The sequence below is a fragment of the Mauremys reevesii genome, linkage group 6 (genome assembly GCF_016161935.1).
Source record: "Mauremys reevesii isolate NIE-2019 linkage group 6, ASM1616193v1, whole genome shotgun sequence".
Lineage (NCBI taxonomy): Eukaryota > Metazoa > Chordata > Testudines > Geoemydidae > Mauremys > Mauremys reevesii.
The window spans coordinates 85,067,595-85,189,490 of NC_052628.1; the positions used below are offsets into that span (position 1 = coordinate 85,067,595).

The window sequence follows — 121,896 nt, forward strand, 5'->3', positions numbered from 1 at the left end:
ATGAGCTGAATAAAATAGTACAAGAACTTTAACAGCAGAAAGATGGAAACATGTTAAGAGGTAGAGTGGTTGTCTCTGACATAGCACTTGCTGGAAAAGACTAATAGGAAGTGATGAAGTGGTGCGGGGACGAGGGGGTGGAGATTTAGTTTTGGGGGTTTTGTTTGTTTTGGGAGTGTAGTACAAGTAAGGGGTGAACCAACTCTTGTTAAATTTATGGCCAATTAATGTTTGCCATACTTCTGAATCAAACGTTTAGCAAGCATTTTTCTATATTAAGGGCAGTTCTTTGAACAATAGGGCCCTTTTTCTGCAATTCACAGCTGTCAGAGATCATTTCACTCCCTATATAATTCAAAAAAGTGATGCTTTTAATTGACAGCATAAACACTCTTGAGCTAGTGTGCACTGAGCTTGGATTTAAATGTTGAGTAGTGTGGCATAATTTGCATCTATCTGAATTTTTAAGGAAACATGGAATAAATAATGTGAGACCTACATTTGAAGATGAAAAAAAGTAGTATTCTGAAATGTTATGAACCCGTGAGAGCCAGGAAACCAAGAGTTAAAGGTAAAACTCTTTCCTGAAGCCCCTTTCAAAATAGCCACTTCCCATGTGAAGTGCAGCATCCACCCAGAAATGGGCTGAGTTAAAGATGGACTGGCAGCCCTAACTCTGCATTTCCTGGCTTTTGTGGGTTTAATAGGACCCTTAATATTTTAACACAGTTTATATTTAATGCCTAATTGGTGGTTGTTTGTTTGTTTGTTTTTACAGCTTCTCATAAAACTATCACACAAGAACCACAGGCCTCTGTGTTACTCTTCCCACACTTACTAATTTTACTGTTCAGAGTCACACCGAAACCAATGGTGTGTAAATGTCCTATTAATTCCACTAAGGCTCTGTAATGTACACATACAAAATACAACTAGTAAAGAACATGAAACTGCCACCTAAACAGCTTAGCAACACTGTGCCTGCAAGTGTTCTTCATCCCAGGTGATGTTCATGTGAACTCAAAAGTAAAATCCAGGGTTTATGAAACCTTGCAAATTGAAAAAAAATACTCCCAGAGGGGGAGACACACTCCATTTTGAACAGCTTTAATAGTAGTTACAAAGCAACTGATGACTCAAAAATAAAGCTCTATTCAAGGTGTATGATTGAGAGCTCACTTAAATACTTTAAAGTTTGGGTTTGGGGTGGAGTTTGTTTCTTTGTGTCTTTGTTTTTAGTTTTGGGGGTTTTGTTTGTTTGGGAGTGTAGTACAAGTAAAGTCATGGAGCCAAATCCTCATCTGGAATCTATCAGCATCACTCTAATGAAGTCCATGGAACAATGCCCATTTACATCAGTTGAAGAGTTGATCCATTCATCCAACATCACTTTTTACTTACCTCCCTCCAGCATTTTTGAGCCCCACATTGTAATCTTGCAAATTCAAACAACCCATCCTCAGTGTCAAGGTTCACCTTCTCTCTTGTTTGGAAATTTCTGAACTGAATTGTTTTGGAAAATGTCATTGCAGAAAAAAAATTGATATCTTGACTTTTCCTCTCGATTCAGGTTTTAAACATATGGTGGAATATCAGAATTTCCCCAGGGATGGAATCACTGTTTTCCAACAAGCTCCAGTGTAGAGTTAGCATGTGGGAGGCAGGAGGGAGTATGGCCAGAGTAGCTTGTGCCCCAGTGCTCCTGGGACAGCAGAACAGTTCCTGGGGACTGTTCATGTCAACATATGTTAGAATATTCCTGAGTCTGCTCTAACTTGCACTGGATACCGGATTGGCTCCTGTTCAGGGGAACAAGATCTTTCTGGGGATCAGGAGAGCACAAAGATGGCTTTAAACCATGTTATCTCCCCCACTCCCTTCTCGAAGCTTAGCTTAGCTGGATCTGAGGCGCTCCTGGCCCTGTGCCTTTTCTCACGCTGTTCCCTGTACCTGAAATAACATCCCTGATCCTGTATAACACACAACTAGGTGGGAATTCCCCACAATTCTTTGAAGCAAGTAAAGGCATCTTACTTGGCTTCCAATTTAATCACATCACTCTCCTCTTTGAATCCTTCACCCTCCCTATATACTTACACATCACATCTAAACTGCGGTCACCTCTTTTAATGTTCTATATTAATCTGCCCCTCGCTCTCTTCCCTTTTCTAGCTTTGCATTGTCCTCTACCCCCTCTCCTCTGCCCATGTTCCTTCCTTTATCAGTCTCTTGAATAATCACCTCCATGCCTTCTTCTACATTGTCCTCTATGCATGGTTTAACCTTCCTGGATTCATCCAGAAGAGCTCAACCCATGGTCCCTCTTAAAAACCCAGTTCTGCTGTTGTGCCTACAATGGATCCTGTTGATTTGTATAGAATATCCCTTTTGTTGTTCCTCTTCCCTGATTTTTGTCTACCTGTCTATTTATACTTGAACTCTGAGCTCCTCGGGGCAGAGACCATGCCATCTTGTATGTCTCAAAAATGGTGATCACGTTGTTTGTGCTATAACCACCGTCATCTTCATGCTGCTCTCCTACACATCCCTCCTTAAGACTCACTTCTTTCAGGTAACTTTACAGTGCTGTCTTAAATTAATCTTTTGTTTTCTTACAGTCTCAAAATTATTTAATCCAGAAACGCCACTTCAGCCTCTGTGGTCTACTTTTATGTTTATACAGCACCTAGCACAATAGGGTTCTGGTGCGGTTGGGGCATGGGAGCAACCATAATATAAATCTTAGACCCCATTACTGAAATGTGAATTAGCATATTTTAATACGAATGTAAAAATGGGCCTGTTTCCTCTTTTGCATACACCATTTTCACATTGCTCTGTAACTCCATTGATTCCAACAGAGTCGCTTTGATTTATACTGACACATGAGGATAATCTGTATGTGGTTAAGCAAGCTTGAAAATATCCATTGTGTACACCTTTGATTTTTTTTTAAGGGAGGCTATAAGACAAGCTCAGTAATTGTCAGGCATTTTTCACTTACAGGCACATTCCTGACATTTGGCCATCAGGACTTTTTGCAGGGAAATGTCAGGAATGTGCCTGTGAGTAATAAACGCCTCACAATTACTAAGCTTATCTCTCAGCCTTTTTATTTGAAGGTGTACACCTGATACTCTGATATTTATATACACACATTAACTTCCTATTACTGTTGCATTTGTCAAATATGACACATTCACACATAAAAAAATAATTTTAAACATACAGGACAGGGAAGTGAGGTGCATTTACAGTTTCATACACATCTCCGACCACTCTCTGATGAGTCCAGATTAGGGCCCTTTAAATCAATTACAATTTATAAAGATCTGATCATTTAAAAGAAGTACAAGGGCCACTGGAAGCTTTGTCGACCTGAGAGTACTTTAGTGTACTATTATCTTTACGAATAGCCTACTAACCAGGGTTCATATTCGGTCCAAGGTGCTAAGCACCTCCTGAGAGATGCTCAGCACTCTCAGCTCCTTTCTCAGGAGACATTTAGCATCTCACAGAATCAAGCCATAAGGATCAAAGCTTAATCCCAACAGAGTCAAGTGGAGTGTTGCCACTAACTTTAATAGGGTCAGGATTTGGTCTTAAGCAAAAGAATTAGTGGTACTGATTATTTTAAGGAAAAAATGGACCAAATTCAGACCTAGCATAATAGGTACCATTCCATCAAAACCATCTCAGTTGCACCTGCTTACTCCAGGCACTAGAGGAGAGGATTGCTTTTGCAAGCTTATCAGACATAGGAAGGAAACTTCAATAAACCAAGCTGTCTATTGCATATCTCTTCCAGTGCCATGATTTCTATTCTTGTCCCAGGAGGCAATATTTTCTTCCGTTCATTACCCCTGGATTTCTATTTTATGTTATTGTAGATTTTATAGATTCTGCTCTCAATTAAACTGGTGTAAATCCAGAGTACAACCTCTAATGAAGTCAATAGCTTTAGTCCAGATTTAGAAGGTTGTGACTCGGAGAAGAACTAGAGCCTAGGAGGCAATTGGCATTTGTATGGTTCTATTGTTTTGGACTTTCTAGTGTCAGTGATGACAAAGGCAGCTTACTTGAATGGCTGCACAGCTGGGGTAAACCAGCCATTAGTTGGCTATGGGCATGTCTTAAAAGTGATTAGCTGTTCAAAGGAGTGGTTTCAAAATAAATAACTGTCAAGTGTGTGCAAAAGAGGAATGTGACAGAAAAATGTGGTGTTAGTATGTATTTCAGTATAGTGTGTGTAGAAGAGTTTCTGTAGAAAGAGTTAGAAAATGCCTCACAACACAGCTCCATTAGAGACCAGGTTCTTAATTTTTGCAACCCCCACGCCTTCATCCTTAATATTTCTCTTCAATAATACCTGCACATAACATTTCTCCATCTACATATCTCAATCTTTTTATTAGAAATATCAGTGGACTCTCCAGCCAAAAAGCGCCTTTGCTGGAGCACTGGCAGAAAAATGTTTACATTCACTTAACGCTGAAATCCTAGCTGAGGATAAATCTCACAATGACAACACAATGGAAAGGATCTGTTGACAATATTAAACTCCCTAACTCTCCACAATCTTTCATTCGACAGCTCTCATTCTTACACCCACAATATCAAACAGGTGAGATCATGCTGCAGAGGAATTTTTCTTTGATGAGGCTAAATAAACCTCTGTTACAACAATGAAGGCTTCCTAAACATAGGATTAAGAACAAGTGGAAAGGAAATGAAGTCTTGTGCTGCCACTCATCATTCATGCCAGTGCAAAACAAGAGAGTTGGTTTATTTAAACTAAAGACTTGTTGCATGTAATTTTCTTAAATCTGTCTGAGATAATTTTGGCTTTTCCAAGTACAGCAGTTTGTTTACCTATGAGTTTTCTTCTCTATTTCCTCTTTCTACCCACAGTATAATGTGATGTCCTTTACTTGCCAGAAGAACAGAGGCAAAGATAGTGCTTTCTGTCCCTGAATAAGAAGTGGCAAGACCAGTAACAATATTTCATTGCTTTTGCATGGCAGTGTCACTTTCAGAATAGGGCTGAGAACTTGCAGACTGTTTGCTCCAAAGATGAGTGTAGACGGGCTGCTGTGGTCAGAGTTGCTGAACCAGGACAGGCTGCAGTTACACACAGATACTCAGGGTTACAAGGTTAAGAGGTAACACAACCCCATACTGGTCAGGATTGCATTCAATTCACTGAAGTTGTATTCTTTATTTCATATTGACTCTTTTAATGTTTGATGCTACTTCCCAAAAATTCAGAGGTCAGTAAGGACAAATATAAGTAACATCAGTTTCAGGGTGAGTCAGATGTTCCCTCTGTTAGAACACTCTAATGATAACAGTATGTTTCTTTCTCATCACAAGGCAGAAAATTCCAGTTCTACAAAGCTCCTCATTGGCAGCTTGACCTCTTACAGTGGATTCAGATAAACTTCTCTATTAAGACCCAAGCATCAGACTTTTGAGGGCATGAGAATGCTTCACAAAACTGAAGAGACTACTTGAGATAAAGTCTCTTCCTCTGATTCAGATAAGAAAACCAGAGCACCATGACTCTGATGTTGTCAGATTTGGCTCTGTCTCTTTTACCGCTTCTGAAGATAATCCAACTTCCTCTGGACTGCATCGGACAGAGGTTTGGAAATAAGGTTTGGAAACCAAACTTGTATTTTATTTGGACACTACACTTTATGCAGCACTATGGGGAAGAAGAAGCCAAGATAACTTTACCATAGAAATGTAAACAAAGGGGATCCAGAGTGAATGGTCTGAGTGGGTTCCAGTCCTCATGAACCAGATTCAAACCTCATTAAACCTTTTTTCATTAAATCTCATCCACATACTGTGCACGTTTTTTGTGTTACTCCTGCTGCATACTAATATAATCAGTTAAAAATTACTTTGTGTGCTATTCTTTCTTTCTAGAACTAAATATTGTAACAAAACCCCCAAATCAGACACAATTCTCCAGGTTTTGTTGGAAATTCAAACTTTGTCCCTGGTTTCTTGGAAGATTTCCTAAGATTTGCACACCCTTTGCTGTCTGCTTGTAAGTAAACTTGGACTGATTTATGGTTATGTGTCATAATCAGCTGAAATGTAGCATTTTCATCAGTACTGTGAATCCATGAAAAGCAAAAGCATAAACAAGATTCAAACAAATCCCCATGTTTTGCAGATCTTTATATATTTCCTCATGAAGAATTTCAAAGTAATCAATTTGTTAAGGTAATATACTTTTGATGGAGGGCGTTACAGTTTGTGTATTTATGGGGCTTGGCTCTCAGTTGATGTAAATTGGTGTAGCTACATTGACTTTAGTGGCATTGTGCTGATTTACACAAGCTGAGGAACTAACCAACCATTTATAGTATTTGATTCCATATCAGTAAGTGATGGTCCCAAGCCACAAAGTTTTGATCTGTTTCAGTATCAGAATTTTCTCAAAGTTTAAGAGTGCTCAAACTTGGGGTTTTGTCTCATCCCATTATAGAAATATGGCCAGCAACATTCAAATACAAATCCAGACTCAAATATCCCCAAAGTGCAGGGACATTCAGATCTAGAGTTTAAGTTTGGGTCCATCTCTTGAGACTAGTGGTTCTTTCTGCCTCTATTACAAATTATGCACAGAAATGCCATGTAAAAACAATCATGTTACCGTGAAAATTCAGAGGCAGTCTGGGGCTGGTTTTCTCTCCCTTATGCTGGTTTTACACTGATGTAGCTCTGCTAACTTAAATGGAGTTAATTCTGAATTACATCAGTATAAGTGAGCAGAGAATCATATTGACTAATTGTCATGTCACCAGAAAGGCTCATTCACTTTGGGGTGTATTTTTCCAAGTGACATTTTAAAGTTTGGTGGGAGGAGGTGGGAGTACTTTTCTTTTTTTAAATCCTTCCCAAAAGCTTAAAACATCTGAAAAGGATGAAGAGCGAAAGTTTGTGTGACTGCCTGACTGGTGATCCTTCTTTAGATAACTTATCTCCAAGACAGTGGGAGTTTTTGATGTCTTACACCCTGTCAGTAGGAATTGGCTCCCAGATACAAGAGATTAGTAGAGCTTTTAATGACAAAGAAACATAAACCAAAAAGAATTTAAAGAAAACAAGAGTCTTTATCCAGCTCACATTGATGTTAATTTTCTCAGTTCTTTATTTTTTATTGTAAACAAACATTTTAAAAGCATAAATTAAGTACATTGTTAAACTGATGTAATCTGTTATAGAGTTAATCACTTTCTCAATATTTGATAGCTTACAATTATCTTCTCAAAGTGATTAAATAACACTTGGCTTCTTGACAACAAAAAGATGTCAGGGAGACAAACTTATTCTCTCTGTCACTCTCCCTTCTGCAAGATAAATCATGAGAAATAAAGTAATAGAGTAGATTTGTAATCAGCCCTTCATAGTCACAAAAGTTGTTCATAAAAATCATTCTGGGCTACAATTTTAAGTCATTGCATCAGGTAATGAGGCCATTGTTCCTACACTAGGAGACCACACACTGGGCTAGATTCACAAAGAAACATAAGCATGGGCATGTTCCTAGTCACCCACCTAACTTTTAGGCAACCAGAACATCACTGGGATTTACAAAGCCTGAGTTCAGTGCCTAGGCTGCTATATAATACATGGGGAGAGATAAACACCTTAGAATGGGATTCAGAAAACTAAGCAAATTAGGCGGTGCCTCTCCTAAATTAGCCAATGGAAGGTGCCAAGACCTGGGATGTGTGTTAAACCACACCCCTCTCTCAAAGGTAGATATATAAATTCAGGCTGCTTTTCTCTGCTTGGGATTCTCAGCTGCAAACCTTTTCTGGGTGCCAGGCACCAATGTCATTTAGCGAGTGGAACAGCCAGGCAGCTAAGGCACCCACCTGAGAGGTAGCAGATCCCTATTCAAGTCCCCTCTCCCTCTCAGGTGGAAGGAGGACTTTAACTGAGGGTCTCCCATATACCCAGGGAATACCCTAACCACTGGACTAAGAGTTATAAGGGAGAATCATAGAATATCAGGGTTGGAAGGGACCTCAGGAGGTCATCTAGTCTAACCCCCTGCTCAAAGCTGCCATTTGGTGTAAAGTACTGCTGCCATTTTGTGTAAACTCAGCTATACGGGCCCAGTCCGGTAGGTAAGGTCTGAGCACACTTACTAGAGTGGGCCCCACAGGTGAGATAGGTGGATGAATGCCTATTGTTCCCCAGTTCATGAATCTGGCTTAGGGACCCAGATACATGGCATGGGGCTGCAGTGCACAAGCTCAGATATAGAAACATAGGCACCTAGGAATTTCTACTGCAAAAAATTAGGTATTGAGTGAGTTTAAATGCCTACCAGGGTTCAGGGAGAGCTGAGTGAGAGTTTTCAGAATCCCTTTGGGGCCTGATTCTGGAGTTCAAGTGCAGGTAGGCACCTAACTCCTTTTTGTGAACCTAGCTCAGTGGTTTGAGGATTGGCCTGCTAAACCCAGGGTTATGAGTTCAATCCTTAAGGAGGCCATTTAGGGAACTGGGGTAAAATTCTGTCTGGGGATTGGTTCTGCTTTGAGCAGGGGGTTGTTCCCTTCCAATTCTATGATTTCTGCCCAGAACACACTTTTACAGAAAGGTATAAATTCCGTGCAGATGGTTAATGGAGCATAATATTTTACACCCAAAAGTGCATCTGAAAGTGAAGCAGCTCAGACCAGCTGCATTACATTGCCTCATTAAACCAGCCATTTGACAGAGAGCAGCTAGCCTGATGCAAGCTTTCAGAGTGGCAGGTTGTGGCTGCTCTGCATAGCAGTAGAGCTGAATGAATAGCTTGATTTTTTTTTCTCCAGAAACAGTAACTCAAATTAAAAAGCTGAATTCACTTCGGCTGTGCTTGAACTCCTTTTTTGTTTGCTTTTCTCAAACATTCTGGTGAACGATTCTAGCAAGAATGTTCATGGGAACAGCAAATTTTATGTGAATATTAGGGAATATTCATAGACACCACATTTTTAACTCACAAACACAAGCATTTGTATTGGAAACTTGATTTTAAGTGTTATGTTCATCCAATTAGGAAACAAGAACTTGCCATGGGATCAGTGTCCAATAAAAACTAATTGTCACAGCTCAAATTTTGATTATTGAATACTCACAACCAGCATCTACAGGCCAAGAATTATTCATACAAATTATTGGGCAAATAATTTTCAATAACAAATAAATTCTGCAAAGAATCACAATCTGCATACAACCTGTGAACATAAAAAGGTTTTATTCATTCAATATATTATCTGCTAAGTGTTCACTCAGTTCTGCATGACGGAAATGTGCTTCAGGCTCATACTTTTGTCAACCTTGAGCTCAATGAAAAGCACCACAGACCTTTAAGCTACTATATCCGTACAACAGGATTTACAACCTAGGCTACGTATTAACTTCTTTGATTTGCCAAAGGAGGAAGTCTTTCCAAGACACAGATCTGACACCCAGGCTATATGGAACCTGTACAAAGAGTTACGAGAAAATCTGACAGCTCAAACACACAGGAGACACAATAGACACCATAGGCTTCAGAACTAGAGAGACCATTTGGGCCTTGACCCAACCACTTTTTGAACCAACACAACCCAGTTTGGGGCAGGCAATCCGGAAGTGCCAGGGCCAGGAATCGGGGGGTGCAGAGAGTGCTGCTAAGACTCCTAACAGGACAGGAGACACTCTAGAGCAGGGCTCAGCAACCTGCAGTACGCGTGCCAAAGATGGCATGTGAGCCGATTTTTAATGGCACGCTGCTACTTGCCGCCTGCTGGGGTCCCAGTCCCACTCAGCCCCCCTACCCCCACCCACTGCTCTCTCCTGCAGGGGCAGGAGGCAGAAGCTTGGTCCTGCCAGCAGCCAAGCTCCCCCCTCCCCTGTTTCTTCCCCCAACGTGCTGCCTTCCTGCTCCTCCTCCTTTCCTTCCCTGCACCGATCAGCTGATCGCCCTTGCGAGGGGGAGGGGGAGCGGAGCTGCAGTGCTCACTGATCCAGTGAAGAGGCAGAGAAGAGGTGGGGACAGACGGGGCCCTGGGGAAAGGAGTGGAATTGGGTATATCCCCCCCAGCCCTCTGCCCTGACCCCTGCACCTCCTCACACATACCCAGTCCTCTGCCCTGACCCCTGCACCCTCCACAACCCAAGCCCTGACTTCTGCACCCCCTCACACACCTCCAGCCCCCGTTCTGACTCCTGCACCCCCCCACACATACCCAGCCCCCCCCCACTCCCCATGCCCTGACTCTTGCACCCCCACACACATCCCCACCCCGAACACCAAACGGAAGCTCCTGCACCCCCCCCACACACACATTCCCACCTGCACCCCCAGTCTGGGGTCCTGGACACTGGCCCCGCTCAGCCCACTTCCGGTCTGGGGTCCCGATTGCCAGAACCCCAAGCCGGCAGTGGGCTGAGCGGGCCGGCAGCGTAAGATCGGCATTTTAATTTAATTTTAAATTAAGCTTCTTAAACATTTTGAAAACCTTGTTTACTTTACGTACAACAATAGTTTAGTTATATAATATAGACTTATAGTGAGAGACCTTCTAAAAAAAAGTTAAAATATATTACCGGCACACAAAACCTTAAGTTAAAGTGAATAGGTGAAGATTCGGCACACCACTTCTGAAAGGTTGCCGTCCCCTGCTCTAGGGTGAATGCAGGGTAGACTTGCTCTTCAAACCACCACCACCCCGGGCCTCATACCACCCCCAGGGGCAAGACCCTGATGACATTATTTAATTGTATACCATTAGGCATATATATTATGTTTTCCTGACTACTTATTCACTTGTGTACCTTCCAGTAATTATCCCCTTGAAACACAAGAAAAGATTACAAAAAATAAAGACATCGCTCATGATTCCTGTTTCAAATCCAGAATCACTGAGAAGAAAGTTATAATGCTAGCCACCAATCCACCAGCTTCATCACTGAAAGAATTTTTGACTTCTTGGAAAAGAGATCCGGGTACCTAGGGGACATAGTTTTGGGATGTTACATTTTATACAATGTAGCCACGATGTGTGAATGCACTCCGTGTGACTCATTAAAAACTCATATGTAGGCCCAGAATCCAACTGAGTATGAACCCGAAAGACACTTGTGAGTGAACCCAAACACTTCAGCCCACATGCCAGAAAACACCAGACAAAAACAGATTCAACAGTTTCTGAGGTGAGTATTATCAAGATGCGTCCTTGCCAGTCTATCCCGAATTCATGCTCAAGGGGGATGATGTGATGTAGTGGGCAAAAAGAAAGAAATGAAAGAGACATTTAAGTCAAGAAATCACTATATTTGTAAGTAAATTAATGAATGCCTGGCATAGGGTAAAATACCACAAGCTGCTAAGTATAATTAAGTTTGTCTCACTTTTAAAGTCAAAGACCACAGGCAACCACAGTGTAAATACCACAAGCTCACATTGGTAGCAATGCAAACACAATTTAAAATGTTAAACTAATCCAATTGGCCATATTCACAAAGGACAACAAGGATTTTTTTTTTTATTTCCAGACCCTCTTAGCATTATTATTTTAAGAATTTAAGAATTAAAGAATTATAAATTAAACAGATAAGCGCATATTTTTAAAAATCATTCTTTATGTGATATTTACTTTTTTTTGCCCTTGTTTCCTTCCCAGCATGCAAACACGGGCAATGAGATCCCTTCAGTTGCGGCTCTCTGCAGCCAGCCACTGTGATGTGTAGCAGAGTAACCTGTGGTGGCTCTAGAGAATCAGGCCTGGTCTACACTAGGCATTTAAACCGGTTTTAGGAGCGTAAAACCGATTTAACGCCACACCCGTCCACAGTACGAGGCACCTTATATCGATTTTAATGGCTCTTTAAATCGGTTTCTGTACTCCTCCCCGACGAGAGGAGTAGCGCTAATATCGGGATTAACATATCGGAATAGGGTTAGTGTGGCCGCAAATCGACGGTATTGGCCTCCGGGTGGTATCCCACAGTGCACCACTGTGACCGCTCTGGACAGCATTCTGAACTCTGATGCACTGGCCAGGTAGACAGGAAAAGCCCCGTGAACTTTTGAAATTCATTTCCTGCTTCCCCAGCGTGGAGAGCTCATCATCACAGGTGACCACGCACAGCTCATCTGCACAGGTAACAATGCAGTCTCCTGAGAATCAAAAAAGAGCCCCAGCATGGACTGCACGGGAGGTACTGGATCTGATCGCTATATGGGGAGAGGATTCAGTGCTAACAGAACTGCATTCCAAAAGACGGAATGAAAAAGTATTTGAAAGAATTTCTAAGGCTATGACGGATAAAGGCCACAGCAGGGACTCAGTGCAGTGCAGAGTGAAAGTTAAGGAGCTCAGACAAGCCTACCAGAAAACCAAAGAAGCAAACGGAAGGTCTGGGGCAGGTCGAAAAACATGCCGCTTCTATGCTGAGCTGCATGCAATTTTAGGGGGCTGCACCACAAGTACCCCACCCCTGACCGTGGATTCCAAGGTGGGGGTTGTAATCTCTGCCATGTCTGAGGATTATGCAGACGGGGAAGATGAAGATGAAGAAGAGGAGGACGACCTAGCAGAGAGCACACAGCACTCCGTGAGCCCCAGCAGCCAGGAGCTTTTTCTCACCCTGACGGAATTATCCTCCTCCCAGCCCTCCCAAGCAACTATCCCAGACAATGACGCCATGGAAGGGACCTCTGGTGAGTGTACCTTTGCAAATAGCAAACATTGTTTTTTAAGCAAGCGTTTTTTAATGATTGATTTGCCCTGAGGACTTGGGATGCATTCGCAGACAGTATAGTTACTTAGAAAAGTTTGTTAACATGTCCAGAGATTGAGAGGAAATCCTCCAGGGACATCTCGATGAAGCGCTCCTGTAGGTACTCCAGAAGCCTTTGCAGAAGGTTTCTGGGCAAGGCAGCCTTGTTCCGCCCACCATGGTAGGACACTTTACCACGCCATGCATGTAGCAAGTAATCAGGTATCATTGCATGGCAAAGCATAGCAGCGTATGGTCCCAGTGATTGCTGGCATTCAAGAAGCATCCGTTCTTTATCTCGCTGTGTTATCCTCAGCAAAGTGATATCGTTCAGGATAACCTGGTTAAAAATCAGGAATTTAAGTAAGGGGGATGGCCATTTTCCCACTGGGTTCGTGGAGTGCAGCAGCTTAAAAAAAATCCTTTCCTGCACATAGCCAAGCGGGGGGAGGGGAGGAGTGAAATGCCGATGATCTTTTTTGTGTTTGGTCAGTGGGGATCTTCCCCAAGCTACCAGCCACGCAGTGGGTGGGGGGGATGGGAAGGGTGTTGATTAGCAGGGCGCTAGCGTGGTATTAGCCATGCGTTGGGGGGAGGGGTAAATCACTACAGAAGCCGAAAGACAGTGGCTTACCATGGCCGCATGCAAGCTGAATTCTGATGCCCGGACCTGTGTCTGTGAGATCTGTAACTCCAGAGCTGCAGGCACTCAGTATTAAGATGAAAAATGCGACCTTGTAGGGAAATCACATGTGCTATGTAAGGTGAATAGTGTTGTTCACTGTGAAAGAATATAACCATTGTTCTGTAAAATGTATCTTTTAAAATATTTCTCTCCCTCATGCAGCTGCAAATTTTTCAAGCATCCCTCCTCCATCCCAAAGGCTAGCACAGATAAGGTGGAGGAAAAAGAAGACGCGAGATGAAATGTTCTCGGATATTATGGAAGTTACACGCAATGAAAGAGCTCATCTGAATGAGTGGAAGGATGTGGTATCAAATTACAGGAAAGATGCCAGTGAACGTGAGGACAGGAGGGACACCCGAGATGAGAGGTGGCGGCAGGAAGATCGGCAGGAAAATCAGCGGTGGCGGCAGGAAGATCAGCGGTGGCGGGATGCAACTCTGGGGCTGCTGCGTGATCAAACTGACATGCTCCGGCGTCTGGTGGAGCTTCAGGAACGGCAGCAGGATCACAGAGTGCCGCTGCAGCCCCTGTATAACCACCCTCAACCCTCACCATGTTCCACATCCTCCTCACCCAGACGTGTAAGAACGCGTGGGGGGAGGCTCCGTGCACCCGCCCACTCCACCCCCGTGGACAGCCCAACCAGAAGGCTGTCGTTACTGTGAAATTTTTTTAATGGCCTTCTCCATCCCTCCTATCCTCCTCCCAAACCACACCCTTACTTCTCTCCCTCTTTTTATAATGAATTAATAAAGAATTCATGATTTTTAAATGAGAGTGACTTTATTTGCATAAGTAAGCTGAACTCGAAGGGGGAGGGGGACTTGCTTACAGGGAATGACTCAATCAAGGGGGGTGGGTGTTCATCAACAAACACAGCAGTCACACTGTACCCTGGCCATTGATGAAGCTCGTTTTCAAAGCTTCTCTGATGCGCACCGCTTCCTGGTGTGCTCTTCTAATCTCCCTGGTGTCTGGCTGCGCGTAATCAGCGGCCAGGTGATTTGCCTCAGCCTCCCACCCCGCCATAAAGGTCTCCCCCTTACTCTCACAGAGATTGTGGAGAATACAGCAAGCAGCAATAACATAGGGGACATTGGTTTGGCTGAGTCTGAGCGAGTCAGTAATGTGCGCCAGCGCGCCTTTAAATGGCCAAATGCACATTCCACCACCATTCTGCACTTGCTCAGCCTGTAATTGAACAGATCCTGACCACTGTCCAGGCTGCCTGTGTATGGCTTCATGAGCCATGGCATCAAGGGGGAGGCTGGGTCCCCCAGGATAACGACAGGCATTTCAACATCCCCAACTGTTATTTTCTGGTCTGGGAAGTAATTCCCTTGCTGCAGCCATTTAAACAGAGTAGTGCTTCTGAATACGCGAGCGTCATGAACCCTCCCTGGCCATCCCACGTGGATGTTTGTGAAACGTCCCTTGTGATCCACCAGTGCTTGCAGCACCATTGAAAAGTACCGTACTGGGTGCCCTGGCGCTCCGGTGCCAAGATAGGGATATGGGTTCCATCTATCGCCCCCCCACAGTTAGGGAATCCCAGTGCAGCAAAGCCATCCACTATGGCCTGCACATTTCCCAGAGTCACAACCTTTCGTAGCAGCAGCTTAGTGATTGCTTTGGCTACTTGCATCACAGCAGCCCCCACAGTAGATTTTCCAACTCCAAATTGATTCCCGACTGACCGGTAGCTGTCTGGCGTTGCAAGTTTCCACAGGGCTATCACCATTCGCTTCTCTACTGTGAGGGCTGCTCTCATCTTGGTATTATGGCGTTTCAGGGCAGGGGCAAGCAAGTCACAAAGTTCCATGAAAGTGCCCTTACGCATGCGAAAGTTTCGCAGCCACTGGGAATCGTCCCACACCTGCAACACAATGCGGTCCCACCAGTCAGTGCTTGTTTCCCGGGCCCAAAATCGGCGTTCAATGGATAGAATCTGCCCCATTACCATCAGGATCTCCAAAGCACAGGGGCCCGCGGTTTGAGAGAATTCTGTGTCTACGTCCTCATCACTGTCATCGCCGCGCTGCCGTATCCGCCTCCTCCTCGCCTCGGTTTGAAGGTCCTGGTTCACCATATACTGCATGAGAGTGTGCGAGGTGTTTAAAACATCCACGATTGCGGTATTGAGCTGAATAGGGTCCATGCTTGCTGTGCTATGGCGTCTGCACAGTTCACCAAGCAAAAAAGGCGCGAAATGGTTGTCTGCTGCTTTCAGGGAGGGAGGGGTGAGGCTGTACCCAGAACCACCCGCGACAATGATTTTTGCCCCATCAGGCACTGGGATCTCAACCCGGAAATTCCAACGGGCGGGGGAGGCTGCGGGAACTATGGGATAGCTACGGGATAGCTACCCACAGTGCAACGCTCCAGAAATCGACGCTAGCCTCGGACCGTGGACGCACACCACTGATTTAATGTGTTTAGTGTGGCCGCACGCAATCGATTTTATACAATCTGTTTTGCTAAACCGGTTTATGTAAATTTGGAATAATCCCGTAGTGTAGACATACCCTCAGCCTCCATCCTGTGGTAAACAGATAGTAGGGATTTACCAGTCTGTGCTGAAGTTCTGGTCACCTCGACTTTGGGAGATGTTTCTGTGACAGATATGACAATTTTCTGCAATATCCTGGACAAACCTTGCTGAATGAAGTTAAACCTTATTTAATTAAGTTTAAGTATCTTAGGAGTTCATTGTATAAAAAATGCAAAGATTTATGTATTACTGTGGGATTGTCTGTCTCTAGGGAGGAGACCTGACTGTTATAAGCTTCAAAGGACTATTTGAAGTAATGTGAACATTTAAAAGTTAAGTGGGTTTCCAGGAAATATCTAGGGGGAAGTGTATGCAAATATAATTCCTCCAGTTATGCAAAAACTCAGGCTTTTGAAGCTTTATCCTGAGGAGGGGACATTTTGTCTGCTGATCACCTGTTACTTGAGATTAGATCAAAGTCCCAAACTGTATAAAGAAGTGACTCTCAGATTCATGGATATGCTTGTTCCAAGCAAAGGTGGTTATAAACTTGTAACCACAGAAAAACCCATGGGTGGGAGTGGGATTTGAAGGACAGTTCACCTTCTAGGCTCTTGTTGGAGCTGGGATGATCTCTGGTAAACTTATTGTCATGTATGTAGGTTCTTTTACTGTTTCAATATGTTTCCTCTGTAATGATTTCATTTTAAGAACAAAAGTGCATGCTGAGAAAGAGCTGTGTGGTAACTTAACTGTGAACAATTGCACTGTTTATAGCTTCTGAGAAAGGTAGGCAAAGCAGGTCATCTTAGGCAGTCTGTCTTATTGGGGAATTCAGAGTGTAGGCATGGAACTGCAGCCTGGAAATACCTCAGTCAGGAGGAAGAGCGTTACGTGTCTCCATCCAAGAGAGCTATGGAATCAGAAACCTAAGAATGGGTGCCCTTGCTGGACCACAGCAGAGGAATACAGACCCAGTTGAACTGTGACAGGGTCTTGGAGAGACAAATGCCTGAGAGGAGGCACCATGGAAATCCTAGAAGCAACAGATGCAGACAATGAAACCATCCTCCCCAGCCCCAAAGCAGCTCCAGAACCAGACTCATAGCATTCTTCTAACTTGCAGATTGATGATGGTGTTGCTCCTGGATCCACGGGCTTCTGTTTCCCTACATTAGAGGGCTTTGAAGCTGTCTCTGTAAGGGAATGGAGCCATGACCTGAGGACAAATCCAAAGGCTTGGCTCATAGGGCCTCCATCATGAAGAAGACTACCATCTGAGTGTCCTGTCCGTCCTGAGTTGTAAAGGCCCAACATGCTGAACTGTGATCTGGGGAATGGCCATCCCCAAGACACATTAGGCAGAAAGTATGTGCATCCAGTTCTGAAAAGGTGGAGGGGGACACAAAACATACTGCTTGAATCTACTCTTCTGTCTCCTGGCATAAAGGCTCAGAACCAAATAACGTAAAATTATCTAGCTAGCTAGCTAGCTAGCTAAAACACCTAAACTACGAGTTAACATGAGATTTGGGTTAAAACCAAGACATACGCTCCTGGAATGGAGTGAAGTATATACACACAGCCAACCATAAAAAGGAAGGAACTGAGACAGCTGTGGATTGCATGGCCTCCTATAACTTCAGCTCCAAATATTCACTGCCAGCAAGTGGTACTTGCAGCCCTAATCGGTACTGCTAGGTTTTCAGAGTTCAGCCATGCCAGGAGGCCCATCCCACAAGTGGGAATATATAGAGGCTGCCTCAAACCAGAAATACACATTTTGCCAGAGGTGTTCTTTTAGTTATAGACATCCATGACCATTTTTTATTAACAATGAGACTCACAATCATCATGGCAGTGTGGAGGTTAATTATGGAAGCAAGAAATATTGGTGGTATACAACAACTGGATGCCGAGTTTCCTGAAAGAAAGTAAAGATAATACCAAGGACAATACCACAGTTCATTCCAGGAACATCTTAGCAACTGACTGGTAGAAAGTAAACAGATTTAAGTGTCAGCATGCCATCCCACAGCATGCCATTCCAACATGAGCATTGTTCCTAAACATACTTCCTGTGAGTAAAGAAGTAAAATAATCTAATTTCAAAAAATTAAGAACAGATATGTACAAGTATATATTTTTAAAAAGCCATTGTTTATTATAGATATCCTGAATGAATAGAATCAACATATAATTTGCTACAGCTTAGATTTTTAGTAACTCCTTTGTCATCTGGGTATACCAAATACACCCATTTGCTCTCCTTCAGTTTCTCACAACACACCATATGAACACAGAAATATAACAAATCCTTACAATTGGTGAGGTTTCTGGGACTCATCAAAATGACTATATGCTTTCATGGTTCTAGTTACTGACAATGGAATGAAGTGCTTTGCCATATTATGAAAAACAGTTCAGGATACATATAACTTCTTACTGTATAACAAGCACTCCCCACCCCCAAAAAAAACCTTTATTTAATATTTGCTGTTAACAGTGCAATAAGGTTCTCTGTTCTGTTCAGTGATAAGAAACCATCTACAGAGTTTCAGGTCAACTGGAACCAATACTCTTGATTGACAGCTAATTTTTAAAGGCATAGTATTTTAATGAGACAAAGTGGGTGAGGTAATATCTTAATATTTTAATGGTTACCTAAAACCCATTACACATGATCCTCTGTCATATCAGCTACTAGGCCTGTGGCTGAATCTAAATCTGATGGTATTATTTCTGCTCCCTGATTGGACAACAAAGACATTGTTAAACAGGAAGAGGCTTTGGTTAAGTGTGACTGAGCAAACTTCTTTTTGCACCAGTGTTTACAAGGATTTCAATTTCAGCAATTAGTCTTATGACTAAAAACTCACTCAAAGATATTCACAGACACCTAATTAAAAGAGTTACAAATGCCACTTTGCAGTTTTTACTTGAGTTATTTTTTTCCCTGTATTTTCCCATTGGGGATGATGGCACAAGAGGCACTGAAAATGAAGCACTGTGTCTTTTACCTATTTGACTATCAGGCAGCCACAGAGTCTGCATGAGGCCTTGTGACTCCAAAAGGGAACTCCCAGCTGACAGCTCAGAAGTGCTGCTACCTTGCATGGAGGGAAAAGTACATCAGGGGAAAGATGGGGGAGGAAAAACAGGAACAGAAAATTCTCACCTTCCCCAAGAAGTTGTACGTACTATAATTTCGTCTTTTTCTGTCCCATTCCTAAGAGCCATGCAAAGCTTACTGCTACCCATGACCTCGTTCCCACAAGAGAGCTCCACACCGTCCAACCATATGGCAGGTGCATTTCCCTGCTGCCCTGCCCATACATGGAGTGGGTTAAGTGTCTCCAAAAGCTGAGCTAGTACCTCAGCTGGTGTAAATTGGTGTAGCTCCATTGACATCAGTGGGGCTAATTTAGTTTACACCAGCTGAAGATCTGATCCATTATGAAACAAATTTTCATAGCTGCACACACACTTAATTTGTGCTTGCAGTTCCCACGATTGTGTGCAGAATCATGATAACTGCATTCTTGTAATATTCAACAAGCATAGGGAGCAGGCTGTTTGAATGGAATGTTGGAATTCCTTTTGCGATACTCCCATCACTAGTAATAGCTAATAGATAATAAATGTTTCAGGTGGTATATTTGTCTCAGACATGTTCTGGACATCTCCATACGAAGATACTGCAGTTATGTCAGTAATATAAACGTTATATTGGGGAAAGAAGAGAAAAATGACTTGTCACTTTACTATGATGCCATCTCAGGACTACAGTAGCTAGGAATGGGGGAAAAACTATTAGATCACTGAGTCTCTGCCCCTTGAAAATGAGAAGGTAGTTCCTTAACAAAGACATGTCAAATTTTAAGTTGTTGTTATCCTTAATCTTAGCCTAAGGGCCAAGATTCTATCTGGCAGCTGTCACTCTGGGAATTTGTAAAGACTGGCAGTTCTGTGACACATCAGTCCTGGAAAATTCTCAAAGAGATACAGAGCATATGATAAGGAGTAGATTTCCCTGTTATAACCCGCAGTGCTGGGATGGATAATGCAAACCTGTTGTTGACTAATGCTTTTCAGGGATTGGCTCATGTCCGGTATGAAATGGATCAATGACATTACAGATTTTAATGCAGCAGCTAAGCTTTTCATCAGCATTTGCATGTACAGTACTGGAACTTTAATATTTTCTTTTGATGTGTATATTATAGATCCCTGACCTTCACTGTATTTTCAGTTACAGACGGCAGGATGAAATTCCTCAACATTAGACAGGCAGCACACTAACTCTTTAATGATTGCTCTATCCTGTACAAGCTTTTCACTCTACTATACAAGAGGTACTTATGCTGAGCCAGAAACCCATTTCCCTCTTCTCCCCCTTTCCTCCCTCCCACTAGATTGAACAATTCAAGGAAAGAAAGGAAAGAAGAAAGCTGGAAGCCCTATGAACAAATAAAACGTGCATTCAAGGCTGCAATCATTGATGGTGGAAAGCACTAGACCCCAATATCTTGCGTTACCTGTCAGGCAAATAAGTTGAAAGTGGAGTGTAGAAACAACTATACTTCCTGAAAAGGAAGATAATGTGAAGTGCTTGTTATACTAACAAGAGCAACAAAGGGTTAAGCAATTTGCATTACTGTACTTATGTGCATGCCTAGTGTGACTGCAGGCCGCCCCTGAGCTGTGCTTGGGTGGTCTACTACAAATTCTTATGTGGCAATCTATTAGTGGTATCTAGCAGTGATTTATGCAGCTGTCAAGCTGCCTTCATCAGTACAAGTGAATTGTGGGCACCATCAGCTAACGCAGACTCCTTCATAGCATTTAAAGTAAACGAGGGCCAAAGTAAAAGAAAAACAGCCCAAGGTACCACCCACTCATCTTCTCAGTTCTTTAATGACAAGTTCCCTCTATAGAAAAAACATACAGCTGCTCATATGAGACCACACTTACAGAGACCCTACTGTCTAATCACAGACAGCCTGTGAAAGTTAACTTTCAGGGCCTCAGTTGGAGCAAGTAGAACAGGAAGGATTGGCAGAGTTCCACCAAAAACGAAAGTAGTATTGATGGCAAATAAAAATTGACACAGGACCAAATCAGTTGGCTTTCATAATAAATACTGATGCATTATTTTGTCACAGAATATTATGAACCATCTGATGAAAATTTAATATACTCCTGCACAGTGTGGCTGTTTCTTTTCTTTTCAATATACAACCTTACTGTACTGGTACATATTGTATGTCTTGGTCTAAGCCACAAAGTCAGTGACAGCAACCTATTGTTTGCCATTTTGTTCACACAAACATACCAGCATGTTGAAAAATATGGGAACAGCACAAGACTCCTGGGACAGTGTATAATTAAAATGTTGATCCTCGTAATAATTCTTACATAGAGGGGGACTGAGAGATACTCTTTGCCCTGAATTATTTTGATGCACAGGTGGATCATAAAAACTATCCAGCCATGTGCAGGTATTGTTTATGCACATACATTTTTTTCAGAGTAGATTTGCTTGATTAAATTTGCTTCTGAGTTTGGAAAAAAACCTCTCTTCAAAATTGCCATCATGAGCACTCTCAGGACAAACTTCATCTGAGGCCATTTTAAACCAAGGGGAAATAATATTTATGTAACAAAAATGCACTGTTTGCTTCATAATTATATATGAACCCTTTCTCTTAACAGATCCCTTTTCCCAAACTAACAAGTAAAGCAACTTGCAAGTGGTATGTGCTCTGTGTATGGCTTAGCGTTTCCAGGTACTTTTTTAATGTAGGTAGGCAGAGTGGAGGAATCAGTCATAGTTTTTGAAGAATCAGAGAGTTGTCTATTAACAAAACATTCATAATAGTCTCATTCTGCACCATGATCTAAGTCAGACTCAATAGTCTCATTTTCTACTTTTTCCTAAAGACCTGATCCAAGTCTTAATGAAGTCAATGTGAAGATTCCCATTGACTCACTTTGACTTGGATCAGAGCATATGTCATTATTCTAATCTCTACCATCTTCCAAAAAGCGAGAACTGCTTTATCTAGCATCAGATGAGCACCCGATGCTAACCTTGATCTTGGCTGTGTAATAGTCCTTGTCCTTGATCTTTTAACAATCCACTCAAAAGTGGAGGAAAGGGGCAATGTGGCTCGGTGTTGTTCGTTAGCATCCCTGGTGATTCAGTTAAGATAGGGTAGGTACCACCAGTATTGTATAGTGGAAGGAGCATAACAAAATGGTGCTTATGGAGTCTATACTCTTTGAGCCAAAGTCAATGAGTGGCCACTGGAAACAATTGGAACTACATCAACTTACAGCAACAGTGCATTTGTCCTTCAGTCTTCTGTTGCAAAATACAGGAAATTGACTTGATCTCGACTTTCACATCACTGTTTTAATTATTTAACAGATCCCATTGAGCTATTTCAGGGCATTTGCTGCCAAGTGCAAGCAGCCTTACAGGTTTAGTGCTAAGACCATGTTCTTTAGGACGTTTTCTTTATCTCTGGCACTTATCCTTAGTGTGAACAGCTGCAGTGGCAGTAAAAGTCATAACGGGGATTGTGGCCAACTTTCCCTTTTGTGATTTCCCCCTTTTTTCATTATTGATGAGTCTTGAATTACCAAGCTTTATTCCAGACTCAAAATCACAAGTATTTCTCCTCTCCTCTCCTTCTGGCAGGTCTCAGATGTAATCGCACAAAGGAAATCTCTGAGCCTTACTGATTTTAGAAGGAGCTCTTTTGTTGGACAGTTCCCTAGTGACCCTACGCAGAAAGCAACTAATTATAAAAGGCAGTTTCTGCATTTTGAAGACAAAAATGCACTTACTGATTGTTTTTGGTGTGTGGCTAATGTACTAATATGGGAGAGAGGGAGACAAATTGCCGCACAAATGCCAATTGCAAAAGTCTCTTACAGTGCAGACCACAATCAACCTATCTTTGTTACTGCATGGTGAGGACAAAGCTGAGCAACTGTAAGTATTTCACTCATGAATTGAAACCGCAAACAATTTCCTCTATTGAGAGGAATTAATAGTTGTGTCTTTTGATTTTTTTTCATGTTCAGATGTATTTAAATTGACTTACAAATCGAGTATTGCACTTGTGATCCTGCCATGTTGATAATGCTACTCTCAGGTTTGCAAAGTCTGAGTGACTCCTGCACTAAAACAAAACAAAAATAGCGTGGAGCTTGATCCTGCAAGGTTTTGAGCACTTTGGTCCTGATCCAACAATGCACTTAAACACATGTAATCCTTCTGCCGGGTGGTGTTGGCTGTAGCTATGGCCAGCTTCAAGTAACTAGGAGTCTCTCTTAGTTGGCCAAACCGGACAGTCTCTACGCAAAAGAATAAATGGACACAAATCAGACATCAAGAATTATAACATTCAAAAACCAGTCGGAGAACACTTCAACCTTCCTGGTCACTCAATTACAGACCTCAAAGTCACATTACTCCAACAAAAAAACTTGAAAAACAGACTCCAACAAGAAACTGCAGAATTGGAATTAATTTGCAAACTGGACACCATTAAATTAGGCTTGATTAAAGAGTGGATGGGTCCTTACACAAAGTAAAACCTATTTCCCCATGCTCATTTTTCCCCTACTGTTACTCACACCTTTTTGTCAACTGTTGGAAATGGGCCATCCTGATTATCACTACAAAAGGTTTTTTTCTCCTGCTGATAATAGCCCACATTAACTGATTACTCTTGTTATAGTTAGTATGGCAACACCCATTTTTTCATGTCCTCTGTGTATATATATATTCCTACTGTATTTTCTACTCCATGCATCTGATGAAGTGTGTTTTAGCCCATGAAAGCTTATGCTCAAATAAATTTGTTAGTCTCTAAGGTGCCACAAGTACTCCTTGTTCTCTTAAGACTGACAACCAACACCCATAAACCTCAGAAAACTAAATACCTTCCCAGGGTGCCCTTAGTAGGCAATACTTTCCTACTCACAAGCAGTGAGTCTTTCCATGAAACAAGAAAAAGTTTATTAGGAGGAAAGGGAATGGTAAAAGGGTGGCTTGTGCCATGGATTGGAGACCCTGAGACTAAACTAGCCCTGATTACACTTGGATTGGATAAGTGCTGCCAGGATATAAATGTGACACTGCACCCCATATTCTTCACAGTGATATTATTATGATATGATTATGGCATAATTCTGATGTTTTTTATGCAAGATAGGTCATGTGACATATCATTGGAAAGGTGATGATTTACTGAATATGATTATACTATTTGTATGCATGTATCAATTTTGTATCTGAAGTTAGGAATATTGACTATATATCTGTATTACAAATGTGTTTACACCTGGGGAACGCCCATTAGGCAAAAGACTTTCAGTCTAGATGGCTGTCTGGGAAAAGTCCATTCAGGTTAATAAGCGATTGGGAAAACAATAGGCCTTAGAAGAAGCCTGTTTCCCACGTGGAGGCCTTCCTGAGGACGCTATGAACAGCCTCCGAATCATGGCTGCTGCAACACTACAGCAAGATATGATCAGGTCACCTGGTGCTGATCTCCGTCTTGGGATACCAGTGTTTTTCCACTGACTGGGATGGGAACCAAGCTTTGAAACAAAAGGTTTCCACCAAAAGCTATTTAAGGCAGGAGAGTGACATCACTGAGGTTCTTCACTGACTCCCCACCCAAAGAAACTCCTGAAAATATCTAAAGAACACAGAGTCTGAATGGGGGGAAGAGCTGGACTCAGGCTAAAGGGATTTTTAGCCTGTGAATGGAACACCTGGGGTTTCTAAGCCAGTGCAGTTTTCCCCTTAAGAATCTGCAGCCTGCTGGTATCATCACTTAGGGTGAGGATCTGCTATTCATATCCAGTCTCTTTAATATGTTAAGCTTAGTTTGTGTGTTTTGTTTATTTGCTAGGTAATCTGCTTTGCTATCCATTATAATCACTTAAAATCTATCTTCTGTAGTTAATAAACTTGTTTTTGCTTTGTCTAAAACCAGTGTGTATGTGGACATCATAACTCCGGGCTGTTGTCTATTTCCTCGCCACATTTTGGGGGGATGGTGAATTTCATGAGCTTCCACTGTACAGTTCCCTGTGCGGCGCAAGATGGTATAATTTTGGGTTTACACTCCAGAGGGGGGTACGTGCCTGACTAGCTGGGAATTTCCTTGCTGGAGCCTCCACATGCAGAGCTGATCACAGTGTCTGCATGTAACTGCAGCTGGGTGTGTCCCTACATGTACGTGTGCTGGTAAAAGTGCAGGCTGGAGCCTGGGAGAGGGCTTGGCAGGCTGGACATAGTAGTACAGTGTAAAGGGAGGCCAGGCTGCTGAGTCACAGGGGTTCAGTGGTACCCCAGTTCCCGGTGGCACCCCGGCGGGAAGCCCATCACAATAAAGTCCTGGAAGTTACAGTGAAAGGGGAAGTGCAGACAGTTGAAGTTATGTCTTCAGAGAGCAAGAAGGCTCCTGAGTCAGCTGGGAAACAGCTGAAAATGCAAGAGAGAATGTGACAAATTTCTCCAGACAGGAAGACCTGGGAGAGACTGTGAAGGGAAGCAGGGATGAAGACTGTGTAAGTTTATTTTTTGTGTTATTTTGGATTAATCTAGAGAGAGACCCTGAACTGGGCTTGAGGACTAGATGGCCAGTTTGTACTACAGAACTGAATAAATACGTCCTCTTGTGGAGATTGTTTGAACCCCGAATGAACAGGGCGTTCTTAAAGGGCCCAGAAAGGGGAAGAGGGGGAAGGGTTCCATAGAGTGACCCCTGGCCACAAGGGATGCTTGGGAGGCAGCTTCATGATGCTACAGGAGCATAGCATTAATTAAGAAAACACTGCAACATCATAGCTATGTACATGCCAAATAAAACATTTCCCCATGGTAACTTTGGCAGTAGTCTGTTAACTTGCTGGTGTGAATGTCCAATGGACACATTTCCCTTTCCCACATCACTTCCCCCTTTCCCATCTGCTAAAGCCCACTTGCGGTCTGGTATCAATGGTTAGTGCAGTCCTAGAGCCCTGAAATGCACTCAGTCAGGCCTGTCTCTAATCCCATGGGAAGTGTTGCCTGGTCTTGGCCTGAGGTTCCACCACCTAACTCACCTACAGTGATTTCTGCTTTATTTAGTGGTTGAGTGCAAAGGGCCCCATTGAAGTTCATTCAACTCTGCTGCTGTCCTCTGCAGCTTCAGTGAAGAGCCCTCTCTGCATTGTACCCCAGCGAAGAGGCCTCTCAGTAGCACAGGATCCCTAGTGGAGGGAAACCAGTAGCATATTGTGCAGAATTCTTGCAAGCAGGGACTTCCTCTTTGCCATAAGATAGGAGCCCTATTCTCCTCTCATTTCAGTTTCACTGCCTAACTAATTCTGAGTTTGCATTCAGTTAGGGTGACTCCCAAAGTGTCACTGGAAGAATTCAGTGAAGAAAGCTTATGCCAATGAAATTCACTCTGTACTTCTCCCCTCTTCTGCTCCCCCAATCACCAGTGGATGGAGACAGAGAGCTCCTTCCCCTCTAGAGCTTCAGGTCACAGGTCTTACCCATGTTTAACTTTAAGCAGGTGAGTAGTAGGGTGACAAGATGTCCCGATTTTATAGGTACAGTCCCAATTTTGGGGCTTTTTCTTATATAGGCACCTATTATCCCCCACGAGTCCCGATTTTTTACACTTGCTATCTGGTCACCCTAGTGAGTAGTCCTATTGCTTAAATTTAAATGTGCGTTTAAGAACTTTATTGGATTGGGGCCAGAGTGCTCAGCGTCTTGCAGGAGCAAGTTTATGGAGTGCAAGACCATGGTTAAGTGAGCTCATGGAGTCATTCAGAGTCACACATATACAGTAAAGCAAACTCTTTCATGTTTGCTACTTAAACAAAAAATTAAAGTAACAATAACTTTAAAAATAAAATTAAAAAATAAAAAAATAAAAATAAATTATTTCACCCTCACTGAGTACTCAGCCAGTAGTGAACTTCATCATTTTGCTTCTCTTTTAACAGTGGTATTATTTTGTTATGCAACTCACTTTCACTCAGCATGGGTATATTCACTGTATTGTTTTATGTCTTTATAAAAAGAGAATTGTTCATACGTGCCAGCTCTGAAATACAGCATGCGGCTTTGGGAGGCAGTCAGAATTGCTCAGTCTACTGAAGACAATGTTTCTTTTAAATTTAAGTTTACAGTTACTGGGGTTATAGTATATATATCTATATTCCCCACTGAGAAAAGACCAACACCGTACGGCTTTCTCCTTCACCAGGGATGCAATGGCTTGAACCCAGGCAGGCTCTGATTCTGCATATGCCTAGATTTAAGTACATGCTTAAGTACCCTACTGGAACTACTCGTATGCTTAGATTAGGCCTGCATTTCAGTACCTAACTGAAGCAGGTCCTTAAGTAACATGGATTCTAATTTACATGATGGAACCAAGTTTGTGCTGTGTGCAACATTTAAAGCTATCCTTGTACGGCTGGGTGAAGTGTGGTAGGGTGAGAGTTTGAATTATAGTTCTGAATAAGTTAACTGTGCCCCAGTTAACTTATCTGACAAACATATAGTATTAGAATAAGAACAGGAAGAAAGAAAACAACTAGTAGCAGTAGCAAAGAGACTATGAGTCGGGCCTCTTGAGGACTGAAGTTGAGCACTAAATGGTGCCCATGGTACAGAGGTAACACTGGTGAATTGTAGTGGTAGGTGTGGAAGGAGAAGGTGGCCCTGAAGAGATAGAGATCCTAGAAGAGAGCCTTAAACAGAGTGAAATGAGATCTCTCAGACAAGGTACACACAGACTACCAATGTCTGAAGCAAAGAGCAAGAGGGCTTGTCATAGAAATAGGGCAAGGAGAGAAAAGGAATGGAGGGTGGAGCCCAGAGAGAAGAGTCTTGGTCTTGCAGCAGAGACCCGTGTGACAGGCAGAGCTGATAGCTGAAAGAGTGCCTAACAAGATAGATAGATAATCCTCTTCTAAAAGAAAGACCAAGCACCTTGGAATCAAAGAGAGTGAAACAGCACAAGAAATACAGAGGAAGAACGGAACATGAACAGAGTGCTCACAGGGAAAGAGATTAAAGGCCTGGAGAGAGAAACAAGGCTAGAAAGGATTGTCAAAGTTTCCAACCCCAAGTAATTTGTTCAGCCAACAGAACTGTAAATCAGATGATTTTATTTTTGGCCGAAGATATAAATGAACCCTTTTTAGTCAGGAAAGTGTTTTTCATTGTGTTCTGTGTAATTTCTCATAAGCAGAAGCATCTTTAAATTTAAAAATAAAAACTTGTCTAGAATGTTTTGCAAAACATCCTGACTTTCTTCACATTCTTCTACAAGTCTGCTGGCAGCTCATCTTCCCTGGATTCTTTTATCCCCATTTGTTTCCCACAAGATCATGCTCAAATGACAGAAGAGCTGTTTGGCTGAACTCCAATGAATTGAGCCTACAAAAAGCATATTTTTATAATTTATTTTCTTTTAAATGGTCTTTGCTGTCCCATTAAAGGCAGAGATGACTCAATGTGTTGCAAAGGGATAGAAAAATCAGCCTGGGTTTCCTGGTTGTTTTGCTGTGTTTTTTTGTTTGTTTGTTTTTTTTAATTTGCATCAGAGTGTAAGACAGTTTCTTCTAAGGACTAATTGTATTCTAAAAGACACATAAAATAAAATGAGGCCTCTGTGAAAAAGCTTTATGAGTTCATTCAAAAGCAGCAACAGCATCAGAACACCAAAAATATTCAAGGCTTCAAATACTGTTTGAAGCACTTTAAATCTTCAATGTGTTTACTATTTGAGCTGCACCACTCTCACATGAAATAATAAATTAATCCTTAATTTAAAACACATTATTCTTATTGGAGTATGTTTTGCCTGGTGCTTAACAGTAGTTTATTTCTCTGTTTAAATACGTATACCCTCTCTCAAAGGCCTGGTCTACACTACAAGGTTAGGCCTAATTTAGCCGCATTAGGGCGATTTTATAATGAATGCGTCTACATAACCAACCCCATTCCACTGACCTAAAGAACTCTTAAAATTGACTGCTGTACTCCTCCCTGATGAGGGGAGTAGTGTTAAAATCCACCTTCCTGGGTCTAATTTGGGGTAGTGTAGACGCAGCGCTGTGTAATTATATGGTATTGGCTTCCAGGAGCTATCCCAAAGTGCTCCAATGTGACCGCTCTGGACAGCACTTTCAACTCTGATGCACTAGCCAGGTACACAGGAAAAGCACCAGGAACTTTTACATTTCATTTCCTGTTTGGTCAGTGTGGTGAGCTCAGCAGCACAGGTGGCCATGCAGTGCCAAAATCGCAAATGAGCTCCAGCATGGGCAAACAGGAGACACTGGATCTGACTGCAGCATGGGGAGAAGAATCTGTGCAGGCAGAACTCCGATCCAGCAGAAGAAATGCTAATATATATGCCAAAATCGCACAGGGCATGATGGACAGAGGCTACAACAGGGACGCACAGCAGTGCCGTGTGAAAGTTAAGGATCAGACAAGCCTACCAAAAGACAAAGGAGACAAATGGTCACTCCAGGTTAGAGCCCCAGACACGCCGCTTCTACAATCAGCTTCATGCCATTATGGGGGGGGGGACCCTACCAGTACCCCAACACGCTCTGTGGACACCTGCAATGTGGCAGCCTCACACAACATGGATGAGGATTTTGTGGATGAGGAAGAGAAGGAGGAGGAGGAGAATGAGCAGCAGGCAAGCGAAGAATCCATTCTCCCCGGCAGCCAGGACCTTTTTCTCACCCTGGAGCCAATACCCTCCCAGGGCCTGTTGTTCCCGGACCCTGAAGGCAGAGAAGGCACCTCTGGTGAGTTCACATTTGTAAGACACTACAGGGGTTAAAAGCAATTGTGTTTAATGTTTGATTTGCCCTAAGCAATTGGGATGCATTCGTGGCCAGAACAGCTAATGGAAAAGTCTGTTAACGTGTCTCGGGATGGAGCGGGAATCCTCCAGGGACATCTTCATGAAGCTCTCCTGAAGGTACTCTGAAAGCCTTCGCAGAAAGTTTCTGGGGAGGCCTGCCTTATTTCATCCTCCACAGTAGGACACTTTATCACACCAAGCCGTAGCAAGTAGTTTGGAATCATTGCAGCACAAAGCATGGCAGAGAATGGTCCTGGGTTTTGGTCGCATTCATGCAACATTCGGTCTTTATCTTTCTGTGTCAGCCTCAGGAGAGTGATATCATTCATGGTCACCTGGTTGAAATAGGGGAAGTTTTGTAAGGGCACAGTAATCCCCTCTGCTTGTTGATCCCCAACACATTAGACCCCAGGCATGCTTGGCTGTTTGCACTTGGCTAAAAGGGATCATCCCGGAGAATAGCCATGCTTTGGGGGGGGGGGTGCTGCACATCCACCCCAAAACCTCAGCCCCTCCTTTTAAACAGCAAGCACAACTGGCATTGGTTGCTATGGGAAAGGAGGGCGCTGCAGTTTGAAACCATTCCCACATGTTATGAACGTGGAAGAAGCCAACCTCACGTACCCTTTGTCTTACCATGGCTGCCTGCAAACTGAATTCTGTTGCCCAGCGTGTGTGATGTGTCACCATACCGGCAGGCGCTCAATATAAAAGGCAAAATGCCACCTTGTACCTAAAACATATGTGCTGTCTGCTGTGAATTGCTTCATTCACTGTGAAAGAGTCTCCCTTTTGTTCTCAGAAATGTATCTTCTTAAAATCTACTTTCCCCTTTTTCCCCCCTGCAGCTGCAAATGTTTCTATGCTCCCCGCATCAACTCCGTCCCTGAGGTTATCACAAATTAGAAGGTGAAAAAAACACACTTGCGATTACACGTTTTCAGAGCTCATGCAGTCCTCCTGCACTGATAGTGCACAGCTGAATGCATGGAGGCATTCAGTGGCAGAGGCTAGGAAATCATACTGTGAGCATGATCAGAACACGAAGGAGGACATGCTGAGGCTAATGGGGGAGCAAACGGGCATGATGAGGCATCTGGTGGAACTTCAGGAAAGGCAACTAGAGTACAGACCCCCACTGCAGCCATTGTGTAACCGCCTGCTCTCCTTGCCAAGTTCTATATTCTCCTGACCCAGACGCCCAAGAACATGGTGGGGGAGAGGCTTCGGGCACCCAGCCACTCAACTCCAGGAGATGGCCCAAGCAACAGAAGGCTGTCATTCAAACAGCTTTCATGTGTAGTGTGGCTACAATAAGCAATGTGGCCTTGTCCTTCCCTCCTCCCGCACCCCGCCCCGTTATCAATCCCTTTGTACACCCCGGCTTCCTTTTACTAGTCAGCATTGTCAGTAATCTCAAATATTTTTTTAATAAATAAAGAATGAATGGATTCAGAACAATAGGCACTTTATTTCCTGTGCCAGCTGTGGTCAAAAGCAGGAGGGAGATTGGCTTACAGGGAAGTACATTCACCAAAGAGGGCGGCTTTGCATCAAGGATGAACACACACAACTGTCACACCGTAGCCTGGTCAGTCATTAAACTGTTTTTCAAAGCCTCTCTGATGTGCAGCGCGCCTCGGTGTGCTCTTCTAATTGCCCTGGTGTCTTGCTGTTCAAAATTGGCCACCAGGCAATCTGCCTCAACCTCCCACCCCACCATAAACATCTCCCCCTTACTCTCACAGATATTATGGAGCACACAGCAAGCAGCAATAACAATGAGAATATTGTTTCGCTTAGGTCTAACCTACTCAGCAAACTGTACCAGCGCCCTTTTAAACGTCCAAAGGCACATTCTACCAACATTCTGCACTTGCTCAGCCTATAGCTGAACTGATCCTTACTGCTGTCCAGTCTGCCTGTGTTCGGCTTCATGAGCCATAGGAGCAAGGGGTAGGCTGGGTACCCAAGGATAACTATTGGCATTTCAACATCCCCAATGGTAATTTTCTGGTCAGGGAAGAAAGTCCCTTCTTGCAGCTTTCCAAACAGCCCAGAGTTCCGAAAGATGCAAGCATCATGCACCTTTCCCAACCATCCCACGTTGATGTCGGTGAAACAGGCCTTGTGATCCACCAGTGCTTGCAACATCATTGAGAAGTACCCCTTGTGGTTTATGTACTGTTTGGCAAGGTGGTCTGGTGCCAAGATAGGGATATGTATTCCGTCTATCACTCCACCACAGTTAGGGAACCCCATTGCAGCAAAGCCATCCAATATGACCTGCACATTTCCCAAAGTCACTACCCTTCTTAGCAGAAGGGTACTGATTGCCCTGGCTACTTGGATCATGGCAGCACCCACGGTAGACTTGCCCACTCTGAATTGATTCCCAACTGACCGTCAGCAGTCAGGAATTACAAGCTTCCACAGGGCTATCGCCACTCGTTTCTCAACTATCAGAGCAGGTCGCGTCTTGGTATTCCTGCACTGCAGGGTGGAGGAAAGCAATTCACAAAGTTCCGTGGAAGTGCCTTCCGCATGCGAAAGTTTCGCAGCCACTGGGAATCATCCCATACCTGCAACATTATGTGGTCCCACCAGTCTGTGCTTGTTTGCCAAGCCCAGAATCAGCATTCCACTGTATCAACATGCTCCAATGCCGCCATGATATCTCAATTGCCACATCCCAGGCTTTCAGGAACGTCTGTGTCCATGTCCTCCTCACAATCTTCCTTGTGCTGGTGGCTTCTAGCTAGGCTCTGCACATACTGCAGGATAATGCGCAAGGTGTTTACAATGCTCACAAAAGCAGTGTGCAACTGAGCGGGCTCCATGCTTGCTGTGATATGGCGTCTGCATGGATAACCCAGGAAAAAAGGCACGAAAAGATTGTTTGCCGTTGCTTTCAAAGAGGGATGGAGGAAGGGGAGACTGATGTACCCAAAACCGCCCATGACAATGTTTTTGCCCCATCAGGCATTGGGCGCTTAACCCAGAATTCCAATGGGCAGTGGGGACTCTGGGATAGCTACTCACAGTGCACCACTCCGTGAGTCGATGCTAGCCACGGTATTGAGGACGCACTCTCAAACATTTTCATAAACAAGGGTATTTTTAGTATCAGTGCTTGATAACTAATAACATTGAACCTACTGCTGTGGGTTCTGCTGCTCTGGTTTTATATTTAAAAAAACAGATTTTAAGATAAACAGAAGTCTTTTTTTGGTTGTTTTTTGCGGGATAATATGCTGTTGAATGCCGTATGTATTTATATACCTTCCTACAAGGCATCTCAGAACAGAGTCATGGAGAAATAAAAAAGCAAAGCTCTCCGTTGAAGCCCAGATCCTCAAAGGTATTTTGGGCCTAACTCCCATTGGAAAATATGGACCTTAGTGCTTTGAGTCCCAAGTTGTCAGAAGCAGGGTCTGGTCCTGAGAGACTGAGCATCAGCTACAGCCATTGAATGACTTTAGTCAGAGCAGCAGGTGATCAGCACTTTTGAAGAGCAAGTCCATAATCACCAGAATCTCCATAGAAAGCAACAGTACAGAAGAGCTTGCATCATTAAATGAACTAATAGCTGTTGTCCAGCCTCTTTTCTCACAATTCTGCCATCCTGTAATAGGACTTTTGTTTTATAAAGAGGTAATGTCTATAGTTAAACAAGGCTTAGTTTTATAGCACACTAGTATAAAGAAGAAGTTTACTTGCTATTAAACAAGGTGACTGAGGTCATCATTTATTGCTGTGATATTTTAGCAGCAGGCTTTAGGGTGTACCAGCACTCTAGATTGTACATCCCTAATCAGCTTGGTCTGAAAAAAAAAGGAAGGGGGAGGAGTTTTGATAAATCCACACACAACTGTAGCAAGGCAATAGTGCTTTATTTTAATTTTGGAATAGAAACCCCAAAGTTTTGTATATAGCCACTCCAAACAAACACAATAAAGGGTTGCAAGAATGAGCTCTGAGTTATATTAGTGACAAAAATCTTACTGAAGAGAGATTTTCTGCTGAGCTGAGGATACACCATAATTTTTAATATCCAGTTTAGAAATTTTCTTTTTCTGTTAAACATTGACATGTAAAGAGTCTGGGATTTATTTGTTGTTGTTTTGAAGTTGTTTCCCCCCACCCTCTCTTTTTTGGATACTGTTAGGTATTTTTCCATTAATAAATGTGTTTCTTTTCCAGATTACAGAAGAATGGTTTGTTTTCATTTTCAAGGGAAGAGCTGGTATGTCTTCAATTTTAACATAACTATAAAGGCCTGGTATTGAACTTTCTTTTCTGTACTAACATTGATGGCATTTGCAAGCTGAGCCCTTTCCATAAACAAGAAGAAATAGCTCACTAGGAGCATATATCCATGGGAGATGGCGGGTGGGCAGGGGAGAGTCACCTAGGTCATGTCCTGTCCACTTTTCTTCCTAGGGTGGCAGATTTCTTGGAGGAGTGCCACAGATTGGCCTAGGGCTGTGCGCAAGGATAGCACTCTAATGTGTAGCACCCTAAGGGCTTGTCTCCACTTACCAGGGGATTGACACACAGCGATTGATCCACCGGGATTCGATTTAGTGTGTCTAGTGAAGACCCACTAAATCAACTGCCAATCGCTCTCCTGTTGACTCCAGTACTCCGCCAGGACGAGAATCATAAGGTAAGTCAACAAGAGAGTTACACCCAGCACAATGTAGACACTGCAAAAGGTCGACCTAAGCTACATCGACTCCAGCTATGTTATTCGCGTAGCTAGAGTTGCGTAACTTCGGTCAACTGAGCCCCGTAGTGTAGACCTGCCCTAACTATCCTGTGTAGACATTGCTGGTGCAAGCTAAAAGTTACCTACTGCATGCTGATGTCGTCCAATTTGAAACTGGACTACATCAATGTACACTAGGTACCTCTTTTGTTCATGCCAGTAGGGTTTACGTAAGGTAGTTAGTGCCACACCTTAGCGTGCTCCCCATGCTCACCCCCAAGGTGAATCTGCAGTAGTGCACAGAAAAGCCCTGTGGAGTAAGAACAGAAAGCCCAGCCCCTTGCCTGTGTCTTTAGCCATGGATGGAAGGGGCAGAAGTCCTGTTTTCCCCAGTGGGAGCGGAGGGGAATGGTCATGGCTGGTCCTGTTTTTTTTGCAGTGGGAAGTGGGAGAAGAAGTCCCCACTACCACCACCACTTTAAATGATGCTCTGCAGCCCTTGATATAACCAAGTTATGTGCAACCAATGCTTTTCCTGAATACAAAATAAAATCAATAGCTAGACTATCTATGAAGAGATTTACCACTGGAGTACTTCCTCACTGTTCAAACCAAAGGAGGAAAGCAGGAGGGTGTTTCACAGCTCCTGGTGGCGTACATTGCCCATCTCTGAATATAGCTAAGTCATGCTTCCAGGGGTGATCAATGTTATCCAAAGCCCTTAAATAAACTTTTTGAAGAGCAAATGTTTTTTGCCTTGGGGCTGTAACACTTTGCACAAAATGGAATGTGTTTAAATTCTCCAGGGGAGAAAACCCTGGACCCCACTGCAGATGCTTTCCCTTCTTCCCCCACTTCCTCTCCTACAAGTTACTCCATTTCAATATAATTCAGTAGCTGTAAATATAGAAGCTTGAGTTGTCCCTATTATATGGGCTTTTTATGCATTCTTGATCACTACCATTTAGACCAACTTTCTCTCCCTTTTCTTCCTTCATAGGTGATCATTTTAGTGCTTTGAGGAGGTTGTGTGGTGTCTGTCCCTGAAGTCCATAGCAAAATTCCCATAAACTTCAATAACAGCAAGAGCAGGCCTTGGATATGTGGTGGTGTGTGCCAGGGCACCTCTGTTTAGTGTCTGATGCTCTTTGCATCATGCATAATATGAAGGCACCACATGACCGTGCTGGGATCCCAAAAAATGTGTTTACTAAATACACACACAACCTGCAAGGCCTAGCTACATATGTACGCTGTTGCAGTTGGCTTCTGGCAGCATCTTAAACATAAAACACAGAGTGCTATTAAAGGGCTCACACCCTATTTAGGGATGCCACCCTATTCCTAAACACCTCACTGATGATTTGTACTGCTTTCCTAAAAGAGAGATTGAATAAACAAGCATATTCCTCAGGAGAGAGAAAATCTGATGCTGCTTGTTCTCTTACTGTAATTAGGATAAGTGAATGTTCTGTTTCTTATCAGAGCTCTGGTATCTGTTACTCCTTTCAGAGAGCTCATCCAGCTGGCCTATGGATTTCATAGTTCAGCCAACAGAGTGGTTGGGAGAAGGGGAGAGAGATTATCCCAATAGTTGGAATAAATTCTTCACATTTATCAGTCCCCTTGAGTTCTACACTCAGGGCAGACCCAACAACAATGATATAATAGCATGCCATACTACATCTGTGTGTAGGGAGCCTGGGATGTAATTTATATCTCTACATGTCTTGTTTTGCAATCTTTTTCCAATGGGAAAATTCAGTCAAACTGGGTGTGTGTAACTTGGATATACCAGTGAACACAGAATTCAATATTCGTCAGACATGAGTAAAGTATGTGCTACTGGCAAGCTATCAACAGCCTAAACAATATCACTGTCCCCTCCTCCCCTGCTGCACCCCCCTCTCCCCCAAACACACACAATACATAGGTTCTAATTATTCTTTCACTCGCTTACATGACTTAGCTTTCTGAAACAAATTAACTGGAATTCATTACCAAAATTAGTGGGTCTTCAAACTCCTTGCAATGATCTTCCTGTGATAGGGTATATAAACCTTGTACCTTCCAGAAAGCAGTTAAGAAGTTGTGGGCTCAAATAGCACCCCTACACACACACACCTGCAAGGCATATCAGGACTGGAGGAAGAGTTCAAAACGGGAGAAGCCCAGCTCATAAGAGTTAGCTCTGAGAGGAGGCTGGATCTCTAGTCTACCTAGCTCCTACATTTTTATGGCTGACCTGGAACAATGCTTCCTCAGCTCTCATCCACTCAAACCCCTTCTCTACCTATGCTACACTGATGACATCTTTATCATCTGTACCCATGGGAAGGAAACCCTGGAAAAATTCCACCATGATTTCAACAGCTTCCACGCCACCATCAACCTCAGCCTGGACCAATCTACACGGGAGGTCCACTACCTACACACCACGGTGCAAATAAGTGATGGTCATATTAACACCACCCTATACCGAAAACCCACCAACCGCTATGCCTACCTTCATGCCTCCAGCTTCCATCCCAGACACACCACATGATCCATTGTCTATAGCCAAGCACTGAGGTACAACCGCATCTGCTCCAACCCCTCAGACAGAGATCAACACCTACAAAATCTTCACCAAGCATTCTCAAAACTACGATACCTTCACAAGGAAATAAGGAAACAGATCAACAGAGCCAGACGTGTACCCAGAAGCCTCCCGCTGCAAGACAAGCCCAAGAAAAAAACCAACAGAACTCCACTGGCCATCACATATAGTCCCCAGCTAAAACCTCTCCAATGCATCATTAGTGATCTACAACCCATCCTGGACAATGATCCCTCACTTTCACAGGCCTTGGGAGGTAGGCCAGTCTTCGCCCACAGACAACCCGCCAACCTGAAGCATATTCTCACCAGCAACCACACACCACACCATAGCAACTCTAACTCAGGAACCAATCCATGCAACAAACCTCGATGCCAACTCTGCCCACATATCTACACCAGCAACACCATCACAGGAACTAACCAGATCAGCCACACCATCACCGGTTCATTCACCTGCACGTCCACCAATGTAATATATGCCATCATGTGCCAGCAATGCCCCTCTGCTATGTACATCGGCCAAACTGGACAGTCCCTACGGAAAAGGATAAATGGACACAAATCAGATATTAGGAATGGCAATATACAAAAGCCTGTAGGAGAACACTTCAGTCTCCCTGGACACACAATAGCAGATTTAAAGGTAGCCATCCTGCAGCAAAAAACTTCAGGACCAGACTTCAAAGAGAAACTGCTGAGCTTCAGTTCATCTGTAAATTTGACACCATCAGCTCAGGATTAAACAAAGACTGTGAATGGCTAGCCAACTACAAAAGCAGTTTCTCCTCCCTTGGTGTTCACACCTCATGTGCTAGAAGAAGGCCTCATCCTCCCTGACTGAACTAACCTCGTTATCTCTAGCCTGATTCTTGCTTGCATATTTATACCTGCCTCTGGAAATTTCCACTACCACGAAAGCTCATGCTCCAATACGTTTGTTAGTCTATAAGGTACCACAGGACTCTGCCGCTTTTACAGATCCAGACTAACATGGCTACTCCTCTGATATTTAGCTCCTAGGGTAAGGCCTGACAGGCAGCAGAGCTTGTTCCAAAGCCTACAGACAGTTCAAGCACCCTGAGAGAAAGGTGAGCTGGACTATAAACAATTACCAAGATACTTTGGGGTGGTTGACCAGAGGACATTGAGCCAGATTGCAACTTACCCAAGGCCTGGCTGAAGGAGAGAGGATGTTTTGGGATTGGTTGTTTGTTTCTTTTCCTCTCCTTCACCTTTCTTTTTGTTCCCTCTGAACCCTGGAATTGAAAGCTTTCTGTGCTCTGACGGGTGATGCTAACTGTCCCAACTCAGATGACAAAAGCCTGATTGAGGAAATGACCCCATCAGACTCCATGGGGGTGCTACGGAAGGACTCGGCCTTGATACTTTCTTAAACGTTTTTCTTCCAGCTATGCTATTAATTTTAGGCCAAATCTTGTACAAGGTTGAACCTGTGCAAACATGCACAAGCCCATTGAATCTGTGCCTTGTCTATGGATTGACGACAAGGTTTGGCTCAGGGAAATATGAATTTGTTCAGTTTCATGCTTCAGGGCCTGCACATCCACATAAACTGATTCTGATGCAAAGTTGACAAACCTGTTCCAGAGTGAATTTGGGCTCACACAACTCAAGCATCTAACGCCATTTTGTCTACACCTTAATACATGAGATTTTCATTGTGTCTCCTGAACTCTGAAAACATGACTCAGTTATAATCAGCATAGCCATCCTTTACTAAATCTATTTGAGGTTTTCCACAAATAATTTGTTTTTCTCTAGTTTGCCTCATCCCTGCTTTATTTCTTTCAAGATGAGATTGCTCTATTAAGGTACCCTGTAACCAAGGAGGAAAATGAATGAGAGAGAGCAGGCCACTTAAAATGGCCAATCAAAACTTTAAAGCAGGAAACCATGGGCTAGGTTTAAATTCTGGTGTTTTCTCTTTGGAATGATATTTTCTATCCCTGTTAGAGAAATTGCTACCACCAAAGGTCTCTAATGCCTAGTGAAATGTCACTGAGCAAAATGAAAAGGTCAAGCCTGCCTGGAAGACTGCTGAGGGAGCAGTTGCAACATATGAGAAAACAGTTACGCTGTATATCACAACCTTCAGTTACTGGGTCAGAAAAGAAAGCAGCCCTCTCCAGAGATTTAGACTTCATGTGAGTAGTTTAGTGCTATGCTGAAATAAATAACCTAACCCAAATGAGGGCGACTGAAGAGAACCAGCCATTGCTCAGAAATTCTGACTGAAGTACTTGGAATGGAGAATAGGGGAAAGACCCTTCACCATTTCACTTTCAAAAAAGCAGCTGCATTTGGAGGAGGGGATGATAAGAGTTCTGTTTGGAAATCTCCTTTCAGAGTTGTGAGGGATAATCTTTGAAGAATTATAGCTTCCTTGAGAGGTTTTACTCAGATTATTTGCATTGCATCCAGGACTCATGCAATGCTAATTGGAACACTGGGATTTATCCTACTGAAAACAGAATTGCTGGCACCTTTAGCCATAGTCAATCCTGGAGGTGTAAAATAAGCAAGGAAAGTATGGAACTCAGGATGGAAACAAGTAAGGCTAGCCAGTATGGCATTTCCCACATTTCCTGGGGATTAAAAATGGTAAAATTTGAATAAAATCTGAATATTGCACAGATTTCTTCCTTCTACCCATGCCGTGAACACCTATCTTACAGAATCCAACTGAATGGTTCCCATCCAAACTTCATGAAATCCACCTCCAGGTAGCTAAGAGGGTGAAATGTGGCTCACATAATAGATCTTAAGCTTTCTAGCAGTACGGAAGTGAATAAGGAAAGGGTAGGAAAAAAGCCAAGAAGACATCAAGGAATTCAATCATCATAGTTTCTTATGGGCTGGAAACGGACCTATCTTCCTGCAGAGATATGGGATTGATTTAGTTAATCCCAAACCAACCTTCATACATGGGTATCTAGTCCACCTAGTCTGAAGACTAGACTTCCATGAAGGCTCAACTGAACACCTATCTTTTAGAGATTGGTTAGGCATAAATTAAATTAGTCCTATCCTGAACAAAGTGCTCTTAATGAAATGGCATTTCCCAGAGAGGAGCAGTTCAATAGCAGCAAATTTAGTTACCAACCCACTTAGGAGGCTGACATTTAACTCTGTCACCTTCATAACATCCTGAATTCTATTTTTAGGGTATGCAAATATTAAAGTATTTAAATATTAAAATATTATGAATGCAATATTATAATGATGCCCCTTCTTCCAATATCAATGTCCCATTCAGACACCATTTTTGCACTTCTGACAAGTGGTAGCACATGTCCGCTATCTTGCAGATTGGATTACTGTAGCTTGTTTTATTATACGTATTCCCCAGTCCTGGAACAGAGATGGGCAGACAGCATCTAGGCATTGATACTTTCAGGAGTATCAATCCCACGCCAATGCCCAGTGAGCAACTCTGCTTCAAGAATTGAGTCCAATTAGATATCAAGTCAGCTCACACAGACCTCTCTCTCTAGAAGTTGCCTCTACACAGAAATTCAGGTAGCCCAAATTTGGTAGCATGTCTTCTCAAGACAGAGTATTTGCTTGCATGTTAAGAAAAAGGTGAAATAGTATGTGCAATAGTACCACTTGCTGATGCCTGCCATAACAACAAAAACCAACAATTAATTGCTTTAGATGCTCTGTAAACATGTAGTAAACTCAAAATTTAAGACAAGTTGCAACAAGTGGGTGTAACAAAAAATGGGGGAGGGCAGACAAGGGTCACAGTGATCGCAACCTATGGCTACCTAAGACTAGCAATTTGTACAATTAGCTGGTTTTGAGTCATTTTTGGTTTTGTTTTTTTGTTAGTGATAAGATATAAATAATCACTGCAGGCCACCTGCCTAGCCTCTACAGACAAAACAAAATTGTAAGAAGATGCAGAGATCTATGGGCAGCTTGTGTATTGGCCATAAAATTATGGCCCTGAATTCACAAGGAAATAACATTATCATTTCAATTTATATGAGTAACTTTGTGGGATAACTTCTCATCCATTCTTTGAAAACATTCTCTGTATATATATTTTGCAGATGCAGTTAGCTTTTCAGAATTATTCATGAGTTACATTAAGATGTCTCGAATTTAAATACATGAGAGCTGTTTGGTGGACTCCTGTTTGTTCAGGATGTTAAAGTTCATAGATCATGCATGAAGCACCTGAAGCCCAATACAAGCTGAGGGAAACAGCAGGACAGCAGGCTTGTCACATACATGCTGAGTAGTTAGAAGCATGATCACATGCGGTTAGGGTAGTCATCATAAATGATGTTAAAGTCATATCTTGCTGATGATGAGTTTCAGCTGGTCTTGGTCTGAAAATATTCAGCAGCTGACTTTTTAAGTTCCATAACATGTTGCCTGTACAACATATACTGAATTCTGGAATAATTTTACCTAGAAAGTCTGATAAGCCTCACACGCCACAGATCCAGTTAGTTACCTTCCTGCCACATTCATTAAGCTGTCAAAGTAGGCCAGAAGCACAAAAATTCATAGATTTTTAAGGCCAAAGGGACCATTATGATCATCTAGTCTGATCTTCTGTATAACATAGGCCATAGGACCTCACCCAAACATTTCTGCAAGAAGCTTATAACTTCTTCCTGAGCTAGAGTGAATCGTTTAGAAAGAATATGCAGTCTTGAATTAAAGACTTTGAATGATGGAGTTCTGGTCACCCCAACTCAAAAAAGATATATTACAATTGGAAAAGGTACAGAGAAGGGCAACAAAAATGATTAAGGATATGAAATAGCTTCCATCTGAGGAGAGATTAAAAAGACTTGGACTTTTCAGTTTGGAAAAGAGACGACTAAGAGGGGATATAATAGAGGTCTATAAAGTTGTGGAGAAAGTGAATAAGAAAGAGTTATTTACTCCTTCACATAACACAAGAACTAAGGGTCACCCAATGAAATTAATAGGCAGCAGGTTTAAAACAAACAAAAGGAAGGATTTCTTCACACAACACACAGTCAATCTGTGGAATTCATTGCCAGGGCATGTTGTGAAGGCCAAAACTATAATGGGGTTCAAAAAAGAACTAAATAAGTTCATGGAGGATAGGTCCATCAATGGCTATTAGCCTGGTTGGTCAGGGATGCAACCCTATGCCCTGGGTATCTCTAGCCTCTGATTGCCAGAAGTTGGGAGTGGACGACAGGCACTTGATAATTGCCTGTTTTGTTCATTCCCTCTGACGCATCTGACATTGGCCACTGTTGGAAAACAGGATATGTGGTATTAATCTGACCCACTATGGCGGTTCTTACGTTCTCATGGAGAATCCACCACATCCCTTGGTAAGTTTTTGCAAAGATTAATTACTTTCCTTGTTAAAAATGCCTTATTTATAGTCTGAATTTGTCTAGCTTCATCCTTTAGCCATTTGATCTCATTATGACTTTTTTGCTGCTAGATTAAAGAGCCCTCTACTATCAGAAATCTCTTTCACCATGCAAATACTTATAGACTATGATCAAATTATCTCTAAACCTTCTCTTGGATAAACTAAATAGATTGAACTTCTTAAAAATCAATCCTATAGATTAAGCTTCTTATAGATGGAAACTTCTATTCTTAAATCTCTCCATATAAGGCATGTTTTCAAGACCATGAATCGTTCTTTTTTTTTTTTTTCCTGAACCCTTTCCAATTTTTCAACATCCTTTTTGAAGTGTGGACACCAGAACTATTCTAGTATTGGTCTTACTAATGTGGTATACAGAGGTAATACCACATTCCTATTCCTACTTGATATTCACTTACTTATGCACTCAATTATCACATTCACTAACTTAACAAATGCAGTCCCTGGGGAACTCATGTTCCACTGGTTATCTGCCATGACCCTCAAGTACTTTTCAGAGTCACTGCTTCCAAGGATAAAGTCTGCAAATTCTTTGTTCTTAGATGTGTGATCTTACATTTGGCTAAGTTAACATGCACATTGTTCAAATAAACCCACCTTACCAAGCAATCCACACTGATCCCATATAACTGACCTGTCCTCATCATTTACTATTTTGCCAATTTTGTATCATCTGCAAATTTTTACCAACAATGATTTTACATTTTTCTCCAGTTCATTGATAAAGATATTGAATAGCATTCGGCAGAGAGCAGATCCCTGCAAGTATCCATTATAAGCACCCCCCATAAGGTGTTAATTTTCCATTTAAAATTACGTTTGAATTTTAGCTGTTAAACAGCTTTAATCCATTCTTAATAGCGGCTTCATTGATTTTTGTGTAGTGCTAATTTTTTATCTAAAAACCATATGGGAGTAAGTCAAGTGCCTCACTATACTGTCTTTGCTCTCTACCCCATATTAAGAATATGAGTAAACCACATGGACACAGTTGAGTTCCCAGTTACTGTGTTTTCTAGCTATGTACTCATATACAAGGATTAGCTCCATATATATGTTTGCTATGTTAGGCTTTACAGGTTTCTGCAACAGAATACAGGGAGGTCCACTAGAGAGCTTCCAAACTATTTAAAGGGATATTACCCAGTTCCTAGACACTACACTTACAGAAGTCTAAGGGCATATCTACAGTTATCAGGGACTTATGCTGTGGCAATTGATGCCACGGGGGTCAATTTAGCGGGTCTAGTGAAGACTCACTAAATCTACCGCAGATCACTCTCCCGTCGACTCCTCTACTCCACTGGAATGAGAAGCGTAAGGTAAGTCGACGGGAGTGTGTCTCCCATCAACCCAGCACGGTAGAGACACCGCAGTAAGTCAACCTAAGCTACGTCAAATCCAGCTACATTATTCATGTAGCTGGAGTTGCACAACTTAGGTCGACTTACCCCTTAGTGTAGACAAGGCCTGAGTAGCACAATGGGGTTCTGGCTCATGACTAAGTGCTACGGTAATACAAATTAATAACAACAATTAATAATACATAAAGAAACACTGTTATTTTTATCAAAGTAATCACAGAAAAAATTATATCAAATTTGACAAGACCAATTTTCCATAAAACCACATTGATTGGCATGCTACTATCCTTAAATTCTTTACTGACTGCATCCCATAGCAGCCTCTCCATGATTTTGCTTGGTATCAATATCAGTCTAACCAGCCTATAGTTACCTGGGTCATCTTGGTTTACCCTTTTTAAATATTGGCAAAACATTAACTTTTTGCCAGTCCTCTGGAACTTCACCAGTGTTCCAAGATTTGTTAAAAATCAACATTAATGGTTAAAGGAGCTCCTTAGCCTATTCTTTTGATACTCTTGGGTGCTGTCTTTAAAATATATAACTTTAGTAGTTGCTCTTTAACGTCCTCCCAAAATATTGGTGGAACAGAAAGTATTTCCTTACCACTGTATGATATGATTTAATCATCCTGATTCTTTCCAAACACAAAACAGAAATAGTTATTGAATACACTCTACCCTGATATAATGTGACCCGATATAACACGAATAACGTGGTAAAGCAGAGCTACGGGGGAGGGAGGGCAGGGCTGCGCACTCCAGTGGATCAAAGCAAGTTCAATGTAACACAGTTTCACCTATAACGCGGTAAGATTTTTTGGCTCCCGAGGACAGCATTATATCAGGGTAGAGGTGTACTTCTACCTTTTCTGCACCATGACTGATAATTTTATGTAGTTTAGGTTATGAACACTGTGGTAATTAGGAGTGATGATTCATAAATATTCTTTTTGAGGATAAAAGGTGGATTTATTTACACACAAGAAATTGTGGGTAGAGTTTGTTCCTGCTATTTTATTTTATTCTATGTAGAGTTGGCCAAAATCATCTGGCTGTGATTTAACTAGTTTTCTTCATTGCAGACAGAATGACATTTGCCTGCATGTTTTCATTCTCATATCTTTTTCAACTCTAGTGAAAGTTCCTCGAGGTCAATGAAAATGTCTTACCTCAGTTAAGGCCCCAGACCATACAACACAGTAATATAGTACATAAACTGAGAGCTTACTGTATTATTGTAACTCCATAAGCTAGCCTTGATCCTAAGAATTATTGATGGAAGGATAACATGCAATAAACCATAAGTTTAATTTACTGGATCAAAGAAGAACTTCCTCTAAGAATTCAGGAGGAATAGAAAAATAAAGTCTGTTGTCATCTTACTAACTGTGGCAGGCTGGTTCTTCCAGGAACATACTTTCAGGAAGTAAGTCTCCTCATACAAATAGTGACCAGGTACAAGGATTTTGTTAACATTGAGTAGAGTTGGTTACACTTTTATTTTTTAACATATAAAATGTTGACTTTTAGTCAAAAACCCAAAAGCCCTTGGCTGAAAACCAAAAGATTCTGTGAGAAAATTTAAATGAAATATTTTGGTTTGTTGTACCAAATATACTTCATTTTGGAGTAGTTCAATAATAAACTGTCCACCTGTGATGACTCATGTGAGTTGTAGTTCAATTGCCTCATGTCCCCATTCTTCCTTATTAGTCATACTACGTCTCCCATGAAGCATATAGTCTCACCTCTTGCTGACTCATCATGGGAATAATGTGGCTGTGGTGCATTATGGGAAATGTGGTCAGGGAGCCCAGCCATGGGGAGACAGAGGGACCCAAGGCACGTGAACTACAACTCACATGAGGCACCACAGCAGCTCAGGAGGATATGATTTCATGTTGAACAAAGTCAAAATGAAACATTTTGATATGGGAATTTTGAAACATTTCTTTATGATTGAAAATGCCAGAATGAAATGTTTTGACATTTCTGAATAGAAAATCTTTTTGGGTTTTGGGTGTTCATTTTTTTGATGAAAAGTCAAAATTTTCTGCAGAAAGTAAACACTTTTCATCAACAATTTTGTTTAATCAAAATAATTTCCATGTAAAAAAAGTTGTAATGGAAATTTTTTGTCTAGTTCTAACAATGAGTTACAGTTTCTGAGACCCCATCTACATTTCTGTTAAAATTGTTTTTGCTTAAAAGATTTTAAACACTGTTGAAAAACACTTCATCTTAAAGTGGTTCAATGTGATTTAGCCAGTCAGGGTGGAATAATGGTTTGACCCCATCAATAGTGGCCAGCTCAACCACATTAAAACTATTTTAGCCTGAAGTGGTTTTAAAATTACAGTCTGTTTAGTCTGTTTCTGGAAACAGAGTTCATAGCCCAATACGGATAAAGGTGCAACTCCATGGTGCAGTTATAAACCCAGAGCTTTGCCCCAATACATCCCAGTCAAAAGTTGGTGTTTAAAATGCATTATCCATCTCAGTAACATGAGTATGTCAAAAGCTGTTCACAAATAACATCACTGCCATGCAGATGTGATGACTAACAACCTCAGATATGATTCAAAGTTCACTTTCATCTGAATTTTGGATGAACATCTTTACTGAACAATATTCTGAACAAGTTTTCAAGTATCCCTAATTCCCAGCCCCCAAAAATGCATTCCGTAATTTGTCTAAGGCCTTATTTACACAGGGATTTTTGCACTGGTGCCGTTACACTGATGTAGCTGTGTCAGCACAACCTCCTAGAGTAGAAACATTGCTCCAACAAAAGCAGGGTAAGTTGCATTGGCAGAAGTCACAGTTTGTACTGATGTAGTGAATCTACATTAGGGCTAGGGGGTTGCACAGTATACCTACACTGGTGAAAATGAAGTCAGTGTAGAAAAGACCTGAGAAGTTCACCCTTTTTATAGAAATGCCATGCATATTTCTGCAAATCCTTTTGTGGTGAGAAGGAATCTTTCCCATGACCAGTATATAGTATTTTAATTCATTTTTGGTCTTGCCTGAACTTCACCCAGGGGCTCTACTGTGACAATTTTGTTCCCCAAACTAATTCATCAACACCACTTATAGTAAATATATTTTTAAAAACATTTGTGTTAAAAACATCCACATTAATAGAGTATATAATTATCAGATGGCATATATTATATCTGTTATCAAGTTCAAATCTCAGGTGACAGGGGATGGATGATTACCTGTTCTGTTCACTCCCTCTGGGGCACCTGGCATTGGTCACTGTTGGAGGATAGGATACTGAGCTAGATGGACCTTTGGTCTGATTCACTATGTCTGTTCTTATGATTATTAGACATGGTTATAGAAAGAATTGGGCTGGGACTGAAGAACTGATCCATAACCAGTTAACCAATCACATGTGGTATTCCTACCTCCAAAGCATAAGTTGATCTGTTTGGTATGCACAAGAAATTACCTGAAACACACACACAAAATAAGCATGACAAGATAAACATACTTCTTTGGAACTGCACTATTTGCTAACTGTACATTGGACTTTCACTCCAAAAGTCTTCCCCATCTGCCCTAACTCAAGCCACAAGCATATCTGCTATGTTTGATATGTAGAGGGGTCAGCTCCCCACCAGAAAGAACCTGACTACATAAAAGAAAATAACCCAGATAAAAACTACAAATAGTTTAAACTCTCCATTTAATTTTGATCAAGGACAGGAAGCTCTGCTTGTGATATACTGACATGAAATCTGAGTTTGCTGACCTGACCAACTCTTGAAGAGGAGACCTCATATTAGAATGATTCTTCTGGCTCCCAGTGACACCTGACAATGAAAATGGGAAGCAAACCCTATTTCTCAAGAAAACAACACAGAGAGTAACAGGGAGATGGAGCTGTTCAGGAGAAGGGAGCCTGGTAGTAATTGCAAAGAGCTTGGGGGAATCTTGGGACAATAAAGATAGTTACCCAAACCTTTGGATACCTATCCATACTGAACATCTAAACTTTTGGAGGTTCACCCATTGTAAGTGCAAATTGTACCAATGTGGCTTGAAAGTACAGCAGGGCAAAGATGCTGCAGACACAAAAGAGACTTATACTTGGAGTCGCAAATACTAAACTGTTTGAAAAGTAAAAATTGAATGCATTTTCAGACAAAACCATACTTTGAGAAGATATTTTTAATGTTTTTCAGAGTTTGTTAGTTGGTATGATTCTGTCCCATGTTCGGTGGAAAAGGAGTTAAAACACTCTCCCCACTACACAGATTTATGGGTGTCGGCCCTTGGTGCAAAGATTTCAGAGGACCTTTGCCATGGTGGGAATGGAACTGAGGTCACTTCTTACTGATTTATCTCATTAAGATGGCGGAAACAACATCAGAATCAAGAGCATTTGGGAAGAAGCGTTGGGGGAATACAACAAAAAAGGATTTGTGGATATTTTTGCAAACTGAGCCTGTCAGTTTCTTCTGCTGGGAATTACAATCTCTTTCATTCATGTACTTTCAAGTGAGTGAATTTTTATTCACAAGACTGCATAGAGAAAAATCAACAGTGTTGCAAATATCCCAGGGGAAAAAAAACATTTTAAGAGTTTTTTGCACAGGAGTGTTTTCACAGCCATTTGGAATTTTATTCTGTATTAGAATAGCCATTTTGATAAGCTTATTTTTTAAGGAGCTTAGCTCATGTAATCAGGGAACAGAAACAATACTTTGTGACTTAGATGACCAATCACAGGCCTGCATAGTGAATACTGAATAGCAAATGCTCCTTATAACTACTCCATAAATAAATAATAGATTAAAATATTTTAATAGACACTGAAAGGGCTACTGTTGTCACTCTAGCAGGGGGCTGGGCTGCTACAGTTTTGGGACTTGTCAAGGACTGATGAACAATTTTGCAGGACTGGACTGTGAGGCAGAAGGGGATATTCGAGGAACTGGCTCGAGGAAGGAAAGACCTGGGTATAAGGAGACTTTTACCTGAGAGAGCACACCATCCCTCTAAGCTTCAAGGGGAGGAAAAAGGAGGCTATGGGGTTCCAGCCTGGGAAAGGTGAGGCCTGAGTGAGGACCTAAACAGTGTGTGCAGTAGCTGCCATTGTGGTGTAAGGATCTGGGTATGGAGAGACCAAAGTTTGCGGAGACCAAAAGCCATCCTCCATCTTGGTAAGCAGGAATCACAGCTGCAGGCAACACCAGGATTTAGTTGCTATTGTGTTAGAGTTACATAAAACGAATGCAGGTGTTAAATACAAGTTCTCTGTGGCTTAGTAAGGAAAGCAATGCAGGAAGAAATGGCCCAGGAAAAGTAATCTGAAAAAGAAGCATGCCAAGGACATCACTGGGAAACCAGTTAACAACCAGAGGTAGCTCTGGGGCTGAGTTAGGGCTCAGCAAGGCATAGTGGCCCAAGAAGGAGAACCTCAGCCACGGGACAGTAACGGGCACCACCTCAGCATTCCAGCCTGCAGAGGACAGAGCTCTGTAGATCATTATAATTGTTAATTGTGTTATGCCTCTCTAGTGTTGTTCAGTGTAACCACTTTTATTGAAATACCCTGCTCCCTAACCTGGGTCTAAGTTTGTCCCAGCCAACCTGGAAGTTAAGTTCCTTCTTTGTTTTGTGACCCCTGCATGCGAATTTCATTCCTGCATGATGTCATTGTTAGATGTCCACCTGACTTTAATAGTTGGAGTGCCTACATTGCTTGCCTCCAGGGTTTATGGTGTGGTGGTCACAGCTATCCAGTCTAACTAATTTCAGTGCACTACTCTCACATAGGATAGGCCTATTGGAGACAAGAAGGGCTCAGTTAAAATAGGTTTGCATAAATTGTTCAACAAACAGTTACAAATAACAAAGACATTTGTATACCAACCCGATCATAGATGATTCATAAAGAGAAAGCCTAAATTCTTCCATTTAATTATTCTAGTTTAATAATTTGACTTAATTTAATAATTTCAAATAGGGAGTCAGCTGCCTTAGGAGGCAAAGTTGAGTAGACTTTCTGAGACGTGAAAACAGCAAAAGACTGGCTACAATTTCAAGACAAGCAGCTTTATTCTTTAGTGTGTGTTTAAACTCTGGGTATAGGAAGTCATTTATTTTGTGTTTGATCATGGTGAGCATAGTCCTGTCAATTGCTGCCAAGGAGCAATAGTGGGCTGGCTATGTCTGTATAGCTGGTTTTCCACCTGCTGAGACAGACCTGATGTTGTTTATCTCATGGTCAGAAGTGAGCTGTAGTTAGTCTAATTAAAGTCTAATTAAAGACTAAATTTGTTAGTCTTTAAGGTGCCACAAGTACTCCTGTTTTTTGTGTTTTTTTTTGCGGATACTGACTAACACGGCTGCTACTCTGAAACTTAACCAAAATAATTATTCATAGTGCCAGGAAGCCACAGACAGATCAGGGGGTTGCTGAGGCAAGAGGAGCCTTCCATAACTTCTTAAAGGCTGCTTTGGACAACTAAGCAGTATAATGCAAACTTTCTGTCTTTTCAGTTGCATATAGATAGTGTGTGAGCAGTAAATTGCCAGCTATACCAATACTGAGTATTAAGCATGTCAGTATTCAGACACACCTGAATTGGTTTGACCTATCTATAACTTATAACACCATTCTAAATAAGCTTTGTTTTGTTTTAGGGCTTATTTTGAGCTCTCTTTAGAGTTAATAGACTCCCATTGACCCTATTAAGAGTTGGGTCAGAACCTAACTGGATACTTGAAAAATTAGGGAGATGCAATATGTTGTTCAGCAAGCAGTTTTTGAGTTTTAAAGGATTTTTTTTCTAGTTAAGCAGAACTGATGCATGTCAAAAATAGTTATCACACAGTGCATTAATCACCTATCTAGGGAGTATAATTACCATATAGGTAATTCTTCTTGTCTGGATATAGTCAAACATTACTACTGTCTATCCTCTAAATCCTTAGGCTCTGTTGGATTTAGAGAAGCAAGCAGTCAGCCCATCACCATAACATTCTGCAAAGTGCAGTACTATTAACTTATTGTTAATATAATTTATCCAATTCAGCTTTGCATCTATTGTACATGGCAATTCTTAGTTTAGATTATGTTCTTCAAATGAATAATTTGGAAAACTTGTGGTTTGTTTCACTGCTTGGTTTTAGTTTTTTTTAAGAGTTTTAAAACAATCAGAGCTACTTATGCAAAAGTTAGAGAATTAATGTTCTTTAGATTAAATAATTGTGGATGAGACACTGGAAACTCAATATCTTTCCCCCAAGCCACACTGTTCTACAGCAGATGACAGAAGAAAGAATGTCCAAATAGACTAACCTCTGCTTTATATATTCTAGTAGAGTGTTCAAAGATTAGTAGAGTATTTTAGTATTTAATATTTGTGTAACTGTAGCAAGGTAGACCCCACCCCTGCTTCTGCCCTGAAGGGTTAAAAACAGCTCTGGGAGGGGGCTGTGGCTGGAAAAAGCAGCCTTTAGGCTGCGCTGATTGGGGGAAGTGGCTGCAGCTGGGGCTACACCCCAAACTGAGCAACAGGGCCTTATAAGGCAGCCAGGGAAACCAGGAGCAAGAAGTCTCTCTCTACCTACAGGGAGTTAAGAGACAAAGTACCAGGCTAGGCTGAGCTGGAGCTGAGGGTGCTCCAGCATGGAAAGCCCCAGGCTACAGCCTAGCATTAGGCTAACAGGTACTGGGGATTGCAGAGGGAAGCCCAGGGGTAGGCTAAGGCAGCAGGTCCAAACCCAACCTTGCCAGTGATGAGTAGGCTGATACTGCAGTCTGGCACAGGGGCTAGACAATGACTGGCAGTAGCCATATACTGAGGTGAGGTGGGGATAGAGGGTGGGGGTTTCCCAGGGAAGGGAGACCCTGAGAGAAAGGGGTTACTGCCAGGGGGCAGCACCCCATGTAAAAGGGCACTAGGGTCCAGGGAGGGACACAGGGGGCCAGAGGAGAGGCAGATCACTGGCCTGCAGAGGGTGTTCCAGAGCTGGAATGAGCTAATTCCTAGGAGTCACCAGCAGGAGGCACTGTAGGGGTGAGTCTGCCCATCTACAGTAACACTATAGTAGCCAATCAGTAGTAGAGTCCCATTGCAGTAGGTGCTGTATAAATGCATATGAAGACATGGTTCCTGCTGGGAGGTGCTTACAACTTAAGATGACAAGCAACATACAAAGGGCAGAAAGAGATGTATATTAAAGTTTTATAATTTGATTGCATATATTAGCAACAGTAATAAAAATAGTTTTAATTAGATAAAGGAAGTGCCAACTAACCCATCTGTTCCTGAAGATACCATTAATTGATTGACAGATCCAGACTAACATGGCTACCCCTCTGATACTTGATTGGTGTGTTTTTTTTGTTTGTTTATTTTTTTTTTTGGATTGCTGTGGCAGAGGCTGGTCTTGAGAAAAGAGCTGAATTAAAGGTAGTAGCCTAATGAAACTGTTCCAAGGGCATTCCATGCATAAGGGTCAGGATGGAGGCAGGTACAGAGAAGTCTATGTAAGACGCTGACAGACAAGTGAACAAGGCAGATGCTAGTGAAGCAAATTAGGCCAGGAAATGACACTGTAAGAGGGAAAAAAATGAACAAGTAGTTGGGCAGAGTTATGTAGGACCTTGAAAGTGAAGGCACAAAGCATTTGAGACAGCAACATAGTGGGACACAGTGAAGAGATTCAAAACATGGAGTGATCTGACAGAAAGACAGCAAGGAATTGAATCTCAGCAGCTACATCTTGCATAAACCTAAGGGAGGCATTATAGGTGGGAGGTAAAGAGATTACAGTAAACAACACAGGAGTTGGTATGGGCTGAACAACAGCCCTGGCTTTGTGGAGAGAGAGAGAAGATGATGAATCTAAAAATACTATGGAGTGCCAAGTGAACATAGCCTGGATGGACGGGATAAAGCAGAAGGAGGAGTCAAAGATAACCTACACATCGTGGACCTGAGTGGTAAAGAAAATGGTGGTAATGTCAATAGTGACAGAGAATGAGAGGAACAGAGAAGGGTGGAAGTCAGTGTGAGAGCCACACTCAGATGGCAGAGGACCATTGTTCTTTCATGCCTAGCAAACTGGATTATGCAGTATCTCCTAATATCCAAAGGCCAGAGAAGATAGTTTAACTGCTAGCAGTAAACTGGGAAGGAGTTTTCAAAAGCTCTGCCAACAATAGCGGCACACTAGGTATTCCTCTGCAGTCACAAGTTAGGGGATCTCTTCTAAATCATTGGATTCACTGCCATGAGCTTCTTAGGTCCCAAAGACCATAGGCAGCGAGTTATATGTGCCTGTGCTCCACCAATATTCAGGAATGTGGGCCTGGCTACACCAGGGGGATGCGAGGTCCAGGGCAGCCTGAGGGAGTTAGCAGGGGGGCTGGCACCGGTAGCAGGGAGCAACCTGCCCTGCCCCCCACTCCACACCTTCCCCCAAACCTCTGCCCAGCCTCTTCCCATCCCTGCTCCACCCTCTCCCTGTCCCCCTGCCCTTACTCTTTCCAGCTTCCACCCCTTCCCCTGAGGGGTGCCAGAGCTGGCAGAGTGGGGTGGGCTGGGGACAGGTCGCTCACTGCTACCTGTGCCAGGCCCCCTGCTAACTCCCCAGGCCGCCCTGGACCCCGCATGGACGGGATGGCTCTGCCTGGACCCGTTCTGGGCATCACTAAAAATTATATAGACCTGGCATGCATGCCAAAGACTAGCCATGGTCAGCTGTTTGATGGGGTAGAGGGGAGAGACAAGCTGATAAACAAGTATTTCAGATTTTTTTTAAACCACTAAGAAACTTTAACTCCTAAAAATAAATTTGCATTCTCAACTCTTTTTCTGGAACAAAAAGGACAAGAGATTTTATTTGAAAGTAGAGTTGAGATTAGTCATGATATTTATAGCATCCTTAGGGCTGGTCTACACTACAGGGGAAAATCGATCTAAGATACGCAACTTCAGCTACATGAATAACGTAGCTGAAGTCGAAGTATCTTATATCGAATTACCTACTGTCCTCACGGCGCGGGATCGATGTCTGCGGCTCCCCATGTCGACTCCGCTACCGCCGTTCAGGTTGGTGGAGTTCCGGAGTCGACAGGAGCGCGTTCGGGGATCGATATATCACGTCTACATGAGACGTGATATATCGATACCCGAGAAATCGATTGCTACCCGCCAATACGGCAGGTAGTGAAGACATACCCTTAAAGTAAGGAAGGGAAATTACATATATAGTCTTTGCAGAGCTTAAAGGCCCTCTGTGGACATAAGTAATGACTAGTATAAATAGCCATCATATATTAAGCCAGCCTGTGACTTGTACATAGACTCATTAATATCTGATTATGAATGTATAAAATGAAGGTTTTTCACTTTGAAGCATATGAAACATTGAAAAGTTACATTTCCTCAGAATTCACACTTCCAAGTTTTCAACCTGCAGGAGTGAGTGAGTGAATCTACTGGGCACACCCTGGTCTAGTAAATTGAGGGAGTACTGGTCTGGGAGTCACAAATTGCTCTGTTCTATTCTTATGTCATGTCTCTGAGACTATGGTTCCATTAGCGGTCTCTCTCAAAATTTTGACAGAAAATTTTGCAAGTTCCATCAAAAACACATTCAAGTGAATATTTTCACAACTATAACTCACATGTACATGTCACATTTTGATTTTTACATCTAAAAATTCATGACACATGATTTACTCATGAAAGAGTTAACACAAAACTTGTCTCTTAATTCCATTTCAAGAAAACGTTAATCCTTTAATTATACAGTATGTTCAACTGACAAAATGACTTTCTTGTTGTTGAACAGTACCTTGTTATATGAAGGCTCTTGACAAATGACTACCCACCAAGCAATGCTAACTTCCTGCCTGATTTAGTTGAATTGTAAAGACTAATGCTATGCAACCTTTGCTGCCACAGCTTCCAAGGAGAATTTTCAAAGTAATGTGTAGAGAATTTAGCTTCATGTCTCTCATGCATTGTTTGGAAAATGAATCTCCTAGTGCCAGGATACTAAAGTTATAGCTCTGATTCAGGAAAGCAGGCCTATTAAGGACAGCACTTAAGCATGTGTTTAAGTGCAGGGCTGAACTGGGGTCTATGAGAGCTATTAAATTCTGCTCTTACTTAGTTCTTACAGAGGACTGTACTATTAAGTAGTCATTGTTTAAAGAAATTTTGAAAGAGGTTACATTTAAAACAAATTATACAGGTGAGAGGAGATGCACCTTGGAGTCATCAGTGTCCTGGCTGACAGGACAGATAGAGCTCCACAGGACAATTTCATTTTGTAGGCTGTGTACTTTCTGACTAAAAACAGTCAATAGACCACAAAGTTTTGTTTGTTTTTTTTAAATTATGACTGGAAAAAATATTTCAGATTCTGTGCATCTTTTTGCTTTCAAGAAATAATGATTTTCTTAATAACCTACTACTTCAGTTTCTAGGAGGAAAGATACTGTATGACTGGAAAATCTTACAGAAATCTTATGAGTTAAAAAATGAAGGTCCAGTAGGACAGATGGAGAAAATTAGACCATTTACAAGAATGATTGACAGTGAATCACTTGGCAAAACTTCATGTTGGCAATACAGGGTCTGAACCGAAGCCAGTTGAAGCTAATTGGTGTCTTTCCATTGATTTCAGTGGGCTATCGATCAGATCCATTGGAGGAATTATTGTCTTCTTCTGAAGCCCACTCACTAATTCTCAGTCCTGTATGTTGAGTAATCAGATCAGACCTTTCCCATCACAAAATCTCACTAAATCTTATTCAAGAATGTCCTTCAACTGTTCAAGCTTTATTATCCATTTAGTCTTAAGATCCCAGATCTGTGGGGAGCAGCACAGAAATGTAAACCACATCATATTTTTCTTGAGACTAATCACTTTTGTGGAAAATAATGATGACTTCCATAACGTGCATGAACAAATACTAAGTTATGAGTCTACCACCCCTCATTATATGTTCTAGTTAGTGGAAAATTGATTAGAAATTTGCACTGAGTGCACCTTCTTATTGCCTAATCTTATTACATAAGGATGATTGTGTTTCACACTAATTAGCTAAGAGGTTAGGACATTAATCCCCTGTAAGTGAAATGCTCCTATGTGATGTGATAGAAAAGGCAGTCTGAAACTTGCTTGATTACATTTGGATTGACCCCAACTGTGTTATGTACCACGTTGACTAATGCAAATTGAAATGTATTTGTGCTTTTACATTGTTGTTAATCCCTGCTAACTTTTCCTGCAAGGTTTAGGGGCATATCATTCAGAATACAAGCAATGTCAGTGGAGGGGAATACAAACTATACCTCACTGAAATATTTCATGTAGCGTTATGACAGAAACACCCTTCTTGACTAATTTTTAGTAGTGGTTAGGTTAGAGTATGGAGCAACCTGTAAGTATTGCTGGCATTTGGTTTCACAGTGGGAATGTGGATACCCACTTCTTAGGTGGATATCAGACTTCACACTGAATTAGATCTGAATTTGTTACATGCAGAGGAGCCCATGCACTGGTACTATGTTGTCTGAGCCTTAAAGGTAAAATCTGTTGATTCATGTAAATTGTCTCGATCTTGTCAATCACCTGGATACCCAAGTTATAAATAAAGGTTTATGTGGTGCTCATTGTGGTGCACCCTGCCTGTTACAGTATGACAGGTTACTGCTTTGAAAACTTCTAAACCTCTTCTTAGCTACTAGATAAACAAGTCATGGTCTATATTATCCATGGCAGAAGGGAACAGGATGGCTTAGTGGCTAATCTTAGCATGAAACTTCATGCTTGTGGTGTATAGCAAACAAAGTATGTGGTCTCAGACTGTCAATCAGATTTTTGGTGTACAGCAGCCCCATAAGATATAAATCTGTCTTGGAATCATTAATGGCCAAACAGTTGTTGAAGGCCTATGAATAAGGAAGGCTCCAAGGAACAGGATGTTACTGAACAGCACCAACATTAAGCCAGGCTTCAAATATCTTCAATACCAAAATGCTAAGGAATGTATTTTCTGCCACCTAGTGGAATCAAACAAGGATTTCCCTTTACTATAGGATATTCTCAGCTCCCCAATATTATTTTTTCTCTTTTAAAGGCACGTTAGTCCTCTGTGTGCAGAGATCTCCTCTACCACCACTGGCAACAAGAATATTGCCAGATTCCTCTCACAAAAACCTTTCTAAATCAAACAGCTCAACTATGTCTATAAAGTACAGAGCTGCAACTTTCCAGTCACCAGAGAATTCCTAACCTCACCAACAGTGCCAGGAATCAAAACATAAATCCAAGATAATTAAGTTTACAAGAAATAGCCTGCCTGTGGAAAAAAAAAATTAAACCCTGCTTACAAGGCTTGTATAGAGATTCTCTCATGCTTTATGATGGATTAGAATCCAATCAAAGAGGCCTGCAAAATAAACGTACTTTACTGAATAACTAATGCATGTTAACTTTAGGCCAAGTACACCTGCTCATCTCCTGTCCAAAGCCAGTCTAAGTTGGCTTTGTAAAAGGTACACAAATGGCAGATACCACAAAGCATCTAGACAGACTTCTGGTGAGTGCCGGGGAGGAGCCTGTGGTTGTGGTACATGTTGGTATCAGTGATGTAGGAAGACATAGGAGAGAGGTCCTGGAATATATATTTACTTTGCTAAGTAGAAAGCTTAGGTCCAGGGCTTCCATGCTAGCTTTCTCTGAAATGTTTCTGGTTCCAGGAGAAGGTCTAGGGTTGCCAACTTTGTATTTGCAGAAAACTGAACACCCTTGTCCCACACCCTGCCTCAGCCCTTCTCTGAGGCCTCCATCCCCCCTCCCTCCATCTCTCGCTCATTTTCACTGGGCTGAGGCAGGACTTGGGGTGCAACGGGGGTGAGGGCTCTGGCTGGGGGGTGTGGGTTGTGGGATGGGTCAGAGATGAGGGGTTTGGGATGCAGGAAGGGGATCCAGGCTGGGGCAGGGGATTGGGGTGTGGTGGGAATGAGGGCTCCAGCTGGGGGGAGGTGGGCTCCAGTGTGGGGACAGAAATGAGGGGTACAGGGGGCAGGAGTGGCATCTGGGCAGGGGCAGGGGGTTGGGTTGCAGGGGAGTGGTGAGGGCTCCAGCTGGAGGGGGCAGGCTCTGGGGTGGAGCGGGGGTTTGGGGTGCAGGAAGGGGATCAGGGCTGGGGTGGGGGGTTGGAGTCTGAGAGGGGTTTTGGGGTGCAGGCTCCAGGAGGCACTTACCTCAGGCGGCTCCTGGGAAGCTGCCAGCAACTCCCTCCAGCTCCTAAGCGGAGGCATGACCACGTGGCTCTGTGCGCTTCCCATACCTACAGGCACCACCCCCTCAGCTCCCATTGGCCATGGTTCCTGGCCAATGGGAGCAGCTGAGCTGGCACTAGGGATGGGGGTAGTGCACAGAGCCCCCGTGGCCATCCCTCCACCTAGGAGCCAGAGGGAAATGCTAGTAGCTTCCTGGGAGTTGCACAGAGACTGGTAGGGAGACCAGTCTCCAACCAGACCTTTAACGGCTCTGCCCTGTCATCAGTGCTGACTGGAGCCACCAGGGTCCCTTTTTGACCGGGCATTCCAGTCAAAAACCAAACACCTGGCAACCCTAGGCAGGTTCAGTTAGGCAGTGGAAACTTACAAGTGTGTTTGAGAAGATGGTACAAAGAAGAGAAGTTTAAGTCTGTTAAGCCCACACTTTGGGGAAAAGGGGATCCTATACAAAATGGAACCAGATTGCTGTCATGTTAAGTAAATAAAGTTCTGAAGGAATATTTAAACTAAGAGTAAGGGGAATGCTGGCTGAAGCTATTGAAGGAGTGCACACATCAGAGAGACACATCTGTTAAAGACAATAATAAAACAGTATTTGTATACACAGTAAAGGGTTGGAAGCAAAGTACAACTGAACTCAAGCAGGGACAGGATAAGAAGAACACAAATTAAATTCTGTAAAATCAGCAACATGTCAGATTAAGGAATTAAATAAAAACAGGCACCTAGTAAAACAAATATACATGTCAATGTCCAAGAAGCTTATAAGCAAAAATAGGTTCACTAGATTGCCTTGTGATGGAGGAGGGCCTTAATATAGTTGCCATTGTAGAAATGTGGTGGAATGAGATAAAAATGGTGGTCTTGAATCCTTGGGAAAGACAGACTAAGCTGAAAAGTGGCGGAGTTGTGCTTATTTAAAGGATGCTATAGAATCTAGCAAGATGAAAATGTTGATTGGAAAGGCCCTAAATTATCAGAATTTAAATATTAGTAGGGCTATTCTGCTGGACTCTGGATCAAGGAATGGAAATTGAGCGCATAATGTTGAGAGAAATCAAAGAGGCAACAAAATCTAACAAACGAATAACTACCCAAATATAAACTAGTCAAATAGCACAATGAGACAAAATTAAAGAAATAATTTCTTGACATTTTAAGTGATTACTTTTTGGAACAGCTTGTTCTAAAGCAGTGGTCTCCAAAGTGGGGTGCGCACTCCCCAGGGGGTGCACAAGAGGATCCTTTGGGGTGTGTGGCAGGAGGAGCACTGCCAGAGCAGCGCTGCTTTTTTTTTTTCTTTTTCCCCCCTCTCTTGGCAGTTCAGTCGGGAGTCTGAGCGGCTTTTTTTTTTTTTTTTTTTTTTGCTTTGACAGTTCAGCCAGGAGCAGGGGGTATGTGCTCAAAATTTTTTTTACTGATGGGGTGCACGATCAAAAAAGTTTGGAGATCACAGTTCTAGAGCACAGAAAGGAGAGGCTATTCTTGACTTAATATTAAGTAATAAACAGGAGCTCATTCAAGAGTGACATTAGCTGAACCATTGAGTAATAATGACCACAATATAATTAGTTTCAACATCAAAGGGGCAGCTAAGGTGTCAAAAAAGACACAGTAAGATGAAATGTTACAAAGGGAGACTTTGTGAATGAGGCTTCTAGAGAAGCTGAGGATTTGTCTACATGAACATTTAGTGTGCAGCAATCTATCTCATGCTAACTTCCCATGGACTGTCTATGTGGACCCTGCTGATGCGCATTAACAGTTCATTAGCTTCCTGGGTTTGTAATGCTTGGGGATAATTGGGATAATTACAATGCCCCTATCAAGTTTTTCACCATTAAGTTACTAATACATACACTCAGTCCATTTTAATGCAGTTTTATTGTCTGGGAAAATGTTAACAGTCAGTAGTAAAATTTGTATGTATCTGGAATGCAGTATTTAGAGAACAGAACATTAGAGTTAAATTGAAATGCAAAAAGTGAGAGAAAACAGGTTAACAGAGAAATGTCAGAGGTAATAAAATGCTTTTGCTATCTAAGAATTGGATGCCTCAGAGGGACAGCCCTAGTGATAACTAATGTCTGTTGGCTTATGGCGTAAAGTTAGTGTGTGTGAATCCAAATGTCCTTAGTGTGAGTGCAAGTAGAAGTAGTTTGCCTAGAGGGTTCAGTGCTTAATGATATGTGACTATTTCAAGGTGATGTGCTTTACATTTATTTCATAACACAGAATACCATTTGTTACGCTGGGTTTCTTTGTTTCTAGGGCCATGTCTACACGTACAGAAGATCCACACTGCTGCAATTGATGCAGCGGGGGTCAATTTAGTGGGTCTAGTGAAGACCCACTAAATCTACCGCAGAACGCTCTCCAATCAACTCCAATACTCCACCGAAACAAGAAGATCAAGGTAAGTCGACGGGAGAGCGTCTCCCATTGACACAGCACAGTGAAGACACTATAGTAAGTCAGCCTAAGCTATGGCGACTCCAGCTACGTTTATAACGTAGGCATAATTTATGTTGCCTTATCGCGATAGTGTAGACAAGGCCTAGGATGCCAGGGGAAAGAGGGGAAGGGTTGTATTTAAGGAGGGACTTGAAGTTTCTCAGGAAAATGTAAAATGACAGTACAGCCAGCTCAAAAAAATCTAATTTAAACATCCCATGTGTTTTCATATGTTTATGTCCATGTTTGCTAATTACTGCTATTACATGAATGCAATTTATAAAGGGATTAATCCCAGCATACTTCAACCAGAAGACGATGATCCTGTGGTGAGGTCATAGAGTACATTTACAGCTCTATGAACCACAGCCTAGGTGAGTGTGGGAAGGGGGAGCACAGCATGGCCACAGGGCCCTGTAGGCATAACACCTATGCAGAGAAGGAGCAAGCATAATGCCTCTGAGTGCTGGAGGGAGCATGCTTAGGAGCAGCAGCTGCTGCTCTTTTTCTACAAGCATAGCCTGTGCTCTTCAAAGCAATGCAGGGGGGCAGTGGCACAGAGACCACACCCCCATCTTCCCCAAAATGCCCCTGCTGACCCATTTACTAGTATCAGCTAACCTCCTTGCTTAACGCTCTGGAAACATTAACAAACAAATTATGGATGCCTCCTACATAATTGTGCTAAGGGGAAAGGCGTTGTCTTGTCTCCTTCCCTTTCCTCCTAGAGCACTTATAAAAGGTGGCCATAATTGAGTCCATAATGTGGAATTTTTGACATCATAATCATCATCAAGGCAATAGTCTGTGACATCCAGGGGCGGCTCCAGGCACCAGCGCAGCAAGCGCGTGCCTGGGGCGGCAAGCTGCAGGAGGTGGGCTGCTGGTCGCTGTGATGGCGGCAGTCAGGCTGCCTTTGGCAGCATTTCTGAGGGAGGTCCATCGGTCCTGCGGTTTCGGCGGTAATTCAGCGGCGGGTACAGTGAAGGCATGGGACCGGCTGACCTCCTGCAGAACCGCCACCAAATCCACGTGACCGGGGCAGATCTCCCACAGAAACGCCGCTGAAGGCTATCTGACTGCCGTGCTTGGGGAGGCAAAACACATAGAGCTGCCCCTGATGACATCACTAGCAAAGTATCATAACATCAGTGCTGATGCATATGGAAGGGAAGGCTGGGAAGCAAAGAAAACACTCCCTTGTTAAAATACAATTGGGAAGCAGGACACAGCATAAGAGAGGCTGGCAGGAAGATGGTCATGTGTTCCTAATTTTCGGTCCAGCCCTTGGTGCAAATAAGAGTAGCCTAGAGGCTGCTGTAATATGCATTCTCTGGCAATGGTTCCCAAGGGCCCATGAGACAGCTGGGGACTACTGAGTGAAGCACCCTCTGATCACTCCTCCTTCACCTCTCTTTGCCCCTGACATGACCCTGACCCAAGGTAGCTGTGGGTTGGGTGGCATAGAAGCTGGTTTTGCTGCTAACAAGGATTGTCCTCATAGCAGGGGAATACCCAGTGGGGATTTGAAGCCAGCCTTGGCTCCCTTTGCACTGCCTGAACTATCTTCGCTAATAGCAAAGGGGACTCTGTCTCAATGTATATTTGTTGCAAGTTTCCTCCATTTTAAAAGGCAATGAGCAAATCAGAAAAGGTTTGTCTGTTCCATGTGGATGAGCACCCAAATGTTCTGGTGCTTTTCTTTGTTCTGCAAAACTGAACTGGTGATCTCATGAAGACAAGCTTTCTCAGCAGTTCAGATAAGCCTTGTGGAGTTCAGCATTATGAGAACCTCACAAACTATCTGGAGGTTTCTAGAACTAATCTGAGTGCTAGAACCTGTTCTTCCTGTTGTGTAAACCCTTTTTGTCCAATGATGATTCCATTTTGAAAGAAAACAGGTTTTTCTACCTAACGGAAGTCAAAAATAGAAGAATTCCCCCAAAAGCTAGTCTGGCACAAATGGAAGCCTATATACATTATATGGACTAGTCATTTTTAATTAAACTCTTTTCCCCTCTACCCCCTTTACCACTCTTTTCAGTCTCAGTTTTTGTTTTGCACGCTGCCTCCTCTCTGCTCCATCATTCACACTACTTTTTTCAATGGACTTTGTCTTCTCAGCCCCTCTCTTCTCCATCCCGTACCCAGTTTCTCCAAAGCAAATGTGATACAATACTTAAGGAGGTCTATACTAATTTTCATGTACCAGAGATCATATATTTAAAAGCCTGCATATTGGCACAGGAATACACCTTTGAACTATATGCAACAAAACAGTTCTAAGATTTCCAGGATTTCAGTGGGGAGCAAAGTTGCATTATAACAGATCTATTTTTCCTTCTGTGGAAAACATTGGAGTAACATTGCTGTAAATCTTTGTTTCTTTCCCACGTTTTATTAAAGAATTTAACCCCCCTGCAAAGCTGGCTGTATGAAAGGAAAAATGCAGATTTTTGCTTTGCATAATATACTGCAACTATGTTAAAGAATATATTCCTAACCTGATATGCAGCAAATTAATCCATAATTACTGAGTTTTACTCTAATTTTTACTGTCTATAATCAACTCCCAGTACTATTTTTTCTTTTTTAAAGAAATAAATTCTGTTTGCTATCCATGGATGACAAATTCAGATGTTAAATTATTTTCTTGTTGAATGAATTTCACCTAAATCACCAGCATAACTGTTTTTTATTATGTTGAAGGAATCTGGATAATACAGTTTGAGCAGGAAATGTTTCCATCACCAAGATACTTTTCTTCTTTACAAAGTCTGGGATAGTAATAAATTGACAATTGACAAAATACACTCTAACTCTCCATTCTTGGATTCACTAAGCATTCCAGGACACACATCGTTCAACAGTTCATTATTACAAGATTATTCCACGCCAGCCTCTGTTCCATGACTTTCCACAGGACAATGTTCCATTTTTTACCTTCGCATCCTGTGCCTCTCACCTTAGTTTCTAGCTTAGTTTCTCCTCAGCTAAACTACTGCACATACCGTTTATCTTCACAGTCCCTCCCTCAATTCTTTCTCTGCTTCTCAGGTGAGATCCACACTAATAAATTGCCCTCACTGCAATACAGTACTTGACATTATTACAGTAGAAGCTCAACTTATACAAAGTCCTCCTGCACCAGTATGTCTGCACACTCTGGATCTGATTCTCATTTACATTAAAGCCCCCTTGCACTACCAGAAGCAGTGTGGGCTTAGTGTAACTGAGAACCAGGTCCTTTGTGTTCACTAATTATGTTACTGTCCTCTCACCTATCTGTCTGAGCACAGTACACCCTGTGCCAGGTTCACTGTAGTTCTGCAGTTGAGCTAATGCCAGTTCTGCAATCTGATAGGGGAAGAAGTGGGTGAGAGCTGGAGAGACAGAGCCTCCAAAAACCTCCTTGTAGTGACAGATCTGGCCCTGTCTATATTGGCACTTAGTGTGTTGCTACTACTAGTGCAATGATCTCATTGCTTGAAGTTGCTCTAACATATTCTAATTCTTCCAGTGTATACAAGGTATGAATGTTCAATGGTCTCTTTTTTTTAATGTCACCCCAAAGCTGTTCTTAAGGTGTGATACTCCTCTCTGGTAGCTTACCACGAAGCCCAGGCTTTGACTTGCATCTTTCAGCTGTTACTATTCCATCCAGTCATGCACTCCAATTCAAAATCCCAAAATGTCAATGGGACAAATAAGTACAAACTGTAAGAACCTTCTCAGGTCATCAGTCCAAGCATGCAGCTCCCATTCACGTCTTGGATTGGTAAACTCTCTGAAAACCTCCTTTTTACATTTTGAACCACGGTGTGTTTTGTTTTTTTAATGGCTAACACTAAAGGAGAGCCCATTTTTTGTTGGATAAGACTAATGCTGCCTGACTGATATTTTGGAAGGTGTTATATTTAAGTTGGCCAAACTATCACTATTTTTCTTCACCCACATGCTATTAGGAGCCAGCAAATGAGGTGGCTGCTGCTGTAATGCCGCCAGACTGGCACCACAGCCTTCTTAGATGGCCATCGACTGTGAGGAACTCACAGGTAGCAACAAGAAAGCATAACTCATGTTTGTGTCTTAGAACAAATTGAGTCAAACAGTTCTGACAACCTCTGCAAAATTTCCTTGAGGCTATCAGTATATTTATTTGCTGAATTAGAAATACACTTTTTCCTGGCATTAGGAAAGAAAGCTCTGTGTGAAGTCAAACCTAATAAGACATGCCAAGCCCCGGTATTTGTTTCAATACATAAAATACTTCTACCGCACTCATAGAAATGCTTGCAAATAACTCAATATGATGTTTTCCTTTAAAAAAAGCTTTTATTTTTAATACTTTTTCTCCTTCATTTAGTCTGGCCAGTTTCATTGTGGGTTGTTGGGTTATCTTTAGGGGGTTTAATGTATATTGAAAATATCTGTTCTTTGTACCTTTTCTGGGCCAGAATCACCAGCACATTCCAGCGAGGCAAAGCAGCACAGACAAAAACCTGCCCTGGATTACAACAGCTTCACATCAACAGAGTGGTACAAACATGGCAGAATGTACTGTTGAATCTGACCCTCCAAGACCCTAATTCAGGAAAGCATCTCTATTCAGCAAAGCATTTAAGCATGTGCTCAAAGTTAAGCACATGCTTAAATCCCATTGACTTCAAGGAGATTTATGCACATGCTTAAACTTAAGCTTATGTGCTTTCCTGATTAAGGATAGATTTAAGCATATGAGTAAGTGCTGTCTTGAATCAGGACCAAAATTTGTCAAGGCCACACTGCTCTTAGTGCTGTAGAAATAGTAATGTTGAAATGTACAACTTACACAAAGGCAATAACCTTCATACATTGTTTTATTCCCCCATTGTCTTTCCTCTTAGCTATTAAAATGGAAACACCAAAAGAGAAAACACAATATGATGTGTGAAGAGAAATTCAGGGGAAGGGGGATGGAAAATCATCTCAGGGGGGTTTTCTGCAGTTTTGAATTTAAACAATGCTAAACTTAACCTCAAGAACAGGTTTTGTTTCCATATGCAAAATAAAAACAAACAAAAATTGGGTCAACAGCAGGGAGCCTTGGATAAAGCAGTGCTGTGTAACAAAGCTAATTAAGTTGACTCTGAGGTGTTCAGTTCACATTGTATCTGATTGAAAGAACTCAAACCAACAGGATGGCAAACAATATACTTGCACATCTTATGTAGATGGCCTTTTATAAAAACAAAGGAAGGTGGGACTTGGATTGGGCTGGGAGGCGGGGAGCAGAGGGGGGAATAATAGTAAAATAAAAAATATTTTGAAAAAGAGGCCATGTGGCCCATCTACATAATTCCTGTCCCACTTATCAGTTTAGCAGTATGATATGAGTAGAAAATTCACTGAAAAATCAAAATTGGAAAATTTTCATCTTGATCTTTTAGCTGAAAACTGAACATTTGGATCTGGAAATGCCTCTGTGGTGCCTCAGAGGAGCTGTAGTTCAGGTACCTCATTGCCCCATTCTCCTCTATGAGATGGCTCCCTCGCCAAGCTACATCTCCCAGGGTGGGTCCACTTCTTGCTGATCTGCCAAAATTCGTCACTGGAGTCTCTGGGCTGTGATGCGCCATAGGAGAAGGGGAGCCCATAGAGTTAAATGGAGTTTTGGGGCACCTGAACTATAACTCCCATGTATGGCAGCATTTCTGAATCAAAACATTTTAGTTTCCAACCGAAAACTTTTCAGATGTTCAGTTTTTGACAGGTCAAAAATGTCTGTGTAAAGCAGACACTTTGTAAAGATAAATAAATACATTAAAAATATTCAATCAAAATCTCAGTTTCCATCAAAAAACAGTTTTGATAGAAAATTTTTCAACCAGCTTTGTATTTGAGATCCCTCACTTTTCTTAGTTCTCTTTCCGTATCTTAGAACAACAAGGTGAATCGAAGTTGGAATATTTGGTACCTCTGATTGAGTAAGTTCTTTCAAATAACTTAAACACAACTGTTTTGTATACCTCTCCTGGGTTTATCTGCTGGGATCCCTCCTCACTATAGAGCTCTGCCACTTTTGTTACAGTAATAACTGTCTGGCTTTTATTCTCTGGTTCTCTTTTCTGAGACAACACCCATTTGCAATGTGTTAAGAATTAATGAATATTTAGATAGAAATTTGGGGGTAATATAATGGGTACCGTATATTCTCCTTAGAGAAAAATAAAGCTTCTTGCAGACAATGGGCTCATTCCCTCCTGGCAAATTTTCTGGCCCAATCACCATCAAAGAAATTTTCACCATGAAGAAAGTGAATGAGAATTCAATAAACTCTGTGCAGAAAGCCCAAGATACATCAAAATAACTAAAAAGACCAAGAACTAGGCAGCACTGAAAATATCTCCCCTCCAACAGGTCTGCCAGTTCTAAAGGCCTTAAGGAATTAACCTTGAATCTGTCTTTTTGAAAGTCATTGTATCCATTCATTTTTTTTAAATTGTATTTTAGCTTTAATGGGACCTGCTCTCATTTCCTGACTGAGAGCAAGGTTATCTGGGAAGATTTTAGCAATGACATAGGGAAGCAGCAGCAGCAGCTATGCACAGGCTATACACAGGGCTGCTATTGTTAAGAAAACATCCTCTCCAAATAATCCAGCACCCTAACCAGGAAGATTTTTTTCCTTGGGCTCTAATGGTCATGGATTTGCTGTCCTGTCACTGCTCTCTACGTCCTAGGAAATGCTCCAGTTAGTCTGAAGACAGAGCGGCTTTGGAAGTTACAATTTCAGTGACCCTCTAGCATCTTGTCTACACTCCAATGTTTGCACTGATTAGTGGCACAGTAGGCTCTAAGCATGGTCCATGTCTGCACATCATATAGTTAATATTCGATTTGTAACCCTAGCAGTGGTTCCCCTTTGGCAATGGGGGAAACACTACATGGTTTATTTCCTGTAACTGGTTCAGCACTTTGTTTGCAATTTAGGGATGCTCATGTAACCATCCTCATCATAGCAACAGGAGTGTCTTATTCCTGCATTCTTTATTAATTCATCACATAACCATCTCTTAGACAGAATTCTGCCTGTGTAATAAATTTGGCAGGTCTTCCTTCATCTCAGTTATCTGTGCAGCAGGATACTCCAGAATGCATTGCTCTTCGAGCTGCAGTGTCATCCCTTGTGCATGCCCTCTACGTATTCTGTCACCTGCTGAGGTAGTATGGGCCAGCTACCCAACCTTTCCCAGAATACATTAATACAAACATGGTGAGGCAATGTGGTGGGTGTGGATGTACAAACACAGGTCAGCCAAGATTGTGAGGAAGAAAAAACCATGTTTGATGTAACTGTTATGCACTGGTTACAAAAATATTATTGTATTTGTAACATGAACAGGGCTTGAAAGTGTGTGAACCATTTACTCCCTTAAATTCACCTGCACATCAGGAGTTTAAAAAAAAGTTGCTGAAACCTAAGAGGACGCTGAATTAAGTCACCCAGAGTACAGACAGAAGCATTAATGGGGAGCCAGATGAGCCTTTAGTTACGTTTACTGACCGGTTAAGTATTTTTCTGCTGACAATTAATCCTTCATGATCTTCATGAAATAAAAGGGCATCTTAGTTCTAAAAGTTGAAAAGTAGTTACATTGAGTTGTTACTGCTTTATAGCATCTAATCTCCTTAACCATCAATGTAATATTCTTTCACTTGTACATCAAAATAATTTCCAGATTAAACCAGTACATTCAGTGAAAATTTGAGACAGCAGCAGGCAGTACACTTGTAGCTAATTAAGGGAACCTGGATGTAGCCCAGATGTGGATTATGAAAAGTGATTGTTCTTTAATAGCTGGTAATTTTGAAAGCATTTCCTTGTTTGTTCTCTTTTCCCACCATACCAGGAAAAATTAGCTTCTGAGATGATGAAAACTGGCTGCCAGGAAGCAAAACTGTCAATGGCAGTTATTCCCATCAGCTCAAACTGACAAGTAAGGTAGTTATCAGAGTGGGTGAGCACCATCCTTTAAATGGATACTTGCCATTTAACCATAATCCAAAAGAGGTACAGCAAATAGTTGTCCACTATGGAATGAAATTAGAAGTTAGAAAACACATCCCATTATGACTACAATGTGAATAATCTGTAAAATAGTGCTAGTTCATTTTTGCTGGTGAGGAGTGGAATATACAGAGTGATGACTGTTAATTGTTAAGGGCCAGGTTATGCTACTTTTACTCTTGTTGAGTAGCCCCATACTCTCTAAGTAGCCCCATTGACATTAATGGGGCTACTTATGGAGTCAGGTGCTACTCACAATGAGAAAGGGAGGTAGAATAAGACGTAGTAGTACGGTGCTAACAGTGTTCTAGGAACTTTGATACAAAATCACATGCAATAAAAGATCTGTCTCCTACATGAACATTTATTTGCTAATCCCCTTTTTTAAACATAACATGTTGACAATGAGACTCAAGATTGTTTGGTATCATATCAAATTATGAATGGAACATTAATGAGAAACTGCCAACCCTTATTTTTATTTTTTTATTTTAGGAATGAAATGGTGCTTAGGAAGATACTTATGCTGATTTTGCAGTGGGAAACATGCCCATATGTTTGACTTTACAAAGCTGAGAAGCTGTGGTTTGGGAGAACAGTAGATTCAACTCAATTTTTTTTCTCTCTCACTTTTTTTTTTGGTAGAACAAGTAATCTTATTGTTAAACACTAGCAATTCAACATAAGTGCAGAGTCAGACATAGCTAGGGAACATTTTAAACAAAAAGGTTGACATTTTTGTGCTGCCCTCATTACAAATAAGTATGCTTTCCCCAAAATAATACACCCTCGTGTTTTCTTTAAAAAAAAATCACTTTTTGAATTGATCTGCTCTATTTGTTACAATTATGTTGACAAACCTTGCAAGATAAGCAAAGAAAAGTTTTTGGGATGAAGCAGAACAGATGTTCCACTTCCTCTCTGCTTAAGTGAACTTAATTTGATACTTTCATATTTTCCATTTCTGCTAGTAAAGATAATGACACTGACCAAATTAATCTGGAAAAAAGGGGAATTTTTACTCCCTGCTGCTTTTGAAGGCTCCAATTAAGCAAGGTACTTTAAAGCACATGGACATGCTTAAAGTTAGGCAATGTGCTTTAAAGTACCTTGCTGAATCAGGGCTTAAAAGATGTGATGTTTTAAGCAGTGGGGGAAAAATAATCATGATCTGTTTGTATTACCATTGCACTTCAGAGCCCTAGTCATAGCCCAGGACCTTATTGTACAAATGCAGAACAAAAAGACTGTCCCTGCCCCCAAAGAATTTACAATCTAAGTTTAAGACAGATGCAGGCAGACAGGGAAGTACAAAGAAACAATATTGGTCAGCATGACAGGTGGTCTCAGCACACTACCAATCTAACCATGGTCAAGTTTTTTGTAGGCATCACAGCAAAGGAGAGTTGTAAGGACAGTTTTGAAGGAGGATAATGAGGTAGCTTTGCAGACATTAATGGGGAGCTCCCCTCAAGCACGAGGGACACCATGGGAGAAAGCACAAAGGTGCTTGTTTGAAATGTTCTAAGGGAAGTGATACAAGTCCCATCAGCTGGGGAATTTACAATTAGACAGGACAAGGTATGTAAATGTTCTGTGGGGTTTGATCTTACAGAAGCAGGATACTAGATGGCTCTAGATGGTCCCTTTCTTTTCTAATTTCTTTGATTCTGTGAAAGTAATAATAGGTATGAATTATGCCTAGAAGGCATTTGTTAACATCTGGAGCAAAATCATGTTGAATTAAACTTTTGTAAGCAAAAGACGTGTTGTTTAAAGCCACAAACTGAAGCTTGGGGTAAAAAACAGTGAGAGGTGAGCAAACATTGGGACAGAATCCTGCAAACACTCCAAGTGCAGAACTGTTATTTAGGATCTCATACCTAATCAAAGTGAGTCAAGGGTGGAGAATCAGAGCTTTGGTGGGATTAGCTGCCAAACGTGGCCATAACTGGTGCAACTGAAAATATGCACTGCACAGCAAAACAGGGAAGTTGTATATGCCACTGGGTAGTTTGATATGTAGTTATCCAATTTACACTCACGTAAGTATGCCAGTGTGCCCATGCACATTGGGAACATTTGCGCTGTTCTTCACTGAAATTTTGGCCCAATCTGAATAGAAATGTTTTCATGGTTGTTGTTTTTTTTTTACTTCAGTAAAAATAGCTTTTCACATTTCAGTACTCCCCAGACGCTGCAGTATTGTGCCAGTGTAGCAGAAACAGAAAATGAACCAGGTTGTAAGGGGAATACTATATTCTGTTTACATTATTATAACCACAATTGTAAATGGTCTCACCAATTTTCATTGCTCGTGAGGTGTGAAATGCTAAAAGGAAGCAAAAAGTATAGATTGTTAAAAGTAAGGTTGATTTTAAAACCTTTCAGTTTCAATAATCGGAAGTATTAAAAACATAATTAAGACACAGGGACAAATTGTACGGAATTACACCTAGGCAACACCAGAATTTAGCCCATAATTTTTATCTTGACATCATCCCTATAGCTTTAGTTTTAGATCCTGGAGTCTAAATAATAGTACCAATAATTGGCTTCTCTGTCTCTATTACATCTTAAAAAGTTTGCAAAATGTAATGATGTTTTCAAGTGTATTCCCTGTGTTATTGCTCAGAACTCCACCAGGACTGAAGCAGACTTCCTGACTAATAATTACATTTTTCAAACAGTTCTGTTTGTATATTTTCAGAATATAATATATAGAATATTTTCAGTCTCTGATTACTCAGACATTTCTAATATAACCTTTGTGACTTTTCAATTCTTAATCAGACAAAAACTTCTTAAGTAAAATAAGGTTATACTTATTTCCATGGGGCTCGAGACATTAACATAAATCTAATGACAACAAAGTCAGTGAAATTCAACACAGACTTTAAATAGTCTTTAAATATTTCCAGGCTCTTCCCCTTTCCTCCCAGTCTTCTAATAAGAGACCTACAGTATGGCACTTGAGCACTCCAAGGGATTTCATGTGAGTTCTCCAATACTCTCCTGGGTTTGATATTTGTAGGGTCACTCTGAAGGTTCCATTCTCCTGTACACAGCAGTGCCTGTACTGCCAATATTTTAACAAGAGGCTCCCTAAAAATTTGCTACTGCATTTAGCAGGTGAAATGTGTGACATTCCCTGAGTAAACTACTATTTCACTCCACCCCAAGAAAACCATCAATTCTATACTCACTCTCACTACTCAAAAATACAACAATTTCATACTCTCTCACCTTCTGCCCAACAATCCTTCCATACTCCCACTTGTTCCCTCAACCCACCATACTTCCTTCTCCCTACCACCTCACGGAAACTTGTCTAGATGGGTCTCTTCTATGACAGCTGTTCTTCACAGAAACAGCAATGGAGCAAGCGGATGTCCTGCTGCTCCTGTTACATAAGAACATAAGAATGGCCGTACCGGGTCAGACCAAAGGTCCATCTAGCCCAGTATCTGTCTACTGACAGTGGCCAATGCCAGGTGCCCCAGAGGAAGTGAACCTAACAGGCAATGATCAAGTGATCTCTCTCCTGCCATCCATCTCCATCCTCTGCCGAACAGAGGCAAGGGACACCATTCTTTACCCATCCTGGCTAATAGCCATTTATGGATGTAGTCACCATGAATTTATCCAGTTCCCTTTTAAACATTGTTATAGTCCTAGCCTTCACAACCTCCTCAGGTAAGGAGTTCCACAAGTTGACTGTGCGCTGCATGAAGAACTTCCTTTTATTTGTTTTAAACCTGCTGCTTATTAATTTCATTTGGTGACCCCTAGTTCTTGTATTATGGGAATAAGTAAATAACTTTTCCTTATCCACTTTCTCAACATCACTCATGATTTTATATATCTCTATCATATCCCCCCTTAGTCTCCTCTTTTCCAAGCTGAAGAGTCCTAGCCTCTTTAATCTTTCCTCGTATGGGACCCTCTCCAAACCCCTAATCATTTTAGTTGCCCTTTTCTGAACCTTTTCTAGTGCTAGAATATCTTTTTTGAGGTGAGGAGACCACATCTGTACACAGTATTCGAGATGTGGGCGTACCATGGATTTATATAAGGGCAATAATATATTCTCAGTCTTATTCTCTATCCCCTTTTTAATGATTCCTAACATCCTGTTTGCTTTTTTGACCGCTTCTGCACACTGCGTGGACATCTTCAGAGAACTATCCACGATGACTCCAAGATCTTTTTCCTGACTCGTTGTAGCTAAATTAGCCCCCATCATATTGTATGTATAGTTGGGGTTACTTTTCCAGTGTGCATTACTTTACATTTATCCACATTAAATTTCATTTGCCATTTTGTTGCCCAATCACTTAGTTTTGTGAGATTTTTTTGAAGCTCTTCACAATCTGCTTTGGTCTTAACTATCCTGAGCAGTTTAGAATCATCTGCAAACTTTGCCATCTCACTGTTTACCCCTTTCTCCAGATCATTTATGAATAAATTGAATAGGACTGGTCCTAGGACTGACCCTTGGGGAACATCACTAGTTACCCCTCTCCATTCTGAGAATTTACCATTTATTCCTACCCTTTGTTCCCTGTCTTTTAACCAGTTCTCAATCCATGAAAGGACCTTTCCTTTTATCCCATGACAGCTTAATTTACGTAAGAGCCTTTGGTGAGGGACCTTGTCAAAGGCTTTCTGGAAATCTATGTACACTATGTCCACTGGATCCCCCTTGTCCACATGTTTGTTGACCCCTTCAAAGAACTCTAATAGATTAGTAAGACACGATTTCCCTTTACAGAAACCATGTTGACTATTGCTCAATAGTTTGTGTTTTTGTGTCCTGTTACTAGCTATGGTAACAGGTCAATTTTCCTGCAATGTCTGACCATTTGGATGAGAAGGAGGTCCTCTGTTATGGTGGGCTGGGAGGTTGTGATGGGATGTGCATATCCCGCACTGAACAAGAGAGGGTTAACCTCACACTATGGGCAACGGCAGTCCAGCCCCTCAGACCATGCTGGGCATGCTCCAACTACTGCCTCAGTATAAAAGGGAGCAGCCCAGCACATTCTAGGCTGACCACTAGAGGGGAAGGTCTGTGGGTGGAGGCTCTAGCTGAAGAGCAATCACAGCCTTTGCCTGCAGGAACTGAAGACCCTGAGAGCTGGACTAGAGAGCTGCAGCTGACGGAGCCGCAGGGAATCACCCACACTGAGGAGCCTGGAAACCCTGATGCTCAATGGATTACAGCAGCGGTCCCCAACCTTTTTGGCACCAGGGACCGGTTTCGTAGAAAAAAAAATTTCCGCGGACCTGTGGGATGGTTTTGGGACGATTCAAGCGCATTACATTTATTTTTGTACTTTTATTTCTATTATTATTGTAATATATAATGAAATAATTATACAATTGACCATAATGCAGAATTAGTGGGAGCTCTGCCCCCTATCTGACCCCCACCCACTTCCTGTCCCCCCGAATGCCCACCCCCCTCAGAATCCGCGACCCATCCTGCTCCTTGTCCCCTCACCATCCACCAGAGACCCCCACCACCCTGGGACCCCACCCCTGCTCCCTGTCCCCTGACTGCCCCAACCCCTATCCCCCACCCCGCTGAGTCCTGACAGACCCCCCCGGAACACCCACAATCCAACCCCCCATTCCCTTCCCCCTGACCGCCCCCCCAACCTCCGCCCCCTCTCTGTGCCCTGATTGTCCCCAGGACTCCCTGCCCCTTAGCCAACCCCGCTGGCTCCAGCCTCTTACCCCCGGCTCCCTCCTCACCCGGAGCCTCAGCGCCTCGCCCGACAGCTGCGACGTGCTTCCGGCGGGGCCTGAGCTCCGTCCCGCTCCGAGCCACGTGGTGAGGGGGCGGGGCTGGGATCTCCACGCCGAGCGGAGGCAGCTGAGCTCAGCCCGGAGCTCGCAGCCCCGCCCCCTCACCACACGGCTCTGAGCGGGGCGGGGCTCAGGGTCCCCGCCGGAGACACGCTGCTTGATGTGCTAGGGGTCGGTTCACGGCCCGGTTCCTAACAGGCCACGGACCAGTACCGGTCTGCGGCCCGGGGGTTGGGGACCCCTGGACTACAGCATCTGGAAGCATGGTAGGAAGTGACCCAGGGAGGGTGTACGAGTGGTGCCTCCCACCCAAGTGAGGTCAGTGTGTTTTGGTGGGAGTCCCTGATGACCCAGTGGTGGACCACTCTGCCACTGTCAGGCCCCTGGCTTGAGGCCCAGTGGAGTTGGGCGGGCCTGGGCCTCCCTACCTGGGCTGCCATCCCCCTAGTGGCAGCCCCTTCCTTCTCCCTGGGTACTGGACATTGGGCCACACTGCCCTGTATCTAGGCCTTCCCATTTGGATGGGAGAGGAGAGCACCTTCAAAATCATTTCCTTCCTCAAAATGTAGCTGATTCCAGTCCACTCTAATCACACGTTGCACACAGGGCCAACCTGAAGATCTGGAGAAGGGTCAGAGAGATGATTTGGAGGATTTGCCCCAAAGTAATTGAGGCATAAATAATAATTGTGTTCATGAAGCTCATTTGAATCTGCCAGTTTTCATCTCAGTCCCTGCAAAAGTGCACATTTTGCATGGTTTCAACTTGAAACCATGAATCAGTTCAGATTTGCTTGAAACTGGGCCCTGACTTGGTTTTGACTTTCTTACACAACCTGAAACCACATGTGTTACACATGCCTTGGGGTTTTGTTGTGAACATTTCATATGGCTCTTGAAGGATAATCTTTTCTTGTGGGTTTTAAGCATTTCCTATTCCAGCAAAAAGCAAAGGCTGGAAAAGATGAAAACTGCAGCTATGTGAAAAAAGTGGACTTCACTTTTTGAACCTCGGACAAAGTTTGGGTTCATTTTGGGGCTGGAGTGAAGTTTGAGTCAATTCTTATTTTACCTTATGTAGGTGCACTAATGAAAAATCACTTCCCCTCTAATATAAAATCATGGAGCTTGCGAGTCATGGAAATTACAAACCTTTCAGACTGACTTATGAGATGGGTATCGGCTTTTGCAGCAGCAAAAGAGCAGATATTTACAGTACAACATGCTTCACTTAATTTCTAAATTATATTTCTTCTTTTTGGAATAATCTGTATTCCAGAAGCAGATCATTGCTAATGCCAATTCCATCCTCAGCAGTTCCCTTTTAGCTTCTGAAGGCACTTTTTTTTTTTCTTCCCACTTTCCTGTACTCAGAATTTGTGGTTTGAGCATGGGAGCTCAGGAAATCCTTAGCTTTATACCAGATTTGCCACTGACTCAGTCTGGCCTTGGGCAATTTTATTTAACCTCTCTGTGCCTCAGTTTCCCTTTTGCAAAATGAGAATAACAATACCTACCTACTTCAAAGCATTAATTAGTTCATGTCTGTAAAGGGATTTGAAATATAAAGGGGTATATAAATGGTAATTAGTGGTATTATAATTGCTCGCTGGGAGCTTTAAAATGCCAAAGTAGGCATTACTTGCAAATTACTTAACCTGATACTAAAATGTTCTTTCTCTGATCTCAGCAAGCAATACTATGATTTGAACAGGGGGGCAAATAATTACATATTCTATTATTTCCCTCTGATAAAAATGTGCAGTACATGATTTGCCATTAGGCTCTGCAGTAAAAGTACAGTAACCTGGCTTTGCATTTACAATAGCTAAAGCCATCTGCGTACACGTAGAACCTTTGTTGGCAGGTTTCCACATGTGGTTCATGCATTCCTTTGCCTGTGCAATTTGAAGCTGTCAAAAACTAATTAAATAATTATGTGGTTGTTACTGCAGCTGTGTGTATTCTTCACTACGTTATAGGGCTGTGGTTCTGGTTTCAAAATATCAGTAATGGAAGGTGTGCTGTTGGTGCATGTTTAACTGTTGCCAAAAAAACCAAAAGGGAACTTCTTTAATTTCAGTTTGTCACTTGCTGCACTCTGTACTATATATTCCCTCTATACATCACAGATGTGCAGACACTAACATACTACTTGCTGCCTTCTGCTGTTGGCCAGAGTCAAATACTGCCTACAAATATAACTTTTTCCCCTGAAAATAGGGGCAAATGATGTTCTAGGATTTCTGCGCCCCAGGCAGAAATGCCCCACTCCCGAGCAGCGCCCCGCAGCTGGCTACCGGTTGGTCTGGACGGTGGCCGCTGCCCCAGGAGAGCAGCGGAACAAGCTGATCCTCTGCAGCCCGAGCAGGTGCCCGGCTGCAGAGAAGGGGCCGCTTCTTGGTGTGCACGACAAGCCGAGGAGCGGCCTGTCCTCTGCAGCCGGGGAAGAGCTCCCGCCACTCTTCCGGTAAGCGGGCACATACACGCCCGTCATTTCGCCGCCCCCTAAATGAGCTCTCTTTTATCTGACTCCCGAGCAGCGCGGCCCTAGCCCCCCCCCAGCGGCGGGGCCTGAGCCCCGAGCCCCGGCCTGCGCGAGCCCCCACCTCCCTCCCGAGCGGCCCGGCCCGAGCTGCCTTAGCCCCGCGCCTCCAGAGCGGCCCGAGACCCCGTCCTCGCGGCGTGGCCCGACCCTGCCCGAGCCCCCGTCCCCCTCCCGAGCGGCCCGGCCCGAGCCCCCCTCCCCGCTGGTGCCTGGAGCCGGCCCTGAACCTTAAGAAGCTTCAAAGTCCTTTATTTGAAATTTAAGTTTTTTTCCTGAAATTTCCCCCTTAAAATGAAGGTGCGTGTTATACGCCTGTGCGTGTTATACGCCGATAAATACGGTAACCAATCCAAGTGTAGGGATACAGAAAATCCAGTTTTCAGAGTCCAGTGGAGGTGATGTCTTGCAATGGGGATATGTTCTCCAAGGTGTACACTCAGTTTTGTAGCACTTGTGATTTTGTGACAATACTTTGAGTCTCTAGGTGTGGGAGAACTCTCTGAGGAGGCCATATGGTGTATCGTGGTTAAGACATTGAATGGGGAGTCAAGAGATTTGGTTGCTATTCCCAGCACTGCCAGTGACTCACTCTGTGACCTCAGGTAAGTCACTTCATTGCTCTGTGCCTCAGTTTATCTAAGTAAGATGTAGATAATAACGTTTACCCATTTAGGGTGACCAGATAGCAAGTGTGAAAAATCAGGACAGGGGGTGAGGGGGTAATAGGGGCCTATATAAGAAAAAGGCCCAAATATCAGGACTGTCCCTATAAAATCAGGACATCTGGTCACCCTATACCCATCACACTGTGGTATAATAGGATGATTCCAGTAATGTCTGAAATGATCTCTTAAATCCTCAGACAAAAAGTGCTATACAAATGCAACATGGTGTTGTTGAATCCCATGTTTCGCCAAATCATTAACTTTTGCCAGCATCAAAATTAGTTTGTTTTTCAGTAGAAAAACAGAAAGATATCACTCCAGAATATTTCCCACTCCTTCCTAGCAGGAATTTACAAAATTATAGTAAATACAGACAGAAAATATCATAATGCCACTATATAAATCCATGGTACACCCACACCTTGAATATTGCATGCAGTTCTTGTTGCCCAGTCTCAAAAAAACTATATTAGAATTGGAAAAGGTGAAGAGAAAGGCAACAAAAATGATTAGGGAATGGCTTCCATATGAGGAGAGATTCAAAAGACTGGGACTATTCATTTTAGAAAAGAGACAACTAAGGGGGGATAAGATAGAGGTCTATACAATCATGACTGGTGTGGAGAAAGTGAATAAGGAAGTCTTATTTACCCCTTCACATAACAAGAACTAGAGGTCACTTGATGAAATTAATAGGTAGCAGGTTTAAAACAAACACAAGGAAGTACTACTTCACACAACAAACAGTCAACCTGTGGAACTCATTGCCAGGATATGTGATGAAGGTCAAAAGTATGAATGGATTAAAAAAAGAATTAGATAAGTTAGTGGAGGATAAGTCAATCAATGGCTATTAGCCAAGATTTCAGGGATGCAGCCCCCTCCTCAGGGTGTCCTTAAACCTCTGACTGCCAGAAGCTGGGACTGGACAACATGGGATGGATCACTCAATAATTGCACTGTTCTGTTCATTCCCTGTGAAGCATCTGGCACTAGCCACCATCAGAAGACAGAATGCTGTGCTAGATGGACCATTGGTCTTACCCAATATGGCCATTCTTGTGTTCATATAAAACCATAGGTGATTCTTCACATTTTGTGCATCTTGCACGTCACTGGGCTGAAGCAGAGACCTTGGGATAGGCCTGAACCAGCCAGGCCTGCTGAATAACAGGGTGAGATTCACCCAAGGGAGGGTGAATGGCATTACTATTTTGGGTAGGGCATCTCTGATTTCTGCCAGGAAGTCCATAGGTGCCCCATTTGCTAAGGGTGCTTAATGAATAAGAACATCTCTAGACAGTTCTAGATATCATCAGTAAAAGATGGCAGGGTAGCTGATCTTGAAGATACTTCCCATTTAAACCACACTAAAACCTTGATTCTACACGGAGTCAGCATTTTACATGTGAAGCAGCTGATGGATGGAAAGGAAGCTATTACTGCAGCAAAGCTATATGCCACATAACATCTCCCACTTAATGAGCTTTATGGAGCAATTTCAATTTTAATAAAAATTTCCTCTAATTTACAAAACTCCATCACATCTGCAATTGCCCACTTGGCTAGTTGATCAAAAATTATGATAAATGAGAAATATCAAATGCTAAATTTATTTTAGATTTCTACAGCAGGCTCATACTATAATGCAGTGCTGCAGGTGTTTTTTCCCCTAAAGTCCCCGTGTGATTTTATGACTATCAGTCTAGAGATGTTTAGCCACCTCTCAGAACACCAGGCACCCATGATACAGTAGTTTAAATTCACCTATTACCCAAAAAAAGCCTTAAACAAAAAGGCTACTCTAGGTATTTCCTCCCCCCACCCCCAGCAGAGTTTACAAGTCATCATTGTTTAATTCCCAGCAAACTAAAATTGAAAAACAAACTACTTTTTCAAAAGGACAGCCTAGGAAAACATATCTTTACAGTACATAGGAGCCACTGAAAAGCAATGTCATGTGTTTGCCTCTACTGGCTTTGCGGCAACAAGCTAACATAACCACCATACATACACTCACACAAACATATAAATCCACCACAAAAAAACTTGGATAATTTGTACTTAAGCTTTTTCAAGTGCATTTCTCATTAATACAACCACCTTATTCATGAGGAATAGTACCTCACTTCACAAAGAGTACGGCTAAAGTCAACAGGTTTCAATGAGCAAGGTGCTACCCAACATGAGTAAAGCTATCAGAACATGGCCCTTCATCTATTGCTGCTTCACACAACTTGAGTATCCAGCTGGGAATCCAGGGGATTTGGGAGCTCCACATCCTAAAAACAGTCACAGAAATTGGAGCACAGTGGGCTTTGATTGGTTTGTTTGCTTGGGACATTATATTTCTGTTTTGGTTTCCCCACGATGGACTCTAGGTTAATAGTTGAAACATGATAAATATAGGTTTGATTATAATTAAGAATCCTATGTCCTTCCTCTTTGCATTCAAGATGCTATCTATTTTTATTAAAGAATTCATTTATCATGTTTGCTTATTGTTCTTATTAATCACAAAAGATTTGCTAAAGGCAGAAAGGTTCTGCTCCAGGGCTGAGGCAAATATACTAGTTCTTATGTTGAATGAACCTGCAGAGTTGTGGCTAACAACTTGCACCGCCACTGTATTAATTTCCAAGTCACCCACACGCTTTCTTCACAACCACACTTAACAATACACATCCACATTTCCATGGGCTAGAAAGGGAAAATTCTGCCAAAAACAACTTTGCTCACCAATGTTCCAGACACCTTTTTTATCTCTCATTCTCTGCTTCCAAGTGCCTCTTCCCCTACCAAGTTGGAGCATTGTCAGGATTCAACTCCCTGCTAAATTAAAAAGCCTTTAAGTTCCAGAAATGTCTTCCCCATGATTAAACCACCTTTTCCTTTGGATAAACTAAATAGACCAAGCTTCTTACATGTTTAATGATGAAGCATATTTTCCAGTCTGGAAATCATTCTTATAGCTCTTTTCTGAACCCTGTCCATTTTTCAGCATCCTTTTTGAAATGTGAACACCGGAACTAGATACAATATTCATTAATGGTCTCACTAATCCTATATACAGAAATAATACCCCCGCCTACCCCTACTTGATATTCCCCTGCTTATAGATTCAAGGATTTTGTTAGCTCTCTCAGCAACTGCATCACATGCCATGCTCATGTTCAATTGATTATCCATCATGCTCCCTAAGGTAAGACAGGACACACTGGGAGATTCAGTTGGCTACTTTTTGGTTTTTAATGAAGCCTGTAGCAGGGTGACCACCCGCTCTGGCCCTGGAAGGGTTGGAAAAGCCCTGCAGAGGGCTGGGCAAGGTAAAACCCTGGCTGATTGGGGAGAAGTGGCTGCAGCTGGGACCACGTCCCAAACTGAGCAAAAGGGCCTTATAAGAAGGCCAGGGACGCTAGAAGCAGCAATCCCTTTCTGACTTGAGAAGGAGACTGGCTGCTGGGGAACTCACCTAGAGGAAGGCACGGCTGAGGAAAGGCCTTAGGAGCTGGGAAGCCCTAGGCCAGCAACTCCCTAGGCTGCAGGGCCTAGTTCTAGGCCTCCTAAGTATTGGGCTTGCAGAGGGGCAGCTGGAGGGTGGGTAAAGGCAGCCAGTCCAAACCCCTTGTTGCCTGTGATGATCGGCTGATACACTGCAGTCTGCCCCAGGGCGTGGGGGCTAAGCAGAGACTGGCAGTCCCCACAACTGAGGTGATGTGGGGCAGGAGGCAGAACCCTGGGATAAGGGCACTGGGGTCCTGGGAGGGACGGGGTGCAATAGCAAGTGGATCACTAGCCTGCAGGGGGCACTCCTGGGTCAAAGTGCTAATTCCTGAGGCCAACCAGCAGGAAGCACTACTGGGTGAGTCTGTGCAATGCTACAAAGCCAAAGATTCATACAGCCCTACAAAATACTGTGGTGACACTACTGGAAGCTGAAGGGCTAAACCCACATGTCAGTCCCCACCTTGACTAGCTGGACAGAGAGGGGAGGATTCTTTTCCCCACAAGCTACAGGGGGGCTACAGAGCTGCTTGCACCAGAGGAATCTCTTGCCCAATGGACTCATGTCCTGAATTGTGCTTGGTAGTGCCTCTCCACCACTGACATCACCAGTTCCATCAGCTGAGGATCTGGCCCATTATATCTATCTCTAGATAGCTAGACACACACACAATATATATATTTGTAATTTACATTTTGTTTTAACACTTTTTTTACAATTTTAAGTTTTTTGAAAGCTATAAATCAGTCAATAGTAAAATTATATGTAATCCTCCTACCACTGTTAAAGTGATTAGCTGTTATATTCTGCTTTTCTAATTTATGATAATGGTGTTTGAGAAATTAGATGACCTAGCAAATGGAGCACACATGGGGATTGTAAAACTATCTAATATAATCAAACAGTAATAAAATGTTCTAGTTAGGAATCAGTGGGGTGCAGGAGATTATTACTTAATAATTTCCATAACATCAGCAAACTCATCAAAACCTTGCTGTAAGAGTAGGAGAAGTAGATTTTATGAGGTGAGCACATGTCCTGGATTGCTGCCCCAGAATACTGTCACACCCAGAATTCATTATCCCATCACAGGGGAATACAGACACTAGAGGCTGGTCTCCGCTTAAATTTGGTGACATAGCTATGCTGGCAAAAGCCTTAGTGTGGCTTTTTTCATTTGGTGAACTGGAATATGCTATCCCAGCAAAAGCATTCTAAGCTGTGTCCCCAGTGTGGGAGAGGAAGATTTGCCACTATAATTGTAGCAATATAGAGTAGATAAGGGCTGGGATGGAGACTGGGTGTGATGCTTCACTGCTTTGCACCTTGTGTGGTCATTTACACCTGAGCAAAATGAGTGTAATCAAAGTGGATGCAAAGAGTTGCAATCAGAACAGTAGCATTTCACACTCACTTTGCACAGATGTAAATGTGCAACAGAAGGTGCAAGAAAGTAGAGAATCAGGCCCCTAGTGTTCTGGTGCCTGAGTGTAGGATTTAGAGGGCCAGTTTTGTCCTCTCACACCGGTTTCACAGCAGTTGTCAAGAATCAGGCCCTGCTTTCAAACTGGCTCTCCCTGCAGCGGAGCCAGTCTCTGGGCTACTTAACAAGCCCAGCTGGTGTGTAATTGGCTGCCTGATTGGCTATACTGACAGTTGGTTGGAATCTTCAGCAGACCAGCTCTTAAGCCCAGCAGCAACCCAGGACAGGTAGCACCCATGTCTTTGTCACTGACAAATGTAATGTGTCTGACTTTATTGGCGTTACCCCTGATTTACACTGATGTATTTTTGGGGGGGTTTTTTGTTTTTTTTATCAGCCCACAGAAGCTTTCCTTTTGTGTGAAAAATACTCTGCCTGCCTTTGAACACAGCTACTCTCGTAGAAAGATTAAATGGGGAAAAGAAGAGTAAGAAAAGGTAAATTTTAGATACTTACAAGTAAAGGCACTTCAAAGTAGTTTTGGGGCCTGTTTCTAATCTCAGGGTACGTCTACACTACGGGACTATTCCGAATTTGCATAAACCGGTTTTGTAAAACAGATTTTATAAAATCGAGTGCGCGCGGCCACACTAAACACATTAAATCGGTGGTGTGCGTCCATGGTCCGTGGCTAGCGTCGATTTCTGGAGCGTTGCACTGTGGGTAGCTATTCCTAGCTATCCCATAGTTCCCGCAGCCTCCCGCCCCTTGGAACTTCCGGGTTGAGATCCCAGTGCCTGATGGGGCAAAAATCATTGTCTGGTGGTTCTGGGTAAATGTCGCCAGTCACTCCTTCGTCTGGGAAAGCAACGGCAGACAAGCATTTCGCGACTTTTCCCTGGATTGCCCTGGCAGATGCCATAGCATGGCAATCATGGAGCTTGTTTTGCAGTTTGTGACTCTCACCGTATGTGTACTAGATGCCGCTCACAGAGGCGATTCAGCAGCGCTACACAGAAGCATGCTTTTGCTTTTGCATGACAGCAGAGATGGTTACTAGCCATATTGCACCATCCAAACCCTTCCATAAATTGGAACTGAGGATGATCATGGCTACCAGTCCTTTTGTACCATTTGCTGCTAGTGCCCTGGCCAATCAGCCAGGCGCAAAAGCCAAGATTGGTTATTAGCCATATTGCACCTTCCATCGTCTTGTACCATTAGCTGCTGTCATAAGTGCCCCTGGCCGATCAGCCAGGGCGCAAAGCAAAAATTGGGAATGACTCCTGAGTCAATCCCTCCTTTTGGTATCTAAAAATAGAATCAGTGCTGCCTAATATAGGCAAGTGTGCTAGAGAACCACCGTATCATAGAACCAGAGAGCACAGCTGCTCTGTGTCAGAGCCTGCAGAAATTATTATCTGTATGCTATTCACAGGGGGTGCTCCTGTAACAACCCCATCTGTTGATTCCAGCCTTTCTTGGCTACCGTAGCATTGTCCCCACTTGTGTGATGAATTAATAAAGAATGCAGGAATAAGACACACTGACTTGTTAGTGAGAAATGAGTGGAAGGCAGCCTCCAGCTGCTATGATAGTCCAGACAGGACATAAAGCAGTGTGTAGGAGAGAAGCCCAGCATCCCACTGCTAGTCCAGGGGCAACTGAATCTTTTCTTTACACATGAAGGGTGGGGGCTGATGGAGCTCAGCCCCCTGTTGCTATGATGAGGATGGTTACCAGCCATATTGCACCATCCATCCACCAGAAAAAATTAGGGCCAATAGGCTGATGATGAGGATGGATTTCCAGCTTTTTGTACGATCAGCTTATGCTGATGATGAGGATGGATTGCCATCATATTGTACCATCAGCCGCCCATGGCGGGGGGGGAGCAAGGATGTTGGTGTTGAGTGCTGCACTATCGCGTCTATCTGCAGCATTCAGTAAAGATAGGGTGACATGTAAAAGAGTCAGAGGATTGTTTTACCTTTCGCTTCTGGGGGTGGGTGGGGGGTGGGTGAGTAGATTGCCAAGCTATGCCCTGACCCGCGGACACTGTGTTTGACCCTAGAAGCATTTGGAGCTCAGCCAAGAATGCAAATAATTTTCGGAGGCTGCAGGAACTGTGGGATAGCTTCAGTCCTCCAGTCCATGCGCATCCATTTGATTCTTTGGCTTTCCGTTACGCTTGTCACGCTGCAGTGCGCTGAGTCCCTGCTATGGCGTCTGTCTGGAGATTTTTAAAAAAGGATTCTGAATTTCATCTTCTGTAACGGAGCGCTGATAGAACGGATTTGCCTGCCCTTACAGCGATCACATCTGCATGGTCCATGCGGGAGCTCTTTTTTTATTTTGATTTCGGACTGCATCGCCACCCGTGCTGATCGGAGCTCCACGCTGGGCAAACAGGAAATATTCAAAAGTTCGCGGGGCTTTTCCTGTTTACCTGACCACTGCATCCAAGTTCAGATTGCGGTCCAGAGCGGTCACTGGTGCACTGTGGGATAGCTCCCGGAGGCCAATACCGTCGATCAGCGTCCACACTAACCCTAATCCGATATGTTAATACCGATACTAGCGTTACTCCTCTCGTTAGGGAGGAGTACAGAAACCGGTTTAAAGAGCCATTAAAATCGATATAAGGTGCCTCCTAGTGTGGACGGTTTTGGCGTTAAATCGGTTTTATGCTCCTAAAACCGATTTAAACGCCTAGTGTAGACCAGGCCTCAGTTACTCCAGTGTTATACCAGAGTAACTCCACAGATTTTGGATTTTCCTCATTTATACCAGTATGAGTGAGATTAGCGTGGGGCCACTTATTTCCAAAGTGATTTAACTTACAACGTTGCCGTAGATACAAGACATTTCAGGGTCCAAAAAATTTTCTAGTTCTAAAGAAAATATCAAATAATGAAGCTGCAGGGTTCTTTTTAAAGGAATGAAGGTAATCAGCTATGGTACTGCTAATTTCTGTGTCAAGAAAATACATAATGGCTTCTGTGTCTAGGATGTATGAAGAGGAAGAATAAACAGAAATTTTGCAAGACATGAGAGTTTCTATATAAAGAGAAACTCTTATGCACTGCTCTGATGGACCAGTTTATGGGTAATTTTTTTCAAATGTATTATTTTGAATCTGCTGCCATCTAGTGAGAATAACTAATTTCTCAAATTCAGTTATAAATATGAATCAAGATATACTGTAGTCCACAAGCAGCAGGGCCAGTGAGCTTCTACAAAAAGTGAGAATTGCAGGGTCCTATCCAGCTCTCTGCCCACCTGTAAATGGCCCAGTGGTGCTGTAGCTGGTGGGTTAGGTGTGGGCAACTTTGGTACTTGTGTGGTGAACCCCTGGATATGTAGCTAGGATCAGCCTAAAGCCACCACTGGAAAACAGTTGTATCTTGACAATTATTATTCACAGCAATGTCAATTGCTGATTAAACTATTAGATATCACTTTGTTTCTAACTTTTAGAGATGTGGAATTTAGTTCAGATTTGTGGATAATGATCTATCTACAGGCAGAAACCAAAAAATTATTAGACAAGATGAGTGAGGTAAAGTCTTTTATAGGATCAACTTCTGTTGGTGAAAGGCACAAACTTTTGAGCTCACACAGAGTTCTTCTTGGTCAGGGAAAGGTACTCCGAGTCACAGCTAAATTCAAGGTGAAACAAATTGTTTAGCATAAGGAGTTAACGTGTTGTAAGAGATAATTCAGGGTGAAGTGGGCAGTCCACAGCTCTGCAGTCATAGGACACAAGAAGGTTAGTGGGTTATAGACTGTTATACTTGATACCAAGTACTCATGCTTGTAGTTGTAGAGTTTACAGTCTAAAGTCAGTTTGTCTTAGGCCTGGTCTACACTAGGACTTTAATTCGAATTTATCAGCGTTAATTCGAACTAACCGCTCAACCGTCCACACCAGGAAGCCATTTAATTCGAACTAGAGGGCTCTTTAGTTCGAATTTGGTACTCCACCCCGGCAGGTGGAGTAACGCTAAATTCGCACTTGCTAGCTCGAATTAGGCTTGGTGTGGATGCTAATCGAACTTAGCAGCTCCGGGAGCTATCCCACAGTGCACCACTCTGTTGACGCTCTGGACAGCAGTCCGAGCTTGGATTCTCTGGCCAGCCACACAGGAAATGACCCGCGAAAATTTGAATTCATTTTCCTGTCTGGGTGGTTTGAATCTGACGTTCTGGTTGCACATCGGGGCGAGCTCCGCAGCACCTGCAACGATGCAGAGCTCTCCAGCAGAGGAGTCCGGGCAATCCCAGAATAGAAAGAGGTCCCCAGCATGGACTGACCGGGAAGTCCAGGATCTGATCGCTGTGTGGGGCGAGGAGTCTGTGCTCTCGGAGCTGCGCTCCAACAAGCGGAACGCGAAGACCTTCGAGAAGGTCTCTAAAGCCATGAAAGACAAAGGATACAGCCGGGATGCGATGCAGTGCCGCGTGAAAGTGAAGGACCTAAGACAAGGGTATCAAAAAGTCAGAGCGGCAACGGACGCTCCGGAGCACAGCCCCAGACATGCCGCTTCTACGAGGCACTGCATGCCATTCTAGGTGGGTCTGCCACCAGTGCCCCACCAGTGACGGTGGACTCCGAGGACGGAATAGTGTACGGGACAGTTCCCCCTCCTGTTCGCCGATGGGGAAGATGAGGAAGGGTCTTTAGAGGACGGCGCAGGCGACATCGAACCCACTCCCGCTTTCCCTGACAGCCAGGATCTCTTCATCACCCTCACAGAGATCCCCTACCAACCGTCCCCCGTTAACCAGGACTCGGAATCAGGGAAGGATCCGGCGGTAAGTGCTACAAACAGGGAAACATTTATTTTTTTAAGAAACAGGGATTTATATAAAAAATAGAAATACTATATAAACATTTTTAAATATGAAACTAAACAAACAGCAGGTCTACACAAACAGCAATGGAGCAATAGTCCTCTGGGGATATTTCAAAAAAGCTCTCAGAGAGCAGCTGGAAAAGCCTCAGCAAGAGGTTTCTTGGGAGAGGTGCTTTCTTGGGTGCTCCGTTGAAGCACACTCTTCCGCGCCATGCCATCCTCAGGTAGAGGGGGACCATCGCCTACGAGCATGGCAGCGTAGGGTCCTGGTCTGTGCAGGGCTTCTATTAACATCCGCTCTCTGTGTGCGCCTGACACGCCTCAGGGTGATGTCGTTGTGGAAGTGCTGCATCTAATTAGTGGAATTAGTGTACTGTTACTATTGTGCATGGTAGACTTTTACTTTGCATAAGAATGACCCTCGCTTAACAGAGTTTTACTTTGCATAAGAATGACCCTCGCTTAACAGACTTTTACTTTGCATAAGAATGACCCTCGCTTAACAGAGTTTTACTTTGCATAAGAATGACCCTCGCTTAACAGCCACTTGTGGCAGGCCTCAGAGGAAAAGCATACAGGGTCTTTCCGCTCACTGGCGGGAGATGCCGCATAACGCTCATCTTTTCTGCTTTGCACATTGCCTCCAGCAGGAGAGCACAGCTAAGCACTAACTGATAAGCACTCTGTACTGTAAGGCTTACCAGGACTTTGTGCAAGAGGGATGCAGCTATCTTTCCTCGCTTGTGCGCTCTCCAGTGCAATGGCGCCGCCAATGAGAGCGTATTCCGAAATCTCGGACTAGTTCTGAGATCTCCTGAGACTTGGTTCCCTCTTTGGTCTTGTTCACTGAAACTGACTAGACTGTGTTTACTGTTGGCAAACATGTATGTGTTCAAGGAAATCACCTACTTTTTCACATCACACAGCTGGCTCCTTCCCGACTGCCCGCCATCCCCACGCAGAGGCTGGCTCGGATTAGACGCCGAAAGAAAAGACAAGGGACGACATGTTCCAGGAACTGATGGCCAGCTCCAGAGCGGAGGCGGCAGAGCAGAGACAGTCGAGGAGAGCCTGTGTCAGCAGCATCGCACACACCTGGAACGGGAGGATAGGTGGCGGCAGGAAGACCAGCAGGCGACTCAAACGCTGCTTGGTCTAATGAGGAGCAAACGGACACGCTCCGGCGCCTTGTAGATGTTCTGCAAGACCGCAGTCAGGAGGAGAGAGCCCTGCAGTGCATCTGCAACCGCCTCCAACGCCAAGAAGTCCTGTCCCCTCACCCAAAGTGACAAGACGGAGGGGCGGTAGGGGCCGTGAGAACTGTCCCTGCACCGCAGCACACCGATAATGTTAGAGACAACTGTCGCTGTAAATTTGTACAAGCTCTTTCTTTACAGCATCAACCAGTCCCAACTCCAAGTTCAAACCCCACTGTGTATTACATTATTAAAAGCGGTTTGGTGTTACTGACTGTTTCACACGTTTCTGGTGTCAGAAGACTTTCTGTTGTTCTGTGGGGTAATTGTAATGTCACTGCATAGCCCACAGTGCCATGCTACAGACTTGGCTGCAGGGTCAACTGCAGGGCACACACAGACTGCAGTCACTAGGCACCAGGGACAGTCTGTGTGGTGTATGCTGCCCCGGTCTTTCCTTGAGGTGTATGCTTGTGCAGGGTCCTGGTGCCTGACATCCCCGAATGTAAAGGCAGGCTTCCTTCACATGCATTTGGACCGTAGTCACGATCCTCCCGGTGCCCCGAGCCCCAAAAATAGACCTCATCCAGGGGCAGATACTCACCCTTCCCCACACCCCTCACCCTTCCAACGCCCAAACCCACAGCCGTCATGGTAACCCCTATCCAAGGACGGCACCTCGCCCCTTCCTGCAAACCCACCCATCAGTGCACACCTTAACCAGCACAGAATGCTTCCATGTTTCAACGAATAAACAGAAATGCAAAGTCAACGAAAGATTTATTATTAATTACTAAAACATGTCCTTAGTTTTAAAACGTCCTTGGGAAGTGGGGAAAACTTGGTTTATGATCAGGCTCTCTTAAAATCAAGTGGACAGTCACAGGTTACCCTGCTCTGCGAGGAAACTCGCTTTCAAAGCCTCCTGATGCATATCGCTTCCGCTGGGATATTCTCTCAGCACGGGTGTCTGGCTGATCGTAAACAGCAGCCAGGCGATTTGCCTCAACCTCCCAAGCGGCCAAAAGGTCTCGCCCTTGCTCTCACAGAGATTGTGGAGCACACAGCAAGCAGCAATAACTACGGGATATTCTTTTCGCTGATGTCCGAGCGAGTCAGTAAGGTCCGCCATCTCCCTTGAGACGTCCGAAAGCACACTCCACCACCATTCTGCACTTGCTCAGCCGGTAGTTGAAGAGTTCCTTTTCAGTGTCCAAGGCGCCTGTATAGGGCTTCATGAGCCAGGGCATTAGCGGGTAGGCCGGGTCCCCGAGGATCACTGTAGGCATCTGCACATCCCCAACCGTTATTTTGTGGTCCGGGAAGAAAGTGCCTGCCTGGAGGCGTCTAAACAGACCAGAGTTCCTGAACACACGCGGCCATGAACCTTGCCCGCCCACCCGACGTTGATGTTGGTAAACGTCCCCTATGGTCCACCACAGCTTGCAGCACCATTGAAAAGTAGCCCTTCGGTTAATGTACTCGCTGGCCTGGTGGGCTGGTGCCAGGATAGGGATGTGAGTCCCATCTATAGCCCCACCGCAGTTTGGGAATCCCATCGCGGCGAAGCCATCTCTGATGACCTGGACATTTCCGACAGTCACTACCTTTGAGAGCAGTTGCTCAACGATTGCGTGGGCTACTTGAATGACAGCAATCCCCACGGTAGATTTGCCCACGCCAAAGTGGTTCGCTACTGACCGGTAGCTGTCTGGCGTGGCAAGTTTCCAGAGGGCTATGGCCACTCGCTTCTGCACAGTCAGGGCTGCTCGCATCCTTGTGTCCTGGCGCTTCAGGGCAGGGGACAGCAAGTCACACAGTTCAAGGAAAGTGCCCTTACGCATCCTGAAGTTTCGCAGCCACTCTGTGTCATCCCAGACCTGCAGCACTATGCGGTCCCACCAGTCTGTGCTTGTTTCCCGGGCCCAGAATCGCCGTTCCACACCATGAACTTGACCCATTGCCACCATGATCTCCACTGCCCGGCGTACCCTGCTTTCTGAGAGGTCTGCGCCACTCTCCTCACCGTGCTGCCGGAGCCTCCTCGCCCGGTTTCTCAGCATCTGACTGTGGAAGAGGTGGACGATAACGAGCGAGGAGTTGACAACGGCCATAAGTGCAGCGATGATCGCAGCGGGCTCCATGCTCGCAGTGCTGTGGCGTCCGCGCTGTAACCGACCAGAGAAGGGCGCGAACAGATTTCCCGCCGGCGCTTTCAAGGAAGAGAGGGAGGGCGGGATTGACGGTTCAATGACGACACATTTTTCCCCCCAGCATGCATTGGGGGGAAATCCCACAATTCCAATGGGCAGCGGGGAGTGCGGGAACTGTGGGATAGCTTCCCACAGTGCACCGCTTCCAAAGTCGAAGCTGGCCCCGTGAATGTGGACTCAGAAGTTCGAATTTGTGTATTTAGTATGGATACACAAATTCGACTTATTAAGGTCGAATCCACAAATTCGACTTAAGTAGATTCGAAATAGTCCTGTAGTGTAGACAAGCCCTAATATCTATAATTTGTGTGTATCTGGTACACCTCATTTGATCTAGTGCTCTTAGGCTACACAAAACATCCGTGTCCTTCAGTATTTCTTGGATCTTGCAACGTCTCTTGCCTTCCTTTATTCTAGATCAAACCAGTTAAATTATATTATTTTAATTTCCTAATTCCCTTCAAAATAGTTATGACCAGATGAACAAATTAATTTACAATTTCTCACAAAAGGCTGAGTGAATCTCTTTCCAAGATACTGTACACCCGCCCCACACACCCACCCAGACCAAATCCCAGCAAATCAATGTTTTGGTTTGCCATGTATCACTTTCGCTTAAGTCATTTGGGAGAAAAGGGGGGGGGTAACCCTTTCGGTATATATTATAAGTCCTCTGAAGTATTTATTTGCTTGACATTCTTAGAAATGTTAGTGTTTAAACAGGTAAATAGTCTGTTCTAACACACAAATTTATAAATGAAAGTATCAAGTTCTGTGACGCATAAAGAAAATGTGAATTTCAGAACTTGTATCGACATTCCAGAAAGCAACATCTTGAATAAACAATGCTTCATCACCATTGACTTTGAGATGACATGACAGATGTGTTAAGCCTGCATCAGTTAAAAATAAAACAGATGTGTACCCCTAAACAAGAGGGTGCCTGGGACACTTTTTGTATTGTGCATCCTGTGCACATTTGCCTCTGTCAATGGCTAGATTAAATTATCATATTAGTTCAAACCAGCTATGGAGGATATTGACACATGTGGCAACCACATGCAGTATCTTTGGGGACTATCCTATGAACTTTGCGAAGATCCTGTGTATTGTGGTGGGCTAGGGATTGTATACTACTCCATGGAGGAGAGTTACCACAGCTCCTCCAGGAGCTAAAAACAATGAAGTGGGGGTAATTTCTGCAGTTCCTGAAACTGTAAACAGCCCCAGAGAATTACAGCCCCATGGGGTGGCTGGCATATACTGATTCAGGCTGTGTTTCAAGAGATGCAGGGATAAAGAGAACTGGAGGTATAAAGGTCCACCATGAACTGACATAAGCAGTCTTTTTGATTCAACAAATGGACAAGGACTGAGAGATTAGGCCAAAAGAAATCTGAGGTTCAACAAGGACAAGTGCAGAGTCCTGTACGTACTTAGGATGGAAAAATCCCATGCACCGCCAGTCAGTCAGGCTGGGGACTGACTGGCTAAGTGGCAGTTCTGCAGAAAAGGACCTGGGGATTGCAGTGGACAAGAAGCTGATATGAGTCAACAGTGTGCCCTCATTGCCAAGAAGGCTAATGGCATATTGGGGTGCATTAGTAGGAGCATTGCTAGCAGATTGAGGGAAGTGATTGTTCCCCTCTATTTGGCACTGGTGAGCCACATCTGGAGTACTGTGTCCCGTTTTTGGGCCCCCCACTACAGAAAGGATGTAGACATACTGGAGAAAGTCCAGCAGAGGGCAACAAAAATGATTAGGGGGCTAGGGCACATGACTTATGAGGAGAGGCTGAGGGAACTGAGTTTATTTAGTCTGCAGAAGAGATAAGGGGGGGGGGATTTGATAGCAGCCTTCCCATACCTGAAGGGGCGTTCCAGAGAGGATGGAGCTAGGCTGTTCTCAGTGGTGACATATGACAGAACAAGGAGCAATGGTCTCAAGTTGCAGTAGAGGAGGTCTAGTTTAGATATTAGGAAAAAGTATGTCACTAGGAGGGTGGTGAAGCACTGGAATGGGTTTCACTGCTCTACAGCCAAAATGCTTCTGAAATAAATGTTGTCAAACTTTACTAATTCTGGGTCACTGAGAACGAAAATGATGCTTAAAATTGTTGATTGGCTCTAGTTTTCAAGATATGCTATTGGGTCAGTATATACGACCCTTGACTTGGGAATAGCGGAGGATAAGTGAGTTATAAAGGGAAGGGATCTCAATTTAAACCAGAAATGACTAAAATACATCTTTGACTGGATCTATGAATAAATCTATGACTGGGTTTGGACAGTACTTGCTTTTTAGGCAAAACAATGAATGATGCAATCTGAAGCTGGTATTGCGTCATACATGATATGAATTGCATCATGTTATTCCTAAAAGTCATGGATGATGCAATCATAACAAAGCTTACATCACTCTGCTGAACAAATTGCCCTATATCAGCTCTAGAAATCATACAGTGTCGTGCTCTCTGATTTGTCAGTGTTTGATTTTGCAAAGGGACACATTTCTGTTTAGCCAAAGTGAGCAGAGATGCCTCTTACTTGTGTGAACAGTGCAGATAACTTCTGCTATGTTTGTGAAGTGACTTTTGCATCACAAAAGCGCAGTATAACCACTATGGTTAAGAAAGCCTATCACCTTTATTTTGGCTGCAAAATTGGAGATCAGGACAAGAGGTGGGCCCCACACGTATGCTGCAACACTTGTGCAACAAATCTTCGCCAGTGGTTGAACAGGAAGAGGAAATCTATGCCTTTTGCAGTGCCAATGATTTGGAGAGAGCCAACAGATCATAGCAGCAATTGTTACTTCTGCATGGTGCCTCCAGTTGGGAAAGGTGTGTCAAAGAAGAAAAAGTGGACTGTGCATTATCCAAACATTCCATCAGCTATACGCCCAGTACCCCACGGAGGAGGACTGCCGGTTCCTGATGCACCAGAATCATTCTCACTTGAGTCAGACGAGGAAGAGGATGAAACTTCTGGTCCTGAACCATCAATGTCACAGGACCCACATTAGCAGTTAGCGGCCATAAATTTTCTCAGAAACAACAAGGCAGACAACTACAGGTTGTTGGTGGAAAACCTCCTCAAGGCATACAAAAGCCTTGGTTGCAACATGTCACTAAAGATACATTTTTTGCACTCTCATCTAGATTTTTTTCCACCGAACTGCGGAGCAGTGAGTGACGAGCACGGCGAGCGATTTCACCAGGACATTGCAACAATGGAGAAATGCTATCAGGGCAAATGGAGCCCATCAATGCTTGCAGACTATTGCTGGACAGTGACAAGAGATGCTCCATTTAATGAATACAAGAGACAAGCCAAGAAGCGCCGAGTAGACGCTGAATAGGACTAAACTATGTACATAGTTTTTTGCCTTTTGTTTCATAATAAATTTTATTTATATAACCCTTTTGCTGATTTTTAAAGTGTTACATAAACAGGACAGGTGAAATATTATCATGTAAAGCAACCATAAACACATGAAAAGACCTAGGTTTACAATTTATGATTAAAACGCTATCCACACAATATACATAGACATAAAATGTAAAAACTTACATAACTTAGAAACAGTAGCCAATCAGTTGTTTTTAATTGTCATATTTGAATTCAGCACATCAAAATACATAATAAATATCACATTTTATCTCTGAAGCAGACGACTTCTCAAAAATTGTAGACCAGTGTTACCTAGGGAGGTGGTGGAATCTCCATTATTAGAAGTTTTTAAGGTCAGGCTTGACAAAGCCCTGGCTGGGATGGTTTAGTTGGGGTTGGTCCTGTTTTGTGCAGGGAGTTGAACTAGATGACCACCTGAGGTCTCTTCCAACCCTAATCTTCTAGGATTCTAAGGCCTTTTATCCAAGGGGCAGACTCAACTCTGCTGATGGGTTGGAAGGACTGGAACCTGCTAGGATCTCCATAGGACTGATGGGGGAGCTACTGCTAAAGTGTTTAGATCCTTATTGGTTTATATGTTTTCTCAGTGTTGCTTTTATCCTCCAATAAATGTAGTCGTCTTTGAAAAAGCAGGACAGTCACTTGTAACTGCTGGCATTCATTGCTTGTAGGCCTTGGAGAGAAGCAAACTGCAGGGGCTGGACTCTGGGTCAGACCTGCTGAGAGAACAGGGAGCTGTAGCCTAAACCCCTAATCAAAAGGTAGTGGGACATGGGTCCTTTCCCACAGCAAGGCAACAGCTAAGGCTTTCTTTGACCCAGACTATGGAGGGGTATCTGGATTTCTATACCATCTCTTACCTTTCAAGACCTGGCAAATTTACAGAAAGAAATGTGTGTGTATATATACAAAAACATGAATAGTATTGCTTAAGATAGTAGCCATCATCAATGCACAATATAATTACTGTTATTTAAATATATGTAATGCTCCATAAGCCTGTTTAAAATAGGGACTTGAGGAGAAAAGATTCCTGTTTTAAAAGATAGGGTTTGGAAATTTGCTGCCACCCCGTGGCAGGCATCTGTACATTCTTGTAATATGAAAGAAACTTTGAACCAGTGAAGAAGAGAATAGTTCTGTGAGGTAAAGGAAAATCTCCACAAGTAGTATAATACGGTACAAGACTTTTGTATACTTGGGATCTAGATTTCAAACATAGGCACTTAAAAAGGAAGCCTAAATCTCATACTATATAACTATACATTTTAAGAGGGGAGTTTGGTAGCCTTATAGATTGGTATATAGACAGGTCACATTTGGTTGATTATTACCTGTTAACAACTATCCATTTGAACTTCAATTAGGAGAGGGTTTTTTGTTGGAGTTATTTCAATTTTACTCCCAAATGGAGGATTTTTTAATTCCCTTTTATTTATCTGAGATAAAACAAAGGGTGAAATTCATCCTGGTGTGGAAGGCCAGTTCAAGAACCTCAAACTCATAACCCTATGACACAGTTGTGTGTGTGCACATGATGGATGGACTACTTTAAACCATGCTCATTTGCAAGGTGGCTTCATGTCAGCTCACGCAATATAGTGAATTCCCTCTCCTCTATTGCTGTTAACTAGGCACTCAAAGTTCCTAGCATTTGGGGAATTCAGTATCTCTAGGTCTATAATTTTTATTTTATTAGGGAAACCAAACCTAAACAAAAGTAATTCCTAACATTCTGTTTGGCAACTGATTTCAGACACTGCAAAAAGTAAATTAAAAATAGTGTTCTTAAATGAGTGTATATATATGTATTTGTTCTAGCAAGATCTGTAACGTGTTCTCTCATATAATAAATACAAACACTCCAATAAAGTAAAAGTTTTATGTTGTCATTGTCACTTCAGCTTCTCTGTTCTATATAATAGAAATGTTTCCACTCAATTATGACAGTTGAAACATTTTGACTGTTGATTTTGAGTCAATAAACTAAATTTCAACCTTATTAAAACAAGATACCAATTCTGAGGTGATGAGCACCCACAACTCAAAGTTAAGTCAGTAAGAAGTACAGGTGCTCAGCACCTCTGAAAAATCAGGCTACTTCTCTGGAGGTGCCCGAACTCTAACTTAAGTGTGTATTTTGACCTCAGTACTTAAAATAGCTTTCCCCTAAAGGACCAAACCAAAGTTGCTGCCTTATATTTGTTTTTCAATGAAAGAATAGTTACTTATCAGACAGTAACTCCATCTGCAAGATGGATTTCATTTTTGGCATGCATGTACCCCATGCATGTGAGTTGGGATTCTTTTGACTAGCAATGTCCACCATGGTTACATCTGAGCCCTGCATGTCGAAGGGCATAAAGAGTAGAATGGGCCAAACTATCCTTCAGTAATGCAGAATCTCAGAGGAGTCAGACACATGGTAGCAGGGAATGAGGGTGGGTGGAGAATCCATATCATCTTAAACAGTTACTGTAAGATAAGATTCTGTCTTCTGGTGATTGTCCATACAGGTTCCACTCAGTGCCTAACCAGCAGCTGGCTGTCTGCTGTTGGTGCAGGATTATGTGAAATGGGCTGCACACCTCAACATGTCCAATAGGACCAGGGTGGGAAGGAATATAAGTACTGGGGGGAGGATACAGAATTTGTCCAGAGGAGTGACATATGGAACATCAGTTAGGGATGTGTCCCTTTCTGAGGCAAAATAGGCACCAGAAGTGCCTGCCATTAAGTAGCAATGAAGCTTTGTAGAAAAAGCATGTTTAGAATAGTAAGGATTTTGCTTCTGCCATATTGCTTAAGCCCCAGGTGTGGGTGCATAACCACTTAAAATACATTTTTATATACACAATCAAAGAACTAACTGTATGAACTAATACTAGCACAGTGCAGAGAAGCAGGAGGACAGTGGATGGGTTCCATCACAATGCCACATCTGGTAAGAAGGATCGGGGGGGGGGGGGGTCATTGAGACTGTTCCCACCTTTATGCCCTCAGGTGGGAGGGTGGACAGAGGCATGGCCCCAATGGATTGCTGGCCAAAAGAATCTGATTTCGGATACAATTGCCAGGAGTGGATCCATGTGGAAGAACTTTGCAAAACGTATGAAGATGACAATCCTGTATCTTTGTCAAATTTTTCTTTGCAATTCTCAGTATGGCTTTTCTGAAGTCAAATGGGCTTCTTTTGGGAAGCTAAATACCTATTGAAATTCAGGATATTTATTTAAAAAAAACCTCTATCAAACTGGGTAGACCCAGTGTGTAATAGTTTAGAGGCAGTAAGTTTAAAAGGACACTTATTTAAAAAAAAATTAACCTGAGAAAATCCTTAGACTGAAATTTGAAAGAAATTAAAAATCTAATACATTATCATATGCTGTTTACTTTTTGTATTTCTTTGATCTTATGTGATGAAAGAACATTCATCTTTTGTTTCTAGACAATTTCACTTTCAAGACCTTATGCAATGACATCAGGATTTTTCAATTAAAATTTTTTGAACTCCAATTAGACCCAAATGTCCTTCTAAATTCTATAGGGATTGTATATGTTGAAAGTACTTCCAATTTCTTTTGGTCAAATTGATCACTCTTTGCCCTTATATTGAAATATCTGGCATTTAACAATGTTGCTATTCATGTAGCAAATGTAATTTATCGAGTTTTAAATGTATATGGGATCTTGCCAGGCAACTTCACCACTTGTATTCTGTTCTCTTGGCTGACCAAGATGAAATAGCAATCCTAAAAAGCATGAAATACTGAGGCTGAACTCTTAACTTGTGCTCTTTGTAAACACTAAAGAAATACAGCATTCATGTGTTTTCACTTTAAAAAATGATGAGCAGTCAGGGAACCACATGTAAGATCATGGAATCACCAAGAAGTAAATTCTGAAATAATTCATTCAGTCACTGATAACTTTATACACCAACAGGGAACAACATCTTTGTGTGGGATGGAAATAAATTCACTATACAGGTAGTGACTACAACCTATTTTCAAGAACTCTAGTTAATGCCTTTCAGGAAAAAAAGTCATCTGTAAGTACATACTTTACCAGTTTATTCCCCTGAAGTAGGGGACTCTCATACAGCAAACCTGTCAGAGGTGACTGTATAAAATTCAATGTCATTAAAAGATAATATAGCACAAGGAATGAGACTACTCAGTGGTCAGATAACCAATATAGATAAAGTACTTTTACAAATTTGTAGTTGCCTCACTGGTGAAGTTGCAACTTTAAAAAAAAAAAAAAAGGTGAAAGAATGTAACCAGAAGTGACTTGTGCCAGATGAGCCTTAAGTCCAGAAAGAGGGAGAACATCACACTGTAGTGTTCCTTTCTTCCTAAAGCCCTGGGATTAACCACATTCATTTTGCACCTTTGAGCTCATGTACATTCTACCCCATTAAATCCATCTTGGACTATTAACATACCAAATTTATTAACTGTTTTCAAACAGCTATTTCTCTTCCCCAAAAAGAACATGCCCTGACATTCCGCAAAGGGTGAATCTGGTAAAGTGACTTGCTATAGTCAGTGCTGAGCAAGCAGCCATGGTAAGCTGGCAGAGCCAGAAGACACCTGCTGGAATTCCAGGCTCCCCCATTATATAAAATACTTGAATGTACCCTTCATGCATCACAAGATATTGAACTTTAAAATAATGACGAATGGATTTACAAAAATATTTCTCCTGTCACACAGAAGTCCATACATGGTAACTAAGGTGGTCACTACAGTTGAAAGGATAATAAAGAGCATAATGCTTTCTAAAACTCAGCATAAAAAAAAAAACAATGTGGTGGGTGTAGATTAGGTGTGGGCAAACTTTTTGGCCCAAGGGCCACATCTGGGTATGGAAATTGTGAGTGTTCATGGTCCATCATACAAAATTGGGGGTCGGGGTGAGGGAAGAAGTGCAGGCTGTGGGGTGGGGCTGGGTATGAGGGGTTGGGGGTGCAGGAGGGTGCTCCGGGCTGGGACCAAGGGGTTCGAAGGGGAATCAGGGTTGGGGCATGGGAAACGGTCAGGGGTGCAGACTCCGGACAGTGCTTAGCTCAAGCACCTCTTGGAAGCAGCGGCATGTTCCCTCTCCAGCTCCTATGCAGAGGCATGACCAGGCGGCTCTGGGCACGGCCCTGTCTGCAGGTGCTGTCCCTGCAGCTCCCATTGGCGTTCCCAGCCAATGGGAGCTGTGGGGGCAGCACCTGGGGCAGAGGCAGCATGCGGAGTCCCCTGGCTGCCCCTATGTATACAAGCCAGAGGGGGGACCTGCCGCTGTTTCCAGGAGCTGCGTGGAGCCATGGCGCGCACACAGCGGGGCAAGCCCTGGATTCCGCTCCCCGGCAGGAGCTCGAGGGCCGGATTAAGATGTCTGAAGGGCCAGATGCAGCCCCCAGGCCATAGTTTGCCCACCCCTAGTGTAGATAAAGATTTTACTAGCACTTCTTTGGGATGACCTGGATAATTCATAGTTTCTCCAACTTGCAAGTCACGCAGCCATTGCAAACTCATGCCAATAAAACCTTTATACCAACACACAATCTATTTTACACAAAATCTTTTCCTCCCCTTAGAGGAATCTGATATGTATATTTGGCAGGTAGACATTTTAAAACTGAACACCTGGTTGCTTGAATTTCTCTTTTAAGGCTGAAAGTTGAACTGTTTACCAAAAAAATTAATTACCCTTTATCACCCTACTTTTCCCATTAAGATATAAAAGCAACTTCCATGTATGTATATTCTGAGACTAGCAAAATATTTTCATTTTTATACTTAACAATGGTATTATTACATATCTACTGTATTTTTCCAGTGTTATTAGTACTTAGAAAACATGAAGTGAATATTCCTTGGTGAACATCAGTTTACAAGCCATACAATGTGGCTATAACAGAGTTACTTGTATGAGCCTGAAGTGCTCATTGGTTACAGCTGTACAAAACAAGAGTATTTAATGTTTACCAACAGACATTTATTACAGCTAAGAACTCCACATACAGTATTGCACAGGTTATAGATGGACTGATTAACAAAACTATATTCATACATAAGTTACTAGCATTTACATAAATGTACTTTAATAGATTGTGCGTTAGGTGCTTTAGTAAATATGACAAACTTTCTTCAGAGACTATTTCACAGAATATTAAAGTATAAACTTTCACTCTCAGAGCATATACATGAACCCATGAATATGCAAAAGCCCTCAAGAACTCAAAACACAGAGTGAATACAGGGACAGCACTCTTACCAACCACCTGTTACATTCTTTTTTTTTTTTTTTTAAACTTTCCAGTATAGAATAGATTTACAAATGAGAGCATTAGTCTATCATGGGGACTATTTTAGACATTAGCTCTACAGTGCCACATGGACTTGATTTTTTTGGCAGGACTGGAGGACTGTGGCATTAGAAATTCAAATCTACTGAGCTTGTTGTCAGGTTTTCCCTATATACTTTGTTACTGTTCTATAACAGCTATATATAATAAAGCAACTATTTGTGTATGACAGCTGATAAAGGAGAACTCCAGTGTTTTTACATCAAAATTGCATACATTACAAAATAATTAAAATTCAAGTATGAATATTAATTAAGCAGTACACGTGGAAGCTTCAACCTTCTATTCTTGTGGGCTGTGCTGCCTACTGCAGGGAGGATGCCATAGATTTATCTCCTCCTCCCTCAGCCAGTTCTAGCTACATTTCCACTCCCTCAACAGGTAACAGTCCACAGTTCTCCCTCTCAAGTACCAATAAACAGCTCTCCAGAATGAATTCACCCCGCATAGTCAGTCTCCAGGCTTTATGCCTTATTCAGTCCCATCTCCTTCCCCCACTCCAACTCCTTCCTTATTTAAAGCAAGCATTCAGGTATTCCTTGTGCTTCCACCTCTGTCTCCCCCCTTTCTCCCTGGCCCCCCACCCTCTTTTTGGCAAACTTTCAGCTCAACTACTCTAGTAAAAATAGCTTCTTCCCCTCTCTACTCCTCCTGCAAGGTGCACTTAAATTACCCTGGCTTTCCGGAGGGATCTTAATGAGCGAGAGGGGGATTAAACTAGTTTCTATCAAAGCAAATGGCTTCTTCCAAGCAATACGTTTTGTCTTCCTTTAAATTAATGCCAGTATTGGTTTAACAAAAAAGCTAATGTCATTGATTTTATATAGGTCAAAGATTCTGAAGTGTTTTTTAAGCTACAACGAAATTTTCCTTTTACAAAGTTACCTTCACCCCAAACAATTGTTGAACAGAATTTAGAGTCAACCTTACCAGGGAAAGCCTAACATCTACTCAAGTTACCAATGAGGTTTGAGCTCTGAAAGAAAGTCAGTCATGAGTGTGATCACAGGAAAGTGACAAAATTCCTTCCACCATCATAAAACAACTTCCTTGGGTGACCAGACAGCATAGGGGGAATACATACATGTACCGCAAAAAGTGAGGACCTAGGTTGGAAGCAGTTTGGAATTTTGCTATCTTGGTCAACTGGAGGAAAAGACAGACAAATGGGATATCGGAAAAGGAGGCCTGTGCACATTCTGCCTTAACATTCAAATGATTGAAGATGTTGCATTATTCTTGAACACCACACTACTGGTCTTCCTGGCTGCAGCAAGGAGATTGTGCTTGCTACAAGGAAAGGAAGACATTTACATAGGCACTAAGATAACTCAAAATGAAAGGGTGAGCATAATTTTGGAGACTTGAATTAGCTCATTCCAACATGTAACCACGGTTGGTGACATAACATAAGGATTTCCTCACTCTTAGAGCTTATTAATTTTTCTTTGAGAACAGATCACTAGTAAATCCATACTCAAGTATCAAGGGGTGAAGACACTAGAAACCTCTGTCAGATGCATACCTTCTTTTGTGTGTGTGTTCTTTTTAAATGAGTAAATTAATTTTTAAGCCTATTCATACATATACATTCCTACCGTTTTCTTCTAATTAAAGCAGGATACATACAGTGTGTGTTCTTACAGAACACTTTTTGGGGGCTGGCAGGGGTGAAGGAGAGGGAAATGACAAAAGGAGAAATATTGAGATTTCCTTTCACATATCAACACACAGAAGTGCTACTGCACCTCGCTGTTCTTCCGTCTAGAGCCAAATTCACCCCAAATTACTGCATAAATACACCAGTGCTGAAATTTAACACCCAGGTTACATTTCCAAATGCATTCACTTTATTTTCCTTGAAATGCAGCCACACTTTACAAAGCCTAAAAACCTGAAAGAAATGTGACAGCTTTAAAAAGTCACACTGATGAAGAAGTGTTTCATGGTGTTAAAAGCCAAGGTAATAGTCCTGAGATTTCAAATGTTAAAGCTTTCTCCACAGCCGCATGTTCCTTTGATGTTTGGATTATTGAAAACAAATTCACTGGATAGTTTGTCTTCTACATAGTCCATTTCAGTTCCTAGAAGTGTCAGCTGTGCTTTCTTTTCAATAAACACTCTGACTCCTTGAATGGAACAAAAACAAAACAACTGTTATGTAATCTGACACAGGTCTTGTGTTACAGTACAATCTGGTAGATAACTGATATAAAATGAAGCTAAAAACTGAGGTCTGTCAGTGAAATTATTGCTGCATTTTCTTACTACTTTCAGGATATTCATCCTTTTCTTGCCTCTGCTAAAGAACTCAAAGTTGAGTTTACTATCACTTGCTATCTGTAAATGGTTGAGTACTGATATTATGGTATATTTATTTACACTTCATAAGGGGTCATGCCAATGTAATTGTGTAACTGTGCAATAAAGTGCAGCTTTGACACTCCCACAGACTGGAATAAGATGTAAATTTTTAATAGTGAGAGTAATTAACCCTTGGAAGAACTTAAAGGGCCATGGTGGATTCACCATCACTGACAATTGTTAAATCAAGATTGGATTTTTTTTTTTTAAAAGACATATGATGTAGGAATTATTTTGGGGGAAGTTCTATAGCCTGTGTTACACAGGAGGTCAGACTAGATGATCACAGTGAACCCTTCTGACCTTGGTGTCTATGAATTATGTTCATTAATCCATTTCTACTGGGATTACTAACATTCCAAAGATCTGCGCTACTTTCAAGCAGCTGACTTTTTAAAGAAAACCTGCCTCAAAAATATTTTCTTTTTTCCTTCTCAAATGGACTATCCTTCCCCTTGCCAAAGTTATATGGGTTAAGCTGAGTTACTAGCAATATTTAGTTCTGTACTAGTGGGAGGTGTAAGGTCCGTCCAATATACTATAAAGCAAAACAATCAGGGCTAGGAATTAGTGCTTCTAAAGTCTTAATAGCCGGAAATCCTGCCTGTTCCAATAACGTACAGAAGTTTTACAGGCTGCAGGATGTTGAACATTAAGACTGCACTTTTGATTTATAGACTATTTATGATTCCTCATTTTAATAAGCCAATTTTGCAATTTGCAGATGAAGAAATAAAAACCAATACCAATAATGATAAACCCAAGAAGGGAATCCATTTGTTTATATAAAAGCTGTGTTTTTTGGAAGGTCCTTTGTTTCATCTTAGTATATTCAGTGCCAGTGTATATCAATGTAACCCAGGGATGCAGCAACCCCAGGGGCCTGGAGCCACCAAGGTTGGCCAACAGAAGTAGGCTGTGCTGACAAAGAAGTGCTTGTGACAAAGTCTGCTGGAGGATGTGCTCCACCAAGCAACCTGCACAAGGAGGATCCTATGATACTCAAGTATTAACTTAAAGCTGCCACCCCACCACCAGATGGAAACGTAGCCTCCCAGGCCCTGGAGAACTCCAACCCATGGTAAGCCTGGACATATGGTGGGGAGGGAAAAGGCAACCTCTGTGCTAGCAGCATTTAATTTAATCCAGGAAGTTTTAACAAGTAGGTACTTTTACAATGGAATCTCAAGTGACAGCAACAGCAATTCCTAGTAGGGCATCCAAGGATTTCTCAGTAATTTCATGCACCTAGTAAATTCTAGCCTGTCTCTACTCCATTATAGTTTGGAAGTTTAGTAATCAAGTTATTCTGCACCTGCCCTCCTCCCTTTTTACTGCTTCAAATAGATAAGAAGAAATAAACACTCACCATCTTGAATTACTTCTTCATCAGAGTTTCCTTTTGTTTTTGTATAGTCTAATGTGTATGAAAGTCCATTACACCCCCTTGTACGGACTCCAACTTTCACACCTACCTGAAATAAGAGTTTTATTCACTTTTATTTAAATGTACAGTATACCAGCAAAAAGTTGGAAACAAAGCGCACGAATCAACTCGATAGCTACTGCTCAATGTTTTTCCCTTGTCATCTAGGGTTAAAATTAGGATGAATTCATTTTAGGAATGAAGAGCCAAAAATTTCTTGGGTTGCTTTTTTTTGGTATGGACCGACTAGAAAAGTGAATCAGAGTTTTTAAGTTATAAAATGCATAATATATACTCAAACTGAAGCTTAACTCCCATGCACTACACTAGTACAATTTATACCTATAATTCTACACTAGTGGTAGTAACAGTGGTGAAAATGTCAACGGAGCAGAGGCACTTCTACCATCATATTGTCAGGGTTAGCCTGAGCCCTGCCTCTACTACAACTTCCATTCTACTTTTGCTATCACATGCAGTGTTGCAATGGTGGAAAGCTACACATATAAGTTTTCCTATTGTGGACAAAGACCTACAGTGTGTAAAAATAGCAATCTAATGTAATTCACTAGTAAAACTGTTGGCACCCTTGTAAGTGTTTGGTCTTTTAAGCAGTTTGGATGAGAAAATCTTGCTTCAAAGACAAATGGTTTTATGACTTCAAATGGGACAGTTTGTTTATATAGTACTGTCAGACCACAGCACTTTACAACTTGAACACTCACTCACCAGAGAAAGGAAGCCAGTTCCAGGGCTTAATGGGATGCATTCCAAATTCTCTCACCTGGTTCTCATCCACCCCAGTAAAAATCACAGTACAGATCTTCTGCATGCCTGTTGCAATGAGTTGCAGGCTAGTGCTTACTTCTCCTCATTGTAGGAACAATTGAAGCAATTTACGTAATGCTAGCAAGTTTGAGGGTGAGCCAAATACAGTTACATTTTCACAGCATAGTTATGTTGATTAGTATATTTCTATTTGACAGTATATTAAAAAGTTACATGGACTGCAATTTTCATTAGCCATATTACCACTCAATCTTCACAACTCAGCCCTTCCCGTTTTTAAGATCTGCTCAACATTGACCCAGCAAGCCCTTCTGACTCATAATTTAGTTAATATATTCTAACTACACATAGATCAGATCAAACGAATATCTGCATAAACAACAGCTGAAGAGTAGTTGCCAGGGACCAGAAAACACTCTACACAGTGACACTGTCTATTCCGAACAGCCATTCGTCATAGAATCATAGAATATCAGGGATGGAAGGGACCTCATGAGGTCATCTAGTCGAACCCCCTGCTCAAAGCAGGACCAATTCCCAACTAAATCATCCCAGCCAGGGCTTTGTCAAGCCGGGCCTCCTCTAAGGAAGAAGATTCTACCACCTCCCCAGTAACCCATCCCAGTGCTCCCACCCTCCTAGTGAAAAGTTTTTTTAATATAAACAAACCTCCCCTGCAACTGCAACTTGAGACCATACCTCCTTGTTCTGTCATCATCATCCACTGAGAACAGTCTAGCTCTCCATCCTCTTTGGAACCCCTTCAGGTAGAAACAAACAGCTATCAAATCCCATCATTCTTCTTTTTTTGACTAAACAATCCCAGTTCCTCCCTCCGCCCTCATCAGTCATCATGTCCCCAGCCCCCTAATCATTTTTGTTGCCCTCCACTGGACTCTTTCGAATTTTTCCACATCCTTCTTGTAATGTGGGGCCCAAAACTGGACACAGTACTCCAGATGAGGCCTCATCAATGTCGAATAGAGGGGAATAATCACGTCCCTCGATCTGCTGGCAATGTCCTTACTTATACAGCCCAAAAGGCTGTTAGCCTTCTTGGCAACAAGGGCACACTGTTGACTCATATCCAGCTTCTCGTCCACTGTAACCCCTAGGTCCTTTTCTGCAGAACTGCTTCCAAGCCATTCGGTCCCTAGTCTGTAACAGTGAATGGGATTCTTCCGTCGTAAGTGCAGGACTCTGCACTTGTTCTTGTTGAACCTCATCAGGTTTCTTTCGGCCCAATCCTCTAATTTGTCTAGGTCCCTCTGTATCCTATCCCTACCCTCCAGCGTATCTACCACTCCTCCCAGTTTAGTGTCATCTGCAAACTTGCTGAGAGTGCAGTCCACACCATCCTCCAGATCATTAATGAAGATACTGAACAAAACCAGCCCCAGGACCGACCCTTGGGGCACTCTGCTTGAAACTGGCTGCCAACTAGACATGGAGCCATTGATCACTACTCGTTGAGCCCGACGATCTAGCCAGCTTTCTATCCACCTTATAGTCCATTCATCCAGCCCAGACTTCTTTAACTTGCCGACAAGAATACTGTGGGAGACCGTTTCACAAGTCAAGGAATAACAGATCCACTGCTTTCTCCTCATCCACAGACTCAGTTATCTCCTCATAGAAGGCAATTAGGTTAGTCAGGCATGACTTGCCCTTGGTGAATCCATGCTGACTGTTCCTGATCACTTTCCTCTCCTCTAAGGGCTTCAGAATTGATTCCTTGAGGACCTGCTTCATGATTTTTCCAGGGACTGAGGTGAGGCTGACTGGCCTGTTGTTCCCCGGATCCTCCTCCTTCCTTTTTTTAAAGATGGGAACTACATTAGCCTTTTTCCAGTCATCCGGGACCTCCCCCTATTGCCATGAGTTTTCAAAGATAATGGCCAATTGCTCTGCAATCACACCTGCCAACTTCTTTAGCATCCTCAGATGAAGCGCATCCAGCCCCATGGACATGTGCTTGTCCAGTTTTTCTAAATAATCCCAAGCCACTTCTTTCTCCACAGAGGGCTGGTCACCTCCTCCCCATATTGTGCTGCCAGTGCAGCACTCTGGGAGCTGACCTTGTTCGTGAAGACAGAGGCAAAAAAAGCATTGAGTACATTAGCTTTTTCCACATCCTCTGTCACTAGGTTGCCTCCCTCATTCAGTAAGGGGCCCACACTTTCCTTGACTTTCTTCTTGTTGCTAATATACCTGAAGAAACCCTTCTTGTTACTCTTAACATCTCTTGCTAGCTGCAACTCCAAGTGTGATTTGGCCTTCCTGATTTCACTCCTGCATGCCTGAGCAATATTTTTATACTCCTCCCTGGTCATTTGTCCAATCTTCCACTTCTTGTAAGCTTCTTTTTTGCGTTTAAGATCAGCAAGGATTTCACTATTAAGCCAAGCTGGTCTCCTGCCGTATTTAGTATTCTTTCTACACATTGGGATAGTTTTTTCCTGCAACCTCAATAAGGATTCTTTAAAATACAGCCAGCTCTCCTGGACTCCCTTCCCCCCTCATGTTATTCTCCCAGGGGATCCTGCGCATCAGTTCCCTGAGGGAGTACCAGACACATGAAATCTTTACTACATAATTATGAGTAAGGGAGGAAGAGAAATAATCTGTATAATTATTGTGTTGGACAGTGTTAATCGCTGCCACCAACAAGATCTGCCCCTGTATGTAGTGATAGCTGGAAACAAGCAAGCCACCACCCAAGGCAACGACCACATGGCAATGTTGAGCAGAAGCTAAACCATGTGGGCTAAGAGGGTTCCTTGGGACTAGTTACAAACACAGGAATGAGGGATTTGACTGGTTGTAGTTATGTGTGTGAAACAAAAAGCAAGAAACGTCGTCGTGAGAGTGGCCCTGATAAGATGATAAGAGACAGACTTTCTTTTGGGCACAGTACTTGCTGGAGCAGACTTGGATCTCTGAGTAAGGAAAACACCTTTGTGTACATTCTTGTAAATAAACAGGATCACACCAAAGAAATACCTAACTAGTAGCATCAATGTCTTCTCCTAACAGAAACAAGCTGGCAAGGCCCCAAATACTGGCTAACCCTCAGGCCAAAAGGGCAACATTATGAGGACATAACATACTTCACAACAAAATAACCTGCTTTGAGAATTTTAGAAGTTTCATTACATTATTTGAAGAATACCTTCATATCAATAGTTGGAGATCTCTTGCCATACTAGGAAATCATTACAAGTACTTCACAGACAGCTGCTAGTGTAATAATAAATAAGAGTGCTCTTCATAAGGTAAGCTAAAAAATATTAGAATGGTGTACAAGAATGCCATCCATTTGTACTTACATGATCAGGTTTATCTTTAAGAAGCTCTTTTATCTTATGTACAGCTGATGGAGTCTGAAAAATAAAGAGATTTTATTAACTTTTCCCTGCTTTGAAAAATGTTAAATGTTCTGAATAACATTCAGTCTTTTACTGCTTCTACTGTCCACTGCAAATAAAAACTAAGTTTCATTCCAGCTTCACAGCTTTCAAGTTTTCAGTTCAACCTCTCCTCCCACACGTTAGAAGTACTCCTCTCACATTGGTGTCACTAGCGAGAGTATAAACCAGCCATTCAACTTGTTGTGTTTTGCGGTTACAAACTACAATTAACACCCTAAATTGCATAATTTTAAGCTGGTTTTCAGATATAGACTCAGAGTTTGTCTACACTTACCGGAGGATCGATGAATCAGTGGTTGATTTAACGGATCTAGTGAAGACCCGGGAGAGCAATCGCTGGTCGCTCTCCCGTTGACTAATGTACTCCACCTGATTGAGAAAAGTAGGGGGAGTCAACAGGAGAGCATCTCCTGTTGATGCTGCGTAGTGTGGACTCCACGGTAAGTAGATCTAAGCTACATCAATTTGAGTTATGCTATTCACATAACTCAAACTGTGTAGCTTAGATCAACGTTTCCCTTTAGTGTAGACAAGGCCTCATAAGAACTAACCTGGTTAATGCACATGAGGATTTACTGAAAAGAGCAAAGTTTATAAATTAATTTCACCATCAGCTGAAAACATAATGTAAAGGGGATCAAATAACCCCCTGCTTCCCACCCAGACAGACTACAAATTTGTAGATAGTAAATGAACATCACAGGAAGTTTGGGACTAAAATTTAGATTCTCTTTTTGAAAAATACAGACTGAAAATTGAGAAACTTCTTGAGAAGCTCGCCACAAGAGTTTAATTTTTTTAAGTTTGCAACCATATACTGCAATATCGTCCTGAGTGAAATGTTAGAATAACTAAACATAGATTGCAAGACTGAGAATTTTGAAATTCTTTCAGTTTAAGATAATAAAATACATTGTCTTGTGTTATTAAACTATGATCTTTAATCTAACAGTTTCTATGAGAAGCTACCCAGACTCCGGCTCTGCAGAAATCAGTCTTATCAAGGTCTAGGTGCCACAGAACTGGCTTCAGAAACAAATAAAGCCATCAAAGAAGTCTACTTTATGTACCTGCAAGTTGCCTGATGTTCAGTCACCAGGGGAACACAGGAATTGCAATACCAAACACATCTAGTTCAATAGCATGTCTCCCATAGTGAAGATTGGCAGCTAATACAAATGAAAATATAAGCCTTCATAATGGTATACCTCTACCAAAAGAAAGCCGAAATTGACAAATACATTCTTCCACTTATCAATGGTGAGCAGGAAATTACCATAGTGAATAGGGGGCAGTTTCTACAGAAGTTAAGTTTTTTTTGTTTTTTTAAAATGAACTCTTGCTTTTATAATTGTGAAGATAACCTTCTCAAGTCGAAATAACAGTACTCTGATGCCGTTTTCCTTCTGAATCTGATAAGGCCATCAATTAAGTCTCATGTCCCGATTTCAGCACACAGCCAATCTCAGCACACAGCCCAAGCAAGCAGATCGTGCACTGAGGAGTTCTGAAGTTTAAACCATTTTGTGTCTTAGTTTTGAATAAAGCTATTACATCTGTAATTTGTGATTTTTTTTAATCAATTCCTTCCAAGCCTGTTCCCCAAATCCTGTATGCATGTGGCGTGTTGGCAGCTATTCAGATAAGTCTTCAATATATACAGATTAACCTTGAAAAATTATCCAGAAGGGAAACTTCTTGATCTGAGCTGGAAATCAGTTTATGCCCCAGTAGTCCTTTGGCTTCATATTGTATTCTTGCCAATAACTGTCACAGATAACCACTGGAATTTTTTTTATTTTGTAGGTTTGGTTTTTTAAATTAAAAGAGATACGTAAGGTTATGAATACAAGATAATTAAAATAATGTTATGGTTGAAACCTCAAATCACTCACCACACAAAAGGCAAGCTTCCTTCAAGACAATATCAACTTCCTCCAGAAACACTGCAACATTAACAACCTCCCTCCAAACATCATCCTTGCCACCATGGAGGTCACCTCGTTACACGCCAACATCCCTCATCATAATGGCATTGCTGCCTACCTCAAATATCTACAAGAGAACTTACAACACTTGGATATCCACCCTAAACACATTATTAATCCCACCCATTTCATCCTCACTCACAACTTCACATTTAATACCACACACTTTGTCCAAAACATGGGAACAGAAATGGGTACTAGGATGGCTCCCCAATAAGTCAACCTCTTCATGGGCCACCTTGAGGAAGAATTTCTGGAAAAACTAATCATGAAATCAATGATATACCTGAGATAGATTGATAATATTTTCATTGTCTGGACAAGCAGCAAAGAATCCTGTGGCACCTTATAGACTAACAGATGTTTTGGAGCATGAGTTTTCGTGGGTGAATACCCACTTCGTCGGATGCAAGTAGTGGAAATTTCCAGGGGCAGGTATATATATGCAAGCAAGAAGCAAGCTAGAGATAACGAGGTTAGTTCAATCAGGGAGGATGAGGCCCTGTTCTAGCAGTTGAGGTGTGAAAACCAAGGGAGGAGAAACTGGTTCTGTAGTTGGCAAGCCATTCACAGTCTTTGTTTAATCCTGAGCTGATGGTGTCAAATTTGCAGAATAACTGAAGCTCAGCAGTTTCTCTTTGAAGTCTGGTCCTGAAGGTTTTTTGTTGTAGGATGGCCACCTTAAGATCTGCTATTGTGTGGCCAGGGAGGTTGAAGTGTTCTCCTACAGGTTTTTGTATGTTGCCATTCCTAATATTGTCTGGACAGAAGACCTAAACTCCCTCAGATTTCCACCACAACTTGAACCACCACCACCCATCCATCAAACTCTTTCTAGAACACTCCCACATCACTCCCCACACATGCATCAACTTCCTGTACACCAGGGGTGAAAGTAACTTAAATTTCTTACTGGTACAGTCATATTGCAACCCCTCTTCCCAACTGCACTCCTACACACTTAACTTCATGGATCCCTTTGCATAACTCTGATACAGTAGCTGCCTACTAGTTTTATTCTAGAGTATTAGTAGTAGCTTTGCTATGTCTACACAGCTGATGTTAAAGTGCCGCAGCTCAAGTGCTGGGAGAGACCTCTCCCCATGCAGTAATAAAACCACCTCCACAAGGGGAATAGCTCCCAGGGCTGTAGCACTGTCTACGCTGCCACTTACAGCGCTGAAGCTTTTCTCACTCAGGGCTGTGAAAAACACCCCTTCTGAGAGATGCAAATTTCAATGCTGTAAAGTTGCAGTGTAGACAGTGCTACAGCGTACTGAGCCGTGCTCCCAGCGCTCGTAGCTATTCCCCTCGCGGAGGTGGTTTTATTACATCGCTGGGAGATCTCTCTCCCAGTGCTGGAGCCGCAACTACACAGCAGCGCTTTAACGACGGCTATGTAGATATACCCTTTTGTGGATGACTTTCAGGTTGTTCATTTGTCGAGGCCTGGGGGGTGTTACAGACCAGAAAACAGCAGGAAGCCCCTCCAGTGGGAAAGAGGTGCGAGATAAAGAAGTTTCACCCGGGGCGCCAGCTGCTTTGGAACCCAGCTCGCCCCCGCCTCTGGCACTCCACAGCTGCCTGCAACAGGAACTGCTGCAGAGACTCCCCCAAAGAGCCCGGACACAGGAGAAGGAAGGCGTGTCCCTGGCTCTGGTTCTCCCCGATTGCAGCCAGGTGAGCTCTCCCTCCTGCAGCTGGCTAAATAACGAATGAACTCAAGGGCTGGAAGCAGAGCACAAAGCCACCCCTCCATCCTGCAGGATGCACACAACACTCGCTCCTCAAGCTGCCTCGTCCCCCAAGGACCCATGTGTGTGGATCTGCATGCTGGAGTGCAGGTGGCCCTCAGGAGAACCAGTCCAAGAGCAAACCGGGTGGGTTACAATCATACTCCTGGGTCCTGCTCACATTGCGCAACTTAGACAACCCCCCCACACACACACACACCTGCTGCCTTTCAGCTCTCCTAATCTCTCAGGTCAACTCTGATTCCCTCTCCAACTACTCTTAGGGGTGGTCGGTTTGCTTGCAGAGAAGGATATTTCCTGCAAACAAGTGATAAATCAGATTTTTTGTTATTAAGTTAAACCTAGCCTATTTTACCAATTGGTACTGAATGCTTCAGCCACTTTCTTACTGGTATGCCGTACTGGCCTGTATCAGCTTACTTTCACCGCTGCTATACACCATGATTGGCTTCAACAATGGAACCCTACAAATGACATTACACAAGAAACCCACAGATCACCACATTACCTCCACAGATCCAGCAACCACCTCGGACACACCAGAAAAATCTGTTCTCTGCAACCAGATACTCAGATAGCACAGAATATGCTTTGAAGAGAAAATCTAGGATACACTCCTTAACACACTTCAAACAAGGACACTCTACCAGAGAAGCAGATTGCACCATGGAAAAAGCCACCCAAATGCCCTGAAAAAAACCTGCTTTGATAGAGAAAAAACCAAACAAGCACATTGATGGCACACTGCTACCATCCCACACTGGAATCCATCTGGGTTATCAAATAATTATAACCCATATTTAATGGGAACCGCATCCTGAAATAAATCTTTCCCAACCACACTTGGCCTTCAAACAGCGCCTAGGCCTCACCAAGCTGGGCATCTGAAGCAAGCTCCCCACAGACCAGGATACACCAACTCAAAGTGGCACAAGAACGTACTACAACAGATGCAAAACTTGCAGACATATCACCACTGCAGTGATGATCAATTACTCCCCCTCGCGAACACATGTTTCAAGATTCATAGAACTACACATGCTTATCACAATATGTGGTGTGCATCCTCTAGCACAGGGGTGGGCAAACTCTTTGGCCTGAGGGCCGTATCGGGTTTTGGAAATTGTATGGAGGGCTGGTTAGGGGAGGGGGGTCGTGGCCCAGCCCCTACCTCCTATCCGCCCTCCCCGGGACTCCTGCCTCATCCACCCCACTCCCTGGCCCCTGACTGCCTCCCCAGAACCCCTGCCCCTGACTGCCCTCCGCTGGCCCATCCAACCCCTCCTCTCATTCCTGACGGCCCCCCTGGAACCCCTTCCCCCCATTCAACCCTCCGTTTCTCCCCCCCAACCGCCCCAACCCCATCCACACCCCTGCCCCCTGACCACCACCCCGAACTCCCCTGCCCTCTATCCAAGCCCCCTGCTCCCTGCCCCCTTACCGCGCTGCCTGGAGCACTGGAGGCTGTGAGGGAAGAGGGACAGCAGGGGAGGGGCTGGGGGCTAGCCTCCCCGGCCAGAAGCTCAGGGATGGGGCAGGAGGGTCCCACAGGCCGGATGTGGCCCGCCTCTGCTCTAGCACATCAAATGCCCCAACAACTTGGGAGAAACCAGACAATCACTATGCTGTCGAATGAACTTGCATAGAAAAATGATAAAAGACAAAAATACTTCATCACCCATGGGCAAACACTTCTCACTTTCAATATCTATCCACAAAGGAAATCTGCACATCTTCAAAAGGCGAGCCTGGGAACTTAAATTCATAACTCTGCTAGACATCAAAAAACATGGACTCAACATGGACATTGTTGTAATGAGCCATAAAACCAATTTGTAACACCCCCCTCCCCACCTGCTCAACCTTAACTGCCCACTTCAAGTCCCTTATGCATACCAATCTAACCCTCAAATAACCACTTTAAGTGGCCTCTTGTGTTCTGCCATAAGTTTACCAATCTATCCCAACTTGTATTTTGCTCAGACACGCGAATTTCCTTCCCCAGATCTAAAGGGCTCTGTGCAGCTCAAAAGCTTGTGTGTTCCACCAACTGAAGTTAATCCAATTAAAAATATATATTACCTCACCTACCTTCTCACTATCATAGTTGAAATTTAACATGAAAAAATGTCAGGCAATTCAAGATTATGTTTTTTAAAGCACCTCCTCTTTCTGTAAACTCTAATTTTTAGGACTTTTGATTAATCACAGTTAACTCACGTGATTAACTAAAAAAATTAATCATGATAAAAAAATTATCACGATTAATTGCAGTTTTGATCGCACTGTTAAACAATAATATACCAATTGAAATTTATTTAATATTTTGGATGTTCTTCTACATTTTCAAATATATTGATTTCAATTACAACACAGAATATAAAAGTGTTCACTTTGCACTGTAAAATGACAAAACAAACAAACAAAAAAGAGTATTTTTCAATGCACCTCATACAATACCATAATGCAATCTCTTTATCGTGACTGTACAACTTACAAGTGTAGATTTTTTTTTGTTACATAACTGCACTCAAAAACAAACAACGTAAAACTTTAGAGCCTACAAGTCCTACTTCTTGTTCAGCCAATCACTAAGGCAAACAAGTTTATTTACATTCACGGGAGATAATGCTGCCTGCTTCTTATTTATAATGTTACCTGAAAGTGAGAACAGGCGTTCGCATGGCACTGTTGTAGCCGTCATTGCAAGGTATATATATTCCCCCCTATATACTGTGGGGGGAAGGATATATAAGAACATCTAAGTAGGCTTCTGTCTCTTTCATTTCTGTCATTGGTCTTCTTACTATTGTATTTTCTAAGAAAGTAGTCTTTGTATCAGAAGCCCTCTCATTCACAAGTGTGCCTGCAGGGCTGCCCAGAGGATTCAGGGAGCCTGGAGCAAAGCAATTTTGGGGCCCCTTCCATAAAAAAAGGTTGCAATACTATAGAATGCTATATTCTTGTGGGGGCCCCTGTGGGGCCTGGGGCAAATTGTCCTACTTGCTGCCCCACCCACTAGGCGGCCTTGTGCGCCTTCTCATTTCAGTGCCCTTCTCTGAGCCTTCTTTCTGCATTTTTAGATGATGACACACTGTACAGATCTATTCTGACATGACATCAAAAGAAAAATAAGCAACTGATGGTCATAAGCAAAAATCTTACCTATTTTTATATATATCATACACACTTACATGTACATACGCAAACACATTACAGGCAGTTCAAGGAGGGCCTTAGTAGAACACAGCACAAGGGAAGTACCCTTAACATAAAGTGCCATGTAAACCAGGGGCACATGAGAGGTACATTTCTATAGAATAATCACAGATTTTAAAAATCTTGACTGTATTTTGTGCAGACGGGTAGAGAGAAATGCAGGGCTGACCTATGCTAACATTGATACAGTTGACGTATCACCACCACAGCTTCTTCCCATGCCCCCTTGTTAACATATTGTAATACCTCAGCCACAGCATAGGTGACATCCCTGTATGGCATCATTTGCTAGAGATTCTTGAATTGTTACTGTAGATAATACATTTTGCCAAATCCAAAAATTCAAAATAGTGAGTCAATATAGTAAAAAACACAAGACTGGTTTGAAATTTGAGGTTTAAAATATACACTTGTGCGTGTGCATATTTCTATATGGGGATCTTTTTGTGTGTCTTCTGGTGACGAGCCCTTACCGTGAGTTTACTTGCCCCTGTCAAGCTTTCCTGCATAAGCACGAGAGGTGACAGCTCCTTGAAAGGTAAGTGAAAGCCAAGCGTCCCGTGTAATCTCGTGATTCCAGGAGCAGGGGCTTTACGAAAATCATCAAATATCGCCAACCTCGCAATGAAACCTCGACAGTAGGTGACCCAAGATTTACCCCAGCGCGCCCACCCCAGCTCTCACCTAGACCCAGCCGAGAGCACAGGCCAGGCCCGCCGGCGAACAGCCCGGCCGGGAGGGAGCTCCGGTCATTTGCTCCCTCGGGTCAGGAGACCCCCCTACCCCCAGACTGCTGCTCAGTACAGGCCATGGGGCCGCTCTTCACCACGGCAGGGGCCGGGCACCCATCGCCCGGAGACGCGCCCCACACCCCGCCGGGCACCGGCCCCGCTCACCGCCACCCCACGGACCTGGCCCTGGGGCTAACGGGCGCCGCGCGACCCCCCGCGATACTCACCAGAGTAAGGGCGGCCCGGGTGGCCTGTATCTTCCTCTTGCTCACGGCCCGGACCGTGGCTCTGACCACCGAGGAGGCCATTCCGCCCCTCAGCCCCGTCCTCTCCCGTTGTCCATGGGCACAGGGCAGCGCGTTCTACTTTGCCTCCAGTGTCATCGCCGCGCGCCGGGCCGGTTAAGGCGCGTGATGACGGACTGGGGGAGCGTTTCCGGAAGCGCTGCCCGGACGGGCTTGTGCAGGACTTCAGGCGCTTCCGCCGCGAGTCGGCACAATGAAGAGGGAGCAATAACCGGAAGAGCCGAGGGTGAGTGTCGTGCCCGGGGCCGCGGCTCTTCTCGAGCCCCTCCCACGACCCCTCCGCGGCTGTTGGGCTCCCGGACGCGCGCGCCTGACCCCCCCCCCCCTCCCAGCCTGCGGCCCGGCCTGTCTCGCTGCCCCGCGGCTCCTGGCGCTGCAGGGGGAACCCCGGGCCGGGCCCCTGAGTTCCTGCCGGCCCCTCGCCCCCCGCCCGGCCTCTCGACCCCAGCGGCCGGTAGTTGTGCGCTGCGGGGACCGGCTCCCGGGGGCGGCGGGGCCCCTCGCTGGCGGCCCGGTGAGGCGGCCTCACGGGTCGGCAGTTCGCAGCGCGGGGCTGGCGTGTCCCGTCCTTGCTGGAGCCCGTCAGGTCCCGCGGGGCGGGAGGATGGAGAGTAAACCCAAGCGCGGGCGCACCCTGGCAGGAAGGCAGCAGCGGCTTGACAGCTCAGCCTCGTGATTCCTGCTGCTGCTGTGGGGCAAATCCCTCCTGCACCTTAACGCTGAGCTACCTCCCTGTGCGTGGTGCATTTCATAACCTCCCCTGGGCGTTGGGTGTGTATTTGGGTTTTTCTGGGACAATTATAAAACATGTTGCTAGATCACAGAATACAGACTAACAGGGAGCTACTCTGAAACCTGTTACTAATATATAGGTGCATAGTTGATTCTTTGTTAATCTGTGGAAAGTTATTTTGAAGGATGTAAAACTCTCTTTAGCCAGTAGCAATTGTGGAGCTCCACAACACTGTGTAATTATGGATTTAGTACCAGTACACCCATCTAAGTATTCACCTAATTTATTATGTCTTAATTTTAAGTGCAACATCTGTGTGGTTCAGACCACTTCATTTGAAAATAACCTATTCTTATTTATACAAAATTTCATAAAATATGTGCGAGAGAGAATTCAAGACTTTGTGTCAGATGTACAAAGGTATTTAGGTACCTAAATTTGCAGGTGTAGGGCCTAGTAGGCTATATGAAAGCACTTCAGCAGGTGAGTTACTGAAGCCCCAATTAGGAGGTTCACTCAGGGTACATCTGCACTGTGATAAAAGACCCACAGCATGGCCATAGCTGCTCTTGCAGCTCAGCCTGCAAGGGTCTGAAATTGCAGTGTACACAAGCAAGGGGGCGGTGGGGGAGGGGGGGGGGGGCTCAGGTTCCAGCCTGGACATCTATACTGAAATGTATAGCCCTGCAGCCTAAACTCTGCAAGCCTGAGTTAGCTAACCTAGGTTATGTGAGTTAGTGCCACAGGTTTTTTTTTATTGCAGTGTAGACATAATGTTAGGTGCCTCATTGGATTTTTCAAAAGTGCCTGTCTGCATCTTTAGGTGTCTATATATACCGTTGTACATCTAGCCTTTTCTTCCTCTACGTGTGTGCTGCTATATCTAAACCTAATAGCTTTCAGATGGGTGACATGTTTTGTTTACTCATGTCTGGCTTTAGCCCTTCAAAATGTTGTCTTAAATTTGAGTTACATCTTCCGGGGGGAGAGGGGATGATGATGGCAGGCACAGTTCAGTTTCAAATTAAATTAGTAGTATTGCTTTGATACAGAATAAAGAAATACAGTAAAAAGAAAATAAATGCTTGACATTTAGTGATATAGATCTTATTTGTGGATTTATCACCAAAAGCAAATGGAGGGGGAGAGTGGATAGGTCAAAACAAAAAAGTTTTGATTGCTAATATGAAAAAAACATTTTGTTTTAAAATGAATGTTGAAATAAAATGTTTCATCATGTCAAAGTTCTTTTTTTGGTTAAAACTATTTACCATATTTGCAAATAGTTTTGGTGCCCTGATAAATTCATATTTTGGCAAATTTACTACTTGCAATGGGAAAGAAATTGCCCAGCTCTAGTTTTTATAGACTGCAAGGTGTACTGAGAAAAACCATGAGTTACTTATTTGCTAAACCTGTAACTCCCCCCCCCCCCCTTAATCTGTTGTTAAACATTTGATTTAAAAGTACTTCCTTTTTTTTCCAGGTGCAAATTATTATATTGAACATCAGCTAAAATGGGAGATGCTACAAAACCTTGCTTTGCCAAAAGAAAAAAAAGAGGGGAGCTTTAGATGAAGAGGAATTGAAGAGGAACCCTTCACAACAGGGCTACCACCCCAGGGATGATTATGGACATGGCAAAAAGATATGGGCTTTCAGAAGAAAAAGGGAACACAAGGTCACTGTGGAAACAGTCCCAGAAAAGGATCACATAGTATTCTGAATAGCTCAAATTCTTTAATAACATGAATCAGAACCAAGGGGTAAGAATAAATGATACCCAAAAAGACCAGATTAAGAAATGGCTATCCGATGACCATCCTGCTTTTTTTGTTTGCTTCCTTTAATTGTAAATGTTAAGTTTCTGAGGCTGTTAAATCTCTCATGATAGCCTCAATTTTGTGATAGATGGAATCTTGCAACCTGACATATGGCTTTCCTTAAAACACCTGCAGGATTTTCAGGTTGTTTCTTTATTATAGTGGCCTTATTTGTAAAGTAAGAACAGGGAATGAAAATGGTTGTCTGACAACAAACATTTGGCTACCATTGGGAAAACTAGAACCAACTCTTGTACCTGTATTGATTGCCTTCAGGTACTGAGCAAAAGTGAGTCTTTTTTAATAAAAAAAAACAAACACAAATGGGTGTATACGTCTCAAACAGTTCTTTTTGTCCAATTCTTGTCTGATGAGTTTCTCAAAACAGGCACCTGGATAAAAGAAGGTAGGCAGTGTACAAAAGTTTAACCAAGATACATCCTGGTTTTTATGGTGTTTATATTTTAGTCTAATGTCATGCTAGTAAATCTGCAGTTGTAGTTTAGGAATGCGATTGCTCTAAGTTTCTTCTTGGGGAAAAAAGTTACTCTTTGGTCTGAAATTTTGCATGATCTAGAGCAGTGGCTCTCTACCGTGAGGGATGCGGGCAGTCTCAAACAGATTGCCATTGCCCTGTCCTTCATATTGCTAGATTGTTGGTTAGATGGTGTGCTCTGCTATGGAAAAGGTGCTTTCAGTATTGAAAGCTGAAAATTGCTGGTTTAGGTTGAGTAATTTTTTTTCTAACTTTACAAGAATCATCGTTATTTGCCTCCCTGGCTTTTTGTATGCTTGCCTGAACTCCTTGATTTTTGTACGACACTGCTCTGTGTCCCTGGAGTAGCCTCTTTCCATCATGGCCTTGGAGACTTTAGCATATGTATTTGCATTCCTTTTTCTGGAACTTAGTTCTGCAATAACAGACTCGTCTCCCCAACATGCGATGAGATCCAGTACCTCCCGTTCGGACCATGCTGGAGCTTGTCTGCGAATCTGGGACTGCGTGATCTCTTGTGATGGTGGACTCTGCATAGTCGCCTGTGATGGACTGTGCTGACGGTGACCAAACAGGAAATAAAATTCAAAAGTTCCAGGGGCTTTTCCTGCCCACCTGGCTAGTGTGTCGGAGTTGAGTGTTGTCCAGAGCGGTCACAAGGTAGCATTCTGGGATAGCTCTCAAAGGCCAATAAAGTCAAATTGCATCCACAATACCTTTAACCCAGGAGTGCAATCTCATTTTAAGCGCTACTCCACTTGCCGAGGTGGAGTAAAGAAACTGATTTAAAGAGCCCTTTGAATTGGAAAAAGTTGGTTTGGTCATGTGGACGGAATTTTTTTTTCAAATTAATTCTAATTCTGAAATAACAGACTAGTGTAGACCAGGCCTTAGATGTCTGTATGCTAGTGCGAGAAGTATGGGGAATAAGCAGGAAGAACTCAATGCTGGTAAATAAACAACTATGACATAGTTGGCATCGCAGAGACTTGGGATAATACGCATGACTGGAATATTGCTATAGAAGGGTGTAGTTTGCTCTGGAAGGACAGGCATGGAAAAAAGGGAGGAGGCATTGCCTTATATATTAAAAATGTATACACTTGGACTGAGATTGAGGTGGAAATAGGAGACAGACTTTAGTCTCTGGGTAAAAGGGGTAAAAAAACAAGGGTGATATCATAGTAGGGGTCTATTACAGACCAAACCAGGAAGAAGAGGTGAATGAGGCTTTTATTAAATAACTATCAATCATCCAAAGCACAGGTGTTGGTGGGGATTGGGGACATCAACTACTCAGACATCCATTGGGAAAATAAAACAGCAGGGCACAGATTATCCAACAAGTTCTTGGAATGTATTAGAGACAATTTTTTATTTTGGAAGGTGGAGAAAGCTACTAGGGGAGAGGCTGTTCTAGATTTGATTTTGACAAATAGGGAGGAACTGGTTGAGAATTTGAAAGTGGAAGGCAGCTTCGGTGAAAGTGATCATGAAAAGATAGAATTCCTAATTCTAAGGAATGGTAGGACGGAGAACAGCAAAATAAAGACAATGGATTTCAAGAAGACAAACTAGCAAACTCAGGGAGTTGGTAGGTAAGATCCCATGGGAAGCAAATCTAAGCAGGAAAACAATTGAAGACAGTTGGCAGTTTTTTCAGAGAGACATTATTAAGAGCACAAAAGCAAACTATCCCAATGAATAGGAAAGATAGAAAGTATGTCAAATATTCAGCAAAGGCATGGGGGTGGTGCAGTGAAAGATGATTAAAGAGAAACATGAAACATTCCAAGGAGACATAAGAAGGAAAAGCTGTTTTCTCTATAGCTAAAGAAAACGGTATCAGGTGAGTTTAAACTGCCATCTTGATTTATACTTAGGAATATTTAGTATCAGACATATTTTCAAATAGTAATGACATAACTGTGCATACGAAAGTACACATTTGTGTGCATAGACCATAATTGTGTACACAAATTGGCTAACAGAGCAAGCACATAGCCACTCTTCAGTGTCAGCAACACATTATGAATATTACAATTGAACATATTTAGAAGA

The 121,896-nt window shown here is 42.8% G+C and overlaps 1 protein-coding gene and 3 long non-coding RNA genes across 6 annotated transcripts; 3 read left to right on the forward strand and 1 right to left on the reverse strand.

Annotated features, from left to right (window-relative positions):
* Window positions 1-51,509: 51,509 nt before the first annotated feature.
* On the forward strand, window positions 51,510-74,031 carry LOC120408745. 3 transcript variants are annotated; one of them, XR_005600932.1, is made up of 3 exons: window positions 51,510-51,672; window positions 60,547-60,691; window positions 73,901-74,031. It is a non-coding gene; the product is annotated as an uncharacterized LOC120408745 (long non-coding RNA). The 3 variants fall into 3 exon arrangements; XR_005600933.1 differs by lacking the exon at window positions 73,901-74,031 and adding an exon at window positions 66,650-66,696; XR_005600934.1 differs by lacking the exon at window positions 73,901-74,031 and adding an exon at window positions 65,187-65,284.
* Window positions 74,032-82,989: 8,958 nt separating this feature from the next.
* On the forward strand, window positions 82,990-110,348 carry LOC120408744. The gene is made up of 5 exons (XR_005600931.1): window positions 82,990-83,020; window positions 83,131-83,230; window positions 104,003-104,221; window positions 108,392-108,630; window positions 109,739-110,348. It is a non-coding gene; the product is annotated as an uncharacterized LOC120408744 (long non-coding RNA).
* ISCA1 (iron-sulfur cluster assembly 1) lies at window positions 100,704-116,864 on the reverse strand. The gene is made up of 4 exons (XM_039545943.1): window positions 116,706-116,864; window positions 108,685-108,738; window positions 104,510-104,615; window positions 100,704-102,905 (listed from the first exon to the last, which is right to left on the reverse strand). The coding sequence occupies exons 1-4, from the start codon at window positions 116,784-116,786 to the stop codon at window positions 102,757-102,759; spliced, it is 390 nt and encodes a 129-aa protein (XP_039401877.1). The 5' UTR covers window positions 116,787-116,864; the 3' UTR covers window positions 100,704-102,756.
* Window positions 116,863-119,663, forward strand: LOC120408743. Its single transcript, XR_005600930.1, has 2 exons — window positions 116,863-117,009; window positions 119,003-119,663. It is a non-coding gene; the product is annotated as an uncharacterized LOC120408743 (long non-coding RNA).
* Window positions 119,664-121,896: the final 2,233 nt, after the last annotated feature.

Bases quoted from the DNA above. Each gene is read 5' to 3' on its own strand.
- ISCA1 (XM_039545943.1), bottom strand. From the start codon at position 116,786: ATGGCCTCCTCGGTGGTCAGAGCCACGGTCCGGGCCGTGAGCAAGAGG. The intron at 108,739-116,705 runs GTGAGTATCGCG...TTTATTTTTCAG, and splicing joins CCCGGGCCGCCCTTACTCTG to ACTCCATCAGCTGTACATAA. The intron at 102,906-104,509 runs GTGAGTGTTTAT...GTTCCATTCAAG, and splicing joins TGAAGAAGTAATTCAAGATG to GAGTCAGAGTGTTTATTGAA.